Raw genomic sequence first — 138877 nt, forward strand, 5'->3', positions numbered from 1 at the left:
GAGCGGCCTCCTGGCCACCCACAGCTTATGCGAGCGGCCAAAAAGATGGTCGCGATGGTCAAGACCATCGCGACCATCGGGCTTGCGACGAGACCCTGTGGTAGGGTCTCGCTGCCGCAAGCCCAGGAGTGCTTTTGGCTCTATCAGAGCCAAAAGCACTCCCACTGACATCACTAGTGATGTCAGTGGGGCCGGCTCCAGACGGAAGGTGTTCCCATGGGAACGCCTCTGGGCAGCAACGCCGCCGGCACGCCCACCAAAGGGGGCGTGCTGTCAGTCACCATCGACAGCACGCCCACTTTGGTGCGAGACCCATGGCGACAGCTTGGCTGTCGCTATTCGGGTCTCGCGCATGCGCAAGACGGAGCTCCCTCCGTCGTGCGCATGCGCATTAGGACACCATCGACCCGCTTGCGATCGCTCAGGCCCAGAGATCGCTGTTACGTACGCAATCACACTAATTTGAGATGACGGTGGAAAGGCAAGGGCATGCTTGGGAGGTGCCTGAGAGATAACCTGAAGTGAATGCCAAAACCACCATCTCATGTTATGGGAGTGTCACGGGCTTGTCAGTGAACACAGCTGCAATCTCAAACGTAGAGCTGCAGCCACAAACGCCATGTTTAGCGAAAGTTTAGTAGGAGACAATGGTCATCGCAATGGTGGAGCGTTTGAGGCCACCAGCGGATTTTCACTGACCACGGGCATTGAAAGTGGGCCTGTCGGAGCTTGCAATCTCCAGCGCTCTAAATTGCAGAAGGGGAAGGCTGAACTAGCATTGCATATTGTCGCAACAGCAAATCTGAAAGATATCTCAGCCAATTCGGAACACAAACTAACGGTATGTTGTGTAGCACTAAATGATGTTACCTTAAATACACAAAATATTCAATAAAGATGTGTTTATTATTTTGTTATATCATCAATCAATAAATTTATTTTTTCATTGTAAATTTAAACTGATTTTCCATATACACATAACTTGATTGTCTTGCACATGCTCTCTTGAATACACTGTCATTTGTACTGACAGACGGCCATGTTCTGATGCCACAAATGTCACATTTGCGGCTGCAATAGCGTGCACCTCTGAATCAGGTCCTTACTGTGGTAGGTTGTCTAGTTTTTAAAATGGTAGTCCTTGTTAGGTCTACACATAGTAAGCATTTAAATTAAAAGAGAGTGAAAATTTGAAAACAAAATGCATTTTCATTTCAAGTGCACATTTATTTTTTTGTCAAACATAGAATCCTGCTTTTTACAATTTGGTGGATTATTGGCGAAATAAGACCCACAGAGTATTTCAATCTGGTGCTTATAAGACCAAATAAAATCATGTTAGCTTGGTTCCTGTACTCCAATAAAAAAATAAGTTTTTGGTCATTTGGGTTCAAAACATTTTGCCGTGTTAGAATGAGTAAAAAAACTGATCGTTTTTTCTGCATTAAATAATATGCATTAATATTGATGTTGGAATGTGATTGGTGCAAATGTGAAAAAAATTACCTCAGCACAATTGTGAGAGCCCTCAGCAGCAAAGGGGTTAAAGAAAAAAGTTTAATATCCCAGTTTCACAGTGATTTCATATATAAAAAGAGAAAAGTCAAGAGCTAATTCTCTTCATTTTCAGTGCATGTTTTAATAAATGTATGTGTAGCAGACATATCAAATTTCTATTTTTTTTTACTTTGCTGCTTGTAATAATGCATTTCCATCACTGTAGAGTCATGTTATTTCTTTTAAATGTGTTTACATTATTTATCTTGAAATTTCATAAGAGATCAGGACCCTGGGATTACTGGTAGCAAGCTCCATTCACTAAAAGCACTAGGCATATGACACATTAATGAAATATAGTCAAGATCACATGTCATGGAGAAATGTTTTATTGGAACATGTGAACATATGAGAGCATATTGGTAATTTCATCCTCATTAATATTCCTAGGTAACAGTCCCATATTTTTTTATTATCTGTTGGAGGTTATATAACAACTGAAAGAGGTATTTGTGAAAGCTGTTAGAATTTTTTTTTTTTTACCAATAGAATTTAGTTTTTGTTTGTAAACCGCACCAGAAAATTAAATTAAAGTTAATTGATTTCTATGGGTGACACCATGTTTTTCTCTTCACAACTGACCACTGTAATGTTATATGCAAAAATGTGTTGTATGCTATAGCAACCAATCACTGATCAGATGATTGGTTTCATTTTTTAAACTGCACTGACAATGAGAGAATCCAATTGGTTGAGATTTGTTACCACTCTTTTGTGTTTTAGGATTTAAACCCTAATAGAAAACATTGTCCAGCATTTTCCCTCTTCTTCTAATGGGGAGGGGAGGGATCGGATGGACTATGGTGGTCATTGCTGATAGCAGAACTTCAAAGGTGGGGACAACATTTTTTGGAAGGAACTTCCTCAAGGCATGTGAAACCCAGTCTGTGTGATGCAGGCACATTTTGCACTGAATGCATGTTACACATGACCCACAATAAATGATTAACCTACCAATTCTTTATATTAACTTCTGTCCCATTCTCCACTTTTGCCACCACATATTGTGAGTACAGATATGGCATATCATCAATTGGAAAATACTTTTGAAATGAAAATTATTGTTTTTTTTCTCTTGAGCTCTATATCTAAAACAGACCTTGATTAAATACTGGGATTCATTTCTGGATACACACTAATTACATGAAAAACAACTATGGGAACGATCAAATACAAAGCAGGGACAGCCAGTGATGCGATTTGGGGGGCAGGGCCACAGACCAATTGGCCAACGGTATTTATCCCGCTGAAGATAAAGGCCAATCCGCCCCTCCCTATGGCTTATAGCCCACATCTTACTTTCTGGAATAATTCCTGGATAAAAGTGTCTCCTACTAATAATTCTCCCTTTACACATACATCTAAACCCCACCACTGGGAATAATAAAGCCTCACCTCTGTTACTCTCTTCTCCAAAACTAATATGTAACCCTTGACAAGCAACCCCCTTCCACTCAACCCAAACACTCACACTATAACTATTAATGTTGACCTTATACTCTACAAAAAGTCCACTTCAACCTTATTACTTTATGGCCACAACTGCATTGGTGCACTTTTAGAACTGTTGGACCGAGTTCTGGAGACTATGAATAGGACTTGTAAAGGTGTGTCCTTTTTGTTCCCTTGTTTGTCTGTTTGCGCTTCAGTTATCTTTCTGCCTGGGTTTCAATCTCATATTTCTGAAGCAAATATTCTGTTTTTGTAATTTACTCAAAAGGTTATAATCATTAGAATTTCATTGAATAAAACATTGCACACAAGTAAAAGTGTTTTTATATAACAAAATTGATGGTCATAAAGTTCACAAACTGTACAGTATATCATAAAACAGTATTAGTCAAATACAATGTAATATATACAGAGCTAATATAGAGAGAGAGAAAGAGAGAATTATGGTATGGGGGTGTGGGGGGTGGGAGGCCACATGTTCTTTGTTTCCAAGCCTCATGGTTCAAAGATAAACTCCATTTTGAATGTGAGGAAACTCCCATGATGCTATGAGGTGTATTCAATATGAAAGGTTAACTTCCCTGGTGAAGTTAACGTTTCATATCGGAGTTTTTTTCTGCGTAAAGGTATGGTGCGCGCTCCGGCTTATCCCCGTATTCAATATCAAATTAACAAAAACGGGAAACTCCGAAGTTGGATTTGCGTAAAGTTACGAATTTTTCCTTACAATAATTGTAAGACCCCCCCTAAAGTAGTAAAAACATGGAGGAACACTATGGGTACCCCCGTTTTAGCCTTTAATTGAAAGTCGGGGCTTTAAATAGCCGCAGCAGGTGTTTTTTTCCCGACATTGAAGAAGTGATGCAGAAGAGCACTTCGGTTATTTTTTTCGTTTTTTTAAGTGGTCCCATCAAATTTGGGGTACATGAAAATGGGTACTAGCATATTTTGATGTCCCTAAAGTAAGTCTTTAAAAATTCTGCATTTGTGCACCTGCCGCTATAATTCTATTCTAGAAAACACCTGCCGCATACATGCAGAATAGCCCTGAACCTATTTGCCTATTGTTAAACAATTTTTTCCCATTTTTTTTTTTTTGCACCCCAATTTTTAAATTCATTTTTTGGGGTGTCCCTATTTTTTTTTTTTACTTTTTTTGACACAGTTCTTTTTTAAATGTCAATCTCAGGGGTGCAGGCTATTTTTTTTTAAGCCTGCACCCCTAAACCCCAATTCTGCACTTTTTTTCGACACCTATTCAATGGTGAAAAGTTATCACCGTTTTTTATCAAAGACTTTTCAAAACTGCGATAAGTCTCTGAAATTGAATATGGTGTAAAACTAAAACCAGTGATATTAACGCAAAAACGTTAAAAAGTGCGATATTAATGCAAAAAACAATGTTATCGCACCCATATTGAATACCCCTATATAACCTCTGTAAATCATATTACAACACTGATATCCATCAATGATCATAACATAACTATAATAACATACTACATTATACTAACATAATGCATCCAATAATTCACATATCTATCCATCTAAGGTTTTTACCTCCTCCATTACACCAACTTATTCAGACATTCCTTGCAACACTATTATAAATATACAAATTGCATATTGCATACTGATTGCTAACAAAACATAATAGGGAAAATCATCTTTAATGCTCTTTGGCAGATATGATATCTATTAGTGATATGTGAAGCTCATCTCACCTTAAAGATGTTTTTGGTAAAAGGGGCACCATTCTCACACACCACAACCGTGTGATATTTTCAGGCAAACACTGCATTATATCGTATTCCAGAATGCATAAACTATAACATTGTATAAGCCGATTCCAATGTCCAACAATTCCATCTTAATACAAACCACACAATCCTATCAGAATACAGTAATCACAAACCTATGCTTCCCAGGCCATTCTATTGTTCAGCACATGATTCAATGGGTGGGGGGAGGAGGGGGAATAGCATGGATACCTGGCCATCTTAACAAGGTATAGACTCCATTCCAATTAATTAATCTCTCATGATAACAAACCTATTTGAATCAAACACATGGTTCAGGCCCTAAGGTATAACTACCAACATGGATTTCTTTGTTTAAGCCACATGGTGGCTGCCATATTAACAAACTACAGACTCCATTCCAATTAATTCATCAGTCACGATAATAAACCTATTTGATCTATACAATTGCATCCATCCATAGTATCACATTATACACACAATCCTTATTGAATCAAACACATAGTTCAAGGCCCATCAAGCAGTGTACAGTATTTATGAGCCTATTACTATATCTATAATTATTAGAGCATCTACTGCAGCTAACACCAATCACTACAGATTTACACATATAGACTAACACATAATTACACAAACCAAAGCATCGCAACCTTATGGTATGTGATCTACCACAAACACATTCCGATACTACATAATTAACCATCACCCTCAAAGCTATCACTTTCAACTACATTTCCCTGTAAGCCATGTGTGGGTTGAGAGAGAGAAATTCTTATCCATTGGGGAGGAAAATAGCCAGCTTCCCCATTGAGGAGTGTTGAAATCCCATCCTTAAACATGCTCTGTGCAGTCCTGATATCATGTAGGGCAGTCCTGCTAATCTGCATTGTGTAATTCTGTTTTCCTGCTGCATACTCCTGCTAAATCTGCACTGTGCTATCCTGCTGCATAATCCTGCTAAACCTGCACTGTGAAATCCTGTTATCGTGCTGGGCAATCCTGCTAATCTGCACTGCGCAATCCTGGATCCTGCTAATCTGAAATGTGCAATACTGGTATCCTGCTGTGCAAATCTGCCAATTGCACTGTGTAATCCTGCTGATCTGCTCTATGCAATCCTGATATTTGATGGGAAGTTATAAGCATTCAAAATTTGTTGGAAGTACAGTGTAAACACGGCCAAGAGCTTCTGTTGCTCTGATACCAGGATGACCATCTACAGCGACTCCCTATTTTCGGCGTATAAAAACTTTTCGAGAAGCATTCCATGTGTAATATTTTGACAGCTCACAGTACAACAGGGTCCTTGCGAAGTCATCATTTTGACACAGTTCGAAGAAAGAAGTCAATATTGTTGCGTAATTTGGTATAGTCAGAGAGCTGAGCATGCTGGCAAGAGATTAGTGCTTTTTGTTTATAATGATTCATTTTTATAATTAATAATTTTTGTGATCACATTTTCTCATGCACCCCTTTTAACTAGTTATCTAACTTGTGTTAGCTGTTTTCCTAGGTGCTTTGCAACAGGTGTGCTTGGTAACTGTCTCACATTTAAAAGCAAAGTTGCTGTGAGCTTTAAACCTTGATAGCATACCCTGAGTTTAACACTAATGTGATGGCTATGTCCATGTTATAATTCTGAGCAATAGAGTAGGGACTTGCAGTAAAGTGGGGTCCCGTGACGATGGGCTGCAAGCTTAAATGCATTGATCAATTCATGAACCAAAACCCCACTGTTTATTATGTTTATTATTATTATTATTAGTTATTATGGTGAGTGCAGAGCCCCTGTGATTTCTATTTAAACAATGTGGTCACATACCATGTTGCACCCCAAAACTAGGAATGGTGAGTGCCATGGATTAGTGCTTATATATATATATATATATATATATATATATATATATATACCACAATTACTGTAGGAGCGCTTCAATTAGACTCTACAAAGAAAATCAATAATGTCTTTATAGTCCTTATATTGTATAATACAATCCCTTCGAGTCTTAAAGGTTCCAATTCTTTTTCTTTTGAAGATTGAAATCACCGGTATTCATGCTTGTTTTTCAGAACTGGTCAATAAGTTCGTATAATAGAGCTTGTTTAACGTCCTCCTTGAGGGTCTATAAAGATACCCTCATACCAGAAAACACCACAAAGGCCACAAAGGCTAAAATTAATAATGCATAATTATTAAAATAGACTTTTATTAAAATTCCACAATTGTGGCCTATCTTGGGTGTTTTCTGGTATGAGGGTATGATGGGCAGGAAGGGCACCAAATTACTGTCTTGCCCTGGGTGACAAAAAACCTAATTCTGCCCTGGCTTAGATTTGAATTCACAGCCTTATAATTATTACCATCATTCTACCCTTGAGCCTACAGAGGCTAGTACAAGTTAAGCTACTGTAGTAATAGACTCCCAATAGCATTCAATACATATTTCCTAATATAAATAAAACATTAAAAGTTATTAAATTCAATAAAGCTGTTTATAAACTGATCTATATGTCCCAAATTATAACCACTATTTATAAGTCTAACCTATAAGTATGTGATATGTGATGTTTTCATTTGGACAGTCAGTTTTCTATGTTCAATTCTATGCCTTACATACAGTACATAAATGCCCATACTAAATCACTAGATTCTAAAGAAAAATGTAATTCTTCTAATTTTAAGAATCTAATAAAGATTATGGCCCGTATTCAATTAGTTTTGCGTAAGCGATAAAGTTTTGCATGCTGAACCTTTTGCCTACATCACGTATTTTAGCAGCGAAAACTTATCGCGCGCGTACCTGCGATTCACCCTATTCAATTCTAAAAGATGCGAAAATGGAGACACGCAAAGTCAGAACAGGCTAAATGTGGTGTCAGAATTGGGGAAATCAGCCTGAACCCCCAAAAAGATGCAGAAACATTGGGGAACAATGTAGTCATGCCTGATTAGCCATAATACAACTGATTGAAGTACTTAAGTTCACACAATTGCCACTAATTAGCGTATTTGCACAAGTGGAAAAGAATAGCATAAAGCAGTATTTTTTGGAAAAAATAAGTAGTACTGTAAAATTTGGGGTACCTGAAAATGGGTGCTAGCATATTTTAATGTCTCTAAAGTGTAGTTTTAATATATGTGAATATCCACCATCATAAAATCACCTGCAATCCCAAAAACACTTGACACCTTTTTAGAGCACCCCTAGAACCTTATTTCGCTAGTTTGCAAACTTGTTCCCCCACTTTGTGCTTTTTGCACCCAAATTAAAAGTACTTATTTGGGGTGTTCCTCACTTTTTTGGGGGGGGTTTACGCAGTTATACTTTGGGGGGCTGTCCCAAGGGTGCTGAGAGGTTTCCCCACTTTTGCACCCCAAAATATAAAATGAGCACTTCTTTTCTCCTGCTATTCACAGGTGAATCTTTTTCGCCTATTACATTACATTGACTGGATGGAATTGAATATGGAGATAAGTTTCCGCCTGGTGAAAAGTCGCAATCGGCGATACTTTTTCGCGGATCTCGGCTTTTCGCTTCTAATTGAATAGGCCTTATGATTGATAGTAAAAAAAAGGACAATTTAATTTTTTGTTTTATAAGAGCTTACAACCTCCATTACAACCAAATGATTACTGTACTCACTAACCCATGAAGGCTATCTAGGATAAGGGTGACAACTAATCATAGATGAGGTGGTGATTTATATAAGCAGAGAAAGTGTAGACTGCTAACTCTGATAAAGGAAATAAGAAAAAGTTTGGGGACCTCTGTACTAGGTACTAGAATATTTTTTCAAATTGGTTTTCGTTTTAAAACTCACTTAAGGTTTGTATTTTAATGCAGAACAAATAATGGTGTCTTCTTGTAATATCTGAAAATGTTTGAATAGAACATATCTAATTATTGTAAATGTGATTTATTGTTATATTGGATATAAAATATATGTTTATATAATATATATAATATATAAAATATGTTTATATAATACAACTTTAAGTTTTCTACATTCTCTAATATATATCGATTTTTATGTTTACTATTCTTAATTTTTTGTTTTTCTTGTATAAAGCGTGTGGAACGTTCTGTATTCAGTGCTTTATTACAAGCAGAGTTCAAAATGTTTGAAAGATAAGCTCTCTGTTCAAAATTTTCAATAATTTTGTCATCTTGTATTACAAGAGTTTCAACTGTGGAACAGTTTCAATGTTATCTATTAAGATGGCTGAAAGGTATAATTTTTAGCCATGGCTTATACTGCCAACTAGAAAAATGTAGAAAATTATTTGTATGTATCGATTTTTGGAAATTGTGTTTAATAATGGAATTGTTTTCTGTGTATAAAGTCAGATCCAGAAAATTCACTGAATTGTGACTGAAATTGTGAGTAAATTGCAATTTAAAATTATTATATAAAAGAAACAAACTTAAGTGCCAAGTGCTCGCCCCCATCCCAAATTATACATAGATCATCAATATAATGGCCATAGTACACTAGGTTTGCTCCCTAGGGACTATTCAAAACAAATAGTTGTTCAAATAATCCCAAATATAGATTTGCAAAACTCAGAGCAAACCCAATGACCATGGTTGTTCCCAACACCTGAAGAAATAAATAATGGTCTGTTAAAATAAGTGATGCACTCTAAATTTTAATATATAAGACCCTCTGAGTCACCTAAATCCATGTCAATAAATGTTAATTTGCCAGTGCACCCATATCCTGAGGGATGTGGTACAGAGGGCTTGAATATTAAGTTTGAGAAAAGTATAATTAGCTTTCCAATGGAAATCTCTAATGTTATTGAGAACATGCATTGTATCATTTATATGGGATCTCAAGGCTAAAACATATTATTGCAAAAATAAATCAATAAATTGTGAGAGATTCTTGGGAATGTGATCAAAAATAGGTATAATAGGAAAATCAATGTACAAAACAGAAAATTCATCTTAAGATATAATTTCTCCTCGACGGGCCTTTATCAGATGCGTCCTTAATTTTTTTTCTGGAACATATTAGTGGGATCATTAGATAATTTCCGGTAAAAGGAAGTGTCTTCCAATTGTTTATGGGCTTCTTGTATGTAATATGCTTTATTTAATTCTACTTGTCCCCCCTCCCTGCCTTCATCTGCCTTGTGTATGGCTACAGTCATCCTTCTCCGGTTATTTAAGGGCGATCTTGTCCCATTTAGAAAGATTCGATTGTTTAAATGGTTTTTGAAATATTATTTTCTCTCAAATGTATTACTCTCTGAATTAGTCTGAGATATGATACCACTTTGGTTAATATCAAACAGAAATTTGTTTGTAGGGGAATCTATAATACAAAATTCTCATTATATAGTGTTTCTAAAACATTTGGGACCTCATTCAGAGCCGCTCGCAAAATACGAGCGCTCGCTCTGAATGAGGGCGGCCGCTTCTATGTTCAGAGCCGGCCTCCTGGCCGCTCGCTAGGCTGTGGGTGACCACCCACAGCTTTAGCGAGCGGCCAGGTTGATGGTCGCGATGGTCAAGACCATCGTGACCATCGGGGCTTGCGACGTGACCCTTGTGGTAGGGTCTCGTCTACCACAAGCCCCAGTGAGCTTTTGGCTCTTTTAGAGCCGGAAGCTCACCACTGACATCACGAGTAACCACCCCCTTTGCCCCGCCTACAAAACGGGGCGAGCTGTCGATCACCATCGACAGCCGCCCCTTCTGTAGTGAGTCCCGGAGTGAGAGAATTTCTCTCGTTCGCAGGGCCTCAACATTGACCCGCTTGCGAGCGCATAGGCACTTGCGAGCGGGTGTGAATGAGACCCTTGGTGTCATGGTCTGCGTTATCTAGAATAATAGGGGAAATGTTATCTTCAGTATTTCTTAGTGACAGCTGTATCAAATGTGGACTAACCTCCACGAGCACCAACAACTGCGTCCCATATTAACACCACATATACCTTGGCCAGAATGTATAATACCCTTATTTAACTATCTGTCTGAAGGACTACTGCTCCCAGCATGTCCACTTGCATTTCATATTGATAACCACATTAACTCTAACAGGTTGTGTCACCCAGGGCCCAATTCAGAGATGCACGCAATGGCCATCGCTGCTGTGATCCCGTACTCAGTGGACTTCTGAAAATATGCTAATGACCCAGCCACTGTCTCATGCATGGAGACGCCCACTGTCAGCTTCTCACATTCACTTCTTACATACAAAAGCTAAAACATCAGAAACATCAGTCACACATCGATCCGCAGAGCAAGCCTATGCTGTTTCAGAATGAGCGTCTTACCTAAGATGTTGGGACCTCTCCAGCTGCCTACGAATTTGCAGAGGCTACCTAGGACATGCCCAGAAAATGGTCCTGACACTCTCGCTTTTTTCAAGCTACCCCCTTGTTAACTCCAACACTGATTAGTGAACTGTGTAAAAAATGCTCTCTGAAACCGCCATTGCTCAACAATCTCTGTGTGTGCACAGTGCGGCTTTAGCACATGCGTAGTAGCAAAATATTCTCTACTGCGTCCAACATTAACATTGCATGCATCTCTGAATCAGGCTCCCAGTACGCTATAACTGCTTAATCTGCTAATAATTATATCACAAACCTTTGCAGATGAAGACAGTGGCACACCACCAAACCTGTCTAAACAGTGGAAATGACTCTTAAGGGCACCGAACGCTGTTTCTGTTATGCACTTTGATGCTATGTGTGCCACTTGCTACCATTTTTCAGCATCATTCTGAGGATTTGCTAGTGGTATCAGAAGCCACTTTCTATGGGGTAACCAGCTTCACATGTGCCAAAAAATGATCACATTATTTAAATTCATATGTAAATTCATATGTAAATTTATTAAACTAATATATCTGTTTTAAGTGTACAGATGCGCCCAGTTTGCTGCCGATCGCAATGCGCCACGCTAAACTATGGTGCATCTCCAGTTGCGGAAGTGCGTCTCCATTCAAACCTAAGGAGACGCACTCACGTAGAGTGTGGTCTCCATAGGATTGAATGGAGATGCTATTGTGCGTCCCAGATCGCAGGATTGCATCTCGCGCCACACATGGCGTGACTCGCTGAGCTATGAGCAATAATGCAGCTGGGCCCATCTGTACTTACCAAGTAGCCAGCCGGGTCGACAATAACCCTGTTCAAAGTCAAGAGCCATGGATAACTGATGCAAAATTAATGAGTCATGGGTCAACCCAGGGAAGTCCACAAACACATTTGTGAATATTTGGATGGCATCATATCACAATTTGATGCTATTTGGACCTTGGTTAACACACCTGAAAAAGTGGCCTGGGACATACCAGCAACTATTGACAAGTATGGCTGAAATGTGCCAGACACAAAAAACAAATCATACAGTGAATAAATTGCACTGGTAGACAAGCGGTACATTTTTATCACCTGCAGCTCTGGGAGACCATCCAGCACACATGTACAATATTGGCATGGACGTGAATTGTAGGCCACACAGACTCATAACCATCAGCCATTGCCTGAGGACTTCCATTTTCACCCTCAGTCACTGCATCCAGATCAGCATTCGCAACATCATTCATTTCCTAACCATCATCTTCCATGCCCAGGCTGTCCTCACTCACAACAGCCTCACCCTCATCTTCTGCCCTTGCCATTTCCTACATACATGCACTGTACACATGCAACCAAATGGTGTCACAAAAATGAACCACCCCTCAGCCCTCCAGTGTATACATGGCGGCTGCTCCTCTGAGCAGTCACCAGGACAATCAAAGTCACGATGGTCTGAACACCAATGGTCAGATATATCGAGGCCGATATAATAAAAACTGATGTTATTGTTATGTTTTCAAAATAAATGTTTGAATAAAACCATATTGGATAATTTTTAAAGAGATGTTCTTTACCCAATTCAATTATTAAAAAAAATGAAAAATTTTGACGTTTTTTTTGGGAATAACAATTGCCAGTTAAGTGGTAAATGGAATAATCAGTCACCAAAGTAATAAGAAAGTTTATTTCTATTGAAAAATGTAAGAAGAAAGTATTATTTAATATGATTTTGAGTCCACTTGAGCCACAAGCAAAGAGCCATGTTAAAATTATGTAGTCAACCCTGTTATTTTAATTGAATAGCTTTTTGCTGAGAACTCGTGTATTTTCTTTGGAAAATAAGTTTTGAGGATAAAAGATGGCTTTGAAAAATTAATGAAAGAAAAAAATATAACTGCATTGCCTGGTAAATTATTGAGAATTGTTTGTATTTTATTTTGGCTAAAGCTGCACATCCACTAGGCGACTATGGAAAAACAGTACGATTACAACATCGTAATCGTACCATCGTTCCCCATCGACAGTACCCCTGAAGTGCCTACACTGAACTATTAGTCATTCAGTGTTAGCACCCTCCATCATCCCCGAACATGGCCCAATCTGTTGTTATCGGCAGATTGACCGGCATGTTCGCGCAATGATTGATGTCGGAAACAACCAGCTGGAGCGTGCATCACTAGTCATTTGCGATATTATAGTCACAATTTTTACATGATTAATAAGCAATTGAACGATTACAATGTCGTAATCGTGCAATCGCACATTGATATCGTCCTGTGGATGTGCGGACTAACATCCAAATAAAATGTTGGGAAAAAAATTGGTCTGCTGCCCTTATAAAAATTAATCAATCATGTACGTATGTACTGAAACTCTTTGTGGATATAATCATTATTATATTCTATTAAATGTCACCATTAGGCTACGTATGCTAGGTTACTAGCATTAACTACGAGGTGTACCCAAGCCCGCGTATATCCACTCTCCCAAGTTCCAGGGACCAAAATTTCTTAAGTTTGAAAAAAACAAACAAAACAAACAATAAACCTCTCCCCTTTAAAACAAAATGAAGTTAAAAAAAATAAACACCAAAGATATTTACAATGGTAATACATGATTTGTAAAGTTCACCTGTCAAATCCACTTGACTTAGACAGACATTTTGTGGTCACCATGTTAATAAGAACGCAGTCTATCAAATATTTGGGAACCAATGAATAACAAATAATCAGGGCTCTTGAATGTTATATAGAAACTCCATAAATAATATTATTGGATTGTAGTAACCTGATATGCTACATAAATTTGCATATAGTCAAAACTATGTTATAATATATTACCAATTATTAGTACTGTGAAGGTGACATGGACGATCAGAAAAGGGGTGTTGTTTTGCAACAAATGGACATGTATGGAGTGATCAGGGCATGATTTGCATGAATCAGCTCTTAGTCTAATTGGTCCTGCTATTCCAGTTGTAAATGTTGACTGCATTCTCATGAACCTGCACTACACAGCTGCCTACAATATGTATAGGCAACTGGTAGTCTTGAAATAAAAATAATAATATAAGTATTCGGTCTAATTTTTTTAACCATGCAAATATGCTATCGTTAATGGCAATACTCTTAGAGAGGTAATAAGCACACTTTAAATGCCTATCATTCCTAATGGAAAGCTGCTTCAGTCTTTCCAGAAAATTCAGAACAAGATATTGAACCAAAGCATCCTTCACCTGTTTAAAGAAATCCAATCTGAATTGACTCTTAAGAACCAAGTCATTCCACACAGTTAGATTACCACCTTCCAGGGCCAGATTACGGGCCACATCGGCCTGGGGCTGAAAGTTATGAAGACTCTAGTGTGACAAGTGGTGATGGTGGGGTGCAGTGTTGTTGGATGTGACCAGGGTTGTGTGGGCATCTTGGTTAGTGCTGTGTGGGCATTTTGGGGTGCATGTGGAGGGATCTGATTGCCTAAAGGGGCATATGGAGTGGTTAGATGGCATTTTATGGGCATGTGAAAAGGGGTTTGATGGAATATAAGGGCAATGGAGGGATCTGATGGCATATACTGTACTGTGGGTGATATCTAATGTAAAGTGAATGTGAGGGATCTTATGGCCTATAAAAGGTATGTGGAGTAGTCCATCATGGTGATGGCTGGTTATTATTTATCCAATGTAATAGATGGCTTGAATATATGTTCTTAGAAGCCATTGGGTGCGCTCACATCATGTTGCGCAACTGTGTACTACTTAGCAGGGCTGCCATCAGAAATCATGGGGCCCGACACTACCAAAATAGGCAGGGCCCCCCCTTTCTAGCCTATGTCCCCCTTTCCACCCCTTATCTTTCCAGCCTATGTCCCCCTTTCCACCCCCTTGTCTTTCCGGCCTATGTCCCCCTTTCCACCCTCTTGTTTTTCCGGCCTATGTCCCCCTTTCCACCCCCTTATCTTTCCGGCCTATGTCCCCCTTTCCACCCCCTTGTCTTTCCAGCCTATGTCCCCCTTTCCACCCCCTTATCTTTCCAGCCTATGTCCCCCTTTCCACCCCCTTGTCTTTCCGGCCTATGTCCCCCTTTCCACCCCCTTGTCTTACCTTTTGCATGGTCCTCTGTTAGCTGGTCCGAATGGTCTCAGTCCCACGCGGCCGGCGTCTTCTCTCTTCGGCAGGGAGCGCGACGTGACGTCACAAGGTCAGCGTCGCGCTCTCAGCAGTCCTTTAGGTAGGAGAAACTGTGTCACAGCAGGAACTCCTGCTGCACCGCCGAGCTCTATGGTCTTGCTCGGCGGCGCAGCGGCAATTCCTGCTATGACACAGTGAAAGTAATGGTAATGGGTGTGCGGCGTGGGCTGGCTGGCGGCGATACTAGTAGTGGGCAGGGCCTCCAGAGTGTCCGGCTGCTGCCATGGCTTATACAACGTCAGGGTTAAGCGCAGGCGGGCCCCCAGAGTGACTGTACGGCTGCGGCTGTGTTAGGGGCGGAGCGGGAGGACTTACCTGGGATTGTACTGCGGCAAGGGGTAGGAGCGGACGGGCGGGCCCCCCGAGTGTCCGGGCCCGGGACTCCAGTCCCGGCAGCCCCCCCCTGATGGCGGCCCTGCTACTTAGTGCCATACCTCCCAACTTTTTCCCCTGGGGAGTCGGGACTTGCGCTCGCCGGAGGCGCGCTCGCGCCAGAAGAGAGGTTGTTTCCTGATCCTAAAGGGGGTGTGTCCTTGTGACATGCCCCTATTTGCATCACTAAGGGGCGTGCCCAGCATCTCCGAGATGCTGGGCTGCCCCCGTGCTGTGTATAGATGCTCTGCATACCCACTGCTCTGCATAGCAGAGCAGCAGTGTATGCTTCCCCCAACCGCGGGACACTGTGGCCCACGAGCAGGACAGCGGGACAGTCCCAGAAAAATGGGACTAGCGGGACAGTTGGGAGGTATGTAGTGCTGATGCTAACTACTTTAGTGATACAAATCATTACAATGCATAGTAAGTTGCACTATATTTTTAAACAAGGAGTACAAAAATATTTGCTGCAACAGTTTAGTAGATTCTGATGCACTCTAGAGCTAAGCCTATTGCATTGTTTGCTCCCCAATATTAGCCAGCGTTGCAAAAAAATTAAAAAAACACACAACATGAGAATATATTCAAGCCAAAATCTTAATTTGTGTTCAAAGAAAAACTTAATTTTATAAAGTTTATAAAGTTAGCTACCTTCTCTTCAGCCTTCCATAGTGGTGACAGCTACCCGGATCTGACCCCCCCCCCCCATGCCTCCAGGGTCTGGCCTAGATCCTCAATGTTCTTCTCCTCTTCTTTCTATCTTAACTGTGGTTCTTGCTGTGGCTGTCCCTCTGGGGTACCCACCTTAACCACACAGTTGGTTTCACAGATGAACGGCAGCACTTTAGTTTCTCTAGGCAGCGGGAGCTCTTTGCAGTACACTTCTGGGCAGCCACTAGGCCAGCCAACAAATGGATTAGCTCAGCCGAGGGTGAGGCGGAACTGCAGTGACAGTGTTGCGGCCGTACATCATTAGTAGATGTACATGATGGCCCAGACCCTGAAAAGTGCAAGGAGCCAGGAAAGGGACAAAACAGGGTAGAGGGCTCGCACTGCTGAAGTCTAGCACTATGTGTGGGGACAACTGGGCAAATTGTCCCATAATTAATCCATCTCTGCAGAATGAAGTCCTGTCAACGTGACAGAAGTTCTCCAGAGTGGTCATACTTGTCCCCATTCACTAAAGAAAAACAATTCTGTGGGGAGTCCAAGATGTAACTAATTCCAGTTATTACCACACTGCTGGTGGGCCTCTTTCTTATGGAGGCCTGAGGCTCCAGTTCCATCAGCCCGTTATTAATCCTGCTCTGTGACCCACTACATTTTTATTCTGGTCCTGCCACCTACCAAATTCTGTACAGTATTACTTCGGTGACTGATAGCTTTGTTCAAGGGTAGAGGATGTGACACAGCTGTGGCTACCTTATCCAAAACATCATTAAAGAGACATAGTGCTGCAATAAATGGCTTGACTGAAACGAAAGAAGGAATATTATAATCAAGTACTTATGCCTAGGTCTGCTGCTGAAACGGCAGAAGAGATATCACTGTACCAACTTGTTGTTGTTATGAGTCTGAAAATTTTGATTTTAACTTAATATACAGCTTGCAACGGTCCCTAAATTTCCAAAAATGTTTGCGGTCTCTAGACAGGCAGAGCTATATCTACCATTAGGCAGCTGCCTATGGTGCAGGGACTTGAAAGGAGCTGCTGATTCTACTTATCACTAAAATTAAGGTTTTTTTTGGAAGAGACATCCTTATTGTACTTAATGCAGACAGCCATGTAACTTATGAAATGCACCCTCTGCACATCTCTGTGTGGCTGATATGACTCTGGTCATTTTTATGTGAGTGACAGCCAGTATAACTGAAATGGTGAGTACAGCAGCAGATCAGACAGCAGCGTCCATCCCCTGCCCTGTTGATATGTCCTAATGGTATAGAAGGAGGTTAACAATAGGTACCACTGGAATTGTGAAATGGAGTGTAGGCCACACAGTGATCCCTAACCAGACTTGCAGGTTTAATAAGGAACAGCGCTAACAGTGGTCACAGTTGTAACATAGACAGCAGTTTTGTGAATATGCAGCGGTGGTGATATCTGCAGCAATGGCAGTAATAGGTACTCACACCCTAAGTGCTGCACAGACACTAAACACAGTAAAGATGGGAAAGCTGTGTATGCGCAGTAACATACCCGGCTGCCATATTGATAAAGGTGCCAGGACGGCTTCACTATAAGCAGACAGGAGACAGAACAGGAGTGAACTTCTCTCCAACCTGCCAGTGATTCACAGTAGCTCTGCCTCCCTGATGGAACATGGATTTGTAAAACTTAACGGAGGTACACAGCACTGTGAATGAAGACTGCAGATAAATTAGGACAGGTGGTGGTAAGACTTATGCTGTTTCCTGTACAGCCTCCTTCACTACCCCATGGCCTACTATAAATAGAGCTGGTCAATCTTAATGAACATGAGTGTGATTATTGATTACTATTGTAACTTTCATCCAGTTGTTCCTGTCATTTGTTTTGAAAAAATCTAGAAGCACATTGCTGCACCTAAAATTTAAGGCTACAGTGCCATCTGCAAAGCAATATACTTAACTACTGTATATGGAAAAAAATAGCAATAATAGCTTAAATTATAATATATATCATTATTAAAGTAGCAATTTACTGTTGTAACTTGCCCATGGGCTGAAGTGGAGCCTGGATTGCAATGACCACACACATCATCTGCATCAGAAATCAGTGCAGTTGGACTCTATCCATGCAAGTCAGCTACGAGAACATAAAAGTTATTATTTTTGTTATTAAAAAGTCAAATCTGTGTGTGAAAGATTGGGCAGTTGATAGTGGTGGTGGTGGTGGTGGTGGCTGTATTGAGGGACAGTATACTTAAGTTTCACCTAGAGCATCAAGAAATCTTGCACCAACCCTGCTGGAAAGTAGCACCCATAGCACCCACTTTGGGTCTTATAATTGCTTACTGTTAAGGTACGTACACACTACACTCCAGACGATTCGCTCCATGAGCGATATTGTCTAGTGTGTCCACGACAGGGGTGTGCTCAATGTCGTTAACGAACATGAACATGAACGATATTGTTCAGTGCCGGGCACCCTCCCTCATACCCGAACATGCAACAACCTGACAATATCGTCAGGTTGGCCTGCATGTTCAGGCGAAGATCGACAAAGACCAGCGGTGGGAGTGCGCATCGTTTGTCGTTCATCATTATCGTTCATCATTTTAGCAAACACACTGGCCGATATAGTGAATGACTGAACGATAACACTATCGTTCAGTCATTTAAAATATCGGCAAGTGTGTATGCACCATTAGAATACATGATAATAGCACATACATTAATTTATCTAAATTGAGAGCCAACTCACCTGGAGGAACCCCAAAATCCTCCAAGTTGCACTACAGGAACCAGCACACCCTTCCAACGCTGGTCCCATCCATGCCTCTCAGAACAGTAATATAAAATATTGGTTGCTCAAATCATCTTAATGGTCCTTTACAGGTACATGAAAAGGAAGAGGTTAATCTAGACAAGAAAAAGGAAACGTTCTCCCAGCACACAGCAAAGGACTAGCAATGAGACTTGTATACTACATGATAATAGAAATACACAGATCTCAGGGCCTGATTCAGAGCCGGACGCTCTGACAGAGCGCTCGCTCTGAATCAGGGCTGGTCCTCTGGTTTTTCAGAACGGCCTCCTGGCCGCTCGCATAGCTGTGGGTGACCACCCACAGCTATAGCGAGCGGCCATGATGATGGTCGCGATGCTCAAGACCATCGCGACCATCGGGCTTGCGACGAGACCCTTGTGGTAGGGTCTCGTTGCCGCAAGCCCAAGAGTGCTTTCTGCTCTAACAGAGCCGAAAGCACTCCCACTGACATCACTTGTGATGTCAGAGGGGCCAGTCCCAGACGGTAGGCGTTCCCATGGGAACATCTCCGTCTGGGCAGCCACGGCCCCGGCCCGCCCACCAAAGAGGGCGTGCTGTCACTCAACATCGACAGCACGCCCCCTTTGGTACGAGACCCGGAGCGACGGTTTGCCCGTCGCTATCCGGGTCTCGCGTATGCGCACGTCGGAGCAGGCTCCGTCGTGCGCATGCGCACTGGGCCACCACCGACCCGCTTGTGAGCGCATATCGCTCGCGAGCGGGTCTGAATCAGGCCCTCAGTTCGCATATAATTGCAATGATATGTTTAAGCCACCAGGCAATGTCAAGGCTTCTCTATTCTGGTGAACCCTAACGCTACATGATAATAGCATCCACTTGGGTCATATACATGATAATAGAACATTCACTCATATAAAATAAAATGGGCGGGGAACTCCCCTATTTCATAACCATCCCTGGGTTATTAAGTCTAAGCTAGTAGTGAAGCATAGAGGAAAAAAAATTGTGTGGGTTCCCCTATTTTTCATTAATATTTTCATTAAATAGCCAGTGCTGGTGACACTAGTAGGGAGATAGTGAGAAAGAGAGGTATCGAGTGTTAGAGATTGATAAAGTGTAGAAATTGCACAAAGCAACCAATTGCTGCTTAATTGCTTTGGGCATCTGTTCCACATTATGTCCCTCATTCAGAGGCGGTCGGAGGATGCAAGCGTCGTAAGCCCCGGAGAGCTTCTGGCTCTGTGATGTCAGTGGGGCCTCCCCCAAATGGTAGGCGTTCCCATGGGAACGCCTCCATTTGGGCTGCCACCCCCCCCGGCCCGCCTTCCAAACGGGGCGAGCTGTCAATCTACATCGACAGCTCGCCCCCTTTGGAAAGAGACCCGCTACGACCAGCGCTGTCAGTCGTAGCGGGTCTCACGCATGCGCACGAAGGAGCCGGCTCCCTCGTGCGCATGCGCACTGGACAAACATCGAGGCGGCTGTGCGGTCGTAGACCGTACGGCCGCCTCTGAATGAAGCCCTATATCTCTCTCCAAGGCTTGATACATCTCCCCTACAGTATGAGATCCCCCTGCCATAATGTCAATCCTAGACTGCTCAGTCCAGACCTGGAATCCCTAGGAAAGTGGGGAGCCCCCCAAAATAGGACCCCTGCCCTAATGAAAACTGTGCTCTGCCTCCCCGGGCTTTTGGGTGCAGAGGTAATTATCAATTACTATTAATAAGTATATTGTTCCTTATAGGTGGACTACTGGTCCCAGCAAGGCTGCCACTTCGAGAACCATAAGTGCCAGCATGCCCGGGCACCTATTGTCCACCTGTAAAAAATATATTAAACAAAAGACAAAACACACACTCATATGAGAGTTTTTAGAAGTGGAGATGTTGCCCAGAGCAACCAATCAGATTCTGATTAACATTTAACTACCACCTTCTAGAAGATAATAGCTAGAATCTGATTGGTTGCTATGGACAACATCTCCACTTCTAAAAACGCTAATTTTACTATTAAATATATCCTCTAGTATGGTAATATTTGCGATCCTTGGGCATCTCAAGGGGGAGACTTGGGGGTAAATGCAATAGGCTGCGGCTTTGAGACATCAGCGAGTCCTTTATTATTATTATTATCATTTATTTATCTAGCACCACAAGTGTTCTGCAGCGCCTTACAAATTAAATAAACAAATAGGTGACCAGTGATTTACAGAAAAATACAATACAGGACGAGGACAAGGATAATATACATTGCTACATTAGCAACCATAACACCCGCATAAGCAACCAAGTGTTCGGTGCCCTAGTGGTGATTAAGAAGTAGTTGAAAGTAAAGTAGGGAGAAGCACAAGAGGTTAGAGGGCCCTGCTCATAAGAGTTTACATTCTAAAGGGGAGGGGCAGACAAACAGGTGTGACATAGATGGGGTAGACGAGGAGGAAGGAGCATGTACTGTAGCAGTGAGTTAGGATGACAGCTGGAAGGCTTTGATGAAGTAGTGGGAGGGCAATATCAACCTGGTTTTGCATACTAAAAGACCGCTACTTTAAAACATTGTGTAGACTCGTGCTGCTGCATTCCCAATCGCAAATCCACAGCTTTAGAAGTCATGTTTAGTTGGATTAGAGAAGACTAGCTAGAGTAGATCCTAGGCTACTGCAAATGTTGATGGTGCCAGGGGTGTTTTAAGAGAGGAGGGGGCCCGTGTGCAGCCTCCGTTTGGAGGCTGCACACGGGCCCCTCTGCACCCCTTCTCTCTGTCAGCGCAGTAGATTCTGGCTTAATGCCAAAATATACTGCACATGTGTGGTTCTCTGGGAGAATAGCGTACACGCCTTTTTCCCAGGGACATCTTTTCTTCGCATGCGCGAGTCACCGGGAAAATGGTCACCACCATTTTCCCTGTGAATTTTAGCTGCTCTGCAGCACCAGTCCTGCACTGCAGAGCAGCATACGGGAGTTTATGGAAAGGTTAGTATACCTAAATATGGGTGCGGGGTGTGCGATATCGGCCTCCCTGGACCCAGGGACCTGTGTGCACCGCACAGCCTGCACCCATTATAAATATGCCCCTGGATGGTGTGACCGATGATGTGTTGAATGTTTACAATCTTCATTGCAATTGCACAGACCATGGAGCCTAAATGTTGTCTTCTCAAAGCTCATACACTCCATCGCATGTCCTGCACAAACGGAATGCTGGGATTAGCATTTTCATATTTCCGGAACCATTACTGCGAGAGCGGCTGCAACTGTGTCTGCATTACCAACCATCTCTGAATCAGGCCCTCTGTTTGGTAATCAAATGTGGATATTCGAGGTGATCACAATGCACTTATATTGTACCAGGCTTGCCTACCCTCCCGATTTGGCCGGGAGCCTCCCGATTTTCGGGTGCCGCTCCCGGCCCCCCGGAAAGGCAGGCAAGCCTCCCGGAAGTCTCACACCCTCCCCACCTCCCCCCTGAAAAAAACAGAAATCCCCGCAGCGGGGAGCCCGGTGATGCGGTTCGCACAGAATCGCGTTATCGTGGCCCCGCCCCCTGCTTCACAATGCCGAAAATCACGGTATTGTGAAGAGGGGGCGGAGTCATGATGACGCGATCGTGCGGCTCCGCTCCCAGTGTGACCCAAAATGGCCGCTCCGCCCCCAATGGCTGGCCCCGCCCCCCGCTATTAGCCGTCAATCAGCTCCCTCCCGGAAGGCTGGAGCTAATTGTCGGCAAGTATGTATTGTACATGTACATTAAATGGTCAACAAATCAGACACTTCAACAAATCATAACATGATGACATAAAATGATCCTGAGACTTAAATTCAGAATACAGAATAGAATAAGTGGTAGTATGCATTAAAGAAAAGCACATTGTGAAAATGGACAGCCTAATATATGGCACATCATCTGTCTGACAAATCTCTCAGCATGCTGCAGAGTCACCAGCTGTTACTTAGGTGTCATGAAAGAAACAAACTGTGTATTGTAAACTTCGATTCCCATTATAATAATGCATAGATGTCTATATCTATTTTACCCAGCTCCTTACTCTCTATGCCTGGAGCAGGTTAATGACATTTCCAGAATACATAATGTACCAAACATAAATATAGAAAACAATGTGCTACTTGAGTAGTCTTACAACAACACGTCAAGCCAGTCTTGAATATTTGGTTTGTAATTTGTATATATTTATTTTGGAAAATTGTTTTGCATGCTCCTTACTTCCTGCATTATCTAAATGCTTTACAGTCATTGCCTCCACTTATCAGCCTCTAGATCCCACACACAAATTGCATTGTGTCTATTCTTTGATATATCAGAAAAATGTTGCTTATATTACAATGCAGAAGTTGCATCCTGAGTTTTATAATTAAAATGGATGTGGAATTAATTTCACAATGTGGTAAAATAAGGGACGTGGCCTGATTCCAACCAGGGATGTTGTGCATCTAAGATGCCTTTGGATCCCTCGGCACAGCACCCTGGACCTGATTTAGAGATGATGATGATGAACACAGTGGAGCAAGGTTTGGGACTGCGCATGCATCAAAGCCGCAATGCGCTCTCACGGTGACGGACTAGCGACAATGGTCACACAGACGATTTCTTCTAAAACTCAGTGACAGGTAGTCAGTGTTTGAGGTAGGTAATGGAGGGTGGTTAGAAAACTGCAAGCATGTCGGGACCATTTTCTGGGTGTGCCCTAGTGAGCATCTCCAAGTTCGTTCGCAGCTGCAGAGGCCCCGGGGGTCTTCGGTGAGAGTCTCATTCTGAAACAACATAGGCTTGCTCAGAGGTTTGATATGCGGCCGCTGTTTCTGATATTTTTGCTCTTATACATAAGCAGCGGATGTGAAATGCATCTCAGTGCACAAGACAGCGGCTGAGTCATTAGCATTTTTTCACAAGTCCGCTGCACACAGGATGGCAGCAGCGATGGGCATTGTGTGCAATCAGGCTCCCTGTCACTACTTAGGTACTTATATTGCACAGTTTGCTGTCACATAATTTTTAATCCATCTTGCCATCTCACTTAGGGGCCTATTTATCAACAAAGTGGTAATTGCCTCTAAAGATTCCTATTCACTGCCATTTAAGAACAGGTTTTGAGGCTATACTAAAGTAGTATTGAAAAAGGGTAGTACTGAAAAAAAATATGGTCAAGCACAATGTACCAAGAAGGCACCCACATTACAGTATCACCTGGTCCTCTGCCAATCTCGTAAATAAACATATAATATTACTCATGTGCTTCAATTGTAAGTTTATTATGTAATCTATGCAATGAACAGTATCTTAAAACATAATTTTCACCAGGAAAAGGGTTTTTCATCTTCTGATATATAGGCATATGAATCAGTGATAGGTCAGTCACTGTCTGTCTCCACATGTCTCAACATCCCAATTTATGGAATCGAGACACTGCAAGAAGGTAAGTGCCAACTGCAAAATGGTGGTGAGACACAAAGGGGAATAGTTTCATTACAAAGGGGGTTTGACCGAGTCAGCTGTGACCATGACTAGTGCTTCTGAAGAATTAGGCTGCGCTCCCAGCTCCCTCCCTACCTCTGAACCAAATGCTGTACATCATAGGAAACGGGTGCAGAACAACCACCTAGCTGAAACAGTGCTTCCTGTGCCCCACATCTGTCAGGATGCGGCCTGGGATCGGTGTCCAGACGCTGGGAGTGGAGGTGAGTGGTGACTGAGTATTCTCCCTGGGGTCTGCTAGGGCTTCCGTGCGTGCTTCCTGGTTTCCGGGGTGCCAGACATGGGCGCAGCCATGTTGGCTCATATCACCTGACTAGTCTCTCCCAGTGATAGTCCTGTGGTTGCTCAGCTGATCCTCTGATCCAATGATCAGCTACCCAGGGGTATTTTAGTCTGACTCCAGGAACAGGAAGCTGCTGTTCAACTTCATTGTTCCAGTGCCTGTGATACTCACCAGTGTTGCTCTGTGCTATTTCCTTCAGAGTGTTGCTCAGCCTGTTGTCAGTTCTCTAAAGTTTCCAGCATTAGCTTCCATGTTATTCTCAGTCTGAGAGTTAGTTCTCTCCCAGTATCCTGTCTTTCATGTTTTCTATGTTTGTGTGTTTTGTTATGTGCTGCTAGTTCTGTGGCTATTACCCTGTGTCACTGAGGTGTCAGATTACCTGCTATTACTATTAGCTTCCAGATGCACCTTTTAGTATTCCCAGCCTGTCGACACCTCTGTGTTTTTCTGTGCAAATCTGCACCTGCATATGTAACTATTCCCAGTATATTCATGTGTCCTGTCTGCTCTATGTTTGTCTGTGTAAGCCAGCACCTGCACATTTAGCAATCTCCAGTACTTGCCAGTGTCCACGTCTCCCTGTGTTGCTGTGAAAATCAGCACCAGCATTTCTAGCTTTTCCAGAATAAGCCTTTGTCCTCTCTGCTCTGTGTTTGTCTGTGCAGCCAGCACCTGCATATTTAGCAAACTCCAGTACCTGCAAGTGTCCACATCTCCCTGAGCTACTGTGTTACCAGCACCTGGATTTCTCAGCGATTCTCAGTACATTTCTCAGTAATCTCATGCAAGCCTGTGATCAGGATTTCTAATTGTGTTGCAGTATTCTGTTCCGTTCTAATATTCAAGCATCCAGTTTATCTCCTGTGCTCTAGCATTTGCTTCGTTTAATATAGTTTCCGGTCTTCTGCCATTCCCAGTTACCTGTCCAAAGGGCCGCGACCTGCTCACTTGGTGCAGCGGAAAACCAAATCCCAATTGGAGGGGTCACTGGAGAAAACCACCAAGTAAGTTAGACTCTGCACCTCTGGGCAGGTCTAACCAAACCTGGGTTCGGCCGCAACTAGGAGACCTAGCTACAGTCATTTCCCTAGTCACCCGAACCCCCCAGCTCACCGTCCTCCACAGAGGAACACTTGCACCGGATCATGACAACATCTCAGTGATGAGTGTCCCAGGCTAGTACCTAATTACATAATTCTACTTTAGTTCAGTACCTAGCATCCAAAAGTCTTCCTAAGCACCTGATGCCCCTTCTGTTTGTGTATTAACCCAAACATTTTCCCCATGCAAATAAACAGACTTGATATGGCAGTGAAGTCCACAGCTGGAAACATAGAAAAAGGTGAGAAAAAGCACTGCAGATGACAAAAACTATCACTGTTGGGAGGGCTCAGTTATATCCATCCCATAATACCTTGCTCCCAAAATGCTGCTCTCACTGTCTTAGCATCGTATATTACTTTCCATAGCATGCCGCTCTCACTGTCTTAGCATCGTATATTACTTTCCATAGCATGCCGCTCTCACTGTCTTAGCATCGTATATTACTTTCCATAGCATGCCGCTCTCACTGTCTTAGCATCGTATATTACTTTCCATAGCATGCCGCTCTCACTGTCTTAGCATCGTATATTACTTTCCATAGCATGCCGCTCTCACTGTCTTAGCATCGTATATTACTTTCCATAGCATGCCGCTCTCACTGTCTTAGCATCGTATATTACTTTCCATAGCATGCCGCTCTCACTGTCTTAGCATCGTATATTACTTTCCATAGCATGCCGCTCTCACTGTCTTAGCATCGTATATTACTTTCCATATTACTTTCCACAGCATTCATAATAGCCTACCTGACTCTGCTGCAACATTTAGCTAGGGCAACTGCTTGTGATGCCACCAACCAGCCAAAATGTGACACACTGGAATTACTTACAGTACAAGCAATCTGCTGCTAGGGACTCACATTTGAGCCTCTCCCTGCTATGAGCAATGATGTGATGCTATAAAGTTGTCTCTATTGAAAAATACAACATAGCCAATTAGGCTGTGCCCTCTACTACCATGAACCATTAAAGATTGACACACTGATATCCCCTATGGCAAGCCCCCTTTTATAAATACACAATCCTAACGTCCATCCTAATAATCGGATGGAATAGGGGTTTGATCCAGAGGCCGGGAGGTACTAACAGTGGCGCAACTTACCACCAGTCACCGCATCCCTACCGATCAGTACCGCAAAGAACAACTCTTCCGATAAGAGCTGTCCTTTGCGAGCCGCTCTTCGCCGTGGACTTCTGGGTTTATGACCCGGGAGTCCATCTGCGCATGCGCAGACTGACACGGCGGCTGCGGGGCATGCTGGCAGAGATCCGATCAGATCCCTCATACCAACGCGATGTGGTAGAAACCCATAGGCTTCTATAGGGTAACGCCAGCAAAAGCTGACATTACCCTCCGCATCGGAAAACCGGTGGCTAGGTGATGGTACATGCGGAAAATGCAGTAAAACCCAGAAAACTGTGTTTTTACCGCATTTTTCCTTTAGTACATCCCGGCCAGAGAGAGATAAAAAACAAAGACAAAAAAAACTGTCACTATTCTGCCTCCACTTTGAAGATGCCCAACAGATAACTCTCCTGAATCAAAACCTTACACAGGGTAATGAGCAGTTATGGTCTAGCAATGTAGCCTAAAAACTTATAACTATCGGATTGTCATCTGCTAAAACTCTTAGGGGTATATTTACTAAAGTGCGGGTTTTTAGAAGTGGAGATGTTGCCCATAGCAACCAGTCAGATTCTGCTTAACATTTATCTAGCACCTTTTAGAGATAATAGCTAGAATCTGATTGATGCTATGGGCAACATCTCCACTTCTAAAAACCTGCAGTTTAGTATATATACCTCTTAATGTTCCTTTTCACCCACCAGGCCTCTGCCATTGATGTAGCAACCCCAAAGTGAAGTGAGTGCATGCCATAGAAGTTATCATTGAGCACCTTCAAATGCAGTTTTTGCAAAACTCATTATAATGAAATTTGGTCTTCGGGCATAAACTGCGCATGAGTAAGATTCGCAATGTGCGTGTGCAAACTACCTGTTGCGATCGGAAATTTCTCTTTCCTTGAAAACAGCCAGGTCGTTAGTTTGAGCGACAGGATGAGGCGTTTGTGGGAGGTAACAGGGGAAGGTGCTTGTGAACGGGAGAGTGGAGATCCGAACGCAGGCGTGCCTGACTATGCAAACGGAGTTTATTGGGCGTGCATTAATAAAAAAGTAGTGTCATGGCACACGTGACATGGGTGGTTTTTACACTGGCAAGATCGTAGTGCTTGAGTGAGGGTATGGTCAGCCTTAAGCTCTGCGAGCAGCTCCGATGGGTCCCGATGGTCTCGATTAATCCTTATATCCCCGGAGATGATGTGTGTTGCGATCGCAGAGGGGGCGTGTGTTTAGTCTTATAGTCGCTTCTTACCCTCGCTCGTTCAGCTAGCGAGCCCATCTTAGCGACGCATCTTGTGATCGCTTAATTTGCATATCCGGACCCTTTTCCCTTATGATAGAGCGGACCTAACGACCGACTCTGAATGAGGTCCATTGTGCCTGTGTGTGTTAAACAAGACTACTCCCTCTTTTCCTCTGACTGCAACAAACCAGTTAACCACCTAACTGGGTTACTGGACATAGCGTGTGAAGTGAAACACAATTATTTTTCTCTGTTGACCAGTCTTGGATTTATGGATATTGCAGTTGAGGGGACTGTCACTGATAATAGCATTCATAATAGCCTACCTGACATATTATTAGTTTTAGATGATGCTACAAGCTAGCTTACCCACCAAGAAAGACCATTGAGAAAGAAACTGTAAATAATCTTGCTTCCCCTTCCCTGTTGGACACTGACCCTGTCACTGTCATGCCTCCAATCTATGGTGGGTAGGTCCCCTTTGCCCCAACTCATTGTCACACTCCTCACCACATTTTGAAATGTCTTCCTCTTGCATTTTAGTGAAGAAACAGATGCCTGATTATGGTCTGTACTGCACCCGCATTGTCACGACAAAAAAAGAATATGCCCATCTGCCATCCTATGCCTCCACAATTCAACTGCCATAATGATAGGTAAAAGCTCAAATGCCAATAAGTTTTAGTTCGGCCTTTCAGTTTGCTGGCCGTAGAGCCTCACACCACACAGTCCTCTATATAAGCCCTTGGACCATGCTGCATCTGTAAACATCTGCAAACTGCAGTTGGAGTTAACTGAACCTGGCGCCATTATTATTGAAATGCTCAAGAAATTACAGCCATACATTTATGTCACCCTTGATTTCCTTAGAGAGCCTGATGTACTGGAGTTCTTCTTTATACATGTGTTTGCATATGTCAAATTCAGGAGACTGAGATAGGACTGTATTCTCTACTGTAACCTTTTTGGCTAGCAAGTACTGGTTCACTGTGGCAGCCTATATAGACTCTATTGATGTAATTAATTTCTATGCCCAGATGCATGAGATTTATGCTTGGCCCGTCTGTGTTATCTGTGGCTAGGGGATCCTCAAATGGCTGTAAGCAATGCCTACAGTAAGCATGGAATTATTTTTCAATATTTCTGTTTATTATCTAAGCCTGCTAGCAAGAAGTAATCTAAGTAACAAGCAATAGATAAACTGAACATCTTGGAGGAGGCACATGAAATAATAAAAATAATAATTAGAATGTTTCCCTCTACCTCACCCCTCTGCTGGAGAAATTGTGGCCTCCGGGGTACTCTTACCCATATCTGGTGGACTTGCCCAGTCCTCAATATTTTCTGGACCTCGGTCAATACCCTTATAAATCAGCTCTTTGAAACTCCGATTCCACGGGACCAATGGATTTTTCTACTATGCTACCCTCCTCCCAATCTTTCCAAGCGTTCGCAGAAACTGTTGTCCCATATCCTAGTAGCTGCCAAACAATTAATAGCCCACCAATGGAAAAATCCCCTCCCGCCATCTCTTTCTGCCTTGAAATCACAAATTTGGCATATTGCAGCAATGGAGAATATTACTTACTATCTCCATGATAGGGGCCATCTATTTGCCCAAGTGTGGGCTCCTTGGCTCTCCTGTGAGGGCACCCCCCACTCTTGACCCTTGTATTTCCTCCACTGAACCCATGTGCGGCGGGAAGGTCTTACTCCCCACTCCACTCTTTCGTGTTTATATGCTTTACTACCTTGGATAGGTACTCCTCCTTTTTTTTTTTAATATCCTTTAAATACCTTTCAGAGGTTTTAATTACTATAATAGTCCTGTTTCCCTTCCTTACACCTCCACCCCCTGTCTTCCCCCCATGCCTTATTTTCTTTTAATTTTGTTTACACATATAGATCTATATTGTATTTTCTTGATATATTTGAAAATGTGTCTCTTTGTTGAGGCTATTTGCACTCATGCCTGTTTATATGCTCAGTCTGTTTATTTTTATGAGCGCTTTAAATAAAGAATTTTTAAAAAAAAATAAATAATAATTAGAATATTATTTATAAAGCGCTTTTCTCTAATAGGACTCAAGGCACTTTATAAATAGTATGAACATAAAACAGAGGTTTAGATTTGCATAAAATACAGAAACCATGAATATAATACAAAGGTTAAGATTTCCATAAAATACAGAAACCATGAATACTGTATATTACAAAGGTGAGGCAGCCATTGTGGTTCATCGGTTCAAACGATTATTCATCCTATCCACGAAGGATCCAGGTGAGGCAGCTATCTTGGGCAAATGCATAAGATTACACTGGGCACAATGGGCCTGATTCAGACCCGTTCGCAAACAGCCTGCCGATGTCTGCAATGTGTGAATGCATATGCAATGCAGTGCGCATGCACGAACCAGTCCATGCGATCGCGAGGCAATCGCCCCTTGCAGATAGACGCCTCGCTATATTGAGTGACAGGATGAGCCGTTTGTGGGTGGTGACAGAGGTTGGTCGAAGGAAACGGGGGAGTGGTGGTGTGAACGCAGGTGTGTCTGTGCGGCTTAATGCTGTTTCAGAGGAGTGCATAATTAAGATGCAGCGTCATAGTACACGTCACATGGTTGAATTACATACTGAAGCGCTCGCAGTGCTTGCAGTAGGGTATGGTCAGCCACAAGTGCTGCATATGGCTCCGATGTTACTCGATGTTACCGATTGTTGCATACACTTCCTGGAGATGATGTGCATTGCTAAGGGAAAGTAGGCATCTTAAGACAGGCTGATGGGCGTCTAAATACACACCGCAATTGCACGCCAAGACACAGTGGCCGTTCTAATGCCTTGGTGTGCGACCACGAGGTTTGCATACTTTGGCAGCTGACTGCTGCGTGCGAACGCATCTAGCGAGCGGGTCTGAATCAGGCCCAATAGGCAATGTCTGGAAGAGATGACACATATTGGGGGAGATAAAATAATGGGCAAGATCCTTGAAAAATCATCAGAACTGTGCATTGTTCATTCTGTAAAATAGAGCCCCAGACGTGAAAGCCATGTTGGGTGTGCTACATTGATTACAATGTGCGATTAGAAATAGTTGAAAATAAAACATACAAGTGTAAAATGAAAATAGAACAGGCACTCAAATACCACTTGTTGAGCTTAAAGCCCATAAATAACAAAACATTTTTGGTGCTAGGCGGGCAAACAATCTATATCCAGATTTGATGTCTAGTTTTACCTTGCCTTAGCCAAAAGCTCCTACCATTGTTTCTGGTAAAGGAATGATACTGTACTGATCTGGAGAAGACAGGAACTGAATGGTTGCCTCACTGCTTTAGCAATAACCAACCCTGGCTATTACAGTATGAATGAATGCAGAAGAAGGTCAACATTGATTATGTCGACATGGATAAAGTGTCAACATCATTGATGTCAACACTTGCATAATGTCAGGAGGGTAAGTGCTAGGGTTAGGGTTGCCTTTAGCATTAGGTTTGCCATTAGGGTTAGGACAGACTTAGAAGGAAACTACCACGGTAACATGCTAACAGTGTCAACATACCGAATGTCGAAATGGTCAATGTTGACATTATGAACAAGGTGACATGTTCATTGTGTTGATATTTGTGTGCTATTTGGCTGTGGTAAGCAGAGTAAATAGTATATGCCAGCAGATTCATCAGATGTAATAGACAGCATAGGACTTAACTAGGAGTTTAGTTTATCGTGTAGCAGTATGCTTGTACAGCCGTACTCACAGTTATATACACATAGTATCTTGGATGGAGCTTGAGAGGAACATACAGAGCAGCAGCCATTGATGAATTTGGGTAGCGGTGCATATACATGCCAGCGGTATACCTTTGCGGGATGTAGAATTAGGCTATATGGCAGGGTCTCTCTGGAACTGTGTGGAGCATGTCTGTGTTCCACTGAGGCGCTCTAATGCAATGACCAGATGGCGCCGCGCATATGCAGAAGACCAAATGGTGGCCATCTTGGTAAAGGGAAGAAACTTCCCTAAAGCAGCATCATGGTGGCAGTGCAGTAGCACACTCCATATTTTAACCTGTCCCTCATTGCAAGCTTCTCCATGTTACATAAACATTTCTTACTTTTAGCTTAGTTGCAGCAAACTGTAGGTTAGATAAGCAAGAACATAACAACATTTTAAGTAATTCTAGTCCACATTTCTCTAGAAACAACACTAGTGACTGTGACATAATTCCTTTGGTAAGCACGTCAGCAGGATTCTTCTCGCTAACTATGTGAACCACAACAACAGATCCTTTCTCCATGAGTTCATGACTGTTGTCACACTCAATGTTGATGGTGTCTTCCTTGCTTATGAGACTCAACTTACTCAAAGGGTGTAAATTTACTAAGAATCGAGTTTGGTCAAGTTTTTCAGTTTTTAAACTCACTTTGCTTCACCTAAACTCGGGTGAGTTTTACCTTTAACAGCTTGCAAATTTACTAAAAAGTGAGTTTAGCTGAAAGTGAGTATTTCAATTGTGAAGCAGATCGAGTTTTTCTTCCAAATTGCGAGTTTAGAGGAGAGTTTAAGGAGAGTTTAGGTGAGATTAGTCACCCGAGTTTGCAGTGTTTTCTCTCTTCCAAACTCACCCAAGCAAACAACCTGCACATATCAGTGAGATATGTGTAAGCTGCTTGTGTGTTAAGACCTGTAAAAAACGGGTTAAATAATTAAAAAAAAAAAATGACATAGGGTCCCCACCCGGGCCTAATGGTAGCTCAAGCCCAGAGCTGTCATTAGCGTTACTGTAACAATATGCTATAGCCAGGGGCGCCGAGAGGGGGGGGGGCGGGTACAGTTTACCTGGGCCCGGGCTTCCAGAGGGTCCCGGCGGGGGCCCTGTCCGGCACCGCCCCCCCCTCACTTCCTCCCTCCCTCTACAGCAGCCACAGCAATCTCCTATGCCTGAAGGGGGGAGCGATCACACTGATCGCGCCCCCCTCTGGCTTTGCGCCGGGCTGAGGGGCTCACAGCGCCCCTCCCTGGGGCGTAGCTCCACTTCGCGGCGCTGCAAAACAATGGGGTTTTTTTCTTTTTTTCAAGAGGGCATGGTCACGCCTCCCGCGATTAGGCCACGCCTCCTCTTTATTGGGGCCCAGCGTGGCTCTCTACGACCCCTGGCTATAGCATCTTGTTACAGTGTGTCCGAGGCCCTATTTGGATTACTACAGAGAACATCGTGGGACAAAAGGTGAGTATTGGATCTTTTTTTACAGGTACTTCCATTGGATACTTTACGGTGACAAGGGGACGTGAAAATCTGGAAGAAGGTGAGTATGTGTGTGTATATATGGATGTAATAAAACTTTATTTTCACGGTATGTGTGTCCCCTTAATGCCCCGCATGCTGGTACTTGTGGTTCTCCAAGTACCAGCATGCCAGGGAGGCTTGCTGGGACCTGTAGTTCTACTGTAAGACAATGTTAATTCTATTTTTAACACTACACCTACACTATCAACCTGCCACCCACCGCCCAGGAGGGGGGGACGTCACGTCATTTTTTTAAACATAATTAACCCTACTTAAACAAGTAAAAAAAAAACCACACAAATCACAATGATTTGTATATGTTTCAGCTAGAGATGAGCGGTTCGGATTCTGTGGAATCCGAACCGCTCCGAACATTGGGGATCCGAGTCCACCCGAACCCTGTTCGGGTGTTCACCGCCTGGCTCGGATCCCCGTTCGGGGCCGAACGGCGGCCGCCTGATGTCGGATTCTCACTAGAGAATCCGACATCAGGGCTCCTATTGTAGGGAAGGAGTGTAGTTTCATACATGTGCTATATGTATACTTGGTTGGGTGTAAGTGTGTGGATGTTTGCACGTCTGACATAAATCTGGAGCATATGCTATTGGTGCAGAGCTGGATGCTTCTTGTGATTCGTACACCTCAGCATATGGGTGTAAGTCAGTGGTGGCTCCAGAGGTGAGGCTGCAGCGCAGTCCAAAATTCAAATAGGGAAGCCACACCAACTGCCCTTCCAAATGCTTCTAATCATTGGTGGCCAGGGCTGGCAGTTGGTGTGGCTCCCCTATTTGAATTTTGTACTGTGCTGCAGCCACCACTGGTGTAAGTTAGAGATGAGCGGTTCGGATTCTGTGGAATCCGAACCGCTCCGAACATTGGGGATCTGTCCACCCGAACCCTGCTCGGGTGTTCACCGCCTGACTCGGATCCCCGTTCGGGGCCGAACGGCGGGCGCCTTAGTGAGAATCCGACATCAGGGCTCCTCGCGTGTAGGACAGAACGCTGTGATAGCGCTCTGCCCTACACAGACACAAACACACAGACTCTCATTGGCTGCTGCACGGAGGGAGCCAGCTGGAGCTCACACATGAGCTCCGTCTTCCGGCTCCCTCCTCAGCATGTGACAGCAGAGCGGACGGCGCGGGTGCGGGGATACAGGTAAGTTTTTTTTTTTTTTACTTGTGCAAGGGCCGGGGCGCTACTGGGGGGCGGTCTGCTACAGGGGGGGTCTGCTACTGGGGATGCGGGGGGGCCATACTACTGGGGGGGCCTGCTACTGGGGGGGCTATACTACTGGGGGGGGTCTGCTACTGGGGGGGTCTGCTACTGGGGGTCCATACTACTGAGTGGCCTGCTACTGGGGGGGGCTATACTACTGGGGGGAGGTCTGCTACTGGGGGGGTCTGCTACTGGGCGTCCATACTACTGAGGGGCCTGCTACTGGGGGGGTCTGCTACTGGGGGGGCCATACTACTGAGGGGCCTGCTACTGGGGGGGCCATATTACTGGGGGGGCTTACTACTACTGGGGGGGCATACTACTGGGTAGGGGCTTACTACTACTGGGGGGGCATATTACGGTGGGGGGCCATACTACATGGGGGCTACTACTGGGGCAGCCTACTACTGGGGGGGCCTGCTACTGGGGCAGCCTACTACTGGGGGGGCATACTACTGGGGTGGCCATACTACTGGGGGGCCATACTACTGGGGGGCTGCTAATGGGGGGCATACTACTGGGGGGGCCTGCTAATGGGGGGCATACTACTAGGTGGCATGCTAATGGGGGGCATACTACTGGGGGGGCCTGCTAATGGGGGGCATACTACTAGGTGGCATGCTAATGGGGGGCATACTAATGGGGGGGCCTGCTAATGGGGGGTATACTACTGGGGGCATTGTGTAAGGGACACCGCTACTGTGGGCATTGTGTAAAAGGGGCACTACTGTGGGCATTGTGTAAAAGGGTCACTACTGTGGGCATTGTGTAAAAGGGGCACTACTGTGTGCCGTAACATAAATAAGAGACACTACTTTATGGTGTAATGTGAATCAGGCCCTATGTGCGGTGTAATGTGAATAAGATTGTGCACTGTGACTCTTTGGGCCGTAGCCCACTATGTAAACAAGTACTGTGATTCTGCTAGCCGTACCCCACTGGGTGGGTGCACTACTTTTCATTTCTGCCACTACTGTGTGGCAATGTGTCATAGATGTGCTTTATACTGTGGTGTCTGTGTCGTTGTGCCGCTGCTTTGTCACTTAGTAACCAGTCAGCTCACTGCAACCTTTGGCCAATAATGTTGAAAACAATATTATAAGCTGTGATATGGTCTAAATTGACTGGAAATTAATGTTATTGAGGTTAATAATACTCTAGGAAGAAAAAAAAGACCAATTTATGTGATTTTAGCTTTTTTTGTCAATTTTTGTAAAAAATCCAAATCCAAAGCCAGTCACCGCAGTTTGGCAAATCCAAATCCAAAGCCGGACGACGAATTAGAACCAAATCCACTCCAAATCCGGCAAAAATGGTCTGGCGCACATCCCTAGTTTCAGCCAAACTCGCAGCTCAGGAGGCGAGTGTTTAAACTTTTATTTCACAGTGAGTTTGCTACAATATCACTCGTTTGTCTTTAGTAAATTTGCGAGATGAAAAAAATGGCTAAACTCACGTGTGTTTGCAAACTCACACAAACTCGACCCTGAGTAAATTTATCCCAAAGTCTCTTTGGCAGTTTTAGATTTCCACTCACACCTATCATTTATTGACCTTGCCTCTTGAATATCCTGGGGTTTACAGAATGTTCATTTTGAAAACTCCTCATAATACCTTCTCGGTGGTTTTCCACTTTTTGATCTTGCAGAAGTTCTTTTATGTTATTGGATGTCCATGCTGGTAGCTTCTGGTTCAGATATGTTACCAGCTGCTGGCACATGCTTGTTCTGCAATTCCAATTCCAGCTATACTTTAAATGGTGCTGCCTCTAGGAAAATAACATCTCTTGACTTGACAAGCTTTCTAGTATTTGGATTCCAGAGTCTGTACTCTGGACTGGACTGAAGCATGATGCACTTCATGGAGTTTGAATCCAGCTTACGTCTTCTTTCTTTGGGAATATGTAATAAGTTTCCCTCCAGACCATGCTTCTATTAGTGTTTTGTCTTTTAAAGGGAGCACGGTTCTTCAAACTAATTGCTGTAGACTATGCTTCCACCCAAAAACACTTATTTAGACCTGCATCTTTTAGCATACACCTGGCTCTCACCACTAATGTATGATTTGTGTGCTCACTTACACCATTCTGCTCTGGTGCATACATGATAGTCAACTGATGTTCAATACCATGCTTCCTTCGGAAGACTTCACATCTTTGTTGAGATATTCTCCTCCATTGTCAGACCTCAAGATTTTCAGTCTGTGATCAGTTTTATTTTCTACTAATCTCTTGTAGTCTGCAATTTTTTTATCACTTTGCTCTATTCTTTGATCATTATAATAAATATATGTCGTTCTCATGAAATCATCAATGAATGTTATTAAGTATCTATATCCACTTAATGAAATAACTTTCATGGGACCACACACATCTATATGCACCAATTCCAGGGGTGCCTCAGCTCTGCTTGCTGATTTGGAAATGGACAACTGCTTTGTTTGCCTGTTACACAGCTTTCACATATGGGCCTTTCTGTATCAGTCATTGATATTCCTGTAACCATCCCATTCAGAAGTTTCTGGATGCTTTCATATTCAAGGCGACCTAATCTTCTGTGCCAGAGTTCCACAGGCTGTGAGTCAGAGGTCATTATTGCGTAACACTGTTGTGTGTCAAGGACATACAGTTACCTGTTGCTATCCCAGTCCTTTTTTTGTTCAGTACAATGCACTTTCCTTTTGTGAACTGGACTCTGTAACCTCTTTGCTCTAGGAAACTAATGGCTATGAGGTTTGTCCCTATATCTGGTACATAAAGCACATCTTGGAGTTCTTTGACTTTGGTTTTAGTCCCAATTTTCAAATGAGTATTGACTGTCCCAACTTTTGTAGCACTTCATTTCCTATTCTTTTAATTGTTATGGGATCACCCATGTTCAATGTAGTGAACTACTTCTCATTGCAGCAAAAATGCTCAGTGGCACCTAAGTTAATATACCAACAATTTCTGCCACTGTCTGTAACACTTATAGCTGACTCATTTATGCTGTTGCACTTCTTGCTTTGCATAGCATTCATATTTTTTAAGTTACATTTAGTTGCTTTGTGACCTTTTTTTATGGCATACAATTAAAATACATTTCCATTTGAATTTTCTGGGCTTCTCACTTTAGTGTGTAATGCAGTATTCTCAGGATATAACTTAACTGGCACATGTTATTGAAACTGTAGCAGTTTTGTCTTGACAATTTCTATAGTTAGCTTGTCTGATTCTACTACCAGCAAGTCAAGTTCAGGTATTAATATCTGTAGCATTGCGATAGATATCTCCTCGACAGCTATCTGGATTCCTACAGACGTTAACTGCTGGGACTCATACTTGTGGATTAACTCAGTTTTGTATTATATAATACATGCCTCAGATTAATTATTTTCAGCAAATCCTAATTCCCTGCAGTGCTGTCAATGTGTCTTTAGCTGACACTTTCCATTGCATAATTGAATACATATGCTGTTCAACACTTTAGCCTATGGCTCTTTCTATATCATCTTGTTTTGGACTGTCCCCTGGATCAACTGGAACACAATCTCTCATGTTTCAATTGCATTTCCACTACATCTGGTGTAGTTTTCTACACCTTTCAATTTAATGAAACCCATCATGGATATAGCTGCTGTGTACATGTTGCTTACTGACATTGTTATGCAGCTTCACTGATTAGCTTTAGTAACACTCTGTTTTGACATGCTGTGCTGAACACTCTGTGCTAATCGTTTGTGCTGACACATGACTATGGGTACTTGGCACTTGTCTGCCTAGCATTTAGGTGCCCAGTGGAAGCGCACTGAGCCAGTGACCAGTTGATATGTGTGTATGGTGGTGTTAAGCAGAGTAAAAATAATACACCAGCGGATTTACCAGATGTACTAGACAGCAAAACCAGTAATGTATGTGGGTAGTGCTGCATATACAAGCCAGTGGTATGCCTTTGAAAAATATCTAATTAGGTTTTATTGCACATCTGGCACTCTAACACAGTGACAAGATGGCGCTGCACATGTGCAGAAGACCAAACAGTGGCCATCTTGGTAAAGGGATGATGCTTCTCTATAGGAGCATCATGGAGGCAGCACAGTAGGTCCCTACATATTTTAAAACACTGTTGACATTACGACCATATTGACATTCTCATGTCAACATGATGATTGTTAACATTGTGACCATCAACCAGATATACCACATCCAGCAGTAGTGCTGGTTACTTACTTAAGAAGGAGGGGGTGTCATTGTCTATTATTATTTATTAAATTATTTTGTTATTCACAGGTCATCATCATATTTTTTAAACCAACTTTTAGGGTGGCATAGATGGTGCACCTCCTAAAAGGCATATCTGGAGATATGGCCAATTCTAACATAACCACATCTCCCTGGGACAAGCTACACTAACATTCCCCTCAACTTGCGCCTGCCTTCCCTTAAACTGTCTCTCCAGCAATAAGTGGCCACATGTGCAATTTTGAATTCTAAATTCAGTAAATGTCCAACTGTAAATCAAGCACTGAGTGTGCATCATAAATGACCTCCACTGTTTAACACATTCTCTAAAGGGGATGGGTACGTGATTCTGGCATTCAGGATCCCGGTGTTCAAAATCCCAACGCTGGCATCCTGACAGAGTTAGGATACTGACACCTGTCGGTCGGTATCCTAATCCTCCCCCTCTCCTTACCCTAACCCTCCCTCCCTGTGCCTAAACTTAACCTACCCCCTAGTGCCCAAACCTAACCTCCCGCTCCCCGCACCCTAAACCTAACCATCCCCCCCTTAGTGCCTAACGCTCCCCTTAGAGTCTAATCCTAACCCTGCCCCTAAACCCGCTCCTTACCTTCGGGATTCTGGTGATCGGGATGCTGGCACTGGGATTCTGAGAAGTATCGGGATTCCAGCACTGGCATTCTGACAGCCGAAATCCCATCTGCCAGGATATTGAACATATCCCCTCTAAACTAACACCCTGATACATATGAGTAAGCCTCACATATTATACTATGCCCTTCCCTCTCAATACTTGATTTATGTGGCAAATATCAGTACATAAAACAAGAAATCTAAAGAAACTCAACCTCTAACTCATGTCTACCTATACGGGCCCATACATTATTATTATTATCCTTTATTTATATGGCACCACAAGGGTTCTGCAGTGCCTTACACAGTACATAAACAAATAAGCACACAAGAAAACAGTTATTAACAGTACAAACAATGCAGGACAAATACATGATTTATATATTGCTGCATAACACTTAAATAAGCAGCATGGTATCAGCAACCAAGGGTTGGGTGCTGTTGTAAATTAAAGTATAATTAAGTCAAGGAGAAGCACATGAGGGAAGAGGGCCCTGCTCGTGAGAGCTTACATTCTAAAGGGGAGGGGGCAGACAAACAGGGGTGACACAGATGGGCTGAATACAAGGGTCACAGTAATCTAACATCTATGGAAAGGTTAGTCTAAACTTAAGAGGAAAAAGACAATGAGTTGAGCAAAACTGCACCAAGCCTCATGATTTGGGGGCCACAACTAAGGTCCATTTGAGGGGTCATCTTGCTGCGACGTTCGGTATGGCATAGTTGGAGTGGATAAGCAGATTGCATGGGGAGATCAGGAGGGATGCGGGCACAATCCATAGGCATGGTGGAAATGTGGTGGTAGTTAAAAACAGTCCTAAATAGCATCCAAGATAGTTTGCCACAATTTCCTGTTCTGCCAGCATCATGGTCAGGGAATCGGGGAAATTCAACATGTTGCACAATCTTGATACTCTGATCCCAACCCAAAAATGGTCGGAATCAGTGAGTTGGGTATTTTTACATGTTGAATTTCGTTAGCCGATTATCGATGGGCGATGATCTGTGGATCAAATTGCAGATTGGCTGATCAGGTCGAATGGGCAGAACTGGGGAATTTGCTGCCGTTAATGCATGGCTCACATATGACCTTCCACTCCCAGGCAGCAGAGCAGTTTTTTAAATCCTATATTACCACAACAAATTACCCAACTTACTGTAGCCCAAATTGACACAATTAATACAAACCTGGGGGTGTTACACCTATTACAAATTATCAGCGCTCAGCCTCAGTAGCGGCCCTTAATAGAAACACGGTACACATGTATTTATTGCGTTAAGTTTAGTAGGAAAGCAGGATATTAACTCCATGTACAGTAAAACAAAAGCATTATTTTACTTTGAAAACGTAGATATATTACTTTGAAAACAAGATATATCTATATAAAAATAAAATCTAATAGCTACACGCTGCATGGTAGTGTTCTGTAAGCAAGTTGAACATGAATGTAAAATGAGTTAGAAATGCACAATATTTGTTCAAATTAGTCGTTGAGAGAAGATTGCATACATCAGACTCGTGCTTTTATTTTTCTTCCTATTGAGAGCTAGAAGCAGGCTCCACCCTCCTGCAGCTCTGAACTGCACAGACTGAGTCAAAGAAGATCTCACTCTACTACAGTCCGCACAGGGCTAGCATGCTTTCATTGTATCCGGCTCTCATTTCATTCTCACTGCAGCCCATCTGCCAAGTTGCCTATGTTATGCAGGAGGTTGAAGTCACAGATGGAGATGTTGCCAGCCTAGCATACAGTATTTGAACTATATGGATTTGAAACTTTAAAGATGATAACAAGACAGTATACAGAAACTATGCCATGATGAAGATTTTAAACTGTTTTGTCTTTTGATTGCAATCTTCTGGTCTACATATTCAACGTCGTAAATGGAACTTTTTCTGTAGTGAATATCTGCATCCTTCCAGAAGGGAAAGAAAGTCGGGAAGTAATGGGTGATATTTGCATGGAGAAGAAGACTTAAAAGAAAGTGGAGAATTATGGTTGCCTCATTTTCAGTGTTTCCTCTCATATATTAGGAGAATACAAACTCCTCCACAATGTCGGTACCAACGACTCCTCTGTATACAAATGGTACTAGGTTCAGTACAGAGACGCCAAAGTCACCATCTACTTCAAATGCATTTCTGTTTTGTCTTACTCTAACACTGACGCTGATTGTCTTAGTGAGCACTGTCTATTCTCTGGTGTCCTTGATAAGGATAAAGAATAGGTCTGCACTCTCTGTACTTGTGGCTTCCTTGTCTGTGGATGACCTGCTGAGTGTGGTACCTGTGTCTATCTTCATGCTAAAACAATGGACTGGTAATCCGCTTTCCCAGCAACTGTGTACTGCTGCAGCTTTCCTCTACCTGTTCCAGGGAGTATCCAGCAATTTGAAAGCATCTATAATTATTTCTTATAACTTCTGCACATCTACCAAACTATCAAACTATGAAACCACAAAATTGCCACCGAAGATATCATGGACCATTTTAAGCACATGGGTCATTAGTTTGTCAATAAGTGCGCTGCCTTTTTTTGGCTGGGGTGCGTTCAATGCCACCACTTGGGGATGCCTTGTAGACTGCAGTGGCTCTTACGTGCTGTTTTTATTTGCTCTGTATTCTATCAGCTTCTGTGTTCTGACTGTTTTCTCCGTCCCCTTAAGTCACCAGTTGCTGTGCTCGGATAGCCAGGAACAACTACTTTATCTGAATTACAGAGATATTGCAAAGGGTTCTCTAACCCCCAATACACCTCTGGGCAGCAACGCCTCGTCTGTGCCTCCTGATAATCCTGCTGGAAAAACCTTGAAGAATTTCAATGAGAATTGTGTGAGCTCAGAGGCTGTGTACAAGAGGAGCCTGGGTGATGATCAGCACTGCACAAACAGCATGAGAGGTAGCAGGAGCATGACAGTGCTGTATGCACAGAAGCGATTTTCCCTCATTCTTGCTTTGATTAAAGTCATTCTGTGGCTTCCTATCATGGTAAAGGCATGCTCTTTAATATTGCAATATGTAGACTATGTGTATTATAAAAAACTGGAGGCTAACTCAAGTAACTTTAAGAGACAGTTTTTTATATTCTGATTGTGTGCCTTATAATTGTTATAGTCACCAGCATATATAGGCTAGGGAACATAAGGTCTGGAAGGGTCAAAACCACTTACTTCTTAGTGTGTATAAATACTGAACATGAATATATATGACAGGATTAAATACTTGTGACTTGTTGCCTTATCACACTCATTGTAACTAACAGTCATTTAGTGTTTTTTTCTGTCTATAGCCTTGACATGTCACAATGAAGCATTGCTCTAGCAGGGAGCTGAGTAAAAATAAATGTATTATTAACTACTTGCCTGTCAGAGACGGCTGCAATGATACATATATTAATGTGAGCAGATGTCGTTTCTGAGAGAATAGGTTAATTAAACAACACCAGGGGCAGTCTGAGTCGGAAGATCTGGTTTCCTTAATATACTGGAGGCAGACCCTTTGAAGGTTGGACTAATACCCATAAGAATGCAGCCAATCAATGCACCATCATTGAGACAGTGTTGTCTTAACGGTAGTGTGGGCCCTGGGCAAAGTAATGTACTGGGGCCCTTACCCACCCATTCACGGGAAAAAAATGTAAATGGTTAATAAAATTAAACCCTCCTGCATGCCCATCAGACCTCCCACACATGCAGAGAGACTCTGTCTGACTGGTCTGAAGCCGGCGGATGAAGTGAAACTGGTACTGAGGTGAGTACTCATCACCGGGGGAGGGGATGAGGTGGGGGAGGTTAGATCAGAATACAGTGCACCGGTGGCCGGCTTATAAAAATATCACAAATTTACCAACTGGCCGCAGCTGCAGGGGGGCGGGTTGGCGGGCCCCTACAAGCTACGGGTCCTTGGGCAACTGCCCAACAAGCCCAATGAAAGAGATGGCCCTGCATTGAAAGAGTGTAAATATGACAATATGAAAGGCGTGATACAATTTTTAAATTTGCCTTCCCAGAACAAACTTCATTTTATTGTGAAAAAATCTGTAATTAATAAATATTATTTCTTTTAATTTTTTTCCTGTAATGTTCAGTTAAACCATTATGGCCCGCCACCCTCTTCACAATGTCGGTAATCCTAGCATTGTGTAATGGGGCGGGGCCACGGTGACGTAATCACATCATCACACCCATCGGAGATGCAGGAGGGGGAGACTGCAGGCTTACCTACTCTACGCTGTGCAATATGCTATTTGCCTCATGGAGACCCCATACTCTACTGTATCTCTCGGAGTCCAGGACACCATCCTGATTTTGCACTGACAGTCCCAATTTAAGAGCTTTGGCCTGGCAGTTTGGGAGGTACTGGTACAGAGCTGAATGTATCTTGAGATGTCTGTGCCTCAGCAAATGGGCAAAAATACACTATTTTTTAGAGCTTACTTTTCAATGCATATGTACTAAGCCTTGGAAAGAAATAAAGTGACTGGAGATAAAGTACCAACCCAACAACTCAAAACTTTCACATTACAGGCTGTGTTTGAAATCTGACAGTTAGGAGCTGATTAGTTGGTACATCATCTCCATCCAGCAAGGTTTAGTACATCAGAAATTGTGGGGCCCGGGACTGACAAAATTGGCAGGGCCCTCCAGCCCCCATAATAAAGAGAACCTCTAGAAAATGGAGGCATATTAAAAATTGCTGGAGCCAGTGGAGTTGACCATGTTACAGTAATCACATCACAGCCCCCCCCCTTTAGTAATCACCTCACAGAAAGTCCTCCACCATCAATAATCACCTCACAGCTCCCCCTCTTTAGTAATCCTCCCCATCAATAATCACCTCACAGCTCCCCCTTCTTCAGTAATTACCTCGCAGAAAGTCCCATTCTTCAATAATCACCTTACAGAACCCCCTCCCCTTCTGTAATCTCCTCACAGCAAGTCTCCCCTTTAAAAATCACACTAAAACTCCCACCCTCCTTTAATAATTACCAGTCTCAAATCCCCCTTCCCCAGCAAACTTACTACCTTTTCTTTGGTCTCTGGTCTACCATTTTGTGCTTAGCTGGCTCTTGTGCTTTGATGGAGCGCCCGGTGCACAGCAGAGTAACCTGCCGTGATGTGACATTATGTCACGATGCATGCTCCCCTGCCGATAGTGCTAAGTCGAGCAGCCGGACAGCTCTGCTTCTCTGAGCACATCTAGCACTGCTAAGAGGTGCTCAGAGAAGTGAAGCTGTCCGGGTGCTCGACTGTGTTAAAGGCTAGCAGCACAGAGCAGCCGTGGAGAATCCTCTCCCACAGCCAGCCCTGAACATGGCTGCAGTGGGGTGGGGTGGGTGGGTAGATGGGAGGAGAGATAGGGGATAGTGAACGCAGCGCGCTGATAGGAGCGGACCCCCGGCCGGGCATGTCAGTGACAGTTACTTACTTTTATTATGGAAGGGGGGGGGAGGGAAGTAGCAGAGGGGCTCCTCAAGTGTTCGGGCCCCTCAAGTGTCCGGGCCCTGGACTCCAGTCCCGGCAGTCCCCCCCCTGATGGTGGCTCTGTGCTGGTGAGCCGCCGTGATGCAGAATCAGCGGTTAGCGGCGGGTGGCTCTCTGTACCAGTGGTCCCTGGGATAGGAGAACAGACAGGTGTCTCGGGTCCCAGCTCACTCTCTAGCAGCAGTGGTGAGTGCACCGTCTCTTGCTGTAGTGCACGCTGAGGAGTATCAGGCGGGATCCTTCCTGTCCCATATTGCAGGTGTTAGCGGGGGAAAGAGCAGATCAGTGGGTGCATCACTGCAGAGCTGCAGTGGAAGATCAGCAGTCACACTCATTTTCCTCTGTGAACCACACAAGTGCTGCTTTACATGCTATAGCTGGAGAAGCCCCTTCAGGGCTTGGCAGGCAGAGGCAGGCACCTCCATTGTCACTGGGAGTTACGCCCCTGGCCAACTTCCCTACTGCCTCCCCGGTGAAAAAAAGATTATATCAACACTTACCTGCACCGGGGAGCTGAGCGGTGACCTCCTATTCCGACCGGCAGATCAGCTGAGATGCAGTAAAGTGCCGGCATCTCAGCTGATTGCAGCATCAGTTGATCCGAGGGGGTTACGGATCGCCAATCCCGTTGCAGGTAAGTGTTTTTTTTTGTTTTAAACATTTTTTTTTTATATTGACCAGCATGTGGTATATTAAGACCACAAAGCTGATCACTGGGCCGGCTCCTGGCTCTGCTCTGCCTGTCAGAGCGGAGCAGTGGAAAGCAGTAGCATAACTGCGGTGGCTTGAGGGCGGTGCTGAATGGGGCACCGCCGGCGCCAAAGCAGCAGTGAGGGGAGAGCTGCGTATGGACTGCTGCGCTGCCGCCGGAGTCAGCGACAGCGATGGCTCGTGAGAGCCGGTGAATCACCAGCGGTGATGCAGGGCTTGGGCAGCGGCCGCTGGCTGTATGAAGACCATCAGGTCTGTAACCAGAGCGCTCTGCTGATCTAATCAGCGAGAGGTGAGGACCGCAGGCAGCCTGCGGGAATGGGCAGGCGCGGGGCTCAGTGCGCTGCAGTGCAGGCTATTAATTACCCTGACATACCAAACACTGGGACATTTCTAGCACACAGGACACGCTGCGGCTTGTGCACTGCAGGTGGATGGTTTAGACTGAGACTGGATGCTAATCAATAGCATCCATAGGATATTTGTTGAACTGTGTTTGAGCATGATTCAGCCTACTATTTAGATTTGATATACATTTACCTGAATGTCATATACCATTGGGGTGATACCTTGTACACTGTTGATTACTAGAGATGAGCGGGTCCGTTTCCCTGAGAACCGGACCCACCCGAATTTTGGGGATCCGGGGCGATCCGAGCGCAGCTCAGATCTCCCTGCCTGCCCCGGATCCCTGATCCGAGGCAAAACCTTGCGACCCCTCTGTCAAGTTGTGAGGTTTTGTTTTCAGCGGGGTTAACGCTGATTGGCTGTCACAGCTCTCAGCCAATCAGCGTTAAGCTCATTGAAAACACTAGATAGGAGGAAGAAAAGATGGCCCCTGCCGCCTGACACCACCGCTGTCGACACTCCACTGCTGTCCAACGTACCGAGGACACCGTCAGCGACCCCCACACTGCCGACACTTCAAACACTCCCACAGTGAGGACACCACCAGCACCCCTGCACTGCCGACACAGTCAGCAAACCTGCACTGAGGATACAGCTGGCTCCCCCGCTCTGCCGACACCGCCGGCACCTGCATTGAGAACACCCCTGCACTGCCGACACAGCCAACAAACCTGCACTAAAGACACCGCTGGCACCCCCGCACTGCCGACACAGCTAGCAAACCTGCACTAAAGACACCACTGGCACCCCCGCTCTACCCACACCGCCGGCACTGCCGACACAGTCAGCAAACCTGCACTGAGGACACCGCTGGCACCTCCGCTCTGCAGACACCGCCTGCACCTTGCATTGAGAACACCCCTGCACTGCCGAAACAATCAGCAAACCTGCAATGAGGACACCGCTGGCACCCCTGCTCTGCTGACACCGCCGGTACCCTTCACTGAGAACTCTGCCAGCACTGCCATTCTATGTACTGAGGACACCGCCAGCAACCCCCGTACTGCCGTCTCAGTCAGCAAACCTGCAATGAGGACACCACTGGCACCCCTGCACTGCCGACACAGCCAACAAACCTGCACTAAAGACACCGCTGGCACCCCTGCACTGCCGACACAGTCAGCAAACCTGCACTAAAGACTGGCACCCCCGCGCTGCTGACACAGCCAGCAAACCTGCACTAAAGAGAATGCTGGCACCCCCGCACTGCCGACATCACCAGTACCCTTCACTGAGGACACTGCCAGTACCGCAGCACTGCCATTCCATGTACTGAGGACACCGTCAGCAACCCCGCTCTGCCGACACTGCTGTCACAGTAAGTGCCCTATTGGTGTATCCAACCCACACTGTATAACACTGTGGCCCTCATTCAGAGGCGGTCGCAAGAAGCGATCGCTCTCTCTGAATGAGGGCGGCCGCTTCTTTTTTTTAGTGCGGCCTCCTGGTCGCTAGCTAAGCTGTGGGTTACCATCGACAGCTTAGCGACCGACCAGGGTGATGGTCGCGATGGTCAAGACCATCGCGACCATCGGGGCTTGCAACAAGACCCTAAGATTGGGTCTCAGCAACCGCAAGCCCCAGGGAGGAAGCTCCCCACTGACATCACTGCTGATGTCAGTGCGGCCGCCCACAAAATGGCAAGTGTTCCGCCACCCCTCCGCCCCGCCGACAAAACGGGCCGAGCTGTCACTCAACATCGACAGCCGGCCCTTTTGTAGTGAGCTCCGGAGTGAGAGAGTTTTTCTCTCGCTCCGGGGCTTGCGCACGCGCAGTGCAGCCGCTGCGCGTGTGCAGGACCAAAATATCGACCCGGTTGCAAGCGCTCAGCGCTTGTGACCGTGTCTGAATGAGGTCCTCTATCCGTGATGGAAATTAGAAACTGAACTGCCACATGTTAGTGCCGCCCACTGTGTCACTTAGCTTAGTCAGCCAGCTAGCTGGATGCAACCTTTTGGCCTTAACTAGATGAAGCAAATAATATTGTGAGACGGTCAAAATTGATTGGAAATTACTGGAAATAAATGTTGTTGAGGTTAATTATACTGTAGAAACAAAAACAGGCTCAAATTATGTGATTTTAGCTGTTTTTATGATTTTTTTTAGAAAAAATCCAGATCCAAAACACGGAGGTGAGGTTTTGGCAAAACCAATCCAGATCCAAAACCAAAATAAAAACACGGGGGTCGGCGCACATCTTTATTAACCCTCTCCCTCTACCCCCTAACCCTCCCTTAGTGGTGCCTAACCCTATCCCCCCCCCCTAGTGCCTATCCCTAACCCCCCATCCCTGTCGCCTAACCTTCCCCGGGAGATGACTAACCCTAATCTCCCCCCGGTACCTAAACCCTAACCCCTCTATCCCTGGGGACAGTGATATTTACCCGGTGTCTGGATGTACGGGATTCCGGCGGTCAGGATGCCGAGGCTGCTAACCTGATCTCATTCGGGATAGCGGTGTCTGCATTTTTCCGGCGGTCAGGATACCGACGTCGGTGTATTGGCAGCCTGGATCCCATCCGCTGGCTTTTTAACTACATCCCATTTATATACATATGCATAAAGGGCTTTGAGTGCAGGATTTCTGTATATGTCTTTAAATGTGTGTGTAAGCAGTACTGAATTGCACTACAAATCACCAATGTCACATGGCATGCCCTTAGGAAAGGATTACAGTACTGTATTGATTATGTCTCCCCAGCCATCCCCCTTCTGTCTCCCCAGCCATCCCCCTTCTGTCTCCCCAGCCGTCCCCCTGCTGTCTCCCCAGCCACCACCTTTCTGTCTCCCCAGCCACCATCCTTCTGTCTCCCCAGCCACCCCCCTTCTGTTTCCCCACCCATCCTCCTTCTGTCTCCCCAGCCATCCTCCTTCTGTCTCCCCAGCCATCCCCCTTCTGTCTCCCAAGACAGCCCCGCTTCTGTCTCTCCAGCCCCTGGCCACCCGTGTCCTGCCCCCGCAGCCCACACAGATGCTTTTCATAACTTCTGGCTGTGGCCAGCTCCTCACTGCAGTGATGCGGCGCACATGATGTAATGACGTCATGTGTATCTTGTGTAAAAAAATAAAAGATTCATTAATTGTATATACCAGGCAGCCGCCAGCAAGCCCCAGTAGCTACCCGGCCCTGGACATCTGACCTGACTAGAAGCCAGGGGCGTACCCAAGACTCCAGTCCTGGCAGTCCCATCCTTATTATACCACCTGGCCACTGGTGGCACCGCCGGACGACGCCCACCCTTGGCTGGTTGGGCACCAGCCAAAGGTGGGCATCGTCCGGCGGTGCCATCCTTAAGGCTCTCACACACGGAGCGATATAGCGGGCGATCCAACAGATTGGAGCGATATCGCAGCTATATCGTTCCATGTGTGGGTATGATATCGGCCACTGAACGCTCCGGTGAGGTCGTCCGTAGCTCCGATGGCCGATCTCATGCTAGTCTATGCGGGAGGAAGAGGGAGGACTGTCATATCGGGCGGCTCCTCCCACAAATGACAGTAAGCTGTCCAGGCCCCGCACCCCTGCGCCAGCCACTCCTGCCATGCCGTTCTGGCTGCTCCCTCCCGGAAGGGGCAGCCAGACCAGAATGTCGGCAACCATGGGTAAACTCAGCATCAACCACAAATTTCTTATTCCGACCCAGTTCTAAAATCTGGGATGTGGGCCCTTATGACTATGTCAATGTGAAGTGGACAAATGAAATGGACTGTTTAGGTAAATTTTCTACAGTTCATAAATGAGGCCAAATATTTATTTTACTGCACTCTGAAGTGTTGTGTTAGGTGACAGCATCTACTGTAGATGAAAATGTCACAGAGTATTTTAACTGGTGGACATCAATAAATCATGTGTATCTAACTATGTGCAGAAAGTGACACTTTTTATATAGTGTTATTTGAAAGCCTCCCAAAATCCTGAATTAGAAATCATCTATAATGCATCTATGTGCTATTTCCAAGTCTTTACTGTGATATTTCTGTTGTAGTCACTCTCCAATATGAGTGTAGTGTTCACTGAGCCTCATTGTAGAAACACTTAATAGTATCATGCAATAGTGCATATCACATTTTCTTTTTGCATACAAAATTATGGTTCTATTACTAAAGTATTACTTTTACCATTTACTATATAGATGCTGGCTTTGGAAAACTGAATGCCGCCAAATATAAAGAGCACAACATACATGAGTACCGTGTCTATCTGCTTATTAATGCTAATGTATGTACAGTATGCGCTCTTAACAGTCTTGTAGTTCTGTGATTTTGACTTATTATCAATGCAATAATTACCATGTATGACTGCTAGACTTGTTACACTGGTTTAAGCTAGAGGCCGATTTGGTTCCCAGAGTACCGACAACAAATTTTGAGTTTTCAAGTGGATTCGAGTCTGAGTTCGGAATCACTTTGGGGTACCGAGTCGAATCGAGGGCCTGATTCAGACACGCTAGCGAGCGCTATGCGCTTGCAAGTGGGTCGATGGTGGCCCAGTGGGCATGCGCGAGACCCGGATAGCGACGGACAAACCGTCGCTCCAGGTCTCGTACCAAAGGGGGCGTGCTGTCGATGTTGAGTGACAGCACGCCCCTTTTGGTGGGAGGGCCGGGGGAGTGGCTGCCCAAACGGAGGTGTTCCCATGTGAACGCCTCCGTTTGGGGGCGGCCCCACTGACATCATGAGTGATGTCAGTGGGAGAGATTTCGGCTCTGTTAGAGCCAAAATCTCTCTGGGGCTTGCGGCAACAAGACCCTACCACAAGAGTCTCGTCGCAAGCCCGATGGTCGCGATGGTCTTGACCATCGCAACCATCTTCCTGGCCACTCACTATAGCTGTGGGTGGTCACCCACAGCTATGCGAGCGGCCAGGAGGCCGCTCTAAAAAACAAGAAGGCCGGCCCTGATTCGGAGCAAGAAGGCCGGCCCTGATTCTTCCATGTTTTGAAACTCAGATTTTAAAACCAAACTTGGGTTTTGGACTGCATATAAACAGGTCAAAATTACATAATTTTAGCTGTTTTTTTATTTATTATTTAAAAAAAAAAATGCAGATCCAAAACCAAAATCAAAACACGTTGGGGCGATTTTGCAAAACCAAAATGGATCCAAAAACAAAACAGTCAGTGCACATTTCTAATTTAAGTATCAAAATCTGGGTAGCATGAAGTTCCCCTCAACAGAAAGTTGAGAGGTATGCTTTGTCTAATTTTGGTTAACTTGCTTATTAGATACTGCACAGGCACTGGAGTATCTATAATGGGTGCCACTGGTCTCAATACCAACAGGGAAATCCCGACAAAGGAATTAAGATAGGCGTCAAAATACCGACGCCTATCTTAATCCCGACGCCAGAACACCGAAGGACGCCAGCCCGAACAAGGTAAGTCCGGGGTGCCCTTAGTGTTAGTCGCAGGGGGGAGGGTTAGGTTTGGGGGGGGATGTTAGGGTTACGCTCAACTGGGGGGGATTAGGGTTAGACACTAAGGGGGGAGGGTTAGGAGGGAAGGGGGGAGGGTAAGTATCCCTCTCAGGATACCAAATGTCGGGATGCTGCTGGCGGTATTCTCACAGGAGGCATCCCGACAAGCAGCATTACATACCCATTCCGGGTGCAGGGTGTGAGGTACACAAGGGTATCTGAGAACAGCGGAGCCAGGGGCATATCTATAATGGGTGCAGAATGTGCGGGACACACGGGCCCCTGGCTCCAGGGGGACCCCGCACCGCACACCCGGCATCCATAGTATTACTTACCTCTCCGGAGTCCCACGTCGGCGTGGGGGTCTGGCGTTGTAAAAAAGACTGGAAAATGGCCACCGCAGCCATTTTCCCGTCGTTTGCGCATGCCCAGTACAGAGAAAATGGCCGCCGCGGCCATACTCTATAGACTCTGGACGCACTCTAGTGCCCAGAGTATATAACACCGGCTCTGGCCTCGCACAGCTCAGTGCGCTGCCGGCCGCTGGACAGAGAGGAGGGGTCCATGTCGGAGACTGCACACGGGCCCCCTCCTCTCTAAAAGTGGAGCCCACAAAGCACACCCTGTACACATGGTTAATATTTACCTCTCACATCAGCACTATCGCTGCAACAGAAATCACAGCTAATATGGCACGCCATCCATTTTCCTGGAGATTTGCGCATGCGCGGTAGAGAAGTCTCCGGGGACCATGGTGTGGCCGACATGTTACCAGAGACCTGTGCATGCGAAGTAGACACTGGCACAATACGTGAGTCTACTCCACTGCAAAGAGGAGTGGGCCTGCACGGAGTCTGCACATGGGCCCCCTCCTCTCTTAAACCACCCCTGTGCACAGGTGTATTTTCTCCTATGGTAGAGGTCATGCTTATATCTTATCCTCTTTTGTTCTATACAACTCCTTTGATAATTATGTTCAAACTGAAAAATAATATCCAGGAGGCAACCCTAATGTCAATGCAAATAACCCCTAACCTAACATGTAACATTTCTGCAGAATGCTATGCCTTAGCTGTTTGTGGATTGGACAGTTTACTATGTTACGTCTCTGTCTTACAGATACAAATGGTGGTTCTGCACACTGTCGGCTTTCAGAACCTTTCTTTTGAAACAATAAGTTTCCTTCTGACGTTACTTGCTGCTGCCACCACTCCGCTGTTCGTTCTGTCTGAGCACTGGATTCATCTCCCATGTGGCTGTATCATTAACTGCAAGAGGAATGGATACCCTATGTCATCAGAGGAGTGCCAAGGTGTGATATTAATATATTTCTTATGTTATTATAGCATGAGTATAAATATGCATCTTACTAGGGGCCTGATTCTCAGTCTGGTGCATCAGTAAAAACAGACACATCTCCAGTTTTCAAGCACGATTTCTCCAAATTCATAAGTAGGTTGTCAATGCTGCATCTTATGCAAATGCAGACTAGCTGGAAGTATGCGTTTGTGGGGGGGCAACAGGGTGGTGAGTATCAAAATGCACAGAGCAGCTATGGGAGTGCCGTGAGCTTGTATGCAGAGCCGTAATTTGCAGGCTACGCCCGCTCTATTTGACATCATATCAGGGCCGGCTCTATGTGTGTTCGACCTGAGCGGTCGAAATGGGGCGCCACCCATAGAGGGCGCCCCCTTCCCCAGCACCCTGATTTCAGTGGGAAGTGGCCCGTGGGTGGTCAAATCCGGAGGTTGGGGACCCCCACTGCCGGGACCCCGGAGTCTGAATGGATGCTGCGCGCATGCACGCGGCATCCATTCAGTGCTGTGAGAGGGCTGGGGGAAGCCCAGCTAGTGAGGCTCCCCCCAGCCGGACGTTATTTGGAGGCGTGCCATGCGGGCACTCCCCGCAGATAACGTCATGCAAGGAGGTGTGGCCTATGGTAATTACACCCCCAATTAATAAATAAGGAACGCATATCAGTCATATAGAACATCAGAGTACATAATCAGATCCACTACTATAATTTTGACATAGTAGTGGATCTGATTATGTACCTTTGTCATTCAATACTTTTTTGTCATTCAATACTTTTATGCCCTATGATTGGTTGTCCATCTAATGTTCTATATGACTGATATGCGTTCCTTATTTAATATGTCTATTCAGGATATTTTAAGTACTATTTTAGGTCTATGTTTATTATTTAGTATTGCATGTATCTTAGCATGTGCTTGTTTTCAACATCTCTGACTTAGCGTCCATAGTATCTTTTTATGCAGTGTCTGTAGTTTACTGATGTTATGTAACTATGGTGATGGGCACATGATTTTGTGAGTGATGATGTCACTTTTTTGCGCCTGGGCGTCCGCATGGAGCACGGGTGCTATTTAAGGTAAGATGCTTTTAAGCCTGAGGATGGTGCCGGTTGCAGGCACTGAAACGTTGCTGATAGTGATGTCTCATTAAATGTGAACTTTTGAAGTTCCTTGAGTGCCGCTCATCTACGCTAAGTATACATTCTCCTTTACTCTGCGAGCACCGGGTCACAGTACTGTTTACCTGGGAGAGCCAGACCTTTTGCATTATATATATATATATATATATATATATATTGTATAAATCCCAGAACCGTAACTAGACTTTTTGGTGCTCTGCGCAAGAAAGAGCATTGGCCCTCCCCTCATTTTTCAAAGGGACATAATACACCCAAAAAAGGGAAATGGCCTCATGGGGAAGGGCCAGGGAATAGATAGGGGAGGCCAGGAGATGCTGGGGATGAAATAAGAGGAAACTACAAGTGAGAATGATAAGAAACAGAGATTTGACAGGCCCAAACAGTGCCCCCTGACCTGTGGTGCCCTGTGCGATGGCACCGGCCACACTACCCTAGCTACTGCCCTGATAAATCCATCCCCTCCCTCCCCCCGAGGGGAGGCCCTGTGTACTTTGTCAGTACCGGGCCCCACAATTTCTGATGGCAGCCCTGGGTGCAAAAGCTAATTTGCTAGAACTGTGGGCTTGCACTTTTAGATACACAGATTTGCCGACTGTCGCATTAGCCTATACAAGTACAATGCTGCAGCCGTAGGGAAAAGAACCCACAGAATTGTGCGACTGCAAAACAGCCCCTAAGTGCACTTATTAGCTACCTATAATGTGCACTGAACAAATGCTGCTTTTATTCATTATCTTTTCATACATCATGGAATCAAAATGTATTTACTGTATTTGAAAATGTTTAGCAGTGAGCAACACAAAATACTTTACAATAATTATGTCAAAAAACTAATGCTTTATCTTAACTAAAAAGAAAGAAAAAGACAAAAATGTGTTAAATTACACAGAGAAACAAAAAATAATTGTTTATTTGCGAAGGATATTTGAACGAATTTAGGGTATCTTGGGGTTGCTGATTTCAAAAATGAAAGTTGTGTTTTCAAAGTGGCTCTAGTTCTTGAGATAATGGATACTCTTAAGTAATAGGGAACTTAGGGCCTGATTCAGAGCCGGACGCAATTAGCGCTCGCTCGTCCTGAAAATAGGGGTGGCTATTCAAATGAACCGTTCGCTCTTTGCGGTCTGTTCACGCCTCTAGGTCTGAACGAGCGAACAAAACTTGCGGTCGTTTTTTGAAAAAATACGCCCCCTGGCCGCTCGCATCCTACGTCATGTCCACTATTTATTAGATTAATCGAGTACATCGACCAGCTTAAGAACTGCTCGCTATTCTTGTGGTTGGTTTTTGCTACCACAATTTTGCGAGCAGTTCTGTCTATAATATAACCCAGTGACGTGGTCAATGACGCTGCTGTATTAATTATGCAAACCCTTAAAATGCCCGTTTTGACCTTTAAGCACGCCTGCGTTCGGATCTCCACTCCCCGTTTTCAAGCACCTTCCCCTGTTACCACCCACATACGCCTCATTCTGTCACTCAAAATAGCAGGCATTCGCTATTTAGCGAACAAACGATTTTCGGCCGCACTGACTGGTTCGCGCATGCGTATTACGATCCGTACGCATGCGCAGTTGGGCAAACATCGCTCGGAGCGAACGAGCGGCCGCTTACGAGCGGCTCTGAATCAGGCCCTTAGAGCCTGATTCAGAGCCACCTGCTCTGACAGAGCGCTTGCTCTGAATCAGGGTCGGCTTTTTTTTTTTTGGAGCGGCCACTTGGCCGCTCGCATAGCTGTGGGTAACCACCCACAGCTATAGCGAGCGGCCAGGTTGATGGTCGCTATGGTCCAGACCATGGTCAAGACCATCGCGACCATCGGGCTTGTGACGAGACCCTTGTGGTAGGGTCTTGTGGCCGCAAGCCCCAGAGTGCTTTCGGCTCTAACAGAGCCGGAAGCTCTCCCACTAACATCACTGGTGATGTCAGTGGGGCCGCCCCCAAACGGCACACGTTCCGTTGGGAACGCCTGTGTTTGGCCGGTCACCCCCCCCGGCCCGCCCACCAAACGGGGTGAGCTGTCACTCACCATCGACAGCTCGCCCCCTTTGGTGCGAGACCCGGAGCGACGGAGCACCCGTCGCTAGCCGGGTCTTGCACATGCGCACGACGGAGCCGGGTCGTGCGCATGCCCAGTGGGCAAACATCGACCTGGTTGCGAGCGCTCAGCGCTTGCGACCGGGTCTGAATCAAGCCCTTAGACATAATGCCTAACAGAACATTCTAGAACTGGGGTGGGCAAAAAGTGGCTCTCCAGCTGCTGTGTGACTATATATTCCAGCATGCCCTGCCACAGTTTTGCTATAAGGGCATGCTAAACCAGTGGCTGGGCATGCTGGGATCTGTAGTTCAACAGTAGCTGAAGGGCCGTTTATTGTCCACCCCTGTTCTAGAAGGTGAAACATACATATATTCTAGGTGTTCACTCACCGATCATTCTAGAAGATTCCCCATCCGTATAGGGGCCTGATTCAGTGTTGTACGCAAACTTGATCATTTATTTACAACATCGATTGTGAGAAACCTGCGTATGCACATGATGTGTACTGCCCATGTGCAGGTCTCCCTCTGCGAGATTTCTCACAGGTCCCTAAAGCTGGGGGTGGGAAGTGGGCGGGACTGGCCTCCATTCCAGAGCGTCAGGGTTACTCAGATTGCTGATGGTTTCACAGAAGATCCGTTTTAGGATGTAGCATTGGGATCTGCAATGGAATCAGGAGGCATCTATTTACCCCAGATGCATCCTGTTACATTAGCATATTAATTGTACGGTACTGCATGGCCGCTTCCCTGCAGCTGTACAATACAGTACAACTCTGAATCAGGGCCAATAAATGATCGGCCACACAACCAGCAGTCAGTTGACAGTTATTTTTCTTGTTTCACATCCGTGTATCTCAAAAACTAGAGCCAATCTAGCAAAACCGATGTCATATTTGGAATCAGCACCATAAAGTTACTCCAAAATCACTCTAACATGATTGGCAATAAAATGAGTGTTGATCAGTGTAATTATTCTCATTATCGGAAGATACACCTTATTAAAGTATGGCATGGGCGCCGAGAGGGGGGGGGCGGGTACAGTTTACCCTGGCCCAGGCTTGGTAGGGGGGCCCAGCGGGGCCCGGGTCCGGCATCGCCCCCCCCCCCCCCCTCACAGCAGCTCAGCACACAGCTTGTGCTGGGCTGCAGTGTGAGACTGCTCGCGGCTGCTGCACTGATCATGCCCCCCCCTGCTTAGTGCCGGGCTGGGGGGCTTACAGCGCCCCCATCCCCGGCACGCAGCGCCGCTATTCAAAAGCGATATTTTTTTTTTCAAGGGAGCGTGGCCACGCCCTCTACGGCCCTGAAGTCTGGTCATGAGTTGTCTTCAAAGGTCACATAATTGTTGAGAGCCCACGTGTGTACATAAGAAGTAGAGATGAGCGGTTCGGATTCTGTGGAATCCGAACCGCTCCGAACATTGGGGATCCGAGTCTACCCGAACCCTGTTCAGGTGTTCACCGCCTGACTCGGATCCCCGTTCGGGGCCGAACGGCGGCCGCCTGATGTCGGATTCTCACTAGAGAATCCGACATCAGGTCTCCTATTGTGTAGGGCAGAGCGCTGTGATAGCGCTCTGCCCTACACAGATACAAACACACAGCCGCCAGCGGCAGCTGTGTGTTTGTTACAGCAGCCAATGAGAGTCACACAGACTCTCATTGGCTGCTGCACGGATGGAGCCGGCTGGAGCTCACACAAGAGCTCCGTCTTCCGGCTCCCTCCGCAGTGTGTGACAGGCTCAGCAGAGCGGACGGCGCGGGAGCGGGGAATCAGGAATCAGGTAAGTTTTTGTTTTTTTTTAACTTGTGAAAGTTGTGCAAGGGCCGGGGGCGCTACTGGGGGGGTCTGCTACTGGGGGGGCTATACTACTGGGGGGGTCTGCTACTGGGGGGGCTATACAACTGGGGGGGTCTGCTACTGGGCGTCCATACTACTGAGGGGCCTGCTACTGGGGGGGGCTATACTACTGGGGGGGTCCGCTACTGGGGGGGCCATACTACTGAGGGGCCTGCTACTGGGGGGGCAATACTACTGTGGGGGCATACTACTGGGGGGGCTTACTACTACTGGGGGGGCCATACAACAGGGGGGGCCATACTACTGGGGGGCTACTACTGGGGCAGCCTACTACTGAGGGGGGCCTGCTACTGGGGCAGCCTACTACTGGGGGGCCATACTACTGGGGGGGCTGCTAATGGGGGGGCATACTACTGGGGGGGCTGCTAATGGGGGACATACTACTGGGGGGGCCTGCTAATGGGGGGCATACTACTGGGTGGCATGCTAATGGGGGGCATACTACTGGGGGGGCCTGCTAATGGGGGGCATACTACTGGGTGGCATGCTAATGGGGGGCATACTACTGGGGGGCATACTACTGGGGGCACTGTATAGGGGACCCTACTACTAAGGGGACTGCATAGGGGGCACCACTGCTACTGTGGGCATTGTGTAAGGGACACCGCTACTGTGGGCATTGTGTAAAAGGGGCACTACTGTGGGCATTGTGTAAAAGGGGCACTACTGTGTGTCGTAACATAAATAAGAGACACTACTTTATGGTGTAATGTGAATCAGGCCCTATGTGCGGTGTAATGTGAATAAGATTGTGCACTGTGACTCTTTGGGCCGTAGCCCACTATGTAAACAAGTACTGTGACTCTGCTGGCCGTACCCCACTGGGTGGGTGCACTACTTTTCATTTCTGCCACTGCTGCGTGGCAATGTGTCATAGATGTGCTTTATACTGTGGTGTCTGTGTCATTGTGCCGCTGCTTTGTCGCTTAGTAACCAGTCAGCTCACTGCAACCTTTGGCCAATAATGTTGAAAACAATATTATAAGCTGTGATATGGTCTAAAATGACTGGAAATTAATGTTATTGAGGTTAATAATACTCTAGGAAGAAAAAAAAGACCAATTTATGTGATTTTAGCTTTTTTTTGTCAATTTTTGTAAAAAAAATCCAAATCCAAATCCAAAGCCAGTCACCGCAGTTTGGCAAATCCAAATCCAAATCCAAAGCCGGACGACGAATTAGAACCAAATCCAAATCCAAATCCGGCAAAAATGGTCCGGCGCACATCCCTAATAAGAAGTCATTCAAATTGATAAAATACATCTGAGTGAGAAGTCCTACAGTCGGTTACTGCATTTCCAAATACAAGCTTTACCATGAAGATCAAGGAATAAGCAAATCCAAGAACATGGTTTTGAATAGCACCAGTCAGGGGAAGAACAGAAACTCGGAATATCCCTCTAAAACTCTTTATGAAATTCATATGCTCCGCATCAGAAAAAAGATTGCATAACACAAAAATGTGAAATTATCTAGAACAAGCTTTTCTTAACAACTCAATAAGGAAAGGAAGACTGCTTATGGTCCATGGCAAATAAAAGAGATACAGCCTTTCAAACATGGGAACAACCGTCCATTGAATAACAAAAGCCCATACACATTGCACATATGCTCCCTATGGGCGGGAGGTAAAAAATATATGTTGTTGAAGAAAATGTACATGGCATCTCATTGCAGAGATCTACATAGGGGTGCTTGATGAGTCTGGGTTTTCCATTTGTGTTTTAGTATAGACAGAATCTTGTCTTGTGTTTTGTGATTCTTGTCATCGTGTTCCACCCCCGAAATGTTTTTCCGTGATTAAAGCATTATGTTGCAGGAGGTGGTGCCACAATGCCACAGTTCATAGCGAACCACGTCATCACACCACCAGATAAGTGGCAGAATCGGGTGTGTTACCAGCTCTCCCTGGTGCTGCGTGAACTACAGTACCCCAATGTTAGGAGCTTCCCAAAAATTCAGTAAGAGTGTGCAAGTAGGGTAAATGTGCAATAGTTTTGTTGCCAGTATAGTAAAACCATCATAGATTGTAGTTCTGTAAAGTAAAGCCACCAGATATTGTGGTGTCTTATAAAGTCTCCATAATCCCAGGGTCTGTATTGTAAAACAGCACCAAAGACATAGAGCTCTGCATTATAAAACCAGAAGAGCTTTAGGGGATATGCATTGTGAAGACATCAGAGATTTTGAGGACTTTCATTGTAAACGAAGCAAACATTTGAGGACCTGCATTTTATAGAACAGAGTTTGCATTGAATAAAAGTCATTAGTATGCATTGTGTTTTTTCAGCAGTAATCCCTAGGAAGTTAATTTGTATTATATAGAGCAGTGTATCTCAAACTGGATTCCGTGAATGCACGGTGAATGCACGGTGAAAGTACCCAACCATGGTCTTAAATTTATTTGTAAAAATGTAAATATTTGTTACATTGATAAACACTAATCATTCCGCTATTGAAGTTACTTTGTTTCACCACTGATGACTCATCAAAAAATTCCACGCAGGAAGTTATATGTCTTGCTGCATAAACCATCATCTTTCCATAGAGGCAGATGACAACTCCCTCTGGTAGTGTAGTTGTTTATCAGTTTGATAAGGCAACTGTAACATACAATTATGGCTCTATGGGGTTAATCCAATTAGGTGCGAGTTGAGTTCTGCGAGCCGTTCTCACGGCATACTCGCAGTGCGAATTTCATTGGCAATCCAATTCCAAACTCAAATTGTTTTTTCAGAGGAAATCTGCATTTATTTTGTGAGCAGCGCCCCTGAGCAGGTGAAAAGGTAGGGAAAATCTTTATTTTAGGGAAAAATGTTGGGAAACAGGACCTGATTCAGAATTGCTCGCTAGATGCGATTGCTCACTCCCAGCGTATGCACATCCAGCGCACGCCCAGCAAGGCAGGCGATCACACGGCAAGGCATTAACACACCCACTATGTCTTGGCGAGCGATCACTTTGTGTATGCAGACACCCACCAGCCATTCATAAGACGCCCACTTGCGCACGTCATCTCCTGGACGAGCATGAAAACATTGGTACATCGAGCACCATCAGATGTGCTCACAGCGTTTGAGGTTGACTATACCTGGCCGCAAGCACTGCGATCACTGCAGTGTGAAATACAACCAGGTGACGTGTACAATGACGCTGCCTGTTAATTATGCATGCCTATGAAACGGCGTTGAGACACACAGGCACGCCTGCGTTCGTACCTCCACTCCCCCGTTTCTAGTGGCCCTATTACCACCCACAAACGGCCTCTTCTGTTACTCATTCAACTGGGCTGCCTATTCTGGGGGGGCGAGCGAGCGCTTCCCGATCGGTTGCAGTGGTTCGCGCACGCGCATTGTGTTGCATACGCATTCGCAGAATGCAAATATTGGCCAGCTACGAGCGATTGCATCCTAGCGAGCGGGTCTGAATCAGGCCCACAGTGCAGAACCTGTTACACACCTCCCTATGAACAATCATGTACTTGGAGGGGTTTAATACAGACATGTCTGTTTTCATGTGATTTTCTCTAAAAGCTCAATAATGGGTTAAATAACTTGATGATGAAATGTAAAAGTGTTTATTCCAAGTTTTAAAAAACTTGTATAAAACCACTCCCTGCCCCTCATCTCCCCTGGTGACGCTGGGCCTGATTCAGAGCCGCTCGTAAGCGGCCGCTCGTTCGTTCTGAGCGATGTTTGCCCAACTGCGCATGTGTATGGATTTTAATACGCATGCGCGAACCAGTCAGTGTGGCCGAAAATCGTTTGTTCGCTGAATAGCGAATGCCTGCTATTTTGAGTGACAGGAGGAGGCGTATGTGGGTGGTAACAGGGGAAGGTACTTAAAAACGGGGAGTGGAGATCCGAACGCAGGCGTGCTTAAAGGTCAAAACGGGCGTTTTATGGGTGTGCATAATTAATACAGCAGCGTCATTGACCACGTCACTGGGTTATTTTATAGTCAGAACTGCTCGCAAGATTGTGGTTGGAAAAACCAACCACAAGAATAGCGAGCAGTTCAGACACCTTTCGATGTACTCGATTAATCTAATAAATAGCGGATATGACGTATGATGCGAGCGGCCATGGGGCGTTTTTTTCAAAATTACGTTCGCATGTTTTGTTCGCTCGTTCAGACATAGAGGCGTGAACAGACCGCAAAGAGCGAACGGTTCATTTAAATAGCCAGCCCCTTTTTCTGAACGAGCGAGCGCAAATAGCGTCCGGCTCTGAATCTAGGCCCTCTGAATGAGGCCCTCTGTATTTAGGCCCTGATTCAGAGCCGCTCGCTGCCGCTGCCCACACGCTGGGATTGTGGGTGTTTTTTTTTTTTAACTCCAGCCGCTCGCAAAGCTGTGGGAGACCACCCACAGCTTGTACGAGCGGCCAGGAGAGCATCGTGATAATTGCGACCATCGACCTTGCAACAAGACCCTACGGTAGGGTCTAGGCTGCCGCAAGCAGGACTTCCTGCTCCACTACTGACATCACTAGTGATGTCAGTAAGACCTCCCTAGAAACGCCGGGCGTTCCTAAGGGAACGTCTGCGTATGTCCAGCCACCCCCCACCCGCCCACAAAACGGGGCGAGCTGTCACTCACCATCGACAGCCGCCCGGTCTTGTTGCGAGCCCCGTAGCGACTGAACTTCAGTCACTCGGCTCGTGCATGCCGGACGCGGCGCATGCGCACTGCCTAAACATCGGGCCGCTTGCGAGTGCACAGCGCTTGCGAGCAGTTCTGAATCAGGGCCCTAGTCTTTACTCCCTAGAAAGAATATTTATGAGAAACCAAACACTTATTAATTAAGTGTGCGCGAACTAGCCATTGCGATCTGGACTACGATAGCAGAGGATACGCAGACCCATGGCAGAGTGATTGTCAGGAAGTGCCGTTTGTGGGTGGTGACGGGGGGAAGGGGTGGTCGGGCGAACACAGGCGTACCAGTGCGTTGCAACGCCGTTGCAGGGGAGTGCATAAATTATATACTGCATTTCCATAAGCAGCCATAGCACTGATAGCATGCGTGGCTGTTAGCAATTTCTGAGTAAGGTCAGGGCTTGTGCAAGTGTGCATATGGGTCCGATGTTACTCGATGTTACCGATTGTTTTGCTATAATGCCCTAGTTATATGGATGTGAGTAAGGGGAAGTGGGCGTCCTTATGTCTTCCTGCAATCACAATGTGAATGCAAACATTTAAATATCACCTCTGATATTAGCAACTGCGGTGCGTACGTATAAGCAGAATTGCGGTCTGTAGTGAATCAGACCCTTAATAACTTCAGTACAAAACTGTATAAGACATTGAGGGGTCCAGTGGTGGATTTTACATAGGGGCTGCAGCCCTCCCAGTAAAAATCAGCCATCACCAGTGAGTTTCTGCTAATCACATGCTGGAAGGCAGTTTGGACTGTGATTGGCAGACAGTGCTTCCAATGGGAAGTCACTCCCCTATCTTTCAGCCAGCTGTAATGCTTCTATGGGCTGCAGCTGATGCAGTCCCTAGCAACACAGGGGAGAATGGGGTGCACATGTTCTAGTTTCCCTGCCAACCATATTGTGCATCCAGGAGATACAGCCGATGCAGCCCCTAGAAGCCGTGGGGGAGAATGGGGTGCACACAGTAGCCGAACTCCCGGAGTCAGTGGAGTCACTGGCCTCTGGGCACCAGCTATCAAGGGGGCACCAGGCAGCAGAAGCACACAGATAAATCCATCTATAACTGCTGCCAGCGATTACAGATGGCTCTGCTTATGGAGTACATACCTTCTGTAGAGCCGCTGTCTCTGCTCCATGGCAGTACAATAAAAAAATGATTGTTTATTGCGATTTGCAATAACCAAACAAAACTTTATTGAACCAACCGCCAGCGGTGCCTTCAGATATGCATCACGACAATCAATGAAGCCGCAGCATTTATCGTAGAAAACGCAGCCGATCCAGGAGAAGATAAGTGAAGCCAGAGGGATGAGGGGGCTGGCTGCAGAGACAGTGGGGGATGGCTGGAGACACAATGGGGGTTGGCTGTAGACACAATGGGGTTTAGCTGAAGACACAGAGAGAGGGTGGCTGGCAAGAGAGACAGTGTTGGCTGGTTGGAGACACAATGGGGGCTGGCTGAAGACACAGAGAGAAGGGGGCTGGCAGGTGACACAACAGAGGCTTGCTGGAGACACAATGGGAGCTGGCTGGAGACACAATGGGGTTTAGCTGGAGACAGAGAGAGAGGGTGGCTGGCAAGAGAGACAGTGTTGGCTGGTTGGAGACACAATGGGGGCTGGCTGAAGACACAGAGAGAAGGGGGCTGGCAGGTGACACAACAGAGGCTTGCTGGAGACACAATGGGAGCTGGCTGGAGACACAATGGGGTTTAGCTGGAGACAGAGAGAGAGGAAGCTGGCAAGAGAGACAGTGTTGGCTGGCTATAGAGAAAGAGAGAAGGGAGTTGGCGGGTGAGGTACAGAGAGGGCTGTCAGTGTTGGCTAGCTGGAGAGACAGAAGGAGGGGGGCTGGCAGGTGAGTCAGAGAGGTGGCTGACAATGGGGGCTGACTGGAGATACATAGAGGGGCTGGCTGGAGAGACACCGGGGGCACTGGCAGGAGAGACACTAGGGGTGCTGGCTTGATCCAGAGAAAGGGGCGCTTTCATGTTAAACACTGGGGGCTGGCTGAAGAGTCAAAGAAAGGGGGGCTGGCAGGTGAGACAGTGGGGGCTGGCTGAAGAGACAGAGGGGGCTGGCTAGAGAAACAGGGGGGCTGGCTGGAGAGACACTGGTGGTGGCTGGAAAGACACTAGGGGATGGTTCAGGAGACACTGGGGGCTGGTTGAAGCTAGAGACACACAGGTGTCTGGGGCAATCGGGGCACCACCATCTATTTTGCCTCCGGGTGCTTGGCATTAACTCATGCCACTGGGTGCACATGTGCTAGTTTCCCTGCCAACAGTAATGTGCATCTAGGAGATGCAGCCGATGCAGTCCCTAGAAGCCGAGGGCTTGTGCGCATGCGTAGAGTCTCAATTTTTAAGGACCTACCCTCAGAGGTTACCTGGGCGTGGTGGGTAGGCCCATAAACATGGCCATGATTATGCTAAAACCTCTATGTATTGCAAAATTCTATTGCATAATGTATTATATATAATTAGTAATCTTGGAGTTGTGCACTTGTACTTTCTCTTCTTGTGTTTGCAACAATGGTCTCCACAGGTAGCACCTCCCATTATATATATATATATTCTGGGTGTGCTATCTAGGGCCCCTTTTTCTATATCCTTATAATTTATCAAAGTCTGACCAGAGGAGATATCAGAGATACCTCCCGCAAGTCGTTTTATTCTTAAAGGGGACTGTGATCTAGGTAAATTTACCAAGCTCCAAAAAGTTTAACTTGGGAGGTTCTCCAGATTGTCTGATCCTTCTCCTACAACTTCCATGCTTCTGTGCTGCTGTTAATTACTTTTTTCCTATAGACAAGTGTGGCCTGATGGCCATGCATGTGCAGTGTCCTAGCAAGCAGTAAAGTGATAGTTAATGCCAGGGGCGTATCTATAATGGGTGCAGGGTGTGCGTAGCACACAGGCCCCTGGGTCCAGGGGCACCCACACCGCACATCCTGCACCAATATGTTTATAACTTACCTCTCTGCCTCCGGAATCCCACGACGGCGGCGGTATCAGCACTGTCAAAATCGCCTGAAAAATAGCCGTCGCTGCCATTTTCCGGCATTTTGCGCATGCACAGTAGGGAAAACAGGCTGTGGCACCATTTTCCCGGTAACCTGCGCATGTGCTGTAGACTCCGGGCACACTCTAGTGCCCAGAGTCTACATGTGCGGCTGATTAAAGCCGGTCACCGGTGAGAGAGGAGGGGGCCCCGGACAGAGACTGCACACGGGTCCCCCCTCTCTAGAAATGCCCCTGGCAATAGCTCACTTTAATGCAACCTCTTTAATGAAACTGGCTCCTATCTGAGACAGTTTTTATTACCTTACTGAATTTGTCCAATGATTATTAATTTTTTTCTGTAGGTGGGATGTGAAAAATAAAGATTAACCTCTTCGCTGCAGAGGACGAGCAGAGATACAGTCTGCGGGGAATGGGCAAAACAGGGGCAGATTGGGGTGGAAAACCAGCCTGCAAAATTTCTGGAAGCAGCCCTAATGAGGGTGGGTCTGTTGAGTGGGTGGGGTTTGTGGAGGAGGGCAGGATACTCCTCTTAGGCCCTGGAGGGACTTTTGTAAGTCATTGAGGAAAACAGTGCCTGCAACAGAAATCTTGGTGAATGATACACTCTTTTTTGGGGCTCCCCATCCCTCTGCACTAGGTACAGGCCATTTAGTTTGAAAGTCTTTTCTTACCTATATGGTGGTTTTCTGCAACATGGAACCTCTGAAGAATTTGAGCCTCATTGGGCAGCGTCTTCTGCCGGTATTCACTATTCATGTAGATCACACTGTGTGGAAGATGCCTGTTTACGTAGAAACATAACCAATGTCATCATCATAACCAGTTAATATATAGTAACAGAAATTTTTGTGCAGGGCAAAATGTGAATTTCCCTGTTCAAACAATTTTTGTGTCTCTCCAGACCCATGTGTTACTCCAGACCCTCTTACATCTCTCCATCCCCAGGCCCCCCGGTGATTCTCCAGGACCCCTGTTGTTCTCCAGGCTCCCTGTGTCTTTTCATCTCCAGGCCTCCATTTCTCTCCAACTCCAGGCCTCCATGTCTTTCCATCTCCAGGCCCCCTTGTCTCTCCATCTCCAGGCCCCTTTGTCTCCAGGACCCACTGCATCTCTCCATCTCCAGGCCAACCTGCATCTCTCAGCCCCACTCCCCCAGCCCAGTGTGTGTCTCTCAGCCCGTGTGCATCTCTCAGCCCCAGTGCAGCCCAATTCTTCCCAGGCCCACCTGTTGCTCTCAGCCTCATTCCCCCAATTCCAGTGTGTCTTAGCCTCATTCCCTCAGCCCAAGTGTGTGTCTCTCAGACCCATTCCCCCGTCCCCAGTGTGCTTCTCTTAGTCCCAGTGTGCGTCTCTCAGCCCCAGTGCTGCCCCATTCCCTCCAGCCGCAGTGTGTCTCTCATCCTCATTCCCTCCAGGTCCAGTGTTCACCTCCCAGCCCCAGTCCTCAGCATCTGTCCACAGCAACCAACCCCAGTCCACAGCCCCAGTGTGCGTCTCTCAGCACCAGTGCAGCCCCATTCTCCCCAGGCCTAACTGTGGTTCTCAGCCTCATTCCCCCAACCCCAGTGTGCATCTCTCAGCCCCAGTGCAGCCCCATTCCCACCAGCCCCAGTGTGTGTCTCTCTGCCACAGTGCAGCCCCATTCTCCTTAGGCCCAACTGTGGTTCTCAGACTCATTCCCCTCCAGCCACAGTGTGGATCTCTCAGCTACAGTGCAGCCCCATTCCCCCCATCCCCAGTCTGCATCTCTCAGCCCCAGTGCAGCCCCATTCCCATGAGCCCCAGTGTGCGTCTCTCAGCCCCAGTGCAGCCCCATTCTCCCCAGGCCCATCTGTGGTTCTTAGCCTCATTCCCCCCATCCCCAGTGTGTGTCTCTCAGCCCTAGTGCAACCTCATTCCCACCAGCCCCAGTGTGCATCTCTCAGCTCCAGTGCTACCCCATTCCCGCCAGTCCCAGTGTGCGTCTCTCAGCCCCAGTGCAGCCCCATTCTCCCTAGGCCCACCTGTGGTTCTTAGCCTCATTTCCCCCAGCCCCTGTGTGCATCTTTCAGCCCCAATGCAGCCCCATTCTCACCAGATCCAGTGTGCATCTCTTGGCCCCAGTGCAGCCCCATTCTCCGCAGAAAGAAAAAATCGGTGCGCACCTGAGTCAATGATAGAGCTAAATTGTCTACAGAGCAGCTACACTGGGTGGAATCTGCAATCCACCAATAAAGATACAAAAAGAAGGAAACAAGGTAGCGCTAGTAGACAATATAAAAACAGTTTAATGTACAAATGTTACAAGCAATAGATAATAATAATAAACATAGTTTCAATGTGCAAATATGCTGGCAATGAAATGGAGCTGATCAATAGATGACAAAGTCTCTCCACAATAGTAAAAGTGTTCCACTGAAAAAATACATAAAAATAAATAAAAATAAAAACCAGTGGAGGTGGGGGTTACACTGGATCTAGGTGGCAATGCCACTGGATAGATGGATAGTACCTTAATAGGATCCAACACCGTGGACAATGGCTGGATGCGTGACTCCCCAATAGGAGAAATGCGTGGTGTGAAGTTGTATACTCCTGCGGCTCACCGAGTGAGGCAGCCCACTATTAGAGCTTCTCCATGTTGATGCTCTCAGCCTGTGCACGCTGACCGCCGGGTGGGACGGTGCGGATGTGTGGAAAGTCCTCCAAACTCCAACAGACTGTCCGCTTAGGGTCCCCGCTGTGTGCTGTGAGCCCGTGCACCCTGACTGCCGGGTCCGTGAGGAGGGTGATGACACGGCTGCAGCGTGGTCTGTACAAAAACAGACGTGGTGTGTAGAACCAAGAGGGGTGGTTTGAAAGTACTTGCGGGTGTGATGTTTCAGCGGCGGAAAGACCCAGAGGAGAAGTGATCAGCTGTATGTCTCCGTATGTAAAAGCAACAGCATATAGCCCAATAGCCTTTGTTTAATTTATCTGACATTCTGATCGATTTTAATATTTGTTTTTTGTTCTCTTTTTCTTTTTTGTTGATACCACTCGCCCCCCTCTTGTTCCTCTAACTCTAAATCTCTTATTCTTTTTGGGGTTCTTATTCTGTGTTGTGTTTCCAGTAAGGGTACCCTGACCACCAGTTTGGTCTTTGATATATAATTGTGATCTCTTTCTTTGTTGTATTGAAAAGGATAATAGTTTTTTGAGTGGTTTTTATGTGATGGGGTATTCATTCTATTCTCTCTAAATGAGGGAGAGATTGTGTCAGTTCTGGCTTTAGATCTAGTTCTCTGATGGTGAGATAACGATCTATCTGGATGTGTATCCCCATATTTGGAAAAGTGGGATCTTCCCTGTCTAGATCTGCTTTTATTTATGGGTATATGATTATAATTACCATGGACTTTATTTTTATTATTATAAGTTCTAATTTTATCTTCCAAATAGTCTGCTTTAAATTTTTCATTCTTTTTATTAATAATCTCTAATTCATAGTTTTCAATCCTTTTGTTAATGTCCCTGTCTTTTTCCTTAAAGATCGATTTGTCTGAAAATTCTGCAAGAGAAGAATGAATATTATCTATATCGGATTCCAATTTTTTTATTTTACTTTCCCTGTGAGAGATTAATAGTTTCATCAAATTAAAAGAACATAAATCCAGGGCATCATTCCATTTTTCTGTAAACAAAGAATCATCTTTAAATGAACAACTTTTAAATATGCGTAGACCTCTAGGTATTCTCTTAGTTTCGATATACTTCTCCAACATACATTTATCTAGCCAGTGACAGGTTTCATCTTTTACCAGATCTTCCAAGTCATAAAATTGTGAAATAATTAGATCCTCATTGTCGTCCACACTGTTAACAACCTGTCTATCAATATGTTCAGAAAAATAGTTTTGTCTTCTAGAATGACATTCAGTATTATAAGTGAGACTCATGTTAAGTTAGTTCTAGGATTGACAATATGCAGCACCAGTGCAGTAACAATAATACAGAAAAAAAAAATAGGTGCACAACTGAGTCAATGATAGAGCTAAATTGTCTACAGAGCAGCATATTTGCACATTGAAACTATGTTTATTATTATTTTCTATTGCTTGTAACATTTGTACATTAAACTGTTTTTATATTGTCTACTAGCGCTACCTTGTTTCCTTCTTTTTCCATTCTCCCCAGGCCCACCTGTGTTTCTCAGCCTCATTCCCACCAGCCCAGTTGTCGTCTCTCAGTCCCAGGGAAGCCCCATTCTCCCTAGGCCCACCTGTGGTTCTCCGCCTCATTCCCCTCCAGCCTGCTAGGTCAGTTTCAAGAAATTACTTCAGCAGACATAACTTTTGGGAAAAAAAATGTGATTAATATGAGGCGGATGACTTATGTTCCCGTATTCACCGGGCCACCCACGAACATTCCACTCCATACCTCTTGATCAGCAAAAGAGCTATAAACAGCAAGTGTGTATGAGGAATCTATTTATCTATTTTAGATATTTATTGTAAAGATTAAATCGTGGTACAGGCACAATTATTTACATAATCAAGCGCTCTTTTAAAGTTTATTATACAGTGTCTATCATTGAGCTGCTACTATTCACGCAATCACTGCAAATTTTTTATCTACTTGTTAACCCTTGGATCCTGGCCGAAGCGAATAAAGGACTTGATCTACAAGACCGACATACTTAGTGGAAACGCTTCATTTTAGCTCCTCCTTCAGTTTCTCAAGCTGCTTTTCCAACAGTCTAAATAGAGGAATTACCAGACTCAAGCTGGCAGTGTCTGAACTTACTTCATAGGTGACTACTTCGAAGGGTTTCAGCACTTTGCACAACACAGAAAGTATTTTCCACTGAGCTTGAGTAAGGTACATTCCCCCTCCTCTTCATAGTTCGTTGTGTAGCTTTGGATGGCTTTTTGCTGTTCCTCTAATTTCAGAGTAGTCTGCCTTTGAATGAGCTGCTGTTTCTTAGATGCTGTTGGTGGCTCTGAAGGCAATACACCCACCCAGTGTGCTGTTACAATCATGTAATCTTGCGTTTCCCCTGTTTCACTTGTCCACATATCTGTGGGTACAACAGCATTTTGGAGGACACTGATTAAGTTTTTTTTAATGTCCCTGTACAGGCTAAAAATTGCTTTTCCAATTAAGTGGAATCTAGATGGGATTTGATAGCGGGGACATAGGACCTCAATTAACTGTTCAAAACCCACTGCACTACTGGCGGATATCGGATGCACATCTAATACCAGCATAGATGTTATAGCATCAGTAAACCGCTGTGCAACTGGGTGATTGCTGTCATACTTCCTCCCCCTTGCAAAGGATTGTTTAACAGTCAACTGTTTTTTTTAACTACTGCTAGTAGTCTTCCTAGTCCCCTTCTGGTATGAAGATCCATTCCCAGCAGCAGCCGGCATTTTGCTCAAGAATTCTTCTGAGAATCCAGGATAGGGGAGGACTGAGTTAGCCTTATCAAATTGGATGCAGGACTAGTTCCAATCATGATTGTGGATATTGTTAACAAAGGTGTTGGTGGTGAAGATGCCAGGTGCTTGGATCAAGCAGAGAGAAGAGAGCTAGCTGACACTGGACTGCTTGTTGTTACTTTTTTAGCCAATTTTCTACATTTTGCAAACACTTGATGAATGCGCTGTAGATGACAAAACAGGGTAGAGGTTCCTAGATGGTTAAGGTCCCTACCTCTACTTACTCTGGCATGACAATGGGTACAGATGGCTTGACAATTGTTATCCGGCTTTGAGTAGACATGATTCCACACATGACAATGTGCTTTTCCTCATCATGGGCAGCAACTGTTTCCACTGGGGCCTGAGTTACACAAATAACATCCTCATCAACAACATCCTCACCATCAGCATCCTTATTAGCATCAGCTACACAAATATACTCCTCATCCTGGTGCACTTCCACAGAAGCATCCTTGATGTCAACATGTTGACTTGTGCTGCTCCTCTTCGAGTACAGTTTTGGAAATGTTAGGCTCACACATGGCACCAGCCGACACACTTAAGGTGCCTATCCACTAGACGATTAAAATGAGTGATTTAACGATAACGATATCGTTCGATCATTCGATAATTGCTTGAAAATCGTTTGCAGATTGTTTAAAAAATTGCTCTTTGAGACATCTATCATGGTGCAAACATGCTGGTCAACCTGACGATAATGTCAGCTTCAGCATGTTTGCAGATGATTGATTGTGCCTACACTGAATGACTGCTCATTCAGTGTAGGCACATCACAGACTGACAAACGACTGCACAGTTACAATGTCATAATCCTGCAGTCTTTTGCCTGTCTTCTAGTGGATAGGCACCTTTGGACTCTCCTCAGGGATTTGTGACATTTCTGAGTGCACAGTTGGTTTTTGTGCCTTAATGATTTTCATTTTTTTGAAACGTCTACAGGGAGAGGGGCTTACATCATTATAAGAGGCAGAACCACAAGTAATAAATAAAGTCCAAGGCATTAGCCTTTCTTTGCCACATCGTGTGGTGATAGGCATATTGCCAATTTTATGTCATTCTGCAGCTAACTTTCCCTCTGATATTTGTTTATTTACCACTTTAAAAGATTGTTTCTTTGATTTTAGATTTCCTCATTTAAGCCTTGTATGCCCTTGGGCATTGGCTTTAGTAGATGACATAGACAGACTAGTATCATCATGACTGGTGGCACTGGCGGCAGCTCCAGCACTAGTATGTGGTTCCTGCTCTCCTCTTAACTGATCATTCTCCATATCAACAAACACGAACGAAGTGGGGTACAGCATACATGTCAATTTGTACCAATTTTAAATATTACACTGTGGTATCAATGACCTACAGTATCACAAGATTTTTTTATAAATATTACAATGCGCTACCACTTACAGTGTCACTGTATTTTTTATGAATAATACACTGCGCTACCACTTACAGTGTCACAAGATTTTTTAGGAATACACTGCGCTACCACTTACAGTGTAACAATATTTTTTATAATACCCTGCGCTACCACGTACAGTGTCTTAATAATTTTTATGAATAATACAATGCGTTACCACTTAGTGTCACAATATTTTTTATGAATAATACCCTGCGCTACCACTTATAGTGTCACAATATTTTATGAATCCACTGTACTACCACTTACAGTGTCACAATATTCTTTATGAATAATACACTGCTGTTCCACTTAGTGTCACAATACGTGTATGAATATTACACTGCGCTACTACTTACAATGTCACAATACTTGTATGAATATATTACACTGCGGTATTACTGACCAACAGTGTCACAATACTCGTATGAATAATATTACACTCCGGTTTTACTGACTGACAATGTTGCTCACAATACTTTATGAATTATACACTGCAGTATGTTGAACCTACAGCATTACTCACAATATGGCAAGCAGTGTCACAGTGCTTTGGATACACTGGGGAGGGGGGTACGGCAAACAGCGTCACAGTGTGGGGTTCAGCACAAAAAAATATATTTAACATTTTTTTTTATCTTATTATTTTTTTTTAATTTTTAAAAAACTTTTAGTTACTTTTTTTTTACAGCCAGTGGATGGACAGCACACTGGATGGACAGCACACCCCAACAGCACACCACATGATGGACAGCACAGTACACCCCTGGATTAGAATGATAAAAACACAGCCCCCTAGACAGAGCACAGCACACCCTGCCTGGATTGGACAACACAGCCCAGTACAGCAAACCCCTTGATGGACAACACAGCACACCCCTGTATTGGACAACACAGCCCTCTCTCAATTGAGCATAGCACAGCACCACTGCATAGCCCAGGACTCAGCAAGCAAATGACACCGATCAACGCGGGGAGGGACTTATATACAATCCAAAAACCACAGGAATCTGACAGCAGGATGATGATGTCTTGCCTCATTTTGGGATCCGAGTCAGGCAGGAAAACCCGAGCCGGACTCGGATCCCGGCCCGAATACTGAAGTTTGGGCGGATGTGGATCTCTTAGAACCGGACCTGCTCATCTCTACTTTTTACTACTGTATTTTGGAAAGTTCGATTATTGGCAAAACAAGAACCACAGAGTATTTCTTTGTGGGGTTTATAAGATGAAAAAAAAATCACATTTGCGTTTAGTTCCCTTTCTTGAAATTTCAATAAAATACACTTTTTTGAACATCAAGGTTAATTTATTTGTTAGAATTATTCAAAATGTTCACAAATTTACATAACAAGCTATAATCATATCATTTTTGTTTCTAGAGTATTATTAACCTCAATAACATTAATATCCACTCAATTTTTACCACCTGACAGCTCATAATATTGTTTTTTTCTTTATGCCCATGCGTCGTAAACCATCTATGCCCTTAAGAATCAGCTTTAGTAGATGACGTTGAAGGACTAGTATCATCATCATGACTGGTGGCAGCAGCTGGAGTGCTATTTGGTTTCTCTTCTGTAAACTGATCGTTATCCATTTTTCAATTTGCAGATCAATGCCTGGCTTCAGACCGCTTTTACGCAACACTTTGGGGCACAACGTACTGGCGGGTGGTGCACAATTCGATTACATCAAAATTTTATTAATATTTTTTTAAAACAACTGGGCAGGAGCTTGGCTCACACTGGTTGGCGTCAGACCACTTTTACGCAATGTTCTGGGGCATAGCGTACTGGAGTGTGGTGCACAATCCAATTAAATACAACAATTTTTTATTAATATTTTTTTTTAACACAACTGGGCAGGACCTTAGCTCACACTGCATAGCGCCAGACCACTTTTATGCAATGCTCTGGGGCACAGCGTACTGGGGTGTGGTGCACAGTCCATCAAATATAACAATTTTTTTATATATATATATACAGTCAGGTGCATAAATATTGGGAAATTGACAGAATTTTCATATTTTGGCCTCTATTCACCACCACAATGGCTTTGAAATGAAACAAACAAGATGTGCTTTAACTGCATACTTTCAGATTTAATTTGAGGGTAATTACAACCAAATCAGGTGAACGGTGTAGGAATTACAACGGTTTCTATATGTGCCTCCCACTTTTTAAGGGGCCAAAAGTAATGGGACAAACTAAACAATCCTAAATCTAACTTTCACTTTTTAATACTTTGTTGCAAATCCTTTGCAGGCAATTACAGCCTGAAGTCTGGAATGCATAGACATCACCAAACGCTGGGTTTCATCCCTGGTGATGCTCTGCCAGGCCTCTACGGCAAATGTCTTCAGTTCCTGCTTGTTCTTGCGGCATTTTCCCTTCAGTTTTGTCTTCATCAAGTGAAATGCATGCTCAATCGGATTCAGATCAGGGGATTGACTTGGCCATTGCATAAAATTCCACTTTTTAGCCTTAAAAAACTGGTTGCATTTGCAGTATGCTTTGGGTCATTGTCCATCTGCACTGTGAAGCGACGTCCAATGAGTTCTGAAGCATTTGACTGAATATGAGCATATAATATTGACCGAAAGACTTCAGAATTCATTCTCCTGCTTTTGTCAGCAGTCACATCATCAATAAATACAAGGGAACCAGTTCCATTGGCAGCCATACATGCCCACGCCATGACACTACCACTACCATGCTTCACTGATGAGGTGGTATGTTTTGGATCATGAGCAGTTCCTTTCCTTCTCCATACTCTTCTCTTCCCATCACTCTGGTATAAGTTGATCTTTGTCTCATCTGTCCATAGGATGTTGTGCCAGAACTGTAATGGCTTTTTTAGATGTTGTTTGGCAAACTCTAATCTGGTCTCCTGTTTTTGTGGCTCACCAATGGTTTACATCTTGTAGTGAACCCTCTATATTCACTCTTGTGAAGTCTTCTCTTGATTGTTGACTTTGACACATATACACCTACCTCCTGAAGAGTGTTCTTGATTTGGCCAACTGTTGTGAAGGGGCTTTTCTTCACCAGGGAAATAATTCTTCTGTCATCCACCACTTGTTTTCCGTGGTCTTCCGGGTCTTTTGGTGTTGCTGAGCTCTCCGGTGCGTTCTTTCTTTTTAAGAATGTTCCAAACAGTTGATTTGGCCACACCTAATGTTTTTGCTATCTCTCTGATGGGTTTGTTTTGATTTTTCCACCTACTGATGGCTTGCTTCACTGATAGTGACAATTCTTTGGATCTCATATTGAGAGTCGACAGCAACTGATTCCTAATGCAAATGTCACACCTAGAATCAACTCCAGACCTTTTACCTGCTTAATTGATAATTAAATAATGAGGGAATAGCCCACACCTGTCCATCAAATAGCTTTTGAGTTGATAGTCCCATTACTTTTGGCACCTTAAAAAGTGGGAGGCACATATAGAAACCGTTGTAATTCCTACACCGTTCACCTGATTTGGATGTATCTACCCTCAAATTAAATCTGAAAGTCTGCAGTTAAAGCACATCTTGTTTGTTTCATTACAAAGCCATTGTGGTGGTGAATAGAACCCAAAATATGAAAATTCTGTCAATGTCCCAATATTTATGCAACCGACTGTATATATATATATATATTTTTTTACATATAATTGTATGGAGTCACTGCAGCAGAACAGCCTCTTGGTGGACACAGCCCTTTGAAGGACACGAGGAGCTGCTGTAGCTGAGCATGCGCAGCAGCTCTACCTCGTCATCCTGTATGCAGAGAGCTCTGCCGATCAGAGCTCTCTGTAGGGGCAGCTGCCATTGCAGCTGCATTTGTGTAGAGATGGAGATACAGTTGTGTGCGTCTCTAAAAATAAAAAAATATTTGGCCCATCAGGGGGATTTCTGGGTACTCAAAAAGGAACCGTGCATGCCCCATTGAAGGGGTTTTATGTTGCAGCTCTAACTCTTAAACATGCCAGCAATAAATGAATTATGCATAAAGGCAATCTATATGAATAGAAGCTATAGAAACAAAACATTTACAACATGTACCTGAAAATCACCAAATTTTTAGCACATCTTTCCCCTATGCTTCTACCGAGACATTGCCTAGAATTACCATGCCGATTACGTAACAATGCTCGCTCCTACTTCTTTGATGAAGCTCAGCGTACAAGAACACTTTCCCCAGCACATGCTATATAGTGTGACTCATAAGCATCTTTAAAAGAACACTCTGCCATAGTCAATTATAGTGTATATTCCTGTGCATGTTTTACAATATCAGACACTCAAAGTTATAACACCAATGTAAGTATCGCCTACATACATTACAATCTACTGTAAAGTGTCAAGCAAAGAACAGAACATCAGCTGAATCTTTCTAACAAACATGCAAATAAACTCTTTCATTAATAGATGTATTATATTAAAGACAGTTTAGGCATTGTACATATATCTCAATATTTTTCTCAAGTATAACGGGGAATATGTATTAATAGAATACTTTGTGAAAAGTATTTTTTTACACTGAAAATAAGCATTTCAGTTGATAAGTCAGAATATACTATTGTTTTCAACAAAATGTTTGGTTATTCATTACCACAAAAAATGAAAACATTTAACAGGTAACGATACTGGATCAGAACCTCTATACACACCTTCCTATACCTTCTAATGTCCTGCCTATACCTTCTAATGTCCTGCCTATACCTTCTAATGTCCTGTCTATACCTTCTAAGGATGACGCTAGTTTGCGTACGCAGTCATACCATAAATAAAGACTTAGACGTGGAATCTGTGGTTCCAAAGCACAATTGATATTTAGGTAAAAGTTCAGACAGTTACACGCAATTGATCAAGACACAATTTAGACGCAAAAGGAAATTATACAGACCGCAAGTACAGTATACATACGCAGGCGCTTCCGGACCCAGAGATAGGCATCAGCAAGAGACCCCTCGTCATTCAGCATTCAGCACGAAGACTCAGAACCAGCGTTCGTGCACTCATATTTATACCCCCTCAGAATATACAGGACAATAGGGAAGTTTGTTGCTGACATCATTGGTTCTCAGGGGTGAAGCATCTGTTACAGCACATTTAACAGGCTGGTTCAAACAGACTCTCCCTGCCTCTAACAGCTGGGGGTCTTCCTCTTCACGTCTCTCGTAGGATCCTAACAGTTGTTTCTAAAATATACATTTTGTTGCTTGTAGGCTCTGCGATCCATAACTCGGGAATGCATGATGCGACTAGTTAACAGCGCAATTGTGTACTAGTATGTGTATGAGAAATGGTGAAAGATGCAAACGCATGGTGCTATTAGTATTATTGCCACATGTACTAAAATGTGAGTTTGTCTAAAATGGCGCTTAGCGGCCATTCGCAAAATGGCATCTTGCGATCTCATTTTCAAGATGGCGTCTTGCGGCCAGTCGCAAGATGGCGTCGCCGCGATTAAATTTTAACCTGAACTTGTCTTAGCCAATTATTCAGCTTCGACACAGGTTATATAAAAGTAAAACCAATCATTGTTTTGTGTGTCCACCTATAGTTTTAACCAGGGGCGTATCTACCCATTGGCCCGGATGGCACTCGCCAGGGGCGCCGACCAAAGGGGGGTGGCCGCTACTAGGGGAACTTTATGGGGGGGGTGCACACTACTGGGGGCACTGTATAGGGGTGGCCACTACTGGGGGAAATTTATGGGGGGGGTGGCCAATACTGGGGGCAGTGTATAGGGGTGGCCACTACTGGGGGAAATTTAGTGGGGGTAGCCACTACTGGGGGCACTGTATAGGGGGGATTACTACTGGGGGATTACTACTGGGGACATTGTATAGAGGGGGGTAGGGGGGCGCCAGTCCATTACATTGCCAGGTGCACTTGGATCGCTAGATACACCCCTGGTTTTAACCACACTGATTTGTGTAATGTTGAAAATACAATTTAGATGAATTTTTAATGTCATTAATATAATTTGCATGCATTTTAACAATAGGATATACTCAATGTCTTGATTAAATTTACTGTTTTTACTGTTATTTTTCCAATAAACAAAAACACACTTTCACAGTTACACATTTTTCTAATTACCTGGAGCTATATTATACCCACTGAAAAATGAAACATTGAGTTTAGTTTGTGATATAAAAAAATGTGTTGCAGCCCCAAAGCTGTTTACTTTGTGTTTTGTTATAACATGCAACTACTGGGGGGCAATTGCACCAGTTTTTCTAGAGTCACAAATGGATTACAACTGTAAGATAGCGGCAATGTTGAGATGAAAAGTTATTTGGTCTATATAATAAATTTGACAGAATGTGGAAAGGTGGCAGAGTTATATATAGAATGCAAGATCATCAATAATGCACTTGATCATATACAAAAATAATATAACAAAATTTAGTATGTTGGGCAGTATATTGTAATAAGCTTCAAGGGGTAAATATTGTTCATGAAGTGGTTCATATTTTAGCAAGGAGGGGGGCACTGTGTAGCATAATTATGTGACTTTTGTGTGGCATAAAAATGGGACACTTTGGCATAATAATGGGACCCTATGTGACAAAACATGGGGCACTGGTGTGGCAGAAAAATGGCTGACTGTTACATAATAATGGTGCAATGTGTGGCATAAAAATGGGGCACTGTGTGGCATAAAAATGGGGCACTGTGTAGCATAAAAATGGGGCACTGTTACATAATAATAAGGCACTGTGTGGAGTAAAAATGGGGCACTGTGTCCATAAAAATGGATCACAGTTACATAATAATGGGGCGCTGTGTGGCATAAAAATGGGGCACTGTAGCATAAAAATGGAGCACTGTCTGGCATAGTAATGCTGCACTGTGTGGCATAATTCCTGTGGGGGTCAATGTGTGTTCAGGAGGGGGAAATAGCTGGACTTGGGTGAGCGTTCTAAAAATTCTCGCACAGGGTGCTAGTAAACCTAGGGCCGTCCCTGATTATTAGGTTGTCTTTTATTGATTTGTCCATTTTGATAAAGTTAAGAAAGCAGCCTGCTTCACCTTGCATGATGATCTTTGTAGTTCTAGATCGAGGCTCAGTGCACAGACGCGATAAGCTCCTAAGCCTACACCAAATAACAACTCCCGGCAACACGCGGGTAGCCGTCGTCCTCCTCTTCCTGTGCTGGTTGGATAACTTGTCTGTACAGGAATGCGCTACATGTGATCTCGGGCTGCACGATAGTGCTGTGACACGGGTTATTCCAGGTGCCCCTGAAGGAGAATCTGAAGCAGAGCAAGACAGTTTCTATTCATATTAAAGCTACCAACATCAGACCAAAGATACCTTACTGATATGCTGCTGATCAGTCTTGTACTGGGCCACCGGGGAGTCGGGTATTCCCTGGTGGGCCCCACAGTTTGAGGCCGTGCCCCTTTCTGGTTGGGGCGGGGCTTAGTGGGCCGCGGTTGGGGCGGGGCTTAAGGAGCCGCGTTCGGGGGAGGGGACCACTGGGAACACAGGACAGTTCGTGCTGATCTGGCTCAGATGTGCCATCCTCTCTCAGGGAAGAGGGTGTTCCAGAATACTCAGCCTGGTCCACTACTTGGTGTCCTGGGGCCGGGGTGCAAGAAAGCCAGCCACTGTACCACCTGGCATGCCACTGTGGTCTCCCTGGCACACGCATTGTAGATAACAAAGGTGGCCCATACCTATTTCATCCCTGCAGAGGAGGAAGAGACATGGGACCAGAGGAGGAGGGGGACTGACTGGTAAGCACAATTCTTTTTTTATTGCATATTTGTGTGTGTGTGTGTTTGTGTGTGTATGTGTGCATGCATGTATGTGTGCCCCACATAGATCTGCCATTAACTTGTCATTATTGGGCAGAGATATCGGTCGCCCGGCATTTTAATGAGAAGGGACATACCCTTTCAGCTTTACGAAACATGATCATCGATCACATTCCAGAGTCCCCAAGAGGGGTTGATAGGGGTAAAGCCTTGCTTGGAACTGAAGCACGTTGGATGTTTAGGCTTGATACTATATGCCATAGGGGTTTGAATAACAAAATCAATTAGAATTCCCTGATGTAAATACTTTTGTGTCATTTTGCTGTAGCTGGATCATAGGTTCCCAGATTTCATAATGAGATGCATTAGGATGATGTAGACTTGGTTATTTCTTTACATTTTTCACTTAGCTATGTAATATATTACATGTTGTGATTTGATATTATGGTTGTTTATTGCAACATTTGTTATGTTTCTATTTGTACTGTCTATGCACATGGGGCATGTCCTTGTCTTTTCTCCCATTCGTGCTTGCAGAACAGGACTTCCGGCAGCTGATGTGCGCTTCTGTGGTGGATCGCAAGCCAGCTGGTTGCTGAGTAACGACCTGACTTGCTGGTCCCGGAAGTGCGTCACAGACGGAAGTCTGGGCTGTGAGACGCAACGGTGGGACGGCAGTAGGTAAATGTACTGTATCATTTATATGTAAGTGTGTCCTGACGAAAGGGAGGATACCCTAAAACGTTGACCTATATGGTTCAATAAATACACTCAGAGACGTAACTAGATCTTTTGGTGCCCTGTGCCAGAGAGAGCATTGGCACCCCTTCCCCATTTTTTAAATAGGGACATAAGACCTGAAAAAGGGCCATGGCCTCATGGGGAAGGGCCAAGGAAGAGCTAGGGGAGGCCAGGAGATGCCGGGGATAAAACAAGAGGAAGCTACAAGTGAGAATGATAATAAACAGGAAAATTGCAGTGCACCAGCACTGCAGTGTCCTGTGCCATGGCACTGGTTGCACTACATTACTGGAGCCCTTGGAGTGCTGTGTCATTTTTTTGGGATGATATATATATATATATATACATAGACAGATGCAATTTATCTAGTAATATAAATTTCCATTACCTTGTCATTGTGTAAAGTAGATGAGTAATACAGTCACAAATGATGCATTCAATGTACATACATGTATATTTGTGCTCTGTGTGCTAAGAAGCTGTCTGTGTGGTATATCAGTCACCGATATGCTGTCTGTGCGTTGCAGTGGACATTGAGATGCTTTCTGTGCGTTGTGATGGTCACTAGCTTGTGATGCCGAATGCAAAGTCAGCCCTAACCATTTTGATGCCCTAGGCAAGATTTTGGGTGGTGCCCCCTAGCACCGTTGCTAGTTCTGCCTCTGACCCAGCACAGCACCCATCAACCAACAGTACAGATCACAGCAACATCCATCAACCCTCACCTATTGCAATTCTCATCCACAGAGCTGTAACTAGACATTTTGGTGCCCTGTGCCATCAAGAGCATTGGCCGCCCCCACCCCCCTTTGTGTCTCCCTGCAGACAGGCTAAGCCTGCTGGACTCTGCAAAGGCCAATGGAAGGAGGAGCTGCTGCGGCAGGGCATGCCCAGCAGCCCTCCTCCAGTGGCCATTTTTGTTACTGCCCGCTGCCTCCACTGTCTCTTCTCCCCGCTCCTGTCGGCTGTATGAGCTGTCGCCCGATCCAAGCTGAGCGCTCTGAACGTGGTAAAATAGCAAGAACAAAGGCGCCATCTGCCTGTCCCAGTCCCGCTGTTGTCCGCTGTCAAGCTGAGCTGGCCCTAGGCTTGGAATGCATGCCCCTAGGCATTCCAAATGCCCTAGGCATTTGCCTAGTTTGCCTATACCTAGGGCCGGCTCTGGCTGAATGTGCTGTATGGTGGTCACTGTATTTTATGGTGGTTGTGTTATTTGGTTATTTTAAACATTCACCAACATGTTTTCATGTTCTTAATAATTGATGCATATAAACGCTGGTTAAACCTTTTTAAAGTATTGCTGCTTTAAATCTAGCAGATACATTTCAGAAATCCCATGGCTGACTGCAATCGTAGACTACATTTATCTCGGCATGTACAACTAGAAGCCCTCCTTTGCTTGCTTCTAAATAGGCAAAACTCCTGCTTCCCCATTTAGGGCTGCCTCCAGAAATTTCCCGGGCTGCTTTTCCATCACAATCCGCTTCTGCAAGTACTATATGTGTCTGTCCTCCCGACAGCCGAGCCGGGCCCGGGTGAAGTGGGCATGGCCTAATAGCGGGAGGCATTGTCACGCACACTTAGGAAAAATTAAATTTTACAGCTCCGTGGAGGAGGGGGCTGTGAGCACCTCAGCCCGGCGCATAGCCAGTGGGGGGTGCGATCAGTGTGATTGATCCCCCCACAGGCATAGGAGACTGTCGAGCAGTCTCCCAGTGCAGCCCAGCACACAGCAGCATGTGTCCCTGTGCCCCTCCAGCTGGCCCGGGTAATTAGTACCCACTCCCTCCCCCCTCTCAGCGCCCCTGCCCTCCCCTCCCAGCCAGTTATCAGAGCAATAGTGGATTCAGGAGTCCCTGCTGTCACGTGGGAAGCAACAGCGGGAGGATTTGACTTTCTGGTCCCGCTGGCAGCAGGGAACAAGAGAAGTCCAGAATGCAGGACAGGAGCCAACCAGCAGTGCTGTGGCAGTCCTTCAGGGTTTCAACACAGATGGAATAGGAGGAAGCCTCTGGAGTGTGCTCTTCCACCTGCAGCCATCCCTCCCCTCTGCTTCACAGGGATCCATCTAGTGACCATTGTAGCAGCATAGCACATGCAAGTGCTAAGTGGTCAGATGTGTGATGCCTGTCCTGTCTGTGTTCCATACCCAGTGCCTGCCACACCTGTCTGTGTTCCATATCCTGTGTCTGCCTGTCCTGTCTGTGTATGGAACACAGACAGGACAGGCAGACACTAAGGATATGGAACACAGACAGGACAGGCAGACACAGGATATGGAACACAGACAGGACAGGCAGACACAGGATATTGAACACAGACAGGAGTGGCAGGCACTGGGTATGGAACCCAGTGTCTGCCTGTTCTGTCTGTGTTCTATATTCTTTGTGTCTGCCTGTCCTGTCTGTATTCCATATCCTGTGTCTGCCTATCCTGTCTGTGTTCTATATCTTGCATCTGCTTGTCCTGTCTGTGTTCCATATTCTTAGTGTCTGCCTGTCCTGTCTGTGTTCTGTATCTTGCATCTGACTGTTCTGTCTGTGTTCCATATCCTATATCTGCCTGTCTTGTCTGTGTTCTGTATCTTGCATCTGCCTGTCCTGTCTGTGTTCTAAACCCTGTGTTTGCACTAACTACATTCCCCGTGCCCTGGCTAATGCAGCTGGTACTTAGAGGTCCCTTTGAGGGGACAATAAAATGTGTGTGACGGGTTGGCAGTTTTTCAGCCTGCCCCTAACATTGTATTCCCATGGTGGGCCTGTCATGTCCCAGCCCGACAATGCTGCTGATATAGCTAAAGTATAAGCCAGAAAGTCAATTGACCCAGCAAAGGTGTAACTAGACTTGATGGCACCTTCTGCAAATAAAAAAATGGCGCTCCTTGAAAACTGGTTTTGTATAATTCTGCCTATATTCTTATATTGTTGATGAAATAAACACATACTGGAACTTAGGGAATCGTGAGAGCAAGGCAAAGCATCAATAAAAGAGTTCTGAATACTATGTGCACACACATTGTAGTGGAATAAATTTTGTCAAAATCCAACACAGAACTTATTATTGCAAATGGCATGTGCCCAATGGCGTCCCTCCCCGCGGTGTCACCTGATGCAGGGAGAGATGCTGTGCTCGTGGCGTAGCCGCACACCGCCGTAAATGGGGTATGACCTTGTGGACAAGGGGTGTGACTATGTGGGAGGGGGCGTGGCTTCATGGTCCGAACCCCATAGTCCCGACTCCTGTGATTTTTACTGGTAGGGCCAGGGGTGCAGAAGGTGCGGACTGCCCTGTGTGCAGTGCCGGCTCCCTCACAGTGTCAGGAGCTGAATGCTGCACTTAATACTACAGTGCAGCGCCCGGCTCCTGTCACTGAGAGGGAGCCTGCACCTTGGTGTCACCCGCACCCGGGTGACACCCGGGTGCGGCTCGCACCACCTTTGTGACACCACTGCAAGTGCCACCTAATCATATCATTACAAAATACATAAATTCTGTTTCCCAAAGCCAGCACTTCCAAAAACCTTTCAATGCTTCCATAACCTTCACCCTTACATCTTACCTGCTCCTCACTTTTATTTTCATTCCTCCTTTTGTGGATATATGATGCAACCCTACATACTTGAAACTACTCACTTCCCTCCAACCTCTCCCGTGCAACCAAACAGTGATTTTGCTCATCTGCACAGCACACCATCACCTATTTCCTACAATTACACTTAGCTACGCATAAATAAATACATTTTATTGTGATAAACTGTTATCAAAGTGTGAAATTAGAAGGAACAATATGGCAATTTTAAGTGAACGGCCGGAGGCCTTGGGGCATTCTAGGTCTACAGAACTTTTAGGACCTTGGATAGTGTGAAATTTTAAATACTTTTAAAATTCCTACCACAATCTCAGACTTAAATGTTAGGTCACTTAAAAAAAACAGTTTTTTACCCACTGGGCTGATCTTACCCTGGTTAGTCACTTTCCAGCTCCACTGCCTTTATATGACCTTGGTGCAGCCTTTTTTTAAAACCTTTCATTTATGAGACACTGCAGAACAGACAAGAAAAGTAACAGACAGAAAACATGAGCAGTTCCAATATGAGAAAAAAAAACTTTAAAATGGAGAGGGTTTTTCATTTTATAGCTATGCAATATAAGTCTAAAAATAAACAATAGACCAATATCAACTGTCAAAGGGATATTTAAGCTGTAACATAACAACTAAAGGCAATATAAGGCAAGAGATGGAGAATGGAAAGTGAGGGAAAGGTTAGGTTTAGGGTTCGGGGAGGGGGAGGTTAGGTTTAGGCGCTAGGGGGAGGTTAGGTTTAGGCACCGGGGAGGGGGAGGTTAGGCTTAGGCACTAGGGGGAGGTTAGGTTAAGGCACCAGGGAGGGAGTGTTAGGTTTAGGGTGTAGGGAGGGGGAGGTTAGGTTTAGGCACTAGGGGGAGGTTAGGTTAAGGCACCAGGGAGGGAGTGTTAGGTTCAGGGTGCGGGGAGGGGGAGGTTAGGCACTAAGGGGGAGGTTAGGTTTAGGCACCGGGGAGGGAGGGTTAGGGTAGGTGTTAGGGCTAGATACTTACCTATGGGTGTCGGGATTCTGACTGTCGGGTTACCGCTGACTGTATTCTTACTAGCGGCATCCCAACCGCCGGCAATCCATACCCAACCCCAACAGAACACATCAGGGGCACTGCTAAAAGGGTCCCCTGAATGGAAGAGTTATGGAAAGCGAATTAGGGCCTCCAAAGTCAATAATATTTGGGAAGAGTATCATTCGAAAGTGAGGTAATATATTCCTTAGATGAATTACACTACAGCCTATTGATGAAAGCATGACAGCTAGTAGACTGAGGGGAATTCCAGTGTTTAGCTATTAATAGCTTTAAGAAATCACATATGTGCGACATTCCCTCATTTTGGGAAATGATCCCCAGCTCCACCCCGGAATGCCTGCAGCCTGTCAATCAGGCTGCGGCATTTAGGGCACCATGAGCAATGTTGTAGGACAAGTTCTGCACATGCACAATGTGACTCTGCACATGCACAGATATCAAACCATTGGAGAAGTATATGAAATCGTATTTCCGTACATCCCTGAATTAGGCCCTATATCAAGTGTGGCAAAGAGGGTACTTTGCCATGTTGCCACGTTCTGATGTCCAGTACAGGACTCGCTCTCTAGGACAAGGGGCAGACATGGTTAAGGATCCTGCTGTCTCCTACAGGAAAGGTTTTACACACAGCTGCACTACACTGGTGTGATTGCCCTGGAGTGTGTGATGTATAAAAGGATTGTGGGATCTGGTGGGCGGGGCTTCCATGCTGACTAGCAGCCAAACGATAGCTAGGACTGGTGGGGCATAGCTAGTGTCATCTCAGGTATACAAGTCATACTTGCCTACCCTCCCGATTTGGCCCCCAACGGCCCATCCAACCACCCACCCGTGATTGCAATATAAACCCCTGCAGTAGGGGGACCGATGACACGGTTTGTGCTGAATCGTGGCCCCTGGCCCCTGCTTCACAATCAATGCCGTTAATCTTGGCATTGTGAAGAGAGGGCAGGGACACAATGATGCAATCGCCTTGTCATGACCCAAGCTTCGCCCCCAATGATTTGTCATTGCTTCATCACGCCTCCTTTTGCCGTAACATGTACCCCCACCGTGGAAGCCCGACAGTTTCCTCCTGGAAGGAGGGAGCTAAAAGTCGGCAAGTATGATACAAGTGTGCTGTAACAACATTTGTGATGAGTAAAAAAGCCATCTGACATAACTGACCAGTGTGAAGAGCCATTTGTTTGCACGCCGGTTTCTGCATAGGCTGTATGGGAACAATGGCTGATATATTATTATAACTGCTGGCATTTCAGTTAGATGTTTAGGCTGTAAAATATTGCAGTAATGTAAATACATTATTCATTCATTTGTCTATCACTCTTAATTAGAACTAATGAAAGATCAAAATGGATTAAATTTGTAAAGTACTGTAAATAGGGACAACTATTGGTTATTTAAAAGCAATAAATTGAAAACATTTAATAAAGAAGTAAACATGGTTTTTAAGCAGAGGTTGGAACCTAGCATTTCTTGTATGATATACATATTTGCATCTATGTCTTTCTATCTTTGTATTCCCTCTGTTTCCAATTTCATAGTCGAATTCACTCCCAATTCAGTAAAAGGTTAAACTGTGAGTTGTGATAAATTATACTATTTTAGCTTTTGAGCAAACAGATTTAAAGCAAATTTCAGATTCAGGTTTTGTTGGGAGAAGGGAGGATAGTCATGACATGCCTTTTGGTTCTGCTGAAAAACATTACTGCTTTTAATTAATAGAAATAGAACGTTACATAGGTCGCACTACATAGGGAGGAGAAGGGTCCATCTGTTATTTACTATCATAACACACTGTTGCCAGATTGCTTAAAGGAAAAGTCCAACTTTGCCGTTAAATGTGCAAAATATTGAATAAACATGAAGAGATAAGTACTGTACTATGCCAGTTGGCGTAGTGTATCTTGTGTGAATTCACACTATGAATGCCCAGAACAGTGGGCACATGAATATGTCCCCAAACTGATTTTTGGGATTCTGCAACATACACCTCAATGGGTGGGAGGGAGGGAGGTGTTTAATATACACCAAGAACAGTACAGACATGTTCACACAAACACATACAGATTGAGAAAAGCTGCACATACACCACGGAAAGCAATATTATTTGTAGGTGGTCAGGGACAGGTACAGATAGCATATGATGATAGTTGCCGGCACTAGCGAACCACTTATGATTGGCTGTTTGCATATGCTCCTCTGACACTGATTGGCTCTGGCATAGATTCAGGGGCGTATCTATAATGGGTGCAGTGTATGCGGGGCACACAGGCCCCTGGGTCGAGGGGGGCCCCACACCGCACACCCTGTATTCATAGTATTACTTACCTCTCCGGGGTCCCACGTCGGCGCGGGGGTTCGGCGCTGTAAAAACGACTGGAAAATGGCTGCCGTAGCCATTTTCCCGCCATTTGCGCATGAATTCAGTATGATTTACCGCCGGCCAAATCCCGACTGCGGCATCCTGGCAGCATTGAAAATCCCGATCGTCCCCAGGTATGTATTCTCTAATCTATTCTACACCCTAACCCTCCCTTAGGGGTGCCTAACCCTAACCTGCCCCCTAAGTGCCTAACCCTAATCCCCCATCTAAGTGCCTAAACCTAACCCTAACCTCCCCCCTAAGTGCCTAACCCTAATCCCCCCTCTTAGTGCCTAAACCTAACCCTAACCTCCCCCTGGGGGTGCCTAAACCTAACCTCCCGGGGGGGTGCCTAAACCTAAGTCCCCCCCGTGAACCCTAAATCTAACCCTCACTTCCCCTGCGGAAGTCTGCGCTCCTCTCCCGGCTTACCTTCGATCGGTAAGACTGGTGTCGGGCTCCCAGCATAGGGAAAATGACAGGCGACGGGATTTCGATGCCTGTCATTTAATCCTTGCCGGGATTATACAGTCGGAAGCTGGTGGTCGGGATTCCGTCCATCGGCTTCCTGACTGTTTCTCTTGCGCATGTGCAGTATAGGGAAAATGGCCGCCTTCCCGGTGACCTGCACATACTCTATAGGCTCTGGGCGCACTCTAGTTCCCAGAGTCTATAACTCCGGCGCTGGCCGCGCACCGCTCAGTGCGCTGCCGGCCGCCGGACAGAGAGGAGGGGGCTCGTGTCAGAGACTGCACACGGGCCCCCTCCTCTCTAGAAACGCCGCTGCATAGATTGTTCTTTCATGAGCTTGCTTAAGAGTTTTTTTTCTGCAAACATGATATGTCAAGCTGTTTCTGTTGTGTATGAGGGGATCTGTAGTTTAATTGATGCCTAATAGTGAATGGGTCTGTTGCACATAAAATAAATGTTTTTCTATATGGTTGAGAGTGGTGCATAAGTGTCCATGACATGTGCCTGGCAGACAGGCTACTATTGCTGATCTCAAGCTTTGCAAAGTGCTGAAAATACATTATAATTGCATGCAACTGTTTCAATGATAAAATGCATTATTTTTTATAGCCAACTGTGCATCTGCCCCATAACTCTTATCGGGAGGCAATCGGGAAGCCGACTGCCTAAATACCGGCAGCCGGCTTCCCGACTGTCTTATCCTGGCATGGGTGAAATGCCGGGCATCTAGATATAGACGCCCGCATTTCCCCGACGCCGGGAGACCAGCGCCTGGCATCACGATCGTAGTGATGCCGGGCACCGCGAGCGGACAGCCGTGGAGGGGGGAGGGTTAGGTTTAGGGCTCCCGGGGGGACTTAGGGTTAGGCACCCCCCCTGGAGGGTTAGGGTTAGGCTAGGGGGAGGGAGGGTTAGGGTTAGGCACCACCGGGGGGGACTTAGGGTTAGGCACCCCCTGGGGGACTTAGGTGTAGGCAGCGGGGAAGGGGGTGGTTAGGGTTAGGCACTTAGGGGGGGGGAATAGGGTTAGGCACTTGGGGGGGAAGTTAGGGTTAGGCACCCCTAAGGAGGGTTAGGGTTAGGGGGGTTAGGTTAGTGGATACTTACCTATCCACGATCGGGATTTCCAGCGCTGTCGGGCTTCCGCTGCGGCCGACGGTATTTCATACCAATTCCCTCTTATCCTAGATTTAACCAATTAGTTATATACAGTATCCATCATGTACCTTTTACTGCAGATTTATAAAATGCAGGTTATCGAGCATACACAGTCTTCACAACAAATGTTTATTTATAATTTCAATAAAAAAATAAGAGACACAATTAGCAGCAGATTAGAATGTAGGATGGCATGTGTATGTTCTCATGGAAATATGTTCCCCATACCATGCATATTGGGGCTGATTCAGAGTTAGGGGCAAAGTAAAAAAAGAAAGTAACCTTGCAATTTATACCCCTTTCATAACACTGACCCGGGAAATACACGGTTTATCAACCATTTGCTCCCGGGTCTCAGTCCCCGACCGTGGTACAAAGCAAGTTCGTGGACCCGGGACTTTGACCCAGGTCATTTGCATTAACACATAGCAAAAATCCAGGTTGATGCGTGTTCACGTGCAAATACCCAGGTTTTTACACTATGGGATGTATTCAATTAGACACGAAAAGCTGTTCTCCACGGAAAAGTATCACGGGTGACGTCATTTCACCAGACGGAAAAGTTATCGCCGTATTCAATTCTAAATAGTTTTTGCATACGTGAAAACTCAATGCAATGTAATAGGCGAAAAAGATTTGCCTATGAATAGGTGGTGAAAAAAAGTGCTGAATTGCGGTTTTGTAACGCAAACGTCTAGAAACCACTCAGCACCCTTGGGACAGCCCCCCAAAGCATAACTGCATCAAAAAAATCCCAAAAAACATGAAGAACACCCCAAAAAATGACTTTGAAAAAGGGGGCAAAAAATTACAAAGTTGGGGTACAGAATTAAAAACTAGAAAAATAAGCTTTTGGAGAGTCTGCAAGTATGGGGGAGGTGTTTTTTCGATTGCAGGTGCTTGCTGAAGGTGCGTTTTTTAAAACTTCACTTTTGTGAATATTAAATATGCTTGCACCCATTTTCATGTACCCCCCAAAAAATTGCTAAATGCTATTCTTCACCACTTGTGCAAAGACGCTAATTAGCAGCTATTGGGAGCATGTAAGTACCCCAAATAGCTTCAGTAGGCTATTCGGGGGCATCTATATTGATCCCCAATGTTAGTGCATCTTTTGGGGGGTGTCAGGCTGATTTCCCCAAATCTCACAGCACTTTTCACCTATTTGCGTTTCGCCAAGTTCCGTTTTCGCATCCTTTGGATTTGAATAGGGCAAATAGCAGGGAGGATGCCCGATAAATTTCCACGTTCAAAACACGCGATGTAGGCGAAAACTAGATTCCACCATCGGCGGCTAAATTAACGTAGCTTATTGAATATGGCCATATGTGTGAAAGAGGTATTAGAAACACAATGGTGCACCGCAGGTGGGGCAGATGTCAAATTTGCAGAGAGATTTATACCCCTTTTACACTGCTGCGATAACCCGGGTTATTGATGGGTCTACACGGGTCACAGCTCAGTGTAAGAGGGTTCCTGAAAAATAACCCGGGTCAAGTGACCCAGCAATCCAACCCAGGTATCTACCAGGGTCAGACCCCTGGGTCATGCCTAAAATTAGCTGATTGGTGGTTGTGGAGCAGTCACCTCCAACATTTATGACCTCACAAGTTTAGCAGGGAAGACCCAGGTTCAATGTGAACGGGGCTGACCTGAGAATAACCCAGATCGATGGTTCTGTGTAACCGGTGTATGACCTGGGTTGGAACCATGTCTGAAAACCCAGGTTGGACCGGTATTAGATTTAGGAGGGGCACAGTATGTTCAAACTTAAGTCTAAATTGCAGTATAAAAATAAAGATGTCCAGAATTTGTGGGCTACATGTAACAGCAGCCAATATTTACCCTATATACAAATAAAAATGTATTTGCACTCCTTGTATTGCAACATGGTTTGTTCAGGATACAAAGTTACTTGGTTGTTTTTTTTTTGTTTGTTTTTTGTGCTTTGCTCTTAACTCAGCATTAGCTTCATTATATATACTAAATCACATATACTGTATATTACAGAACCACAATGAACAACATATTTTACAACCTAAATGGTCAGCATTAGAGATGTAAAAAAGATCCAGAATGTATTTTTGTGCCAATTTGCCTGAAGACCAGTCCGAACCATAAAATCACTAGTTTCCTATCCTATTTTTGTAAATGGTTTTGGGTTTCAGATTCAGTCATGAATAGCTCTTATCTAATCAGTATACTATAGAGACCTAAGACCAGTATGTTAAACAAAATCAATGACCAATGTTAAACAATAAAAAAAAACATATAAGGGCATAATCAATTGTGTGCGAGAATAGCAAAAACTCGCACCTGCGAGGTTTTCCTGCAGATGCGGATTTTTTGGTATTCTATTAGGTGCATGGTTTAAACACGCACCAGGAGGTTTTTTTCCACGCACCTCCTGAGCAAGCATGGTTTTTCCTAAAATCGATGATTTAAGGAAAAATCACTGGGACTTGCTCTGACACCCTCACGGCACCCCCCAGGAGGACTAATTAAGCAATTGGAAGTAGCCAATTAGCTTAATTAGTCATTAATTACTCACCTTCCTCAGCGCTGTCTTCTGCATCTTCTTCATCCAGCGTTTGGAGCCGGCTCTTCTGCAGCAGGGTGATTATGTCAGTGGGTGTGGTGTATGTAAGTGTGTATGAGTGTGTGTGACCCCCGGTGTGGTGTGTGTGGCTGCCCGGAATGGGCGCTGGGAGAACTACATCTCCCAGGAGTCCTTGCTCCTCCCATCAGCCCCAGGGACTCCCAGCAGCCCCCTCTCCAGTAAGAAGAGAGAGGGGAAGCCACTGGGAGCCAAGGAGACCCCCTGCCAGGTAGGTGTTTTTTTTAAAAAATTATTTTACGCTGCGCGGGGTTTTCAGAGCTGAAAACCCCGCAACCACTATTGTTTTAATTGAATACCGCGGGTAGCGGGAGTGCGCATACCCACGGTAATCCGGAATTGGGCACGAGGTGCGCAAGGTTTTTAACTCGCTAAACCTTGCGCCCAATTGTATATGCCCCATACTGTACAGGCCAAAGACCATCATATTACAGGTAATAGCATATTAAATAGTTCCAACAGCCAACATTGTAAATCCTTCCAAGGACCAAGATATTATATATCCCACTCATATGCACATAAGGCACATTGGCCCTCATTCAGAGCCACTCGCTAGCGGCAGTACGCTCGTTCCGAGCGATGTTCGCACATCTGCGCATGCGTACGGATCGTTATACGCATGCGCGAACCAGTCAGTGCGGCCGAAATTCATGTGCTCGCAATATAGCGAATGCCTGCTATTTTGAGTGACAGAATGAGGCGTATGTGGGTGGTAACAGGGGAAGGTGCTTGAAAATGGGGAGTGGAGATCCGAACGCAGGCGTGCTTAAAGGTCTAAACGGGCGTTTTATGGGTGTGCATAATTAATACAGCAGCGTCATTGACCACGTCACTGGGTTATTTTATAGCCAGAACTGCTCGCAAGATTGTGGTAGCAAAAACCAACCACAAGAATAGCGAGCAGTTCATACGCTGGTCGATGTACTCGATTAATCTAATAAATAGCGGACATGACGTATGGTGCGAGCGGCCAGGGGGCGTTTTTAACAAAAAAACAAGCGTATGTTTTGCTCGCTCGTTCAGACTTAGAGGTGTGAACAGACTGCAATTTGCGAACGGATCATTTGAATAGCCACCCCTTGTTTTTGAACGAACGACCGCAAATAGCGAACGGCTCTGAATCAGGCCCATAGATCACAAATATTTTCTTGACCAAGCTGATTTTTGTTTTTAGTGCTGTCCACTATCTGTAAAGTCTGCATAGAATTTTCTTGGTGCCTGTATAGTCTGTGATAATGTATGTAATAGTGGTGTCACACAGCTATTCTTGGGCACCAGCCAAAAGAGCACAGCTTTGAAAGAGCTATCCACTATCATGGTAACTCATATCTCCCGCTGTTACACAAGTGTTTAAGATGGGAGTATTTCCCATTCACTTCAATGTGTCATTGAAGCACAAATCAACTCTAAATCTATATAAATAAATATACAGGAAAATATTTTGAAGCATGAACTCTAGCATACTAGTTCCTACTAAGTGTTTATCATGAATAGATATCATCATACTGCAATAGTGACTGCAGTATTACATTATTCTGCTAGCCAGGATGGGTTGCTTGTTTATGACAGTGGGGTCAAAATTCACACAGTTGAGTAGGTATCTCCTCATATCACTCTAGTTGGGGATATTTATATAATTTTGACTTCAACATTTTCATTCATTATCTTTATTTCCATGTAACGTGAATGTCACTAGCTTGGTGATACCCCTTTCTATGTGATACTCGTTAATGGTTCTATGTAATACTCATTAAGGGCTTACTGCAATATGTATGCAAAAGTATTTCTAGCTTACAATACAAAGTAGTACATTCACATGCATTTAGTGTATTTTGCTGACAGTGACATCAAGTGGAATGGACAAAGGACAAAGAGACAGATAAGCTGGGCATCCACTACACAATTTTCTGTCAGATATCTGGGAGCAAATGACAATCGTCCATTTGCTCACAAACACTGGAAAATAGCCAAAAATGGTTGTTCAGACAAATTAGTTAAAACACACAAATGTAACCAATTTGAACAATTTTTTTGTCCTTTTTTCAGTTTTTAAAACCGTATGATCGACTGTCATTTGCTCCCATACATTACCAGGTTTTCATTCCAACCAGCCAGATTGGACAGATATCTGACAGAAAATTGTATAGTGGATGCCCAGTTTATAGATATACTGTATGACAATATCTGTTCATTTAAAGAGTAAAGGAAAAAATTCCATAAACAAAAATAAATTAGATTTTTGCTTATTTACACGACATTAACCCTCTTAGTAATGTTTTCTCTCTTGTTTTCTAGTTATGAAAGGAGGATTTGATTTCAATTTGTCCTTCAATAAAGGTTACGGGATTTATAAGATATCCCAGGAAAACCATGATACCGGAGAAAACTCTATTTCCTACCATAATTTGATTAATTATGAATGTGACAACACAAATGACCCTGGCTGTGACAGAATCCTCAATTCAGCTGTACTAGATTTCAGCACTATAAGTCTGCAGGACAGCTCCATGCTGAAAGATGTCAGCAAGATCAGAACTCTCAACACAGATATAAAACCTGACCCAGGGAAAGAGAAGGCAATTGGACGCCTCCTTTCGGAGAAAATCGGAGTGTTTAAAAGAGAAGATATTAGAAATTTTGATAATTCTGCGTTTTATGAAGGCCAAGAACGAAGACTCTCTCATGAAGAAAATCGCAAGCCGGAACTTACAGACTGGGAGTGGTGCAGAAGCAAATCTGAACGGACACCTCGACAGGTAACATACCATTACTGTACATGCAGAGAATATAAATTAAACCTTTTGGGTCATTATAGAGTAGCACATAGAATACATTATATACATACATTAAAGTTGACAAGTGCTTTGACTGATCTGGTTGACTACAAGCTAATCTGAATGTTCAGATGCTCTGATTGCCTGCAGGTTGGACCCCATCCACTTTCTAGTCACTTACACATTAGACAGTGCTGAGAATAAAATATATATAATAGGCATTCAGATGTATTTTAGCTGTTACAAGAAAATGTCATGATTACAATGTACAGTGTATGTTGTAACATTTCCTGAGATTATACAGTGACAATTACTCTGTTAATTATTATCCATGTGCTAAACATAATTTGGTCCTGACAAAATCTGAAATCTGAAGCCAATAATTATTTCACATTATTTTATAGCAATATTTTATAGTTAGAATTGTTTCATATATGTTAGCAATGTTATCGTCTTAGACCCATGTTTCATCTTTGTTGGCCGATGTCAATTACATTAACTATATGACATCCAATTATTGACAGCTTATGGGCCAGCAGGGATAACAGAACAATTTATGGTAGGCAACAGAAAGTAATAGCTGTTGGTTCTAAGTCTATTTATTTGACTCTATATACAATATCGGGAATCATTGTGGTCATAAAGATACTTGTGTGGTGGTCAGACAGAATCAGCAGTGATAGCTCAGCTATTTATTGAATATAACACATACAGAGATATATGTCATCACCTGTCTACTATGTACAGTAGCAATCTGTTTTGATTCATACATTGATTTTCTATATATAACTGCAGTGGATTAGGTAACTATATTTGTAATAATGGATTGTCAAGTGTTTACAGACAGTGACCTTTTGGTTTCTGTAAAGACTGTCTGCCCCAGGTCGTAAAATGTAATCTCCAGTCCATAATAGTTATTACTAACTAGCTGTTCTCAGTGTCAGTGGTATTTCTCTCTGTTTTTCTGTCCTGTTCATTGCATTTCTTCAGGGGGATTTGGAGTAATTGACACATATGATGACATCTCCAAGTGCTGGGAGAAGTGTTCTACTGCACCCGTGAATAACCCTGATTGACGCCGCAGTAGAAAAGGGGTCTGTCCTGGGTCTGACCCGTTGTGGAACTGTGTTCCAAATCTCGGGTCAGGCCCAGGACTTAGATGGAAAAGCGGTCGGTATAAGTGAGACTTCAGTGCCCAAGAGTGTGCTCCTCAGCATAGCTATCAGCTATGACCAGGAATGGATATCCACTGCTTACCAATCTATCCCATCATCACTCCCCTTGTTTGTTTTTCTGAGACATGCTACATAATGTAATTCTACATAGGCCATCCAATAAACTACATTAACCGGTTCATGTGCTCAAGCCATGGTGCTGCCCAATAGAAGCAGGGGCATATTAACAGAGGAGGGGGCCTGTGCGCAGTCTCAGTCCTGGGCCCCCTCCTCTCTGCCTAGCTGCCGGCAGCGCAGCAGGCTCTGGGCACTAGAGTAAACTGCCGGAGTCTACTGCACATGCGCAGGTTAGCGTAAAAATGGCATGGCAGACATTTTCCCGGTGATCTCCTCACTGCGCCTGCACAAAACGCCATACGACACATGCGCAAAGGAACTTTTGAGTCATATACCTGGAAGTCCTTCTATCGCAAAGGACAGATCTTATCAGGAGAGCTGTCCTTTGAGATATTTACTCGCAAATCTTCATGCATACTAGCGTTATTAACATGCATGAGATGAGTGGCAGGACGGATCGCAGGCAAAATGCCATGCTTGATGCATTGCGCTTTATATCCCTAAAAGCTTTGATACATCTCCCCCTGTGTTTCTTTAGTCATTGTAATATCAAAAGCTCCAATTCTCAAATGTGTTGTATAAAATGAAGCAAAGTAAAAGAACAGACCTGGCATCACAACAACACTTTCACTTCACAGCATGATCTGAGCTGGAGAGATATTTGTAGTAATTCTCTATTCATACTAAAGTGTCCTCTGATCTACAAAACAGTCTCTCATATTTGGCACAACAAGCCCTCAGCTTGGACTGGAATGAGTCAATCCTTTTCTCACAAGGGTATCTTTTCACTGCGTGCCAGGAAGCCAATGTACAATATAACAACTGTCCCTTCTTAACATATTTTTCTAGTGGTTTGGAAATCTGTGTACTGGATTTTCTGTGTGGACAGATAGCAGAAATTATATACTCATTTACTGTAAGCTATTCAGAAATAAATGAAACTGAAGACTCAAATTTAAATAAAAAACTGTTTGATAAAAGAGGTTTGGAACAACACTTGTATTGACTTAACAAATCTTAATATTTTATGTTACCATATGTTCTATTTTAATGTCAAAATGTAATTCAAAATATAGTAACAACAATATAAAATAAAACTGAGAAATGTACCAAATGGATATTTTAGGATTCAGGTTGATACCAAACAGAGGGCCTGATTCAGAGTCGGACGCTCTTTCAGATCGCTCGCTCTGAATCAGGGCCCTCCTTCTCTTTTTTAGAGCGGCCTACTGGCCGCTTGCATAGCTGTGGGTGTACACACACAGCTATAGCAAGCGGCCATGATGATGGTCGCGATGGTCAAGACCATCGCGACCATCGGGCTTGCGATGAGACCCTTGAGGTAGGGTCTCGTCTGCCGCAAGTCCAGGAGTGCTTTTGGCTCTATCAGAGCCAAAAGTACTCCACTGACATCACTAAGTGTTGCCTACCCCTTCAGTCTAATTGAACTTTTGATTAATTATTCTACTGTTTTTTTATCCTTGTGTGATTAAAACATTGCTCTTTTATTAATATTGGAGTATATTCCAGAAATCATAATTTTTAAAGATACTGCTACATGCTTTCTACCACCACGATAACTCGTGAGTATCAGTACGCATTATTATGATTGACCTATAAAGATACCTTTACAATCTTCATTACCTGCATATTAGTGCAAGTGAGGTACGCCACCTCTGCGAAATACACTAGATATCAACTATACTTCACAAGTCACAGATACTACTAATCTGTAGGAGCTTTAATTCTCGTCCTAATAAAAGATACCTTTATGGGAAAATCACCTCCCTTTGAGTGGGGGTACGCTTGAATTTATCTCGCATAGATGCATAAATTAAGTTTAGAAAGAGACTATTTGATTCTATGTTTTTCTTCAGTTTTTACATTACCATCATTTATTTATCTGTTTGCATAAACCCATGGTGAATCCAATCCAAATTGAGGACGTGCCAAACAGTATACAGAATCCTTGTCTATATTGAAAAGATAAGTATAAGTATATATATCTGAAACATACATTCACTCCAAGGTGACTAGAATTTTATCGCCCTGACTCACATCATATCTATTTTTTCACTTATTTATTCTTTGGTCTTTGGGATGATCATTTTGATGTGAATAGGTGGCAGCAATTTTTCTTTGTGTGGAGCACCCTAAACCTCTTATATATATACTTGAAAATGATAAAGGACCTATTGTGAAAAGTGGAGGAGGTGTGACCAGTGCTGTGTGTGTGGCCAATACCATGTGGGCGAGGACACCCCCTACACTGTCAGCCCCAATGTCTATCCAAATACATAAAAGTAGAAAAAGTGCAACATTTTGTCATGAAATAAGAAATACAATGGTAAGGAATCGGTATGTAATACCGACAGACAGGATCCAGACGGTCAGAATCCTGACGCCTGGATCCCGACAGTGTTAACATACCGACATTTGGTGGTCGGTATGCTTACCCTCCCCCTTTCCCTACCCTAACCCTCCCTCCCTGGTGCCTGAACAAAACCTCCCCCCTAGTACCTAAACCTAACCTCCCTGCACCCTAAACTTAACCCTCCCCCCTTAGTACCTAACCCTAACCCTCCCCCTAGTGCCTAACCCTAACCTCTAAACCTATCCCTAACCCTCCCCCCCACAACGCTACTTACCTTCGGCATCCCGGTGGTCGAGTACCAGAACTGGGATTCTGACCGCTGTCAGTATTCTGGCGCTGGTAAGGTAAGCGTCGGCATCCAGACCGCCGGGATGCCGTACACATACCGTTTTATTGATACAAATTTCTGGCTTTTTATTAATTAAGTATCCAAGAGAGGAAAAGGATCACAAAGGACTCCTGGTAGGAGGCACGCTTTAATAGTCACAGTGTAGTTAAATAATATATGCAATAAGAGAATAATAGGTATGCAGTAGCTATATGGGTGTCAGGTACTCCCAAAATAAAAAATGTTAAAACTTAACTTTTAATTAAGATATAAATAAAAATGTATACACTAACAATATTAATAATCATGCACATAAACAAATATACATTTAACACTCAGAATGCCGATGATATCATGCGTGCATGTGTCATCGTTCTGGTATAAATCAGTAACAATGACCAAATCTCGTCTGGTCGCAGAATCTATAGAGTTGGTTATCAATGATAAATGTTATAAAACAACAACATAGGTTACAAAAGCGAAATAACAGCAGTAGTATTTTAAACATTATCATAGTTAATACTGTCTTGTAAGAAGATTAGTGCATAAATATACATTTTGAAGCTCCGCTATTAATTAATCAGAGCTGATCATTTCCTTCTGTCAGAGTATATTTGCAAAAAAGGAATTATATATATATATATATATATATATATATAAAATAAAGAAAGAAGGAGTCAGCACATCCATATCAATCCATAGAAAATGGATGTGCTGACTCCTTCTTTCTTTATTACATATCATATTATGTGTTTGCACTCCTCATTGTTGCTGCTACCAAGAGTGTGCTGCTGGTCTCATTTGCACTACTATATATATATATATATATATATATATATATATATATATATATGTGTGTGTGTGTTTAATTCCCCTTCATTCATCCCCGTATGCATATATTGTGCAGGTACCTGACGTAAATGATCCGAAAAAATTGATGCAACAAAATGGATTGATGCAAAAAAATCGATGCAAAAAAATTTTTGATTGATGCAAAAAAATCGATACAAAAAAATGGTAGCCTCACAAATCAAAATATAGAGGAGTGTTCTCCAATCAATATCAAAGATCTCCACATCTGTATATACATATTATGTGAGTGTAACTGCAGATATTAATGCATAAGAATATATATATATATATATCGATGCAAAAAATCGATGCAAAAAAATGGTGGCCTCACAAATCAAAAGATATGAGTGTTCTCCAATCAATATCAAAGATCTCCACGTCTGTATATACATATTATGTGAGTGTAACTGCAGATATTAATGCATTAAAAAAATATTGATGCAAAAAAATCGATGCAAAAAAATGGTGGCCTCACAAATAAAAATATAGAGGAGTGTTCTCCAATCAATATCAAAGATCTTCACATCTGTATATACATATTATGTGAGTGTAACTGCAGATATTAATGCATATAAACAACCTTAATGAAAATATATAACCCCTCAAATAATCATTTGTTGAGGACAGTTTGCATAATACCTTGTCTATACGTTAATAAGTCATGATTGATTTATCCAGAGATATATATGTCTGGTATTTATACCAGAGACTGGATGCTTATACGTTCATGATAACTGTATAGAAAAATATATTGTATGCAAAGTGATGGTTCAGCACCAAAAAAGGGGGATGTAGAGATGTGCTATTATATGGGGATCCTCTTCTCTGCTTTTTCCCGTCTTGCCATAAGGTATTGTGTGTGGAATGAGAGTCTGAGGGGGTCCCAATGAAGGAAGACAGAGAGGTATCTATCAGCAGGGATACATGGCTGTAGGCACTGTTACAATAAGCATTGCAGTGCATACCCATTCCATTCCTCCCTGGAGCAATATAACCATGTGGAGATAATAGAAAAGACAGAGTATAGTTGTTTACCACACATTCAGAGGAGATGCCCGCTGGATAAGTCTCCCGTGCGGCTCTGATGCTGTGGCATCTCCCGTGCTGTACTACGGGCAGGGCTCAGCTGTGTGAGAAGGAAAATCAGCTGTTGCAGGTCACGTGTGCGCCCCATGTGGCCTGCCTTCGGCCTGACGTATGTTTCGCTATGCATGATCACAGGGTAGCCCTCGCCTGGATCCCGACAGGGTTGACATACGGACAGTTGGTGGTCGGTATGCTTACCTTCCCTCTCTCCCTACCCAGCCCTACCTCCCTGGTGCCTAAACCTAACCTCCCCCCTAGTGCCTAAACCTAACCTCCCCGCACCCTAAACCTTCCCCCTTAGTACCTAACCCTAACCCTCCCCCTAGTGCCTAACCCTAACCTCTAAATCCGCTACCTACCTACGACATCCCGGTGGTCGGGATACCGATGCCGGGATTCTGACCACTGTCGGTATTCTGGCGCCGGTAAGGTAATCGTTGGCATCCAGACCGCGGGGATGCCATACGCATACCGTTTTATTGATACAAATTTCTGGCTTTTTATTAATTAAATAATATATATTCTTAAATCCAGCGCTTCCTCCTTTTTGTCCTGCTCTTGTGTTTTTTCAGTTGGGGGACCAGCACCCTGCTATTGAAGAGAGCAGCAGGTTTTAAGTGATACATATAAGTGCTTCATATATTGGTATTCATTGTTTTGGCTGGACAGACATACATTTTAGCACCTTGTGATTTTTTTCTCTCCACACATCTGTTATTCACCACACCTATTAAGTAAGGCATACGTACCAATGGTCATGGTTTTATAGGGGTTTTGGTATGGCTGGCAGAATATTTGTGGGCTCTGTGGGTGGCAATCTACAGCATGAAAATGATGACCTCATTCCCATGAGGCTACCGATTTCCCATCTCCACAAATCAGAGCTGAGCACATGTTCTTTTGACCACTTGTACTTAGTCTCATGGGATTGAATCAGCAGTGTGTGAGAGATGCAGGGTTCTCCCCTGTCCCTCTCGGTGTGTATAGCAGCAGCTAAAGCACCCCAATGGTGCAATACCACCACCATCCTCCTGTCACCTAATCATGGTAACATTCTGGTTGTAGCTGGCGGGTCCAAATCTGGTATCTTTCCCCACTCAACATCCCCAATTGCACCCACCCACCCCCAGTTGTGCCACTGTATCTAGGCACTCTCTTTAGCTATAGTCTCTGTGTGATCCTTAAATACTGATGTAGCAAGCATTAAAAAGATCCAGTATCTCATACATAATGATACATTCATGAAGTGTGAGGTCACAAAAACATATTGTGTTTTCCAAACCATTAAAACTCGGAAACTTTTTTGTCTACATGTATAACCGTTAGTCTATCACCCATTGGTGCACTTATGGGTACCTAGAAATACCCCTCCCCCCCTCCATTTCTGTCACTGTAGTGGCCATGCAGACAATTGTGTGCACGGCTGTGTCAGGACCCAGACCTCATTCCTTTGCACCATGGTCATAGCTATAAAGGGAGGATGCGGACCGAAGCCGAAGGATGGCAGCACCATCCACATATGTCAGTGCTGCTTGTCATATCCCTTTCACAACTTTTCAGGGATTTTATAAGCAGCACATCTACTGTACCATCTTCTTCCAAGTCCTTACTACCTATTTCATTCCAGGTGAGAAAACATAGGATATTAGGCCTGATTCAGAGATGGATGCTAAAGCAACCTTAGCTGCGAATTTGTATGCAGCGGCTGTACGAAAGCAAATGTTGCAGCCGCTGGCATTTGTATTGAGACACCCACCAGCGACCTCTGAAATCTAAATGACTGCATACAATGACACAGCTTGGTCGCAGATCAGTCTATTACGCAGAATGGCCACTGGGAATGAGAAAAGAGTCATTTTCACTGCTTATGGGATCGCAATCAAAGGCAGAGACACACTCTGAATACGCTCACGACAGCCCTGCATGTAAGTCGCCAACTCCACATTGCCATCCACAAATGGTCCCTGCCCGTCAATCATTTTGCAAATAAATCCTCATTGCAACTGACATCGGTAATGACACTTGACACATACGCAATGCGACTGAGAGGCATGCACAGACAACCGATAATCGCTCAACTTTGGAAACTTCAACATTAAGTGTATATCAGAATCAGGTCCATAGTGGGTAAATAAAGTTACATGAAGTGTTGTAAAATAAAATACGTGTGAGTTCCCAACTTTAAGGGAGAAAAAAGGTTGCATCTTTATTTTTATATGCTCCCTAAAACATCCCCCTTTCTTATTATGCATGCAGCCTGTTTCCAAACATTGTGCCCAGTATTAACAACACTCATTGTAAATGCTGCTTGTGCAATCTAGGTATTTATTTTTTCATGTACGCCCCTCTCCCTTAGTTTCCCCATATATGCCTCTGTCTCCTTTTTGTTTGTGTTTCTGTCTGTTTCTTTATCATCCTTTCTGTGTCTTTTTATTCTCTCAGCCCTTATCTACGGTGTTGCTGACACTTTGGGGCACTTTATAAATAAAAATAGATTTTAGTTCTTACCTGATATACTTGTTTCTCTGATTCTATGGGAGACACTGGAGAGACACTGGGGTAGACCATAACCAGGTCACAACCGGAGGGACACTTGGTCTGAATGTGGGATATCCCCTGGAGGAAGATTTTTCCCACAGGAAGGACATCTATTTTTGGAAATAACCGAAAGAGCATAAACCAGAACCTTTAGGGAAGACAGAGAGGCCAATATGTAACCCCATCTGCAGGAAGGATAGAATCCTGGAAACATGGAACACAACCAGATCTAGTCTCTGCAGAGCAGACCAGGAGAAGTAGGCTTTCCACACTCAGTGATACACTTTGGCAGAAACAGATCTCCTGGCTGGCACAAAGCATAGTTTCTAGAACAGCATCCGAAAACCCTTGGTCTTCAGGTGGGCTGTCTCAACAGCCACCCTGACAAAGCTAAGTGAGGAAGATCCTGGTGCAGGAATGGACTCTGTGAGAGAAGGTCCTTGAGAGGACTTGAGAGGAAGGTGATGAGGAGTAGCCACCAACAGTCATTGGAGCTTTGCATACCATGCCTTGCACGGCCAATCCAGAGCAACAAGGATGGCCATACTGCCTTCTAGCTTTAGCTTGCAGATGACCCGAGACATTATCGACATTGGTAGAAAGAAATATATTAGAGGAAAGGTCCAGGGGATGAACAATGCATCCACCAGAACAGCCTCTGGACTCTGTGTCTTGTGGCTCAGATGGGACACCAACATGTCTATGTACAGGTAGCCCTTGCAGTGCACTGGTTGTTGGAAGACCTATGGATGAAGGGACCATTCTCCTAGGTCGACATCCTGATGGCTGAGGTAGTCCACTACCCAGTTGTCGACCCTCCAGATGTAGACTGCTGACAGAGCTGGGAGGAGCTGTTCCACCCACTGAAGGATCTTGCGTACTTTGCACACCTGTGGTGTAGCTGGTGACTGACTCAGCCTACGGGTCTATGAGTCTAGAAGCACAAACAGTGCTATTGGAGGTCTGCAGTTAGCTGGTAACTGACTCCTTGCCTACTCCAGGGCCACGTTAACTACTCAAACACTGGTTGCCCCTCTCTCCAGCTAACACCAGACAACCTCCACTCCATTGCACAGGGACGTTTGCAACGGCCGCATCTGGCTGTATGTACGAGCGACAGAGACTCCTGCGCTTCCTACCAGCGTACCAGCAGTCTCTGCCTCAGGGCCACAGCAGCATCTGAGAGCCCTACAGGGTCTAACCAAGGACGGTGCCAGCACTCCATCGCTGTATTTGTTATTCCCTGCTTGTTACCATGTACTTTTCACCCCACGATATGCTATGCGTGTGTGGTATACCTCCATTGAAGTGCATTCTCTGTGGACAGGATGTACTTCACTGAGATCTATTCATGCAGGGTATATCATACCGCCACACACATATCAGTTTTCCCATGTATGCATTGGATACTTTTATGGCTTATCTCCCACAGTGTATCCTCCATAGTGCGCCCAACATGGCTGCCTTACATGGTACAGTTGTGGATGGGATGAAAAATTCATGGACCTGACGGTTATGGTGGTACTCTAATCAGAGTCTTAGGACCCTGCAACCACCCATCTTGTTTAATCTCTTCTAGAAGTGCGTATTCCAACCTGGGTAATCCTACATAGTGTGCCCAAGAAGGCTGCCTCATCTGGTACCTTTTGCAGGTGGAATATATAACCCGAGGAAGTTATTACCCAAAATGTCTGCACCTACCCTGCAATATGATTATTGTGCTTTCTATGTCTAATTGTGTGGTTTTCTGTTTTCTGTAATACCAATTCATTGCACAATGTACCATGGTTCTGATGTCTGTAAAGTGACTTTGAGTCCTATGAGAGAAAAGCACTATATAAATAAAATTATTATTATTACTATTATATATTTTGCAGATAACACAAAGGGATGCAGCTGGGTATACACACCAGGAGGTGTAAAACAAATGATTGATGATATAGGTAGGCTAGAGGAATTGTAAAGAGCGTGGCAACTACAGTTTAATGCCAAAACAATGCAAAATCATGCACTTGGTTCTCAAAAACCCAAAGGCTAATGTGACAAGAAATCACATATACCGTATAAAAGTCCAACACTCTTTATTACCAGTACAGGCAGGTTATTATTAGGCAGTTCTCCGAACAGCTTATGTTACAGTAGTACAGATTCACATCTGCTCATACAGTAGTTGCAGGGGTGTATCTATAATGGGTGCAGGGTGGTCCCGCACCGCACACCCTGCACCCTTAATATTACTTACCTCTCTGGAGTCCCACGTCGACGCGGGGGTCCGGCGCTGTAAAACGATTGGAAAATGGCCGCGGTGGCCATTTTCCCGTCATTTGCGCATGCGCGGCCATTTTCCCAGTGACCTGTGCATACATTAAAGACTCTGGGCACACTCTAGTGCCCAGAGTGTATAACTTCGGCGCTGGCCGCGCACAGCTCAGTGCGCTGCCGGGCGTACTGGAGGGGGCCCGTGTCGGAGACTGCACACGGGCCCCTTCCTCTCTAGAAACGCCTCTGAGTAGTTGCACAGGAACATGTCAGTATATCAGAATAGCAGTACCGGATCATATTACTGGAATAGTGGCCCTGACATCTCACACCCCCTTCTCGATGCTAGTCACTGTCAGAAGCCCCATTCTGTGCTCTGAACACATTCTTAAAGACTGATTACAGGTGCAGTTTAATTAATTAGATGACAACTGATTGAGGCAAACTCCTGAACTGGACCCTTCAGTCCTACTGCTTTTGCTCTGCCAAACCTGAGATATCTGGACATTCCAAATACACTTCATGTGGAATTATGCTGACCCTGCCACACTAAACATAGTATTAACAGCACTATAATTTACATTATTGAGGAGGAAAGGGATTTAGGAGGCACTATTTCAGATGATCTGAAAGGTAAGCAATGTAACAAAGCAATGGGAAAGGAAAGTTAGATGCTTGGTTGTATAGGATAAGAAATCTGTAGCAGAAAGAAAGAAGTAATAATGCCACTATATAGGTTATTGGTACAGCATCATCTAGAATACTGTGGTCACATACCTCCCAACATTTGTATTTTGAGAATTGGGATTTCCGCACGCATATGGCGCGCGCGCCCGAGAAGGGCCTAACGGTAAAGAGGACGTGGCCTTGCAGCGTGAACCTGTTTACTTCACTCAGGGGGTAAGCCAGGGTCGGATTAAGGGGGGGCGACAGGGGCGGTCGTCCCTGGGCCCCCACACACGGAGGGGCCCCCACTAGCAGTGGTGCGCTGTCCGCGCACGCCACTAGTGTCCCCTCCGCTAGTGTAGTGTAGACCACGCAGTGAGCGCGGCCACACTACACAGTGACATACACACAGCCGCCGGGGCTGCTGTGTTTATGTTACAGCAGCCGATGAGAGTCACACAGACTCTCATTGGCTGCTTCGTCAACTGAGGGAGCCGGCTCCCCCCCCCCGCATGTGGTGATGATGGGAGAGATGTTATGACGCTGACGTCTCTCCCAAATGTGCAATAGCAGAGCCGGGACTCGCGTTAGGAGTGGGGATTCATGTAAGCGTTTTATTTTTATTTTTTGTGTGCGTGTACGTGTGGTTCAGCACTGTCACTGCATAGGGGGGAGCACTACAGGCATCCCTGTATAGGGAGGCCACTTCATGAGGGCATTGTATAGGGGGGGGCGTGCTACTAGGGGCAATGTATAGGGGGGGGCTACTACTGGGGGACTACTACTGGGGGCAGAGCATGGGGGACTACTAGGGGGGCACTGCATAGGGGGGAGCGCTACAGGCGTCCCTGTATAGGGAGGCCACTTCATGGGGGCACTGTATAAGGGGGGTGTGCTACTAGGGGCAATGCATAGGGGGGGCTACTACTGGGGGCACTGTATACTGGGGGACTACTACTGGGGGCAGAGCATGGGGGACTACTAGTGGGGCACTGTATAGGGGGGACTACTACTGGGGGCACTACTACTGGGGGCACTGTATAGGGGGGACTACTACTGGGGGAAGAGCATGGGGGGACTACTACTGGGGGCACTGTATAGGGGATTACTACTGCTGGGGGCAATGCTTTCGGGGGAATACTACTGGGGGCACTATATAAAAGACACTGTATAGGGGAGATTACTACTGGGGGCACTGTATAGGGGTGGACTACTACTGGTAGCAATGCATAGGGGGGAACTACTATTGAGGGCAATGCATAGGTGGGACTACTACTGAGGGCAATGCATACAGGGGACAACTACTGGGGGCACTGTATAGGGGGGACCACTACTGTGGGCATTATATAAGGGGCACTGCATAGGAAAGACCAATACTGGGGGCACTGCATAAGGAGCACTACTACAGGGGGCACTGCATAGGGAGGACTACTACAGGGGGCATTGCATAGGGAGAACTACTACAAGGGGCACTGCATAAGAAGCACTGCATAGGGGGGACCATTACTGGGGACATTGCATAAGGAGCACTTCTGCAGTGGGCATTGCAAGAGGGGCATTAAGGTGAATAGAAAGAAAAAAAATCCTAGTGTGACGAGAAACGGTGTTATATAGGGGCCCCCACAAGTTTGTTGCCCAAGGACCCCCAAAGACCTTAATCCGGCCCTGGGGCAAGCCCAGCACTCCCAAAGATGCTGGGCTGCTCCCAGGCACTCCCCTCACGGTGAAGAGATGCCGTGCGCACACTGCTTCCCACGGGTGGGACAGCGGTACGGTCTCTGATTATCAAGATTATCCCGCCAAAAGCATATCAGTTGGGAGGTATGTGTTCAGTTCTGGAGGCCATATCTCCAGAAGGATATAACTACATAAGAGACTATATAAAGAAGGGCAAGTAAAATGGTGCATTGCCTACATCACATAACTTACCTGGAAAAGTGGGAGGGTAGGCAAGTATGGGTTTCATTGTAGTTTTCGTTTAATTACATTTTATTTAAAAAAATTGTGTGTGTATTGTTTATTCTATATTTGTTTTATGAGCAGGGATTATAGAGATAACTTTTCCACTGTGGTAGCTCCATTACATTTTTAGGTTATCATTCAAGGGGGGCAATTCATCAATCACCGAGTGTGGCAGAGTGGGTCTCGGAAAGGGTTAGCCTCCTGTAGCCAGGGAGGAACCACACTCTTTCCTCAATTAAGACCAACTAAGGTATAAAAACCTGGTTAAATGAGGTAGTCATAGGAATGTGAGGGAGAGGCTGCACCTTTCGCAGCCCTCTCCATGCTAGACAACCTGAACCCTGACTTTGTGGTGAACTGCTGTCTCATGTAAGCTGAATTGTTGTTCCTGAACTGTTGTTTGCCTTGTGTAAGAAGCCATTACACTGGCTCTGCCTTTTCAAGTCTAGAATAAAAGCTTACTTGTTTGCAACATCTCAGTCTCCCATTGGTCATCTGGAACTTACCCTCTACACTGACTTAAAAATAACATTTTGGAGTCTAGACAACTATGTTAAAATACTTTTTTGTTTGTTTGTTTTTCACTGAACCCCAAACAAAAACATAAAAAGTTTATTCCGTCGTAAGGTGGCTATAAACTTTAAGATTATCTGTCCAACCATCTTGTAATATATGGGAGCAAGTGACAATTAGACAAAAACAGTCGTTTAGACCAGTGGTTCTCAAACCTGGTCCTCAGGACCCCAAACAGCGCATGTTTTCCAGGTCTCCTCATAGAATCGCAGGTGAAATCATTAGCTCCATCTGTGGATCTTTTAAAATGTGTCAGTGAGTAATGACTGCACTTGTGCCCCTGCTGGGTGACCTGGAAAACATGAACTCTGAGGACTGAGGGCCTGATTCAGAGCCGCTCGCTGCTGGCGGGCGCTCGCTCTGAATCAGGGTGTGTTTTGTTTTGTTTTTGTTTTTCTCCAGCCCGCCCGCAAAGCTGTGGGTGACCACCCACAGCTTGTGCGAGCGGTCTGGAATCCGTCACGATTATCACAACCATCGGGCTTGCGATGAGACCCTGTGGTAGGGTCTCGACTCCCGCAAGCCCGAGTGGACTTCCTGCTCTAACTAATGATGTCAGTAGGGCCACCCACAAATGCCATGCGTTCCTAAGGGAACGCCTGCGTTTGTGCAGCCATCCTCCCTCCCCGCCTACAAAATGGGGCGAGCTGTCACTCACCATCGACAGCTGCGGGACCTGAGCTGCAGTCGCTGGACGGGTCTCGCGCATGCGTAGTGAGGTAACATCGAGCCGCTTGCGAGCGGCTCTGAATCAGCCCCTGAGTTTGAGAACCACTGGTTTAGACAAATTGGTTAAATCCGTTTGGACAGATAATCTTAAGGTGCATAGCCACAAAGACCGTATACATTTTTTCACGTTTTTGTATGGGGTTCAATGTAAATAAGTGCTAATTTAGATGTAGACCTTTGAGGGTTAGAAGATTTTCCCCAGTATTCCCAACCCAGATTTGGGGATTGATTTACTAAGATGCACTTTGTCAAAGTTGCCTATCATCAGCAGCTTTGACCGATAGTTTTAAAACAGCCTTGTTTAGCACTTATTTCTACTGCCATTTTAAAACCATTAGTCAAAGTTGCTGATGATCAGCGTCTCTGACAAACCGCGGCTTAGTAAATCTACCCCTTGGAGTCATAGAACTGAATGTAGAAACATTCCCTAGGTTCATTGTCACCATCAAAAGAGCAGTAAGAATATTTTCCACTGCTTTCGTAACTTTTAATATTAGGGATATTTCAGCTTGTTAAAAGTTAATGCGCTGAGAAATGTGAACCCTAAGTGAAAATTGTGTCCTACTTTCTAAAGGACATAATAGCTGAAAAGTATTCTAGACAGACTGTCATATTGATTGAGAGTGAGAAACACTGTAGTGACATAATACCGCTGTTTGCTGTAATAGTCCAAAAGTGAAAGCTGGAGCATATGATATAATTCATTTACAGGATGAGGGCTTAGGAGCATCAGAACCTGCATACAGATGAAAGGATCTTTGTCTGGTCTTAGACTGATCTAGAAATAAAAGTGGCAGGATATTCCGCAGTAGAATGATAGGCAAGTGATAGAAAGGTCTATGCAAAATTAATCAATATAGTATTCCCTTCAGGGCTTCAAGTGCTGTCTACTTTAAACGAGCAGTGCCACTATACAATACAGAGATATAATCGGAAAAAATGATAAAAGAATAAAGACGCACTCCCCTTTCAAATGTATCTTTCAAATGCAAAGATAAAACCATAAATAAAACAATATATACATATGAAGCCTTATATGTGTATTATATCCAGTGGTGTAACTACAGTTCATTGCAGCCATGGCAAATTAAAAAAAATGGCACCTCTTGGAATTTGTGTTATTATTCTTTAAAAAATGTTTAAATTGTGGCTTAATTCTTTATTCTTATACTGAGCACACACCATACTTGCCTACCTTTTAATATCTCTTCCTGGGAGAAGCCCGGGTAAGAGAAGCAAGAGGGAGCCGACGGGGCGGGGCCTGATGATTTGCTTCATTAAGCCCCACCCCCTCACAGTAAAATTGCCGCAATTGGCTAGAATTTACATAAGGGCGGGGCCAAATGACGTGATTCATTCTGCTTACTTCACTAGGAAGTGGGCAGAATGCGGGAGAAATGCCTACCCTTCCGGGGGTGCGGGGGGGGGGTTACTCGAAAAATCGTGAGCCTCCTGCGAAAACCGGGTGGGTAGGCATGTATGGCACACACTGAAAACACAAATTATGGAAAAGAGATAGCAAGGCATGATGTCAGTACAACAGCGTTGAATACTTACGTGCAAACACACTACTGTGGGCAAAATCAGATACAGGACTAAACAGTGCTCATGGCAGACACCTCCTAATCAGGACATCACAAGAATATACAGCCTTCTCTTAGTCATCATTCCCAAAGCCCAGCACTTCCAACGTTCAACGCTCCAAGAACCTTTGTCGTTACATCTTATCTGTGACTCACCTTTATTTCCAGTCCTCACTTTACTGACAAATGTTGCAACCGTACGTATGAATCTACTCACTTCCTCCAACCTCTCCCTTCCCAACACATTCTCAACTGCAGCTGTTGCTCTTCTCTGCAGCCCACCATCACCTGACTCCTTCCTACAATTACACATAAATGTGAAGGGGGATACATATTTGGTTTGCATTTTTTAACTGTAAAAAAGGACCCCCAAATTTGCCCATGCTGCACCTGCCTCATGCTAGCTGCACTACTTATTCTATCTTCACAAGCTCCTTGTGTGTCTTTGTATAAACATCTCTTACTGGATTGACACAACTTTATGTCTACAGAAAACTTTATTGACAGAAGTAAGTCCAACATTGGGCCCTCCTGATTAGCTGTCCTGGAAGTGGGTTACATTATCGTTACTGTAGCCTGATCGCTATATATGAGTTACAAATACAGACAAATTTCTTGCACCAATCGAATACAAATAATCACATGTAGGGCTTGATATTATGTATATTATTTCATTTATATTGATAGAGAGGGACAAGCATTAATGATAGAAGGGACACATATTTTTGTTAGCAGGAGCTGACCTACGCCACAGAAGTTGGAAGATTTCTGCACAAGGTAGAGTGGAGGAAGCGGCACAATAGCCCATGGTATTGGCATTACAATGTGCGCACACGATTGCTTTGCCATGACCAGTACAACCCCACCCCTGATAGAGGGCCTGATTCTGAGTATGAAGTAAAGCACAAAAAGCCAGTAACTGTGCAGCTGGACAAACTATGTAATGCAAGGGGTGGGTCAAATACATTCATTGTTTTTGCACGCAGTATAAATACTGGCTGCTTGTGCATGTAGCCCACAAGTGCTGGACAGCTTTATTATTACGCTGCAATTTAGATATCAGTTTGGACATGCCCCTACCAAATCAAAAGGGCCTCACACATGGAGCGATATAGCAGCCGATCCGACCGATTGGAATGATATCGCCGCTATATTGTTCCGTGTGTGGGTATGATATTGTCTGCTGCTTGCTCCCGTGGAGCCGTCCGTCGCTCCTCCAGATCTTTCATGCTGCACAAGGGATCTGGAGAAGTGATGAATGATCCCATGCAGCGTTATGCTGGGGGGGTGCCGGCATATCGGACAGGCGAGCACCGGATCGCTCCGTGTGTGGAGACCGTCCGAACGTACCATGTGTAGCCGGCTTAAATCTCTCTGCACATTTTACATCTGCCCCACAAGTAGTGTAGTAAAAATGACCTGCTTTTTTTGCTTTGCTCCCAAATTAGGATCAGTCCTTTTGTCACATAAACTTCCCATCCCAATGTGTATTTCTTTCTTCCATATCTCTGATTTCTCCAAATCAATACTGAGCTACTTGTATAATAACTATATAATAAATACAATACATGTACAGTAATGTTTGCAACATTGCTCTTCTGCTAGGATCGGGTTCTCAGAAAATGGGGACAAGTGACTATTATTACAGTATGTTGATGTTACAAGCTGAAACAGATGCATAATAAATATAGTAAGTATGAAGTGCTGCTTATGATAACAGCTTCCCTATACCTCTATAATTGAGTGTCATTGCATTGACTTTGTGTTGCCATGTCTGCCATGCATCGTTTCTTTGGGCCCCGGCCCCTCAAGGCAAAGTGTGGGCCCCTGAAGAAGGGACGTGGCCAAGATGACATCATTTTTTGAAGTCACCATGTCCCTGTCGTGTCCATATCTTCCTGGGGAGTCCATGGGAAGAATGATTCAGCATTTCTTCACACACCAGATCTGCACAGCCACAGGCCACTGCTCCAGCTCACCATGGCCATACCCCATGTCTTCCTCAATTCATTTAAATCAGGACTGTCTATGAGCTTTGGGACAGTTGCTACAACATTGTATTTACATTTGACAGCAGATATTCAATACAATATGAATTATTATTAGTATAAAGACAGTTGTCCAGACTGTGCTGAATCTGCAACCTGCTCTTATCAGTAAATTTAGGAATATATCATTAATTGTTTTGATTAATATTTCTTTCATGTAGTTCTTAATATGGAAGGAATAAGTGTAATACGTTTTTTTACCAGATAAATAACTGTTTTAATAAAACATACTCTATGATGTGTCAAATCTGTTTACAACGCTCGTTTCAGTGACAATACTTTTTGTGAGTAACAGCATTTACTACAAGGAAATAACATGGCATGTGGTACAAGAGATTAGAGAATGCCATCTAGAGGAACGCCACACAAAGTATCAGTCAAGTAAAAACAATTTGTGGGTTGGTCATTTCAAAATATCACTAAGAGATGGGAGGAAACTCCTATTTGAAGCTAGTATGGGAACTTATGCATACTTTACATGCCTGTAACTAATATTATGTCTTAATAAGAGACAACGATGGGAGTTTGTATAGTGCATTAATTGTAATTAATATTGTAGCGTACACACAAAGCCTAGATATAATTAGTATAATGTTTATAACTATTTCATTCTGTGTTTGTATTATTTAGAAATAAATATATTAGTATATAGTGGCTAATTCAGCAGTGCACTCAAGTGCACTGCTGAACGCAGATTCACGATTATCGGGAATCTGCGCATGCGCAGGACCCATTCTATGAGCATGCAGAATGGGTCCTCATAACACGCACTCTAGCCCTTGAATGGCTCTGCCTGATTAACAAGCAGAGGCATTTAAGGGGTGGTACAAAAGCGGGGTCGGGCGCCGTTTCCGGAAACGGTAGTGGCAAGCCCAGGATCTGCATTGAGGCTTACTCAGCTGGCCGACCACCCAGCGCCATCCACCATCGCGACCATCGACCACCGATGGTCACGATGGTGATCCCAGCACTGCGACCTACGCTGCAGTGCTGGGATCGCAAATGCAGCAGGTGGTATCATACACCTCCTGCTGCACTTTCATTATTGCAATGACGCAATTGCAAAGCTGCCTGCATGCAGGCCATAGACCTAACTTTACTCATCTTGCCCTGGTTCCTTCCTTGTTACATTACATATATATTGTTGTCAACACATTTTTGTAACATGGCACAGCGTGATTAGAAGATGGGTAGACTGTGACCATAAAGGGATGAACATGGTCAGCAACAATACTCAGAATGTGATATTTAAACAGGGATGGAATGGAATGAAAAACCAGCCGGGAAATTTCTTTAAGTAGCGCAAATGGGGGTGGGTCTGTTTAGGGGGCGGGGTCTGTGGAGAAGGGCAGGATACTCCCTCCTCTTTGGGCCTGGAGGGACATTTGCAAGCCAATGAGGGGAGCAGGGCCAGCAACAGAAATCTTGGTGAATGATGCACTCTTTTTGGGGCCGCCCATCCCTCTGCACTAGATATAGGCCAGTCAGTTTGAAATTATTCAGAGGTTCCTCGTGGAACCTCTGAAGAATTTGAACCCCACTGGGCAGCGTCTTCAGCCGGTATGCACTATTCATGTAGATCACATTGTCTGGAAGATGCCTGTTTATGTAGAAACATAACCAATGTCCAAATATTATAGTCACAGATATATTTGTGCAGGGCAAAATGTAAATTTCCCTGATCAAACAATTTTGGTGTCTCTCCAGGCCCCTGTGTTACTCAAGACCCCCCTACATCTCTCCATCCCCAGGTTCCCTGTGTCTCTTCATATCCAGGCCTCTGTGTCTCTCCATCTCCAGACTCCACTGTCTCTCTCCAGGACCCCTTACGTCTCTCTCCAGGACCCCTTACGTCTCTCTCCAGGACCCCTATGTCTCTCCAGGACCCCCTATGCCTCTCAAGGACCCCCTATGCCTCTCTATCCCAATGACCCCCTGTGTCTCTCCATCCCCAGGCCCACCTGTGGCTCTCATCCTCATTCCCCCAGACCCAGTGTGTCTCAGCCTCATTCCCCCAGACCCAGTGTGTCTCAGCCTCATATCCCCAGACCCAGTGTGTTCTCTCAGCCCTCTTCCTCCAGACCCAGCGTGTGTCTCTCAGCCCCATTTCCCCAGACCCAGCGTGTCTCTCAGCTCCATTCCCTAGCCCCAGCTTGTGTCTCTCAGCCCCATTTCTTAGCCTGTGTGTCTCTCAGCCCATTCCCCAGCCCCAGTGTGTCTCTCAGCCCATTCTCTAGCCCCAGCTAGTGTCTCTCAGCCCCATTCCTCAGCCTGTGTGTCTCTCAGCCCATTCCCCAGCCCCAGTGTGTCTCTCAGCTACATTCTCCAGCCCCAGTGTGTCTCAGCCACATTCCCTAGCAAGTGTCTCAGCCACATTCCCCAGCCAGTGTCTCTCTTACTCCAGTGTGTCTCTCAGCCCAGTGAGTGTCTTAGCCTCATTCCCCCCAGCCCTTGTGTGTCTCATTGTCATTCCCCAGCCCCTGTGTCAGAATGTGTATGTAATGCTGGCTGCTGGGATACCTCAATTCAGAATACCAACAGCGGCATTCTGATGGTTGGTATCCCGACAGGGGTTGGGTAAGTATACTTACCCTCCGCCTTTCCCCCTATTCCTTCCTTCTTGCAGCCTAACCCTCCCCACCTCACACCCTAACCCTCCCCATTAGTGACTAAATCTAACCCTCCCCCTTAGTGCCTAACCCTAACCTTCCCCCAGTGGTGCCTAACCCTCCCCTCTGTGGGTGCCTAACCCTAACCTCCCCCTCCCAAAACCTAACCCCGCTATGCTCCCTAAACTTAACCCCCCCCCATGTGGCTAACGCTAAGGGCGCCCCGGACATACTTCGTTCGGGCACATGTCTTTCGGCGTTCCGGCACCAGGATAGGTATTTCAACGCCTATCTTAAGTCCCTTGATGGGATTTCACTGTTGGTATTGAGACCGGTGGCATCGCGGCCGCCGGTCTCATAACTACATCCCCGTGTCACGCAAGCCCTGTGTCATCAGCTCCAACCCAGCCATCCGTGTCCTCACCTCTAATCCTCCCCCGCCCTGTGTTGCCAGCTCCAACCACCCCCTGTGTTCAGTCTCTTTCTCTCAGGAACTCAGAACTACTGTATCCTGAGATCCTGTCTGTGCAATACAGTTCTCCTTGAACAGACCACTTTTATGTCTCCAACTGGTCCTCTGTCTAAGCCTGCCTGTCTTTTGCAGAATACAGCTACTGCACTGAGATTTCCCCTAAATTCACTCCAGTGGGCTTCTGTCCAGTGGAATACAGTACTTATATAGTCCTCTTGTCATTCTCCAATGAATCATCTTCCTCAGTTATCCTGCCTCATGCAGTACACTACAGCTCTTCAATGAACTGTCCAAGCTCCCTTTCATGGCTTCTTATTGAGCTGTCTCCTTAGCTCCTCACTGAGCTATCTGAGCTCCCTCCTACTTGTTGTTGCAGTTGCTATGTTTCAAGGCAGGTTGTAGTTTCAAGTAATGAGCTGCGCCACCTAGCCTGCAACCATCACAATATATGCTAAATAACTACTAACAGTTGTAGGAAAGCAGCATGTATATTTGCTATGTGTTTGGCTTTAAATGGCTACCCTGAAAACCCTAGGTGCAGCTGTCTTATAAAGTTGTATTTATGAATTGTATTGGTTGATGTAATTAAAACACAGCAAACACAATTTTAAATTTTTTTTTAGCACACTGAGGAGCTCATTCAGACGTACTTGCTAGATGCGTTCGCTCGCACCCAGCGTATGCAAATCCTCTGCACGCCCAGCAAGGCAGGCGATCACACGGGAAGGCATTAGCATGCCCACTTTGTCTCGGCGTGCGATCACTTTGTGTATGCAGACACCCACCAGCCATTCATAAGACGCCCACTTGCGCACATCATCTCCTGGAAGTGCTTGAAATCAGTGGTCCATCGAGCACCATCGGATGTGATCGCAGCGCTTGAGGTTGACTATACCCTGCCGCAAGCACTGCGATCACTTCAGTGTGAAGTACAACCAGGTGGCGTGTACTATGACGCTGCCTGTTAATTATGCACGCCTCTGAAACGGCGTTAAAGCCTGTGTTCGCACCTCCACTCCCCCGTTTCTACTGGCCAGCCCCTGTCACCACCCACAAACAGCTTCACGTGTCACTCACTTTGCTGGTCTGTCTATGCGCAGCGAGCAAACGCTTCCCAGTCTCTCACAGTGGTTTGCGCATGTGCATTGTGATGCATATGCATGCGCAGAAAGCGACAATCGGCCAGCTATGAGCGAACTAATCCTATCGAGCGGGTCTGAATCAGCTCCTGAGAATGATAATATTTGTGCCCGGTGTTTTCTAAATAAAGAATGACCAATATATTTTCTTAATATATACTATTTAATTCACTTTGTTTTCTGTTTTATGTGCTTGCTTTCACTCAATTGATGGGGAAATTCATATTTTTCATCAATATTGTCTGTTTTGCTACCAATGTTATTACCAATTATGCAATTTAGATAATTTGATTTTGTTGTTTAAGTCAAATATATCTATGTATATATATATATATATATATATATATATATATATTATAACACGACCGGATTAGGGGTCCCTCTCCTGGGGTAGATGGACTCCGTCTTCACACACACAGCAGCAGGAAAAATAGTACACCAGTCTGGAGTCTCGTGCCAACTGGTCAGCACCAGTCTTTATTGTGCAATGAAAAAGGAAAACAAAACATAAAAGTAAACGCCAGCCCGTCTGGGCGCTAACTAAACAAGAGGTTCCCTCTCTAAAGAAATAGTGGAGCTACTGCCTCCACCATCAACACAAGCGCATGCACAAAACTTACAGGTATTTTCACCAAGTGTCTCTGAGCCAGCCAGCCTGCTTGCTCTCCCAGGTATGAGACACCAGCTTACAATCAGACACAGCCTATATCAGCCAGTTCCAGGTGCAGAGCCTAATGAGCCTGCTAACAGGCCCATTAGGCACAGTATATAAATATAAATACACACAGTATATATATATATATAATTATATATATATATATATATACACACACACACACACACTACCGTTCAAAAGTTTGGGGTCACTCAGACAATCTCGTGTTTTACATGAAAACTTACTTTTATTTATCAAATGAGTTGCAAAATTAATAGAACATATTGGGGGTCATTCAGACCCACTCGCGAGCGGCAGTACGCTCGCAAGTGGGTCAATGGTCCCCACTGCGCATGCGCACGACGGAGGGAGCTCCGTCGTGCGCATGCGCGAGACCCGGCGAGCGAAGGACTTTCCATCGCTCCGGGTCTCGCACCAAAGGGGGCGTGCTGTCGATGTTGATTGACAGCACGCCCCCTTTGGTGGGTGTGCCGGGGGCGTGCCTGCCAGACGGAGGCGTTCCTATGGGAACGCCTATCGTCTGAAGCCGGCCCCACTGACATCACTAGTGATGTCAGTGGGAGTGATTTTGGCTCTGATAGAGCCAAAATCACTCCTGGCCTTGCGGTTGAGAAACCCGACCACAGGGTTTCACTCGCAAGTCCGATGGTCGCGATGGTCAAGACCATCGCGACCATCTTGTTGGACGCTCGTATATGCTGTGGGTGGTGACCCACAGCTATACGAGCGTCCAGGAGGACGCTCCATTTTAATGGAGGTGAGCCCTGATTCAGAGCGAGGGCCATTGTCAAGACATTGGCAAGGTTAGAAATAATGATTTTTATTTGAAATAATAATTTTTTCGTTCAAACTTTGCTTTCGTCAAAGAATGCTCCTTTTGCAGCAATTACAGCATTGCAGACCTTTGGCATTCTAGCTATTAATTTGTTGAGGTAATCTGAAGAAATTTCACCCCACGCTTCCTGAAGCACCTCCCACAAGTTGGATTGGCTTGATGGGCACTTTTTGCGTACCAGACGGTCAAGCTGCACCCACAACAGCTCATTGGGGTTGAGATCTGGTGACTGCGCTGGCCACTCCATTACAGACAGAATACCAGCTGCCTAATGTTCCCTAAATAGTTCTTGCATAATTTGGAGGTGTGCTTTGGGTCATGGTCCTGTTGGAGGAGGAAATAGGCTCCAATCAAGCGCTGTCCACAGGTATGGCATGGCATTGCAAAATGGAATGATAGCCTTCCTTGTTCAAAATCCCTTTCACCTTGTACAAAATCTCACACTTTACCAGCACCAAAGCAGCCCCAGACCATCACATTACCTCCACCATGCTTGACAGATGGCGTCAGGCACTCTTCCCGCATCTTTTCTCTTGTTCTATGTCTCACAAATGTTCTTCTGTGTGATCCAAATACCTCAAACTTCGATTTGTCTGTCCATAACACTTTTTTCCAATCTTCCTCTGTCCAATGCCTGTGTTTTTTTGCACATATTAATCTTGTCTTTTTATTGGCCAGTCTCAGATATGGCTTTTTCTTTGCCTCTCTGCCTAGAAGGCCAGCATCCCGGAGTTGCCTCTTCACTGTAGACGTTGACACTGACGTTTTGCGGGTACCATTTAATGAAGCTGCCAGTTGAGGACATGTGAGGCATCTATTTCTCAAACTAGAAACTCTAATGTACTTGTCTTCTTGCACAGTCGTGCACTGGGGCCTCCCAATTCTCTTTCTACCCTGGTTAGAGCCTGTTTGTGCTGTTCTCCGAAGGGAGTAGTACACACCGTTGTAGAAAATGTTCAGTTTCTTGGCAATTTCTCACATGGAATAGCCTTCATTTCTAAGAGCAAGAATAGACTGTCAAGTTTCACATGAAAGTTCTCTTTTTCTGACCATTTGGAGAGTATAATTGAACCCACAAATGTGATACTCTAGATACTCAACTAGCTCAAAGGAAGGCCAGTTTTATAGCTTCTCTAACGAGCAAACCCGTTTTCAGCTGTGTTAACATAATTGCACAAGGGTTTTCAAGGGTTTTCTAATCATCCATTAGTCTTCTAACGCACTTAGCAAACACAATGTACCATTAGAACACAACATTGGAGTGATGGTTGCTGGAAATGGGCCTCTATACACCTATGTAGATATTCCTTTAAAAATCAGACGTTTGCAGCTAGTATAGTTATCTACCACATTAACAATGTATAGAGTGTATTTCTGATTAATTTAATGTTATCTTCATTGAAAAAAACAATGCTTCTCTTTCAAAAATAAGGAAATTTCTAAGTGACCCCAAACTTTTGAACGGTAGTGTATATATATATATATATATATATATATATATAGTATCTTGGGGCTATGCTATAGTTGAAAGTATTGTTGTATATAAAGAGATTTCACTTCCCGCTGTTTTTTTACCTATGAGTAGCAAGGCACATATCACCCCCTACAGACTGTGTACAGAAACTTAACCAAAAACTGTGACTTGAATAAAATTATAAATTGGCAATCGTAGCATTCATCTGTCTGTTTATTGCTTGGTCAATGCACTGACTATAAAATGTCCAGTTTGTTCAATATAGATTGACCATTCGTTGGTTTAAATAAATGGCAATGTTCTTGTTAGTTATCCAAACAATAAAATTATCCTGATTATTAAAATTGTTTTCCTTTTTCAGCGCTCTGGAGGAGCATTGGCTTTACCGCTGTGTGCTTTCCAAGGCACAGTGTCACTCCATGCACCCACCGGAAAAACGCTTTCCTTATCTACCTACGAAGTGAGCAGCGAAGGTCAAAAAATTACTCCTACATCCAAGAAGATTGAAGTGTATCGGTCAAAAAGTGTGGGCCATGAGCCCAGCAAAGAAGACTCTCCCACCCATTTTCCAGACACCAATGTCAAGATTCACCTAGAAGTTCTGGAGATTTGTGATAATGAAGAAGCCATGGATTCTGTATCAATCATCAGCAATATAAGTCAATCTTCTACGCAAGCCCGTTCTCCTTCACTGCGCTACTCACGCAAGGAGAACCGATTTGTCTCTTGCGACCTGGGAGAAACGGCTTCCTACTCACTCTTCATTCCAACCAATAACCCAGACAGCGATATAAATATTTCCATTCCAGACACTGTGGAGGCTCACCGCCAAAACAGTAAACGGCAACATATGGCCAGAGACAGCTATCAAGAGGAAATACAGTTGTTGAACAAAGTGTACAGGAAATGGGAGGGAGATGGGGACAGTTAAAATGATAAAACTTACTCAGAATATGAACATTTCCGTAGTTCTGAAAACAAATAATTTATCCACATCAATCTGTCTAGGTAAAGGCATAGCTGAATGTCTTAACTGATTGCTTTGTGTTAGCTTTGTAATTATTTTTCTATATCTTGCAGTACAAAAAAAGCTTTGACGTGTCATGTTACAACTCTGGTTATTTCTAACTATATATAACTATTTAGAGTGTAGAATTTAAAACCAGAAAAGTAATGTATATCTTACCATGACTGGAGCAATAGAGTATCATACATACATGTGAATCTCTTACGAAAAAAAAAAAAGAAATGTGCAGCAATAGATCACAATTTGTAAACACTGTGCAAATAGAATATACACACAATGACTTTTATATTTATCCGTAGCACTATACGCATATTGTTTTTAATATTTTTTTTTTAGACATTTAGGGGTATATTTACTAAAGTGAGAGTTTTTAGAAGTGGAGATGTTGCCCATAGCAACCAATCAGATTCTAGCTATTATCTTCTAGAAAGTGCTAGTTAAATGTTAAGTAGAATCTTACTGGTTGCTATAGGCAACATCTACACTTCTAAAAACTCTCACTTTAGTAAATATACCCCTTACACTCCATAACAAAATATAATCTGATCTAGAATGTGATTTTTTTTTCTCCATTTAGCATCTGTTTTATACTTGCATACTACAATTTAATGTTTCTAAATTGAAATACAGCAAAACGTGTATAGTGAGGGTACCTATTGGTTCCAATGACCTTATTCATGAGAACACTGCCTTCCCTGTTCAGTCATTATCACTGCAAGTGCTCCATTTACATTCTCGACTGAAGGTGTAGGCACAGGTTACGCACCGCGTGTCAAATATAATAATATCTGACAAGCCGTGTCACAGGCACTAAGTAACCTTACACATCCTCAGCCAGGTACCAGGTGAATATCATGTTTTTAGTACCCAGAAGAAAAGATCACAAGGATTCTGGTTATGTTCTTGCCTTTGTTTCTTGCTACTCCAATTTCTAGTTTATCTTCAAAGCGAAGAATTCTTATAACAAGTTTTAGAATGTGCATAACATATATTGTATATATTCATATATTTGGTTTGTATAATGTCAAATTCTATGGTTAAAAAAATGAGGTGGCTTCAACAAGTACAGTTCAGAGAACCATTTTGTACCAATATTGCCAATTTCCTTTCATGTTTCATTCTAGTTTGTTATATATTTTGCTTCTGGTTTAAAACAAATATGCAAACTAGTGGGGCACTTTACCAAATGAATATGTATTTCAACAGATTTATTCATATAAACCCACATGTATATTTGTAGCCACAATATAAAGTATTTCTTTTTTAATTAATTATTTATTTACAAAGTATTTTACAAGAAAAAAATACATTGGAAGTCACCTCGCCTATGCAGGTTTGTCCTGGATTCTAAATGAAATACAATTGTGGAACCAGTGAAAACAGTTAGAAAGAACTTAGGATGGTGACAGTTTTAACTTAAGTAAGTAATGAGTTTTCACTAGAACTGAGAAACTCAAGACACAGAGCGATCAGCTACCTCACTGAATTTAGAAAACATTAGGCAGCTTCTATAATGTCTTATGATGGGTACACACTGGGCGATATTACTGAGCGACTGCACGATTACGACATCGTAATCGTGCAATCGCTCAGTAATCGTGCACAAATTGTGCACTTTTATGTCAGAAATGACCAGCGATGCGCACTCCCGCTGGTCGTTTCCGACATTGTCCATCGCCTGAACATGCAGCACAATCTCCCGATAACGACAGATTGGCATGTTCAGGAATGATGGACAGTGCCTGCACTGAACGACTGATCGTTCAGTGACACTACAGGGGATCAGGAACGACGGTACGATTACGATGTCTTAATCGTACTGTCTTTCCTGATCGCCTAGTGTGTACGCACCTTAAGTTGATATGTACTGTTGGTTGGGGACAGGGCTATTTTTCTTGAAAAATAGTTTCAGGAACTGTGGGTGGAGCTACTGGGGGTGTAGCTATAGAAAAACAATTAATATATATATATATATATAAAATATATATATATATACACAGTATATAGTATTTATAAAAGAAGGCACTCAAAAGGGACTTAAAAAAACTTATCTTATGGAAAATACATTTGGGCCCAGGACATTACGTCATAGTCAATGAGAGGTTCAGGAACTGAGTTCCTGCTGAAAAATAGCACTGGTTGGGGGGGTGCAGGGGTTAAGTGTATCAAGTGTACCAAATTGGAGGGCTGTCACATAAAATACATCCCCATAGTCAAGTGATGATGTGTGATGCGCTTTCTGGCCGTTACTATATAGGATTTGTTTCTATAGCGCAAGATAAATTTGGAATACAGATTGGATTTAGGGGTGTCTGTATGCAAACCAAACAAAAATCTAAGGGCTCGATTCAGACCCGGCCGCTAGATGTGTACGCTCGTTCCCAGCGTATGCAAGTTCAGCTAAGTGACGGCATGGCAGGCGATCGCACGGCAAGGCATAAGCATGCCCACTATGCCTGGCCGTGCAATCGCTTTGTGTATGTAGATGCCCACCAGCCTGTCTTAAGACGCCCACTAGCGCACGTCATCTCCCGGAAGTGTATGCAACCATCGGTACATCGGGTACCATCGCTAGCGAACGCAGCGCTTGAGGTAGCCTATACCCTACTGCAAGCACTGCGATCACTTCAGTGTGAAATACAACCAGGTGACATGTACAATGATGCTGCCTGTTAATTATGCATGCCTCTGAAACGGCATTAAGACGTTCAAACATGCCTGCGTTCGCACCTCCACTCCCCCATTTCTACCGGCCAGCCCCTGTCACCACCCACAAACAGCTTCACATGTCACTCATGCACAATGTAAAAATCAACCAGCTACGAGTGAACGCTTCTTAGCGTCCAGATCTGAATCGGGCCCTAAGATCATGCAATCAAGCCAAATACTTATACTTGGACACTAGTGTCATGTTAGTGTTAAAATTTGCGCTAATTGATATACTGTATTAGGTGCAATACACTTTAAAATTTGTTCCAAATAATATAGATACTGTTTTTTCTCATTTGAAAAACAGTTTGATTTCAGTTCTCCATTGTTCCATCTGAGAGAAATTAGTCTGCAGTACATTTTAAGGTCAATATATTCAGTAAATCACAGTTCAATGAATCATCAATCCTGTTTTATATCCTGATGTATGTTTATTAATTTTAAAACAATTCACTTCTCTGTAAAATTAGCTGTTGATACAATAATGATAGTAATGTATCCAACCAGAAACAATTCTTAATTTGGATAATTTTCTTAATCTCCCTACCTGATACGAAACTGTCACTGTGTCTAATACATTAAACTGATGAGCATTGGTGCAAAGTGATCATTTTCTAAATCAAAGTGGCTTAGTAATATTGCTTATAACAAGGGTTGCCTCCAATGACAGTTTTTATTTTGTTTGGATGCTTGCAAATTCAACAGTCAGTTATATACTCATATTTAACATTTAATATACACATGCAAAACATCAATCAAGAAAAGCTGATAGTTTGAAGTTATTATATGTGTCAGAAAATGAAGACAAACAAAGAAATGTACTTATTACACAACTAAAGGAAATAAAAGAGAAATATACACCGTGACTGAATACAGGGCTGTAACAAGGGTTGTTTGTCCGGTTCCACCGCCCAGCATGCAAGTCACGGTTGTAGCTCTGGCAACACCTGTCTCCAGCTTTTTTGGTGCCTGGAGAAGCACCCGATGCATGGCGAAGGCTGCGCACATCCTCTGGATATCTGCGGTGCCCGGTTTCCACCTCCAGATACTTGTTCGGTGACATCCTGAATGGAAGTACCAGCCCATGCCGCCTCTGTGGCTGTTTTGGTACTTAAAGTGAATTAAAGGTGCATTCGTCATTAATATAACGTACATGATGAAACAATCTTTTAATTAAAATACAATGGGAAGAAGACATTGATACAATGCTTTCAAGTTTCATTAACATACATATTATATTATTAGTGCAGATGTCTAATAGCATTTTTCATACAGCAAGATAATATTTTTCATAAAACATGACCCATAATTACCCTTTTTCCTGTAGCAATTGCAGTGTAAAGTGTACAGATGGAAAAGATTAGGCCATATTGCAAAGTAGCCTTAAATGTCAGCAATGAAAGTATAAAACAGAATGTTGTGTTCTCACTAGGTGTTCACCACAGCACTCACCTGTACAGCGACATCTGCTTTGTACACTGTGGAATAGGGATCGGATAGCAAGTAATAAATTCACTGTGGCATGTACAGTATGTAGCTATGATGTTCTGGGCACTTAGCGATACAAGGACACTGCAGCTTTTAGCTTCTACTATGACCAATTCTGTGTTGTTAATGTGGAAATAATAATAAAAATATCCAAGATCACTTGTACTTGGGTAAACTGAATATCTGTGTTTTCTCTGTAATAATTGCTTTAATCTGCTTAATTCATATTTGTCCTAAAATGTGAGACATTTTCATTTTATTTTAAATATCTGTTTAATGGATGGAGGAGAAAATGGTGGAGCTAAGAATGATAAGAAAAAAATGCATACTTGTTTTAACTTACCAAGGACCACAATCTAGTACTCTAAGCACTGTCATAAGTAATTTAACAGAAACAAGACAAATAGCATCTATTATAAATTATACTCCTCAGAGAGTAGAGATGTGAGTCATATCATTTGCTTCTAAACACTCTAATTTCTAAGATTGCTAGGCAACTACACAGAGGCCAGTGAAAGGGAGCAAACCATTGTTAAGTGGAATTGTCCTATTTTTTTATCTATTTATTTGTAAATATTTGATGTCCTTCAACTATCAGAATGATGGCCTTCCCACCCACCTCTGGTATTTCCGTCATTTTCCTCAGCAAAACATGTAAACAGATTTGCCAGACTGCATGAATTACTTTGTTTACACAACCTACTGTTTCCTATCAATGAAAGACATTGAACGGAATGACATGCACCCACCAATGAATTTGGAGTTCGTAATCTTTGAAACATCATAACACTCTTCTCTCTGAATGCTATGCTCTGAAAGTGTTAAAGCTTACAGCTAAACTGTTAAGAAAAGTCAATATGCTCTTCCATCCTGAATTTGCAATGAATAATGCTGTGAACAAGCTAACTTATACTTCATAGCAGTGACGTGCAGTGAGGTAATTGGCTGGGGAGGCACTGTCTACTATCAAAGCCAGAAGGATTCATGTGGGCATTATACAAAGGTGCAGCAGTATATAGTGCTGGAAATTTGGTGAGTTTTGATCAGGGATGTGTGGAAAAGGTAGACAGGGGAGGCAGTGCCTCACCTGCCATACATTTTTTAATCCAGAGTTTTGACTATAAAAATGATTAGGATAATACAAAGAAGATATTTATAATATTTTCTTTAATTTTCTCATAACTTTTATAGTCAAAACTTTGGAGTATAGCAAAGTATGACAGGAAAGGCCCTGCTAACCTGCCTCACCTGACCGTACATCACTGCTTCATAGCCATGCAAATGCAGCAAATTAGTGCTTGATTACATAGGGCTTAAAATACTTGGGATTGCCAACAAATGCGCACAATCATATAATCATATAATAAATGTCCTTGAGAGACTGGATACAGTTTTAGTACAAAACTTGGACATTTCAAGGCTTAAAATTAGTCAGTGAAATTATTTCCAACTAGCTGAAAGGTACCCAGCATTGCCCGGGTTTAAATCTTCAAGATATTAAGTTTTAGTATGTGATGTCATTCAAATCCATCCAGTGGAAGGCCCAGAACAGGCTCCCTGGGTCAAAGTTCTGCCCGTCCGACCGGGACTCCAACCACTCCATTAGGCATCCCAGACCAATTGCCACCCCTCTGTGAAGTTTTCATCCAAATCCATCCAGTGGAAGGCCCAAAACAGTCTCTCCGTGTCAAAGTTCTGGCCAGCGTACATCAACGGGAGGTCCGGCCGGGACCTCAACCCCCTAGTATGTCTACTGGGATCCAATATTACCACTCTGTGAAGTTTTCATCTAAATTATGTGATGTCATTCAAATCCATCCAGTGGAAGGCCCAGAACAGGCTCCCGAGGTCAGAGTTCTGCCCAGCATCCCTGGGTCAGCGTACACCATCAGGAGGTCTGACAAGGACCTCAACCACCTAGTATGTCTTCTTGGATCCATTGTTACCACTCTGTAATGTTTTCGTCCAATTCCATCCAGTGGAAGGTTCACAACAGACTCCCCAGGTCAAAGTTCTTCCCAGTGTACACCAACAGGAGGTCTGACTAGGACCCTAACCCTCCTAAAACCTGGCCAACTGGATCACCTCGCATTGGTTTCATACCAGTCGGTGCAGGGGTGTCCGAATGCATAAACAGACAGGCAAACAAACAACAATTAATTTTATATTCAAGTATGTATTCTATGTATTCCGGCTTTCTCCCAGTAACTCTATCTTTTAGAAACATGCCTTCTGTTTGTGAATCTTTCAACTGAGGGGAGTGCTTCCAGCAAACCAGTAACTTCTATTGCTCCTCCAACTGTCCTCAGTTGGCAGAGGTGGCAGAGGTAGAGGGCAAACTATGAAAATCACTAATGAACCATCCTATATGGAAATAGTTTAGTATGTGAAAAAAAAACAAAATATTGTTTTTTGGTTTTTTTTACAGCACTGGTAATAAGTAAAAACTTTTTTTTGAGGACCACCTAAATGTGCAGATATTGTTCATTTATTTTTTGTCCGATCTGCATCACCACCTGTCTATTCTCCACATGATCCTGCTTCCTCAATGTCTACCGAAATATGAGTAATACCCCTTTTCCACCAAAATTCCGGGTCTGACCCAGAGTTGGAACAGAGGGCCTGATTCAGAGCCGGATGCTATTTGTGGTCGTTCGTTCAGAAAAAAGGGGTGGCTATTCAAATTAACCGTTCGCTCTTTGCGGTCTGTTCACGCCTCTATGCCTGAACGAGCGAACAAAACTAGCGGTCGTAATTTTGAAATAAACGCCCCCTGGCCGCTCGCGTCATACGTCATGTCTGCTATTTATTAGATTAATCAAGTACATCGAACGGCGTATGAACTGCATATTCACTTACTGAAAATCGTTCAGTTGACAAGTCTGACTGAACTACAAACGTGAACGCGCATGAACGATAATCATTCGACTCAGAAAGTGAACGATTTTTTTCAAACGATTATCGTTAAACGATATTGTTTAACGATAATCGTTCAAAAAATCATTGTGTGTGTATGCAGCTTTTTACTCTTTGTTTCTCTTTCTCGGATCAGCAGTCTCTGGCTGCAGTTTTGTAGTGGCTGATCCTACTGTGAGACGATTCTCTGGCAGCCATATTATGAGCGCACTACATTTTCACTGGCTAGTGGAGAGGGAGACAGGACAGAATTTATTTGCCCGCAGTGCATAGCAGCCGGATGTTATATTGTCTACAGTGCATCTCAGCTGTCATTGGCCACGATTCAATTCAAAGTGATGATGAATAGCCCCGGGAGGGAGCTCCCAGAGCTATTCAATTCATCGCAATGTTTTTTCCGACTAAAAGATTTCTTCTTGCACCCCGCTGGGGATGCAAGGAGAAATCCAACAAAAGTTCTGGCCACATGACTATTTGCCAGCTTAGCGCAGCGGTAACAGCCTCGCCGACAGCACTTTAGTCGGAGAATGTCAGTACTCGTAACTAAACATCCAGGTTATATCGCGAGAAACGGAATTCTCCAACTTAGCACGCTCCTTGAATAGCTCCCTCGAGACTATTCAGCTTTGCGCTGAATTGAATCTCAACCATTGGTTGCAGAGCGCATCCCCCAGGACCCCATTATATATATATATATAATTACAGTAGGATGACGGCGCTCCAGATTAGAAATAAAGACTCATTGCAACATTACAAGCTATATTTCAGCGCTTTATTGCACCTTTATGAGGACCAGCATTACTAATCTGTGCCGCCATCCCACTGTATTTAACTATTTCAGCAGCGTGCACCGGACCTTGTATATATAGTACAGACCGGCGGCACTCAGTAAAATATGAGACAAACAGCAGGATGTGCTTTGAAGCATATCCTGCTGTTTGTCTAATTTTTTACTGAGTGCCGTCGGTCTGTACAATATGTGGGAGACCCACTGCGGTGTTTCCACGGAGGGCACCAGGACATTGTTTATTTCATGGGCGTGCCACCTGCATGGTCATATATATATATATATATATATATATATATATACAGAGCCGTAGGGAGGGTGGTGCGGCCGGTGCCTCCGCACAGGGCGGAATCCTCCAGCGGCACCGGCCACACACTTCTCTGCGCCGGAGGTCTGCAGGAAGAAACCTCCGGCAGTGGTGCGTGCCACACAGTGAATGTCGGCGCAGGATCCCGCCCTCCCTCCTCCCCTCGGAAGTAAGGGTAAGCGCTCAGGGGGGGAGGAGGGGGGCGGAGAGGGAGTGAGAGGGGCGGCAGTGCTGCACAGGGCTCACTGCCGTCTAGCTATGGCGCTGTATATATATATCTTTATCTATTATCTATATATATGTGTGTGTGTGTAATGCATTTTAATACACATTTTACACGTTTAGATAAATACTTATATAAATATGATATATTCTAGATATGTATATGTGATATAATTTATACTTATATAAGTATATATATTATATATCATATTTATATAAGTATATATCTGTATTATATGTGTAAACTATATATATATTTTATTTATATATACATATATATATATATATACACACGCACACACACGCACACACACATATATATATATATGCACCTAATGGACAGTCACAGATAGTGACTCTGAGACTCACACGCAGCACAGCAGAGAATGCCAGTGGCGCGCTCAGGCTCTTACCTTCAGTGCAGCCAGTCTCACCACCTGTCACACTTGTCTGCTGAGTGCTGCCTGCACCACTCAAACAACATGAATGCCGGCGCAGCGCCCACGGTCACCTCTTCTGTCTGCGATCCCTCAGGCCCCGCCCGCTGCTGCCACACAGAGCCGCACTGCCTTCTGGTGATGAGAGCCTCGCGAGATGATGACATCATCTCGCGAGTGCTCCACAGCGGCGCGGCTGTAAGTAGTGACACACTGTCTGTGCACAATTGACACACAAACAGTGTGCAATCATGCAGTGACAGACACCCGATCAACATCCCCCACCCCCCCACCCCTCCCCGCCGCCAGGCCCCTGTTGCCAGCGATGGCTATTAAAAAAAAATAAAGATGAAAAAAAAAATCTGCAGTGTGCTTCCAGCGGCCCGGGCCCCCTGCCATGCCCCAGGGCCGGGTAATCTGTACCCGCTCCCCACCCCTCTCAGCGCCCCTGGAGACAGAATCTATAAGTGAAGTTCTAGCGATTGCTACCGCTTTACTAAAGACTCTTCGCCTGGACTGTCACTTATCAGAGGTGCTGTCCCAGCATGAGTTTAATGATAATAAATTGTTCTGAAGTATCATCTCTTATTGCTGGGAATAGCAGCTTGAAGAAATACTTGTTGGTCTATTGATGCAAATGCACACAAACAGAGGCATCACAACTGGTGGTGACCCCCGGTGCAGCACTTCTAATTCCCGTGATACCACGCCCCCTGATTTGTCCCATTGCCATCATGCTGGGGGCTTGACCGGTGCTCCAGGAGCTGCTGGGAATCCCCCAGCCTCTCCGGACACAAGGGGGTTTGGAATGGATGACGCACACATGCACTGCTGTACGCTGCTTGGTGACACCATCTGATGGGGTGATACCAATATAACAGAGCAGCTCTGCTATTTTGGGATGGTATCACCCGTTGTATCCTGCACCATCCGCACCCCTCTAGTGACGCCACTACATACAAATAGACGCCTAAGCTTTTAACTTTAATTTTCAGAACGTACAACTGGATTCAGAATAATTTACCACCGGCCATATGGCCGGCGGTTCAAATCCTGATAGCAGCTGCCCGGCAGGGGTGAAAATCCCGATCGTCCAAGGTGAGTATTTGCTAACCCTATTCTACCCCATAACCCTAACCCTTCCTTAGGGGTACCTAACCCTAACCTCCCCCCAAGTGCCTAACCATAATCCCCCCTCTAAGTGCCTAAACCTAAGTCCCCAGGGGGGGTGCCTAACCCCCCCCGGGGGTGCCTAGCCCTAGCCCCCCTTTTCCCTAGCCTATCCCTAACCTCACGGGGGGGTTCCTAACCCTAAGTCCCCCCCGGGAGCCCTAAACCTAACCCTCCCCCCCCACGGTGCCCGGCTTACCTTCGATTGGGAAGCCGGGTGTCGGGCTCCCGGCGTAGGTAAAATGACAGGCGTCGGGATTTTGATGCCTGTCATTTAACCCCTTGCCAGGATTAGACAGTCTGGAAGACGGTGGTCGGGATTCCCGACTGCTTCCCGTTCAACTTGTCCCTATGGATAGGTTAGTTAGGGAAAGGGCTTTTCACATAACATATTACTAGAGAGCATAAGGATTCAAAACTAGAGGCTCAATGAAATGCAAGGAGTATGCACTGGTGCAAAAGGAGGATCACATCACAGCAGTGTTCTTTTTTTTTTTATAAAAACAGAATTTATTGAGTTTTGTTTTAGAAAGCAAACATTCAAGGAAAGGGTACAGAAGGGGGATTGGCGGGCAGGGAAATGTAGAACAGGAAAAACATTATTATACAACAAACAGAACACCAATATCAAAGTATTTCAAAAACTTAATTACCTGATATATAAATACAAATGTCAAGACTTCACGTTTTGAGATGAACAATAGTTGAAAACAATGTTCACTATGAAACCAGGGTTAAAAAGAAGAATCAGTACAGGGAGAATACATGGGTAAACATAGGAATGTTACTATTAGAAATGTGTGCAGAGCAGACCTTCATGTTTTGGGTCTAAGGGCTCATATTTATGAAGCAGAGGCTTTGTAAGTTGTAGCTTCCCACTGGGTTGGAGGTGAAAATTGAAAACAGCACCCACAGTCAGTGTAAAGCCAGCCATGCTTAACCCTGTCTGCGGGTGCTATTCAAAATTTCACCTCCAACCCAGCGGGAAGCTGGGTTGGAGGTGGTAGGGTCTCGTCTGCCGCAAGCCCCAGTGAGCTTCCGGCTCTAATAGAGCAGGAAGCTCACTACTGACATCACTGGAACGCCTCGTTTGTCCAGCCACCCCCCACCCCGCCTACTAAACGGGGCGAGCTGTCGATCAACATCGACAGCTGCCCTGTTTGTAGCGAGCAGCATTTCTCACTCGCTCTGGGGCTCACGCACGCCACGCGTGCGCAATGCCCCACCATCCACCCGCTAGCGCTTGTGAGCGGTTCTGAATCAGGCCCAAAGTACCAACCAATCAGCTCCTAACTGTCATTTTTCAAACACAGCCTTTAAAGTGACAGGAGCTGGTTGGTAATTTATCACTATCCACTTTATCTCTCTCCATGGCTTAGTACATAGACCCCATAGTGGCACGGCAGTTAAATAAACTATACAACCCTATAGAATGTTTTCAATAATCAAGAACTAATAGCCTAAAAGTAAAAGCCTAGTAGAAAAAAATATAATATATTACCAACACACTTCTCCAACCAGTAAATCAGAAATCACAGACCACAGCCCAATACAGGTGTTTGAAGCTAGAGTAATAGAAGAGTAACAGGCTAGTACAAGAAATTGATAATGAATAATTATCAATTAAACTAAGTGACAGATCAGCGGCACATACACATGCCAGTTTAAAAGAATACAGCACATCTTTGAAATGGGTGGGTGTGAAATACCAGCAGTCAGGATGCCAGCTGCCAAAACACTGACAACGGCATCCCGATGCCCAGTATCCTGACCGGGGCTCCGTGAGTATGCTAACCCTCCCCTCTTCTACCCCAAACCCTTGGTGCCTGAACCTAACCCTCCCAGCCTTTAGCCTAACCCTATCCTCCCCCCTCCATAGCCAAACCCTAACCTCCCACCCCTCCCAGCCCAAAGCCTAGCCCTATACCCCCCCCCTCTGTAGCCTAACCCTAAACCTAACCCTCCCCCCCACGGCTAACACCTAACGCCCCCCTACTATACTTATGTTCGGGATGCCGGCTGTCGGGATTCCGGCGTTGCCATCTAGACTGGCATCGTGATTCTGGTGATTCTTTTCTGTCCCACATCGGGATTTCAACGGCCAGCATCCCGGCTGTAGGCATAATAACTACATCCACTTTGAAACATATTGACACAGCAGTGGCTGACAGGATGGCAGTTTAATATACTATATGACCCTATAGAATGTTTTTTAATCAAGAACTAGAAGTGTAAAATTAAAAGTCTAGTAGAAAATATAATATATTACCATTACCAATACCAACATACTTCTCCAAAGCCGCTAGTTTAGATGCTGCTTGTAGTAACAAAATAGTTAATTTAAAATAAAAAGTGTGTTGTCAGCCCCAAAATCAGTAACCAGCCCTGGACCTCTCAGCCTGGTCTGGTATTGGAAAATAGGGGGGAAAAGAGTGTGGGAGTCCCTCTATTCTCGATTAATCATCACCAGGCTGAACTAGCCTAGTTATTAAGGGCCTGCTGGCACCTGTAGTCTGCCTGTAAAGAAAATATTAAAATAACCACAGTACATAAAGGTGGTAATCCTTCATACACATATCGAACTCTTGGTCACCATTTCTCTGATTCAAGACCAAACTTCTGGGTCAGGCATCTCCCCATTTACTCCTCTCAATGGCACTCGTGCAGTTCTATGTCAGTTTGGCCAAATGTGAGTAATAGTGAGTAAAATGTGCATATTAGTCCTCAAGAAGAGACTCACCGGGTAAACACCGAGCCTCAAAGGTGGAGGGTCGAATTGGGCCATGAGGTTTGGCAGCAGTATTAAATAACGTACAAAGGTGTAGGTATTAATTAAAGGTATTAGAGGGAAGAGTTAAGCAGTCATGAAGCTCATATAACTTCAGAAAGTGGCACAGGAGTGCTATATTAGGCAAAAACCAAATGGACTTCCAATGTACGCTGGCAAACTCCCTCTTTCTCCCCCCTCCCCCACATTTAATTTGTGCTTGTTCAGTACACACACCCCTGTGTTCATGTCACATATGTTTGCACACAATTTATTAGCTGTTTAACACTGGCAGGCTTCAAACACCTGGTTAATTCTTTTACATTATATTAAGAAAACCACTCTTAGGTGGAATCGGTATGAAATACCGGCGGCCTTCGATTCCCGGCAGCGGCAGCCCGACAGATGGACAGATCCCGGCAGCGGCAGCCCAACAGCACTGGAAATCCCGATTGTCCTCAGGTAAGAATATACTAACCTAACCTAACCCCCCTAACCCTTCTTAGGGGTGCCTAACCCTAATCCCCCCTGTAAGTGCCTAACCCTTACCCCCCTTCCCGGCTGCCTAAACCTAAGTCCCCCAGGGGGTGCCTAACCCTAATTCACCCCCCCCGGGGGTGCCTAACCCTAACCCACCCTCCCCCTAGCCTAACCCACACAGGGGGGGGGTGCCTAACCTTAAGTCCCCCCCGGGTGCGCTAAACCTCCCGCCCGCAGCTGTCCGCTAGCGGCGCCCGGCCTTCGATCAGGATGCCGGGCGCCTGTCTCCCGGCGTCGGGAAAATGACAGGCGTCTAGATATAACCCACGTCGGTATAAAGCAGTCGGGAAGCCGGCTGTCGGGATCACGTCAGCCGGTTTCCCGATTGCATCCCTCTTAGGTAGCATTTACTTTACACTGTGAATTGTCTACCTAAATAAATTTACCTATTTTCACATTTGATCAATGCACTGTTTTTTTATTTCGCCATAAACCACCACAGGGGATATACACTACCATTCAAAAGTTTGGGGTTACCCAGACAATTTCGTGCTTTACATGAAAACTGACTTTCATTTATCAAATGAGTTGCAAAATTAATAGAACATATAGTCAAGACATTGGCAAGGTTAGAAATAATTATTTTTATTTGAAATAATAATTTTGTCCTTCAAACTTTGCTTTCGTCAAAGAATGCTCCTTTTGCAGCAATTACAGCATTGCAGACCTTTGGCATTCTAGCTGTTAATTTGTTGAGGTAATCTGAAGAAATTTCACCCCACGTTTCCTGAAGCACCTACCACAAGTTGGATTGACATGATGGGCACTTCTTGCATACCAAGCTGCTCCCACAACAGCTAAATGGGGTTGAGATCTGTGACTGTGCTGGCCACTCTATTACAGACAGAATACCAGCTGCCTGCTTCTTCCCTAAATAGTTCTTGTATTATTTGGAGGTGTGCTTTGGGTCATTGTCCTGTTGGAGGAGGAAATTGGCTCCAATCAAGCGCTATCCACAGGGAATGGCATGGCATGGCGCTGCAAAATGGAGCTTTCAAAATCCCTTTAACCTTGTACAAATCTCCCACTTTACCAGCACCATAGTAGCCCCAGACCATCACATTACCTCCACCATGCTTGACAGTTGGCGTCAGGCACTCTTCCAGCATCTTTTCACTTGTTCTGCGTCTCACAAATGTTCTTCTGTGTGATCCAAACACCTCAAACTTTGATTTGTCTGTCCATAACACTTTTTTCCAATCTTCCTCTGTCCAATGTCTGTGTTCTTTTACTCATATTAATCTTTTCCTTTTATTGGCCAGTCTCAGATATGGCTTTTTCTTTGCCACTCTACCTAGAAGGCCAGCATCCTGGAGTCGCCTCTTCACTGTAGACGTTGACACTGGCGTTTTGGGGGTACCATTTAATGAAGCTGCCAGTTGAGGACTTGTGAGGCGTCTATTTCTCAAACTAGAGACTCTAATGTACTTGTCTTCTTGCACAGATGTGCACCGGGGCCTCCCACAACTCTTTGTACTCTGGTTAGAGGCTGTTTGTACTGTTCTCTGAAAGTAGTAGTACGCACAGTTGTAGGAAATGTTCAGTTTCTTGGCAAGTTCTCGCATGGAATAGCCTTCATTTCTAAGAACAAGAATAGACTGTCGAGTTTCACATGAAAGTTCTCTTTTTCTGACCATTTGGAGAGTATAATCGAACCCACAAATGTGATGCTCCAGATACTCAAATAGCTCAAAGGAAGGCCAGATTTATAGCTTCTCTAATGAGCAAATCTATTTTCCGCTGTGCTAACATAATTGCACAAGGGTTTTCAAGGGTTTTCTAATAATCCATTAGTCTTCTAACGCGCTTAGCAAACACAGTGTACCATTAGAACACTGGAGTGATGGTTGCTGGAAATGGGCCTCTATACACCCATGTAGATATTCCTTTAAAAACCAGCTGGTATAGTCATTTACCACATTAACAATGTATAGAGTGTATTTCTGATTAATTTAATGTTATCTTCATTGAAAAAAACAGTGCTTTTCTTTCAAAAATAAGGAAATTTCTAAGTGACCCCAAACTTTTGAACGGTAGTGTACAAGTGCCTAAGTTAAATGCTAGTGAAGACAATCATATGCACTCACTTGTACAAACTCTACAAAAGCAAACCTAGGTAAGTGCTAGGGTACCCCACCTCTCAGTTATCAAGTATTTTCACGAAGAGCCTATTCATCATCACTTAATTTTCACAAAAGCAGGTGAAAATGCACATTTTCACCTGCAATTGTAAAAATTAAGTTACTGGACCATTCATCAAGAAGGTAAAGCAGGAGATATCACAGATATCTCCTACTTACCTGCCTTTTGCGGAATGGCCCGCTGTCCCCATACACTAGTATGGGGACAGAATTCATCAAGCTCTGAAAATATTATATTTTCAGAGCTTTACTGCGGAAGCATTCGCCATCTTCAGATGGCGAATGCTCCTGCATCGCAATCCGCATTGCAAGGGAAGGATATCCGAGTTGCGATGAGGGATCCTTTCTGTCCATCTCCTTCCGCCGGACGTCGGGGTGCTTGTGCACATGTGTGACCTGCATGCGCAGTCCCATCACTGCTCCGTCAGGAGCAATGACAAGATTCACTGCTCCGAAAAGGAGCAGGTAAGCGGCTCACAGGGAAATCTGATTTAGCTTCAGCTGTCACCACGCCGGAGCAATGCTGAATTGCCCCAGTAGATGCGATGAGTCAGAATGTTAATTATCGGGGTCCGTTCTGACCCCGATAATTAACAACATGAATAGGCCACTGTATCTTGTTTTCTGTGCTTGATATGTTTTAAAAGAAACACTATGATGACTTAAAAGAAAAATAACAATTAACTATTCGTATATGGCAGTAAGTACCTTTTTGCCATATGTTTAAATGTATTTGCCTATGGGGGAATCTTGAAGTTATTAGCTGTCTTCATCTGTTATTTAATTTGCATGACATATTTCTTTCAGAAATATGCAGAATTAAGGCTAGGGGAAAAATGAGCTATTGGCAATGCCCATCAACTGAGCCCAGCTGGTGAAGTTTATGTTTTCTGGGAAAATGACGTACTGAGGGACTAAAATAAATAAACTTGAACATACAAGCCTTTCAATTAGTACAATAATTAAATACTTTCATAGTTTTTTCTCTTCGTAGACTTAAAACTGCTCTACCGCATAGAATAAGGCGGTAGTGCTAGGGTTCACACTCACCATATTCCTACTAACCATGGAAGCTGCAATATGGGCCCATTTGTCCTGGAGAGCTTCCAATTCTGTAATAACAGACATACAAACTAACTAAGCTTGCCATCTTTAAATGGTAGGAAATGGAGGATGTGAGCCATAGGACCAATCACAAGGTACAATCTCTTGTTTGCAGCATTTACTAGATGATAGAGCAGCTTTAATTAAGAAATAATAGTTACATTTATATGCAACATTAAATATGGTAGACTAATGTTTAAGTTAATGTTTGCCTTAAATCATGTGGATTGTCTGTTTCCTAATGATTGAGGCAAATAATATTTTAGTGTTACACCTCCTCACCTACGGTACTTCAACCTTCACTTGTTGTGTCACTGAGTTACAATGTGTAACCCTGGTTAGGGTTACGGAGATAATTCATATATACAATTGAAACAGGTATATATTTTCATTCATTTACAGCAAAATGCCATTTATGAGGTAAATGTTAAATATACTGTAGGGATAGATGTGATGTAAATATAAGTAAATATGTGGAAATGTATGTACCCTGTGCATGTTAGATATCTATGATGTCAGTGGACTTTGGTGCTTCATGCTGCAGATATACATTTCACAGACACTGGTGATAGTTGCAGAAGGGGGCGGAGTAATATAGATGGGAGTGAATCGGTTCCTGTCAGGAAAATAGGATCCGGTGAGGGGGAGGATATATAACAGC

At 44.5% G+C, this 138877-nt stretch overlaps 1 protein-coding gene across 1 annotated transcript; it reads left to right on the top strand.

Annotated features, from left to right (window-relative positions):
• The first annotated feature begins 41317 nt into the window (after positions 1–41317).
• Positions 41318–121532, top strand: GPR149 (G protein-coupled receptor 149). Its single transcript, XM_088447649.1, has 4 exons — positions 41318–42671; positions 52821–53013; positions 94628–95088; positions 120963–121532. The coding sequence occupies exons 1-4, from the start codon at positions 41739–41741 to the stop codon at positions 121530–121532; spliced, it is 2157 nt and encodes a 718-aa protein (XP_088303775.1). The 5' UTR covers positions 41318–41738.
• Positions 121533–138877: the final 17345 nt, after the last annotated feature.

Source organism: Taudactylus pleione, unplaced genomic scaffold, assembly GCF_031769625.1.
Source record: "Taudactylus pleione unplaced genomic scaffold, aTauple2 ptg000436l, whole genome shotgun sequence".
In the NCBI taxonomy this organism is placed as follows: domain Eukaryota; kingdom Metazoa; phylum Chordata; class Amphibia; order Anura; family Myobatrachidae; genus Taudactylus; species Taudactylus pleione.

What these genes read in the sequence shown, in the direction of transcription:
- GPR149 (XM_088447649.1), top strand. Translation starts at nt 41,739, where the DNA reads ATGTCGGTACCAACGACTCCTCTGTATACAAATGGTACTAGGTTCAGT. An exon ending in GTCATCAGAGGAGTGCCAAG is followed by an intron (nt 53,014 to 94,627) that starts GTGTGATATTAA and finishes CTTGTTTTCTAG; the next exon opens with TTATGAAAGGAGGATTTGAT. An exon ending in CTGAACGGACACCTCGACAG is followed by an intron (nt 95,089 to 120,962) that starts GTAACATACCAT and finishes TTCCTTTTTCAG; the next exon opens with CGCTCTGGAGGAGCATTGGC.